At 36.4% G+C, this 144,179-nt stretch overlaps 1 protein-coding gene across 1 annotated transcript; it reads left to right on the top strand.

Annotated features, from left to right (window-relative positions):
• The first annotated feature begins 48,400 nt into the window (after positions 1 to 48,400).
• On the top strand, positions 48,401 to 118,376 carry LCA5 (lebercilin LCA5). Its single transcript, XM_045867140.3, has 8 exons — positions 48,401 to 48,621; positions 66,214 to 66,553; positions 71,308 to 71,837; positions 109,231 to 109,368; positions 110,300 to 110,396; positions 111,060 to 111,202; positions 113,464 to 113,596; positions 115,288 to 118,376. Exons 2-8 carry the CDS (start codon positions 66,355 to 66,357, stop codon positions 116,148 to 116,150), a joined length of 2,103 nt encoding a protein of 700 aa, XP_045723096.1. The 5' UTR covers positions 48,401 to 48,621; positions 66,214 to 66,354; the 3' UTR covers positions 116,151 to 118,376.
• Positions 118,377 to 144,179: the final 25,803 nt, after the last annotated feature.

Below are 144,179 nucleotides of genomic sequence, written 5' to 3'. Positions count from 1 at the left end.
TTTTGTCCCTTATCCTTCTGTATGATACATTACATTAATTGATTTTGGATGTTAAGTGGGACCATTTTAAAATATGTTCCCAGGCCATTTGTGTTCTTCTGTTAAACACCTTTCATATTGTTTGGCCTTTTCTACTGGATTGCTCATCTTTTTCTCTCTGGTTTATAATAATTTTTATATAGCCTAAATATATTTATCAATTATATGCATATCAAATATTTTCTCCATATGTGTGGTTTGTCTCATAAAACCCTCTCATCATGAGGTCTTTTGATGAACACTGGATCCTTAACCTCAATGTTATAAAAGTTTTAAATCTTTATGGTTTATATTTTTGGAGGCCTAAGAAATCTTTCTCTTGTGGTAAATATCTTCTCCTTAATTGTCTTGCCATTTGCAGTTGGATCTCTATTCCACATGGAATTGACTTTTTTTTTTTTTTTAAAGATTTTAATTTTTGACAGAGAGAGACACAGCGAGAGAGGGAACACAAGCAGGGGGAGTGGGAGAGGGACAAGCAGGCTTTCCGCCAAGCAGGGAGCCTGATGTGGGGCTCAATGCGGGGCTCGATCCCAGGACCCCGGGATCATGACCTGAGTCGAAGGCAGACGCTTAACGACTGAGCCACCCAGGCGCCCCTGGAATTGACTTTTTTAAGGTGTGAAGTAGGATCAGATGTCTTATTTTCCCATATGAATATCCAATTGTTTTGGACACAATGCAGCTCCTCAATTCACTCAGATTCACCTCGCCCGGAGTCCTCAGCTGATTGCTCTTGGTGAGCTCCTGATGGCTCTCCGGCAGCTGGAGCTGTTCGTCTACTAGCGCTGCCATTTGTCTCCACCTTCCCCATAGAGAGTGCCCATGGCTAGCACTGCCCCCATCACGCTTGTTGCTATGGGGGTACCAGTGGATCTGGCACCCAGGCCCAACCCTAATGGACTCATAGAGTCTCTGGCTTCTCCTGCCACTGCCCCGCTCTAGATAAAATCCAGTGCTATGAGGCATGAGGTCTTGGCACGAGTGTCCTAGAGGTGGCCCAAAGGGACCAAGTGATACAGCCTGGAATTGTGGTGGGGTTAATGCTTTCTGAGACCAACTTCGACCAGTGAGGAATAGAAGATAAGTGAAAACGAGCAGATTAATTCTCCTCTCATCCTTCTTCTGAGAGACTGTTGTGAAGCGTGATGCTTCTGAACAGCCTGTCTTAAAATGTTCGGCATGACTGAGCATTGAGCAACCAGCTGTGTCTCTTTGTGAAGCTCAGAAATGTATTTGTTTCGCCCTCCTTCCCAGCTTCACTGTCTTCACTTTTTCTGCCCTGCGATTAGATCTCCCAGTAAAGAAATAGCCCTTAAGCTTTTCTCCAGACTCCAGTTTCTAAAAACACCAGACTAGGGGCGCCTGGGTGGCTCAGATGGTTAAGCGTCTGCCTTCGGCTCAGGTCATGATCTCAGGGTCCTGGGATCGAGTCCCGCATCGGGCTTCCTGCTCCTTGGGAGCCTGCTTCTCCCTCTGCCTCTCTCTCTCTCTCTCTGTCTCTCATGAATAAATAAATAAAATCTTAAAAAAAAAATAAAAATAAATAAATAAAAACACCAGACTAAGATAATTAGTTTTTCCTTTACTCACTTAGCTGCAATGCCTATGGTAGCATAAATGAAGTTTCCCTAAATGCGTCTTTCAAAAGTGTGTATTTTGTTCCACTGATCTGTTTGTGTAGCTTTGCGACCACCACCCATTTTTAAAAATTATCATTATAGTTTATCATATATCCTCAACACTTACTCATCTTCAGGGGATTTGGGATCATAATATAAATTTAATACTTACCTGGATTCAGGTCATCATGAGCAGAAGAGTTTGTGTAAAGTTGGAATAACATTTTCTTTAGGTGTTTGATACAATTTGCCTGAAAACTTTATGGGGCTTGGGATTTTCTTCTGGAAAAAATCGTGAATTACTCTTTCAATTTCTTTAATGGCTAGAGAATATTTCTTATATGCTTATATTGAGTCAGTTTTGTAAGTTATATTTTTCAGTTTCAATAAGCTGTATTTTTCAAGTTTATGGGTTAAAAGTTCACAATTTCCTTTTATTTTCTTTTCAGGATCTACAGAATTTGGTATTGTTTCCTTTTTCATTCTTAATTGTGCTTACTTTGAATCCTCTCCTTTTTCCTTGATTAAACTTGGGAGAAGTTTGTCAATTTCATTAACATTTTCAAAGAACCAACTTTTGACATTCTCACTCCCATTTATTGTGTATTTTTCTATTTTAATAATATAATTATTTTCTTGTTTCTTTTTTTAGTTGATTTTTTGAGTGTATTATGCAATTTATATTTTAAACTTCCTAAGTTTGATTCTTAGCTCATTAATTAGAGCTTTTATTCTTTCTCATGTGCAAGCAGGTAATGCTATAGATTTCCCTCTAAGAAATGCCTTTGCTGCATCTCATAATTTTGATTATATTTTCCTTATTATTGAAATCCAAATATTTCCTAATTTCCATTAAAATATTCAGTTAAGCAGTACTTCTTTATATGTGTATTTATAATTTTTTATTGAAATCTAATCCAATTGCATCAAAGATTGTTGTTGTATGACACCACCAAGCCTTTGAAATTCATTAAGGCTAGTTTTATGGCTTGAAACAGTCTATTTTCATAAATAGTCCTCATGTGTTTGAAAAGACTGTACAATTTTGGGTCAATGAACATATGGAGAAATTGCAAGGAACAATTACAAAGTTCTCCATGTTTATTAGCTCAGGCTTGCAAATTTTGTTCAAATTTCCCATATTCTCATTAATTTTTGCTTGCTTTCTGTGTTATGAGTTTAGAATGTCACATCCTTCTGGTAAAGTTAGACTTTTATCTTCATGTAATGAATCTTACTACCTTCAACAGTGATTTTTGCTTTAAAGCATATTTTGTGTGCTTTTGCTGTAGCCAGATGATCTTTATTTGGTTAGTGTTTTCCTGGTATATCCTTTTCCAATTTGACTTTCAGTCTATGTCCTTATGTTTTAAATGTGCATTGTATAAACAAAAAATAGCTGAATTTAAAAAAATCCAGTCAGACAATCTTTGTTTTCTAACTAGAGATGTGAGAACTTTAAAAATACTTTTGCTTGACTATTCATATATTTGGTTTTCTTACTATTTTATTTCATGTTTACTATTTTTCTGTTTTTATCTTTTGTTTCGTCTTTTCTTCTTTCTTCCTTTTTCTTATTCTATTTCCTTCCCTCTTCTTTTGTGGAAATGTTATACACTCAATATTTATTTTTTTAATTATTATTCTTGCCATTAACATGCATATTTAAAGTCTAAAATAATCTATATATTTATTATTCTTCCTAATAATATAAGGATATTAGAATGATCTAGCTGCCCTCACCCACTTATCATATGCTATATGTTTAGTATTTTGGCTTTATTCTGGATACCTTTCACAAATTAGACATTATTGTTATTATTAACCTACATTTACACTAATGTCTTTGCTCACCATTCCTTCTTACCTCTAATACAATCCATTTAGGATCACTTTCTGTCTGGATTATATCTTTTAGCATTTCTTATAATGAGAAACTATTGGTGCTAACTTTCAGGTTCACAACTGCATAAATAATGCCTTTATTTCACTCTCATTCTTGAAAAAAACTATAAATCTATACTTATATACTTCAAAAGAGACATACTAATACACCATGCATGTGGATACAAAGATTTAGAACATAAAGTTATCAATTTTACTCCGAATTCAACACAATTCCTAATTCTACCGAGTTTTGTGTTATTGTTTTGTTTTGTTTTATGGACCTTAACAAGCTGATCCTAAAATGAAGGATTAATTAGATCCTTCCAATGAAATGGAAGAGTAAAAGGCAAAGAATAGCCAAGTCATTCTTGAAGAAAAACTATGAAATGGAGCCTCTTCTACATACTAAGACTTATGAAGATATAATTAAGATGGTATGGCATTAGTAAAACAACAGAGAGAAAAAAGAGAACAGTGGAAAGAACAGGGTCCAGAAACAGAGCCAAGCACATATAGTAACTTGATATTTAACATTGGTGGTGTTGCAGATCAGTGGGGAAAGATAAGCCATTCAGTAAATGCTGCTGCGATAATGGATATCTATCTGCGGAAAATGAAACTGGATTCCTACCTCACACCATGGCCAAAAATCTGCATCAAGTGGAGGAAAGACCAAATGTCCAAAGCAAAACTTTCAGACTTCTAGAATAAAATATAGGAGAATATTTTTGTGCTTTTAGGGTTGGGAAGACTGTGTTATCAAGAAAAAGAAATTCAAACCTTTAGGGAAAAGACTAGGAATCAGTTAGACCACATTAACATTTTAAATGTCCATGTACCGGAAGACATTGTTTTAAAAAGTGAGAGAAGACAAGCCACTATCTAGAGGAGATATTTGCAATACATATTGTCAACCAAGATTTAATAGAGTATGTGTATCTATCTATATATATATAAATGTCTACAAATCAATACAAAAAAAATAAAAGCAATGGATATGAACAAGCACTTTACAAAATAGAAAGCACATGAAAAATGTTCAATTTTGTTAGTAATAAAGGAGATGTAAATTAAATTAATTAAATTAAATATAAATTGGTAAAAATATAGTTTGACAATACAAAAAGCTGGAAAGAATTTGGAAAAATGGGAACTTTCATTTATTTTGAGATTGTACGTCAGTGTAACATATATGTTACATATGTGTGCACAAGGATATCATATGTGTATACAAAGATATCATCAGGTATACTAATGAAAACTGGAAACAACCTAAACATCTGTCAATACGAGGATGGAGAAATAAATTTTAGTATAATCATACAATAGGAAAAAATGAATGAATACTAAATGCAATGTGGTATCCCAGATTAGGTTCTGGAACAGAAAAAAGGATATTAATGGAAAAACCGGTGATACCCAAATAAAGTCTGAGTTTAGTTATTTGTAATGTAACCAATGTTAATTTCTTAGTTTGGACAAAAGTGCCATTGCTGTGTGGGATGTTAATACCAGAGAAAGTTGGGAGAATGGTGTACAGGAGGCTCTCCGTACTCTGCAACTTCTCTGTAAGTCTAAAACTATTTCAAAATAAAAAGTTTATTTAGAAAATAGAGCTACTAGTATCATTATGGATAAATCTCTCAAGCACGATGTTGAGAAAAGAGCAAGTTGCAGAAGACACATGAAGTGTATAGCCAACTATATGAATTTAGAAGTATTCAATGTAATATTGTTTTATTTAATGATACAAATATGTGTAGTATCATTTTAAACATACATATGTGAATGATAAACACCAATTCTGAAAATTAATTACTTCTTGGAGGTGAAGAACTGGCAAATGATCAGGAAGGTTAATAACAGAATTTAAATTTTATTTGCAGTGTTTGATTTCTTTTTTTTTTATTATGTTATGTTAATCACCATACATTACATCATTAGTTTTTGATGTAGTGTTCCATGATTCATTGTTTGTGCATAACACCCAGTGCTCCATGCAGAACGTGCCCTCCTTAATACCCATCACCGGGCTAACGCATCCCCTACCCCCCTCCCCTCTAGAACCCTCAGTTTGTTTCTCAGAGTCCATCGTCTCTCATGGTCCATCTCCTGCAGTGTTTGATTTCTTAAGCTGGGTGATGTGTACATATGCAGATTTGGTTATAAAATTTTCCCTTTAAGTTATTTGAAATATTTGATTTAAAAAAAAGCCAGTTCCTCTGTTTCTCTAAAAGGAAGAAAGGAAGGGAGAGAAAGAAGGTAGAAAGAAGGGAAGGCAGGAGGGAAGAAAAAAGAAGAAAGAGGAAGGCAGTATTAAATGTAAGGAGGTTTTAAAAATACTGCTTCCTAAATGATTTGAAAGTCTTACTGAGAACAGGTTTAACAACCTCTTGTAGTAGTCTTGAAGGATTGGAGTTGGTAGCACATTTAGGGTAAACCATCTGAGTCAGAATCTCAAGGAAGCCGGCATAAAAGTTTAATCCCTAGGCCCAAGATCCCAAGAGATTTGAGTGCAAGTAGGACCCAGGAACTCGAACTTTCATCAAACCCTCTAAGTGTTTTCTACCACTTAAAGTATGTCTGTATGGGTAAACTGATTTGGTTTATTTCAGCCATGTAAAATTCCAAAAACTTCTTATTTGCATATATACATACACATATATAGAGAGTATAAATATATGTATACATGAGTTATAGGTTGTGTAAATTAATAAATGGTTTCAGCCCAGAGATAATTTGACCAAGAGATTAGCTAGCTTGGTAGATAACCCATAAAAGTTTTTAACCATTTTTGTACTATGGACCCTTTGACAGTCTGGTAAAGTTTTCAGAATAGTGCATTGGAATAAAATAAATTGCATAAGATTATGAAAGAAACCCCATTATATTGAAATGTCATTACAAATTATTAAAGTAAATGGATTTGTGGCGTATTAGTGCCTGCGTCTTTATTAAGGCACTGGAGAACATGATATATATACCACAGATACAATAACTCATAATTCAAAAGTAGTGGCAGCAAAGTCACAAATAAAGCTTATACTATTATGGTTTGCTGTCCAAGTTCATAGTTAAAGGAAATGCTAAGTTTCAATTAGACGTTTGTGAAAATAGTAATAGTCTATAGATAAGGGTCAGGACTATGATGAGGTGAGCGAAGCAATCACACTTGGTGACAGAACTTAACGAGCACCAAATCCCTCAGCTATCAAGATATTTTAAGGCAATATTTTAAAAATTCAAAATTAAGGCCAAAAAATCATGATGAACAAAATACCAAGATTATTAAATAAAGAGAGGTCAGTATAGATGCTCTGATTTCTATCTACGGATCCAAAGGATTCTACCCAAGAACTCCCTCCCCAGGTTAAGAATTCCTGCATTTTAGGCAGTATTCTCACTTTTTCCACTTTTCTACCACTTTTTGATATTGTTTGGGGAGATCCATCAACATCTTCCAAGTCTCACTTTTGCATTAATAATCTTTACACGTGACAATGAATACCAATCAGTTTTTCTGTTTATGTGCTACATAAATTCCTTATTATAAAATTAAGTTTCAAAATCTAAAAAGTCTGTCTTGATTCTTTGGCAATGGTAACAAAGACCCCCCCCCCAAAAAAAAACCCAGAAAAAGTTATTTTGACATCTTATGTTTTCTGTTTTTAATCTAATAAAGGCAAATCTTTAAAAAATAATTTTGATTATTTCTCTTATAATGTGAGATTTTCTACTGTAAAAATAAATAAGTCAGTGGTGGTGTCTCTCTAAGGAGCAAGGAGAAATGGTCAGGAGAGTGTGCTGACAGGTTAGGGACGCTTCTCCCCGATCACTGCCTTGTAGAAACCCCAACAGAGAGAGAACTCTAGCGCTCATGTGCTTTCATTCTTTATTAGGGAACATGCTCTTTTGAGAATTATTCTCAAACAGAACACATGTTTCTATATTCAGCTGTTTCCTTTGCTAGAAGACCAACAGCAACATACACTATAAAATGCCACAATTCTGGTATTTCTGGAGGACTTGGATACATTTTATTTTCCATTTGTTCTTCCATTTGTCGCCACCAGTACCGAGGCTCCACCTAGGGCCCTTTTCTATAATTACATTCATATTCATTAACACTAATCTCTCTTATGACGGCAATATGGAAAACAGTTATGCAAATAGGATAGAGCGGTTGAGTCTTTGTTTTATTCTGAGCATGTGTCTAACACATACAGATTATATTTGGTCACTCCTAGGAATGGATCGCTAAGGCAGCGAACCACCACGGGCTGCTGGCCAGGCAAGGACGCGGTTAACATCTCGTCTCCGGCCTTGGAACGGTGCCCTCCCGGAACGCAGCGGGCTAACCTTTGTCACAGGTGATCGCAGCCCAAGCAGAGAAACAGGAACCTCCCTGCGCATCATCACAGGGCCGGCCAGCTAGGAAAGGTGGGAGAGGCTTACGTCAGATGAAGGCAGAGAAAGATCAACGAATTTGGTTTTTAAAGTTACAAAACAACACCTAAAACCGTCTCCTCCACCTTTTATATTTCCATTAGTTGGGTTTTCAGCATTTTCCTCCTAGTCCAATGGGCGATTTGTTTTTTGATCCCCTCTCTCTCCAGCAGTGAGTAACATAGAGTGATTTGAGCTAGCACCCCAGAGTGTTTTGACTCACACCTGCCATCTGTCTGCTTAGTCACTGTGCAACCATCCTTCCCCTAAGTGATGATTTCTATTTGATATAAGAACTGGCAGGCAATGGTGGTTGTGTTAGGAGATTGCTGGATTCCCAGTTTTCTTTATTCTTGTGATGATAGCAGCATAGCGCACTGATGTTTCAGATATTCATTTGGCTTTTTCTGGGAACTACCATATGTTCCTAAAGATACTTAGTGAGGGGAGACTTGTAAAAATGGAGGGGGCAAGGGGGTTATTTTTGAAAAATTTTTTTAAAATTGTAGACATAAAGACCATTATTACCACTCAGCACAGGGCAAAGTAGAAATCTCCCAATTTATTCATATGCAGAGCTAATGTAAATACTCACAGCCCTCAATTTCAGCCAAATTACCCCTATTTTCTGCATGTTCCCACTGATAGCCTCACTCTGTAGAGGTTGGGTGTAAATTCCCTATGAAGGAAGATAGAGCAATAGTGAGTTCTGTCTATATACAGTCATTGGAACCATGCATACGAAGCAGAAATTATGCTTACAGTGACCATTGTAGGTACACATCCAGACTATTTAGACAAACAAATCCACGTTAGAATAATAACACAACCAGAAGCACGTTTAGCTGAACACCTGTTACATGGTAGCCAAAAATTCATTTTGAATTATTTCCATATATGCAAAGAATATATGATATACGTATGTATAGTACGAATAAGAGAAATAAATTAAACATACCCACCACTCAGCATTAAGAATGAAAACTGTAACCCTGCCTAGCATCACCATCCTTCTCAACTTATTCCACTCCTTGCTTCCTAGGTAACCATTATCTTGAATTACAGGTTATCATTTCTTTATTTTCTTTGTAGTTTAAAAAATATGTATCCCTAAATAGCATGTTTGTTCAGTTTTGCATGTGTTTGAATTTTATATGAATGGAACTCCAATCTATGTATTCTTGTCACTTTCTTTTCCATCAGCATTATGTTCTTTTCATGTAGGTGCATGAAACTATAGCTCATTTGTCTTCACTGCTATATACTAAGTATTCCATTATATGTATCTACCAAGACTTACTTATCCAGTCTCTTGTCATTGGTCCTTTGGGTTGGCTCCAGTTTTTTACTGGTAAAAACAGTGCTGCAATGAATATTTTAGTACCTGCACCCTCTTGCACAAACATGAGGGTTTCTTTAGACTAGGGTAGATATCTAGGGTTGGATTGGTGGGTATGAGGTAGAGGCAGCTTCAATTTTACTAGATAATGTCAAATTGTTCTCAAAGGGAGCTTAACAAATTCACTCTCTCATTAGCAGTATATAAGAGTTCCTGTTGTCCCTCATCTTCACAAACACGTTGATTGCTCAGGCTTTAATATTTTTGCCAATATTTTGGGTGTAAAAAGGTATTTTAGCCTTTTCTTGATTATGAGTGAAATTGGACATCTTTATATGTTTACTAATCATTGGTTTTTCCTCTTCTGTAAAATGAGTGTCTACTTTTTTTGCCCATTTTTCCATTAGTTTGAATGTGGGGTTTTTTTGGCATGTTTTTATATATATATATAGAAAGAGAATACTAATACTTTGTTCTAACTAATCTGTGTTGGAAATACATTACCCTGACTTATGTATTGTCTTTTCACATTTTTAAAATAGTATCTTTCAATAAATGGTAGTTCTCATTTTAATAGACTTATATTTAGCTTTTACTTTACAGATTCTGCCCCTTTTTTGGTCTTAAGTCCTTTTTGTAACACAAGTTTACAAAGATAATCTCCTATATTTTCTTCAGAAGTTAAACATTATATATATATATATTTAATCCATCAGGAATTTATCCTTTGGTAGTGATGTGGGTCCATATAGGAAAAGATTGTCCAGGCATTATTAAGGTGTCCATTCTTCCCACACTACTCTAAAATTGCAGCTCTGACTTCTTTCATACATGTGAAGCTCTGCCTCTGAGGTTCCAATTTTTGTTTTATTGCTATATTTGTCTATTTCTGCACCAGTAACACGTTAGTGAAACTTTAAATAATCCTGGAAATCTGGTGGGCAAATTCTCTCCATCTCCATATGCACATTATTTTCCTCCAATAGTGTATTGACTAGTCTTCTTCCTACTTGGCTATTCTTGTTCTTTTGCTCTTTTATATAAATTTTGCCATTAGTTTATCAGATTTCACAAAAACAATTCAATAAACTTGTTGCGGGTTTACTTTCTTTCCTTATAATTTTTCTATAACATAGGCTGAATCTGCACAAATTAGTGTTAAACCATTTCAAAGGAAGGCTGAGAGATTAAGGAATGCGTTAACTCAGTAGCATCAATCGTAAAACATTTAATTAGCGAGATTTCATTCTGTTTAGAAAACATGGAGCATCATAGCCTATAGGAAGCCAGTCAAGATCAATGAATAGAGATATATACTCTATTTCAGCTAGTTCATTTTTGAATCAGGCCTATCTTGGGAGAATTGAAGCTTTCAATAAAATCAGTGAACAAGTATTTATTCATAAGCAATTATAATGTACCAAACCCTGTTCTAGATACCATAGAAAACATATAAGTGGAGTAAAATGTGATTTAAGTCTTCTAAGGATTTATAGTTTATTGTGGAAACAATAGATAAAAAAATAAAATCCCAAACTTTAGTTCTGACTATGAGCTGTAATGGAGTAAGTTCAGAGAAAGGAGAGAACAGTGCACATTAGAAGTAATCAGGATAAATTTCATACTAAGTAAGTAGGGTTTTTTAAAAATAAGGAAAGGAAGAGCAAGTAGTAGACATCCAATAATATTTAGTAGACATCCAATAAATATTTGTAAAATGAGTGACATCAAGAATTATTTGGCCAAATTGGTACAGAAACTATATATGGCACTCCACGGGAAAGTCCGTTTGATAGGTTAGATGGAGGACAGAGTGAACAGAGGAGAAAATGAACCACAAGGTAGTGGATTAATCCAGTTTTAAGGCAATAAATTTCTGAAAAACACACCCTGGCAAAGTGAAGAGAACATAACTTGGCAAATTAAGAAATATTTATCAAATAATCAATGAAATTAGTGACCTCTTAGGTCACTAAAAAGGAACTATTAAGATAATTAGTATCTAATAAGAAAGGGAAGAGTCAAAGGTTACCTCAAATTTTCTCACCCAGGATCCATAAGTATGATTAAACTGCTGATTTCCTCTCCCCTGCCCCACAAATTAAGAAGTTAGAAAGACTTTCTAGCAGGTTTGAGGGGACTGATAATACTTTTGTTCTGGACATACTGAGTTTGCAATAAGCAATTGGAAGCATGAGATGAGAACATAGTTGAGATGTTTGCTAAGTTTTTAAAAACTGAAATTATAGTGGGATCTCTCAGCCTGAGAATTTAAATAGGGCTCTGTTTGGATGGGGCACTTCTGAATGTCCTAGAGATTGGCCGAGGCTGCTGCTCAATTCCAGAGGTTTATTGGATGAATTCAATATGATTCCAAGCCTCAAATGTTTGAGCACCAGCAATCAGCCGGATATTGTTCCTCAGAAGTCCCTGCTGTCATGGAATCCAAAATCTAGTAGCCACTGAGAGGCTCTTGGGAAGTAACTCACTCAGAGGGAGGCGAGTGTTGAACACAAATTCTGGGATGAAAGGAGAGAGCCCTCAGCTCCTCTGCTCCTCTACCTTCCTCCTCACCCCAAAAGTCACCATGGCAGACCACTCATCTCACTTAATACTAACTATAGGAATGTTGAGGAAACATGCAAGTTCTGAGAAGCAAGTTACACCAGGATCTATCCGGAAAGAGCTAGAGCAGGAAAAATCACCAGCAATGATGAACCAGATGTCATTGCAGAAAGTTAAAGCAGGAAGAAGGCAATTAACTGCTGCTGTGTGGGAGTGGAGAGGACTATTTCATGAGTACAAGTAAGATGTCCCCTAGAGGCTCCATAATTAGTTGGGAGAGATTAGAGGGGAGAAGGAGTTTTGCCTTTCTCAAATTTGCCTGTACCAGTGAATCTCACACAATTAGGGACGATACCATACCCCCAGAGTATTTGTAAATGTGTGTAGGCATTTTTGCTTATCACAGTGACTCTGGGGCCCCACAGGCATTAAGTGTGTTGGGACCAGGGGTGGCAAGCTAATGCAATGCTCAGAACAATCTCACACAAGGAATTCTTTTTCTGCCCCAAATGCGAATAAATAGTGCCTCTATTGAGAAGTCATACATGGTAACGATACCAAACATGATAAACTAAGAGGTTGTATTCTAATTCTCTTTGTTCCCCAACATTTAAGATATTTGGTAAATGATGAAACATCAACTACATTTAATGAGCATTCATTTTTTAGTAAAACAACACGGTACAAGTAGTAAAAGACGTAATTTGCGAACTCAAGGAAAACACAAACCAATGTTGAATTTAAAAAATGTAATACGGGGGGTGCCTGGGTGGCTCAGTCGTTGGGCATCTGCCTTCAGCTCAGGTCATGATCCCTGGGTCCTGGGATTGAGTCCCGCATCGGGCTCCCTGCTCTGCGTGGAGCCTGCTTCTCCCTCTCCCACTCCCCCTGCTTGTGTTCCCTCTCTCGCTGTGTCTCTCTCTGTCAAATAAATAAATAAAATCTTAAAAAAATAAAATAAAATAAAAAATGTAATATGGAATAAAATACAGTACAGTTTTATATTCTTAAAGTTTCTTCTGCCACGCATAATGATCATTGTAGGAGGCCTAATTATTATTGTGTTCTTGTTTAAAATAGAGAATTTTCTCTTTTCCAAATCCCAAGAGAATGGAGATTATGAGGCAATTCAGCGAATGAGGGCTTAAAGAAATTTATCATCTGTCTTCTCTAATTCCAGGGAAAATAACATATAAATTGTTCCAAGAATAGTTTTCTTTCCTTTGTGGAAGGGAAAAAGAAACAGCAATTATTCTAACTGAATGTATTCCTCCCTTCCTAAGTAGGTTTAATATTATATCCTCCTGTTGTTGAAAATCCATTTCTTCCTTGTTCTCCTGCCAAGGAAAATTCCATTTCATTAATCTAAATGGGAATTTTCCAAATAAAAAGGGAGAAAAACCTGATCCAGAAAAAGAGGAAGACGCTAAGCCAGAAGCAGCAGGAGATATACCAGGAGAGCATTACGGGTCACATATCAAAGAGAGTCCACCTTCAACTGCACAAACTGCTGGGACACCATAATTTCCTCTCTATTATAATTACAAAAGTGGAAAGCATATTCTAGCCCTTCATACATAATGTATCATTCTATCACCCATCTTGAATATTAAAAGGATTCACTTCTGTGAAATTTGTATATTTTTTGAGAATCCTTATAAATGAAAATAGAGCATATATTTTATTTTAAGTTAAATAACATACATTGGAAGCATCTCCTTTTTGAAAAAATTTGGAAGAATTTTTTGGAGAAAGAAAAGGTGTTCTGAAAAGAATACTAATTTGGGATCCAGATAGCTTGAGGTTAAATCCCAGCATTACAACTTGCTGTGTGCAATTGGGCAAATTTCTCAGTGTGGAGTACCTCATCTGCAGCCTTGGAGATTCACATTTTCTAATAAAATATCATAGCAGGATTAGTAAAAAACAGAATTTGCAACCTCAAGAAAAGTACAAATTAATATTGGATTTAAAAATCTAAAAAACTGAGGGGCACCTGGCTGGTTCAAGTCAGAGGGGCGTGTGACACTTGACCTCGGGGTCGTGAGTTCGAGCCCGATGTTGGGTGTAGAGATTACTTCAAAATACAATCTTTAAAAAAAATCTAAAAATGGACTAAAATATAGTACAGTTTTACACTCTCAAGGTTTCTCCTTAAGGTCATTATCTTCTAAATCCTGTTTATAAACTGAACAGTTCCTACGTGAGCTCATCTCTCTCTGATATACAGCGACGAGAAACTGGTTGGCACTGCCTAGAAATCTCTTTAGTCAGATCCATAGGTTTGTCAGACATATTTTCTATTTTCCAAGGTACCATAGGTGACATAGTAAAAATTGTTCTACTAATAACTCTCATGGGTCACCCTTTTTTTCAGCCTGCCATAGCAGCTTATTGTTGTTCCAGCCTTCACTCATCGTCTGCTCAACATTTTTCCAGCCTCTGTTAACACTTTTCTTGCTACTATTCCTGTCTTTGCTAACAGCCTTGGTCCACAGCTTTCCCAGCTTCCACTTGCTGCTACTCTTGCACATTTTAGATATTTGCTCTGGCAACACCCCACTTATAGATACAAATTTTTGTATCGGTTAACCTTTGCTTATAACAAGCCACCCACCCCACAAAATCGTCCTTTAATACCATAATTAGTTATTAGCTCACAAGTCTGTAGATTAGTAATTTTGGCTGCATATATCCGGATGTTCGTGTCTGGATGGTCTCTCCCAGATTCACTTATGAGTCTACATTCACCTGGGTGTCACTGGGATCTAGTTGATTATGAACGGCCTCACTCACATATATGGTAGGTGAATGGCAGGGCTCCAACATGGAGCTAGCTAGCCTAGGCTTTTTCACGTGGTTTCTGTGTTCCAAAAGCAGCAAGAGAAAGTAAGTTTCAATGTGTAATCATTTTTTTAAGTCTCTGTGTCACATTTGCTATTTTCTCATTGGACAAGCAGGACACTTCGGCAAAGGCAAAAGTCAGTGGTCAATGTGGTACTTCTTTTCCAAGGTCATGGGTGTAAGGGAGGAAATTTTAAAAACAATGTATAACAGGTAGTGATGACTGCACTTGGTTTTACAGATAGTCAAGTGGGAAGGAAACTCACTGCAAGAAGAAGGAAAATTATATTGAAAGCCATGGAGGAACAAGCATCATAACCTTTTCTGAAAATACATGTTTCTACCCTTTCTTCATTTTGCCACCATTCAACCTTGCATATTTCAAGCTTCAGAAAAAGAACCTAGACAATTTTTTAATGTAAAATTTGAATTTCAATCCCAAATTTGCTCATCCCAATAGAAGAAATCTTAAAACTCATGAAGAAAACAGTAAAAAAATGCAATTTGTATTGTTAAACCAACTTGCCTATCAAACTTCAAATTGTCACCATTTTCTAAATATAACATTTCGAGTCAGCTCATTAACAACAATTAATAAGTCATTAATATTTCTTCCCTTCAAAGTCAAGTCACATTGGGAGTGGTGGTGGGTAGGGTATGAAAACAATAAGCACACCAGCGGAATTCCTTGAAAAAATAGACTGTTGACTATGATGGATTTTACAGCTATAACTAGGTGGAAGGGATGACTGAGTAAAGTTTATGACTAAGTAAAGTTTATTAGCGAAGTTCAATTTTACGCAGAAAATGATTTAGCCAGTTATGATAGTTGACCTATCGTGTCACATACCCTACTGTGTGCTTAAGTGACATTATACAACCCTCCATATTCTGATGTTCTGAATTGAAAGAAACATCTGCATTGAGATACATTTCACTTTTAGCTGCAGGAGCCAGAATATTTTGCTACCAAACCTCTTTTATGCCTTTGCCAAAGTGTCTGTTTTCTAACATTTTACCTCTGTGATCTAGATGTTGGAAATTGTTGCTCAGAGCACTTGTAACCCAAATTTATTCTTGACTCCCTCATGACCTATGTGATATAGTGAGAGTTTTCAGATGAATGTCACCCATTTGGAAATCAGTGAATTACTAAGCTTTTACATCTGGAGTCTTGCAAAATTACTAATTCTTTTTGGCAAAGGTGTGGGGAGATTAATCTTAGAGTATTAGAATTGAACTGGAGACTCTATTTTCATATTTCCAATATGGCCCAACCTTCAAATATTCATATTTCCAATATGGTCCAACCTTTCATCTTAGCACTGTCCAGAGAACTGAAGGATGTTATCCAAAGCTACATAGCCGGTTAATTGCAGAATTGAGACCCTAACCCAGACTACCCATCTTGTTCTAGTGCTCTTTCTACCACATCATGCTGCCTCTGATCAAAATTAAATTTGTGGTACAAATAAGTCACATTTCATAAATATTTCAAGAAAAATTACTTAGCCATTGATATGAGACCAAGTGACAGGTGCTTAAGATACAACAGTGAACAAAACATAGTACCCGCCATTATCTAGCTTATAGCCTGGTTAAAACAATCACAGAGCTTCTGATTATGACATCTTGTAACTGTTTGCTCCTGCAGTCATTCATTCGACAAATATTTCATAAGTACCTAATATTATGTAATCGCTTTTCTAGGCACTGGGAAAGTGTCAGTGGATTGGAAAAAAAATTCCTGTTTCCATGGAACTTGTAAGTATTCATTTAAAAATGTATTTCTTTCTTTAAAATAAATATAAATATAAAATATTCTAAATCTAAAACATTAAAATAAATTAAATATAAAATGAAATCGAGTAAATAAAATAAATATTATAGAACTAAAATGTACATATAAATAATAGGGCATAGAGCAAAGGAAATTTTCTAGTAATCAGGAGTTGTGAAATATATATTTATGTATATATATATATATATATTTTTTTTTTTTGAAAGAGAGAGCATGAGCGGGTGGGGGTAGGGGCAGAGGGAGAGAGAATCCCAAGCTGAGCATGGAGCCCGATGCAGAGCTCCATCTCATGACCCAAGATCATGACCTGAGCTGAAATCAAGAGTCTGATGCTTAACCGACTGAGCCATCCAGGCGCCCCAGGAGATGTGAATTTTAATTTTTATTTTTGCCTCAAAACTGTGTGACTGAGCTGAAATCAAGAGTCTGATGCTTAACCGACTGAGCCATCCAGGAGCCCCAGGAGATGTGAATTTTAATTTTGATTTTTGCCTCAAAACTGTGTGACTTTAGCAAAGTTATATAACTTTCCTGGGTCCCGGGAAACAAGGGGAATAGACTAATCCCACACTATCTAATATGGTAGCCACATGCCAGACCCTGGTATCCACCAATCCTTTGGGAAGCCCTTGTTCCTTTCAGCAGGGCATGACATTAGAGACCAAGATCTGGGCACTGGGTGTACTCGTGGTTACCGGAAAGTTCTGTTTCCAGGCTTTCTCCCAGGACAGAGCTCCTCCTGTTTTTTTTCCTCCAGCGTACCTGTCTTCTCTTATTTACCTCAGTTATCCCTAGCTGCTTCTGCATCTTTCAGCCTAGGTGCCTTCCTTTTGCATCTGCAATACACTTTTTTTTTTTTTTAAGATTTTATTTATTTATTTGACAGAGACACAGTGAGAGAGGGAACACAAGCAGGGGGAGTGGGAGAGGGAGAAGCAGGCTTCCTGCCTAGCAGGGATCCCGATGTGGGGCTTGATCCCAGGACCCTGGGATCATGACCTGAGCTGAAGGCAGACGCTTAATGACTGAGCCACCCAGGTGCCCCTGCAATACACTGTTATTCTGCCAATCAACCCTCATTCCTGATTTGCCCTTCTTTTACAGATCCAAATAGATACACAATGACTTATTTCTTTTCTTTCATTCTGTGCCCTGGAAATGGTGGAATCTGTCTACCTTTTTGTATGTGTGCGAGTGTACGGTTGAATTATGATTTTTATTTTACACTTTTTTTTTAAAAGATTTTATTTATTTATTTGACAAAGAGAGACACAGCGAGAAAGGGAACACAAGCAGGGGCAGAGGGAGAGGGAGAAGCAGGCTCCCCTCTGAGCAGGGATCCTGGACCCTGGGATCATGACCTGAGCCGAAGACAGACGCTTAACTGTCGGAGCCACCCAGGCGCCTCTTATTTTACACTTTCATTTTAATAGTTCTTACAGCAAATTGGTCTACCTGGAGTACAGTATTCTTCCAGCAGCTTCTTTAGTTCTTTTCTCCTGTTACAACTTTCTGGACTACATCCTTTTGTTTTCTTTTAATTTGAGCTTTGTTCATTAAATCATTCATTTGCATGTGTGTTGTGACTACGCTTAGTATACCAGATAATAAGATGGAAAAATAGACATCCTCTGCAGCAGTAATTCTAATCAAAGTCTATGCCACCAAAATATGTTTTTTACTTGGTGATAGCTACATGGACATTCATTATATTAATCTCTATTTTTGCATATGTTTGAACATCTTTACAATAATGAGTTAAATTAAAATACACCCAAAGTGCCAAGAGTGCATCTTATAGGTTCACCTCAGTTTATTAGCAGAATCTTTTGCTGAGCAACAGCCGTCTCACCATTAGTCAGAAGGTCAATTAGGGCTGTTTCTTATGTCTCGGAAAACTCATGTAGAGTTTTCATGTTTTAAAGTAAACGTATCACTATATTTAGTTAACAGATTCTGTGGTCTGAATACCTTCCAATAAATTGCTTCCTCCTTTCTAAAGGGATTCTATAAATCACGTTCATACTATGTATTTATGCAACTATGGAAGATCCGTCCTGACACCAGGACGTAGTGTTATCCTTATGTGTGCAGAACCCTAAACCACTGCCTATTTTACAGCGGTCGACCCTTCTGTGTATAGATGACCTGTGTCCAAACTGTCGATTTAGAGTCTCTCCATCTCTAGAGCTGAGCTGTCTGCAGGAGCTACAGCAGCAGGCTCTACACACACCATCTGACCTGCTATTCGCTTCCCAGGACTATGTCACCTCCTCCCTTGCATGTATCACTCATTCAAGTGAAGCTCCTCTGACGCTCAGAGCAAAACAAGGTGCTGATGTGTTTAAATTAGTTTTCTCTCTTAGGAGATTCTCATTTAGGATATCAATTTGCATCATAAATGTTTTCTTTCTTGACAGTTTCAAGAAAAACAAGACCCCAGTCAGATCTGAAAGATCACAAGTCCTAAATCATGGAGGTTCAAAACAATAAACTGTAATATACATAATAGTCTTTCCATTCCAACCTGATTAATTCCAAGTTCCCCGTAATCAAGGTAACTTTTCTCCTGGATGCATTCTGGGAAAAGTTTTGCATGCCAAATGAGACATATAACTGAGTAATTGTCTCATAAAACATTAAAATTTACTTAGAAAAGAGACATTCTCTGGACACCTAATGTTTGCTGGCTGACGCAAGGCTGTGTCCTAGCAAGCTTATCTGCTACTAATTACAATGCTCTTTCCTCCAGTGCGCATTTAGTCCAAATGTAAATATTCCAAACATAATTACTCTTGGAAGGCTACTGCATGGTAATAGCTGTGACAATCTGGGAACATTCCCAGTGGAATAGCTCCAGTTTTCTCATTTATCTATTAATAGTTCCACACATTTTTTTCATGTACAGATGTTCTTTGAAAACCTATGCTAGATGCTTTTTGTTGCTCAAGAAGAATTGAAATCTTTAGTATTTTGATAATTTGGATAATTCATTATCTTCTCCTTAGTCACAAATTTTAATTTTTCTTGTCATGAACCACTAAAATAATCATGACTTTAACAGGCAAAAAAATTACAGGTAGGTATTAATGTTAATAAAAATTAAAACATGACTCACCGTTATAATTCGGTATTTCTTCTTCTTTCCTCAATCACCTTATTTATATCAGTTAGTTTTGAAATGATGTATAAGGTATTATAAAAAATATTAATTGCAGATAATCTTTATATCTGTTATTAAAACTAAAAAAACTTTCATTTTTTTAAATCAAAGTTTGTTGAAATGTATATATCCTTCTACTTGGACACCCAGGAATCTATAATTATGCATGTGGTTAGGGAAGAAATATAAATTTACAATTGCTATTTTGTATATTCCTCACATAGGCAGAAACACTTGAATTAGTATAAAGTATATATGTTACTTTCAGTTTTCAAAAGTACTTTTTCTTTTTCTCATCATAAAAGTTAAACATGTTCATGATAGACAAATCAGAACATACATTTAAAAATTAAGTTAAAAAATTATTGTAGTTCCACTACCCAAAGACAAAAGTAATATTTTTGCACATTTATTATACTTTTATATGGAAGTTTATTTCTTTAGAAAAAATTATATTTCCTCTCATTATAAATTTTATAAATATTTTAAATGTTTTCCAAAGTTTAATCATATACTGTAATATATTTAATCACATTACTATTTATGGTATGTTCAATTTTCTTTTATAAATGAATTTGTGATAATTGTGTACACAAAATAATTTATGTATTTAGGAATTTCTTCAAGGAGAGTAATTTTAAAAGTGAAATTATTGGGTTAAGAATATAGTCATTTTAAGACTTTGTATATATTATTAACAGAAAGGTTTAAACCAGTTTATACTCCTACCCAGTATGAGTATGCATTTTTAAATTATTATTATTCAAGTATAATCACCGTACAGAGTTCTATTCGTTTCAGGTGTACAATATAATGATTCAACAAGTCTATAAATTTCTCAGTGCTCATGAAGATAAGTGTACTCTTAATTCCTTTTGTCTATTTCACCCATCCCCTACCTCCTCCCCTTTAGCAACCACCAGCTTGTTCTATTTAAGAGTCCGTTTTTTTTTTGGTTTGTCTCTTTTTTACTTTGTTCATTTGTTTTGTTTCTTAAATTCCACATATGAGTGAAATCATAGGGCATTTGTCTTTCTCTGACTGACTTATTTCCCTCAGTATTATATCCTCTAGGTACATCTATGTTGTTGCAAATGGCAAGAGTTCATTCTTTTTTTATAGATTCCATTATGTGAAATTCAACATCTTTTTTATCCATTCATCTATGGATGGACACAGGTTGCTTCCATATCTTAGCTATTGTAAATAATGCTGCCATAAACACAGAGGTGCATTTGTCTTTTTGAATTACTATTTTCATTTTCTTTCGCAGTAATAGGAATTACTGAATCATATGGTAATTCTATTTTTAATTTTTTGAGGAACCTCCGTAGTGTTTTCCATGGTGGCTGCAACAATTGTTTTCCCACCAACAGGGCACAAAGGCTCCTTTTTCTCCATATCCTTGCCAGCACTTCTCATTTCTTGTGTTTTTGATTTTAGCCATTATAACAGGTATAAAGTGACATCTCATTGTGTTTGTAATTTGCATTTCCCTGATGATTAGTGATATTGAGCATCTTTTTATGTATCTGTTGGCCATCTGTATGTATTCTTTGGAAGAATGTCTACTTAGGTCCTTTGCCCATTTTTTAATTGGACTATTTGGTTTTTTGTGGTGTTGACTTGTTTAAGTTCTTTATATATTTTAGATATTAACCCTTTATCAGATACATCATTTGCTAATTTCTTCTCCCATTCAGTAGGTTGCCTTGTTGGTTTATTTGCAGTTTCCTTCACTCTGCAAAAGCTTTTTATTCTGGTGTAGCCCCAGTAGTTTTTACTTTGTTTTTGTTTCCCTTGCCAGAGGAGGTATATCTAGAAAAATGTTTCTATGGCCAATGTCAAAAAAATTACTGCCTATGTTTTCTTTTAGAATTTCATGGTTTCAGGTTTAACATTTAGGTCTTTAATCCATTTTGAGTTTATTTTTATGGATGGTGTAAGATAGTGGTTTAGTTTTATTCGTATGCATGCAGCTGTCCAATTTTCCCAACACCATTTGTTGAAGAGATTGTCTTTTTCCCATGGGATATTTTTGCCTCCTTTGTCATAGATTAATTGATCATAAAAGCATGGGTTTATTTCTGGACTCTCTATTCTGTTCCATTGATCTATGTGTCTATTTTTGTGCCAGTACCATACTGTTTTAATAACTACAGATTTGTAGTGTATCTTGAAATCTGGGATTGTGATTCCTCCAGCTGTGTTCTGAGCATGGCTTTTTTGTTATCTCTTTACAGGCATTCAGTATTTTTATTTTTGAAATATGAAATAAGTGGAGAAATGATAATGGAATCTACCTGGATCTAATTATTTTAAAGGCTTCTAATGATGTTAGACTTTTCCACATTTGTTAACATGTATTAATTTCTCTTTAGGCAATTATCTATTCATATCTTTTTTTGTGTGTGCTTCATGGAGACTTTTTTCCCCCTATTTTTTTCCCCCTATTTTTAATCTCATGAAATTTCCTCTTTGCAGAAATTTGATAAAAATTTACTTTAATTTTATGCTTGCTTTTTATATTTTGAATTTTAAATTTAATTCCTAAATTCATTTGGTATATATTTAATGAAATGGTATAAAGTCCCAATTATAAATAAAGATCTCTAAGCCCACAACTTTTCCCAGAAACATTTAATGAATAATTCTTTGGGTTTTTTTCTTAGACTTGGGACATTTACTTTATCATATATTTTAATTTTGTGTTAGTACCATTTAAATGTCTGGACATTTTCTATCTCTCCTCATAATTATTATTTTTCATTTTTAAAAACTCACTTTGTGGGTTTATTCATCTAAAAATTTTAAGATCATTTTGAATAACTTAAATGGTTTTTGAAATGTCAGTGAGCCTATAATTCAATGTGGGATGATTCAACACGTTTAAATTATTCAGTTTCCCTTTCCAGGGACATGATATATTTTTAGTTTTTTCCTTATGTAGGTCACAGAAGGTGACTACTGTGAATGAAATGTCTTGTCTTTTACATTACTTAGCCAGATATTGGCAGCTATATAATGACAATATCTGTAATAGTCATACTTGTCTATATAATAATCTCTTTCATTGTCTACCTTGATACTACCAGGTATAAAATAATAAATAATAATACCTACATTCATTAGCCTTTGGGTTTACTAAGCAATTACCTTATTTAACGTTCAAAACAATCTGAGGAAGTGGGCATTATAGTTTCCATTTTACAGACAAGGAAAGTAAAACAGTGAGTTGAGTAACTTGCCTCAAATTGCAACTTCTGAACGACAAAGCCCAAGTCTCTCTGGCCTCTGTGCTCTTAACCACACCACTTTATAATATGAAAGCAATTAAATTTTATATTTTTCATTATATTCCGATTGACTAAATTTCAGGATTTAGAGAAAAGTATATTTGAATTACAAATTTCAAGTCAGCATTCTTTATTCCCTATTGCAGACTCCTCAATAAATCCTCTATTGAATTTCAAAGAATACTCCAGAAACAAGAACTCTCAAATGACTGTCAGTAGAAGGTCAAAAGAAGATTAGAAAGGCTCTATTAATATTTTTGCATATATTATGTCCTAAGCACAAACTTTGCAATTTAAATATTATATCTCCCTCCTACCCCGGAATTTCTATATAAAAAAAGCTTCTGGACACTTCTTGAAACTCCTATTTAATTTTTTTATACATTAGAAAATCATTATAATAATATAGTATTAATACAACTACTATAGTTACAACAGGAAAAATAAGAGGGAGAGATAGGTTATTTCCTCTCCAAAGTCCATTGAGAAATGTATTTATGAGCTGGAGTTTCTCAGCACAGCTCAACTGACCACGTAACTAAAATGACCATTAAAAAAATGGATGATAACATATCAAATAATAGGTTGTGAACAACTATAGTATTTCTTCAGAATGGGAGAAGACTAGATATGGGACCAGACCATATAATTTTCTCAGAAAGCTATGTATTATCAAAGATATTTAGTGGAAAAAGAAAGAAAATGGCTCAGTCTTACAAGATTAAGTCACCCAGGTTCTTTGGTATTCTGATGGTTTCTGTCCATCATGGCTGCAAGCATCACCCTTTTTGTTTTGATACATCATGTTTGCATGTCCATCCAAGTGGTAAAAAACAAAACAAAACAAAACAAAAAAACAAAGAAACAAATCAAAACCAAAACACATATTAAAATTTTGGGTCCCTTCTATCCACTGGGGTCACAGCATGGATTATTTTCATTTAGATGATAAATTTCTTCTTCATGAAGCTCATTTGAACATGTGAATATTTTGTCTAAAACTGAGGTTTTGTTGTGATTTTGAAGGGGTTCATTACAACTCAGACCTGAAAAGTATTTCCATGTGTAAGAAAACATACAAACACCATCTTCCTTCCTTTGTATTTTTGATCAGAGTAACATCAGAACCGACAGGTATAAACCCAGAGGCCAGCGCAGATAAGATGCTGAAATGAGAACTTTGTTCCTTGACTTGCTTCAGCTGTGAACTCTGTCTTTTCTTTCTTCCTTTTGGTTGTGTAGAACATGTAAGTGATTCTCAAAGGAAAATTCCAGCCAAGAACTGAAAAGCAGCTTCCAAATGAAAAACTTTTTGAGAGTCAGAATCCTCTCTGGTTTACTGCAATCACAATTAAAATGGTCTGAATCACCAAGACAATGAAGGGGTTGATTCCACACCGCAGGGCAGAGCATCCTATGCTTAGAGTAACTGCTATTTGAAATACTATCATTATGAGAAGCATCCATCCTATCTTGAATATCAAATATTCAGTACAGCATGCTCAGAAGTTAATTGTGAAATTTGTAAGATATAAAGTCTCTGATTTGACAGCTGAGAATATTCCTAAAGCAACCATGAGTTTTCCTAAGCCAGTACTTTTCAAACTTTACTGTGCAGACAAATCACCTGTGATGAAGGTTCTTATTCTGTAGGTGTGAGTTGGGGCCTGATATCCTGACTGATTCTCAGCAATGCCGGCACTGTTTGGTTCATGGACCCCACTTTGAGAAGCAAGACTGTGGCCAAAGGAGATCCCAGCTGACTTTTAGATAGCCCACTGGGAAGACAGCCATGACTCCCTTAATATTTCAATAGCCTCTACTGCTCCATTATATGGCAAAGAATTGGGGATGAGGCTTTGTAATTCCAAATAACTTGTACATAGTTTAATCATGACAGCCTGTAATGAAAAAAGTCTGCCAGAGGGTTCAGTAAAAAAGGTGCTTAAAAAGTAAAAATCCTTCAAATTTTGGAAACATTGCACAAAAACTCTCAAATGACCCTCATCAGTGATCCTTGAAAAGTGGATATTTCTTTTTTTTATTTAAGATTTTATTTATTTATTTGATAGAGAGAGAGAGAGAGAGAGCATGAGTGTGGGGGAGAGGCAAAGAGAAAGGGAGAAGCAGACTCCCCACTGAGCAGGGAGCCCTATGTGGGGCTCGATCCCAGGGCCCTGGGATCATGACCTAAGCTGAAGGCAGACGCTTAACCAACTGAGCCACCCAGGCATTCTGAAATGTGGATATTTCTGAAGGGACTCTTTCCCTGTAGTAGCCTGGCATGCTACCATTTTGATGTTCAATTAACACTGCATCCTTGACTACTGACTTTTGTAGCAGATCTTTCCTGGATGTTGCATAAAAGAATATGCTCTTCTGAGACATTGACAGAAAAAGTGTTAAAAGGCACAGAGACAGTTGCCACGGTCATGGCATCGAAGTACACGTAGCAGAGGTCTGCTGAAGGCACTGATAGTTGTGGCAGCATGGAGGCTGCTATGCAGATGTACCTTCTCCAGTAACCAGTTACTCTCTGGTCATACTCCGCATTAACCACACTGTACGTGACAAGTTCTTGCAGAAGAACTCAACAGCCTGCGTGGCCCTGACTCCTCGACCAGGTAAGAACAGCATAAGATCACGTCCGATTTGTAGGGACATGGTCAGCAAGTGCACAATCAGGAAGCAACAGCTTCAGGTAGAGTATGTCCTAATGGGAGGGTCTCATGTATGATTTCTGTGGTGGTCAGATTTGTATCTGGTTGCAATAAATGTAAGAGGGAAAATGGACATGTGTGCTCCTCATCATACAGAAAGATCTAGATAAACAGGATCATAGTGGGGCAAAATCCAGGAGTGGCTCAGTAAACTCCATGGCTGGTCGAACTTTCCATTCTAGTGTATATTCAGAATTTATTCCTTTCTGAAAGTTGTGCCAGCTTCCTCTCTTCAATGCCAAATTTTGCTTCTTCCAATTACCAGGGACTATAAAGTCCAGCCTTCCTTCTTGGCCTCTTTGATTCTCCTTTATTCAGCTAAATATTGTTTTAAATTCTTAATTTGTATGTATAATACTTTACAGCAAACCCATGGTCGTGACATTTTCTTAATGATTTTTTTCTACTATAGAAATAATGCAGATAGGAAACTTGGGAAATGTAGAATTGTAGAATCCACCCCCCCCAATTGTTCCTAATTCTTATCATTCAAAAACAACCACTATTAATATTTTAATGTAGCATTTTACATTTTCCAATTACTTCCACTTGAAAATTAGCTTGTTTTTAATTAAAGCAATATCAAAACTTAGAAGCCCTTTAAAATTATACAAATGTGTCTGTGGGAGACTCCTAGCCCCTCCTCCCACTTCCTATGCCAATCTCACTACCCAGACATAATCATTTTCATCAATAATCATGCCCATTGAATATTTTTAAGGGACTTTTGTTTGTTCATTTGTCTGTGGTGGTTATTCTTTAAAGGATACATTTTACTTGTATTTCTTGACTTACTGATTTTAGACAGTATTCATAAACTTGTTATGGAAGATGTAGAAATTAGGACACTTCTACCTCTGTTCTTCCTGATTTTTGATATACTTCTTAAATTGTTGATAGTTATATTTATATTGTCTCAGTGTTTTCATTTTTAAAAAGTAGCTCTTCTATTTTGTATTTATAGATTGATTTTGGAAATGTAAACCCAGGGGGAAGAGAGAAAGAGTAAGGGGAGTGGGGAGGACCCAATGAATGGTCTCAGCACTTCTTTAATAAACTGTGCTGATGATACCCCTATGCTGAACTGACTTTTGTAAATGTTACTTCTGAACTTTGAATTTTTCTGGACCTACTTTAGAAAGGAGTTTTGGGGCTATAGTGTTTCACTCTTCTGTGTTCCTTCAGTCAGATCCTGTTTAGGTTTTTGTTTGTTTTTGTTCTTTTCCCAGCTTTAAAAATTTAAATTCAATTAACATATAATGTATTTTTCGTTTCAGAGGTAGAAGTCAGTGATGCATCAGTCTTATATAATACCCAGTGCTCACTACATCACATGCCCTCCTTAATATCCATCACCCAGTTACCTCATTACCCCACCTCCCATCCCTTCAGCAACCCTCAGTTTGTTTCCTAGAGTTAAGAGTTTCTTATGGTTTGTCTCCCTCTCTGATTTCATCTTGTTTTTTTTTTTTCTCTCTTCCCCTATGATCCTCTGTTTTGTTTCTTAAATTCCACATATCAGTGAGATCATATGATAAATTTCTTTCTCTGACTGACTTATTTCACTTAGCATAAAACCCTCTAGTTCCACCCACGTTGTTGCAAGTGGCGAGATTTCATTTTTTTGATGGCTGAGTGGTGTTCCATTGTATATATATTCTACATCTTCTTTATCCATTCATCTGTTGATGGACATCTGGGCTCTTTCCAGAGTTTGGCTATTGTGGACATTGCTGCTATAAACATTGGGGTGCACGTGCCCCTTCGGATCACTACATTTGTATCTTTGGGGTAAATACCCAGTAGTGCAATTGCTGGGTCATAGGGTAGCTCTATTTTCAACTTTTTGAGGAATCTCCATATTGTTTTCCAGAGTGGCTGCACCAGCTTGCATTCCCACCAACAGTGTAAGACGGCTCCCTTTTCTCTGCATCCTCACCAACATCTCATTTCCTGACTTATTCATTTTAACCATTCTGACAGGTGTGAGGTGGTATCTCATTGAAGTTTTGATTTGGATTTCCCTGATGCCCAGTGATGTTGAGCATTTTTTCATGTGTCTGTTGGTCATTTGAGTGTCTTTGAAGAAATGTCTGTTCATGTCTTCTGCCCATTCTTTGATTGGATTATTTGTTCTTTGGGGTGTTGAGTTTGATAAGTTCTTTATAGATTTTGGATACTAGCCCTTTATCTGATAAGACATTTGCAAATATCTTCTCCCATTCTGTCGGATGTCTTTAGTTTTGTTGACCGTATCCTTTGCTGTGAAAAAACTTTTCATCTTGATGAAGTCCCAGTAGTTCATTTTGTCTTCATTTCCTTTGCCTTTGGAGATGTGTCTAGCAAGAAGTTGCTGCGACCAAGTTCACCGAGGTTGCTGCCTGTGTTCTCCTCAAGGATTTTGATGAATTCCTTTCTCACATTTTGGTCTTTCATCCACTTTGAGTCTATTTTTGTATGTGGTGTAAGGAAATGGTCCAGTTTCATTCTTCTGCATATGGCTGTCCAATTTTCCAAACACCATTTTGAAGAGACTGTCTTTTTTCCATTGAATATTCTTTCCTGCTTTGTTGAACATTAGTTGACCATAGAGTTGAGTTCTCTATCCTATTTCATTGATCTATGTATCTGTTTTTGTGCCAGTACCATACTGTCTTGATGATTACAGTTTTGTAATAGAGCTTGAAGTCTGGCATTGTGATGCCATCAGTTTTGGTTTTTTTCAACATTCCTTTGGCTATTCGGGGTCTTTTCTGGTTCCATACAAATTTTAGGATTATTTGTTCCAGCTCTGTGAAAAAAGTTGATGGTATTTTGATAGGGATTGCATTGAATGTGTAGATTGCTCTAGGTAGCATAGACGTTTTAACAATATTTGTTCTTCCAGTCCATGAGCATGGAATGTTTTTCCATTTCTTTTGTGAGTATTCCTCCTCAATTTATTTCCTGAGTGTTCTATGGTTTTCTGAGTACAGATCCTTTGCCTCTTTGGTTAGGTTTATTCCTGGTATCTTACCGTTTTTGGTACAATTGTAAATGGGATCGACCCTGTAATTTCTCTTTCTTCTGTCTCATTGTTAGCATATAGAAATGCAACTGATTTCTGTGCATTGATTTTATATCCTGCCACTTTGCTGAAGTCCTGTATGAGTTCTAGCAATTTTGGGGTGGAGTCTTTTGGGCTTTCCACATTGAGCATCATGTCATCTGCAAAGAGTGAGAGTTTAACTTCTTTGCCAATTCAGATGCCTTTTATTTCTTTTTGTTGTCTGATTGCTGAGGCTAGGACTTCTAGTACTATGTTAAACAGCAGTGGTGAGACTGGACATCCCTGTCATGTCCTGACCTTAGGGAAAAGCTCTCAGTTTTTCCCTATTGAGAATGATATTTGCTGTGGACTTTTCATACATGGCTTTTATGATATTGAGGTATGTTCCCTCTATCCCTACACTGTGAAGAGTTTTAATCAAAAAAGGATATTATACTTTGTCAAATGCTTTTTCTGCATCTATTGAGAGGATCATGTAGTGTATCACATTGATTGATTTGAGGATGTTGAACCACGCTTGAGCCCAGGAATAAATCCTACTTGGTCTTGGTGAATAATCCTTTTAATGTACTGTTGGATCCTATTGGCTAGTATTTTGGTGAGAATTTTTGCATCACTGTTCATCAGGGATATTGGTCTGTAATTCTCCTTTTTGGTGGGGTCTTTGGTTTTGGGATCAAGATAATGCTGGCTTCATAGAAAGAGTTCGGAAGTGTTCCTTCCATTTCTATTCTTTGAAACAGCTTCAGAAGAATAGCTAAAATTCTTCTTTAAATGTTTGGTAGAATTCCCCTGGGAAGCTCTCCTGCCCTGGACTCTTGTTTGTTGGGAGATTTTGATTATTGCTTCAATTTCCTTGCTGGTTATGGGGTTGTTCAGGTTTTCTATTTTTTCCTGTTTCAGTTTTGGTAGTTTCTTTTGTCTCTAGGAATGCATCCATTTCTTCCAGATTGCCTAATTTGTTGGCATATAGTTGCTCATCATGTTCTTATAATTGTTAGTATTTCTTCAGTGTTAGTTGTGATCTCTCCTCGTTCATTCAAGATTTTATGTATTTGGGACCTTACTCTTTTCTTTTTGATAAGTCTGGCCAGGGGTTTATCAATCTTATTAATTCTTTCAAAGAACCAGCTCCTAATGTCATAGTTCTGTTCTTCTGGTCTTTTGGTGTCTATTTCATTGATTTCTGCTCTGATCTTTATTCTCTTCTCCTTGCTAGGTTTAGGCTTTATTTGCTGTTCTTTCTCCAGCTGCTTTAGGTGTAAGGTTAGGTTGTATATTTGAAGCCTTTCTTGTTTCTTGAGAAAGGCTTGTATTGCTATATACTCTGTAGGACTGCCTTTGCTGCATCTCAAAGGTTTTGAATAGTTGTGTTTTCATTTCCATATGTTTCCATGAATTTTTTAAATTCTTCTTTAATTTCCTGGTTGACCCATTCATTCTTTAGTAGGATGCCCTTTAGTCCCCATGTATTTGAGTTCTTTCCAAATTTCCTCTTGTGATTGAGTTCTAGTTTCAAAGCATTGTGGTCAAAAATATGCAAGGAATGATCCCAATCTTTTCGTACCAGTTGAGACCTGATTTGTAACCCAGAATGTGATCTTTTCTGCAGAATGTTCCATGTGCGCTTGAGAAGAATGTGTATTCTGTTGCTTTAGGACAGAATGCTCTGAATATATCTGTGAAGTCTATCTGGTCCGGTGTGTCCAAGTCCTTGTTTCCTTGTTGATCTTCTGCTTAGATGATCTGTCCATTTCAACAAGTGGGGTGTTAAAGTCCCCTTACTGTTATTGTATTATTATCAATGTGTTTCTTTAATTTTGTTCTTTAAAAAAAAAAAAAAAAAAGATTTCATTTATCTATTTGACAGGAGTGAGAGAGCACAGTAGAGGGAACAGTAGAGGGAGAGGGAGAAGCAGGCTCCCTGCCAAGCAGGGAGCCCCATGTGGAGCTCGATCCCAAGACCCTGGGATCATGACCTGAGCCGAAGGCAGATGCTTAACCATCTGAGCCATCCAGGCACCCCTTAAATTTTGTTCTTAATTGGCTTATATAATTGGCTGCTCCCATGTTAGGGGCATCACTATTTACAATTGTTAGATCTTCTTGGTGGATAGACACTTTAATCATGATATAGTGTCCTTCCTCATCTCTTAATACAGTCTTTGGTTTAAAATCTAATTTGTTTGATGTAAGGATTGCCACCCCAGCTTTCTTTTGATGTTCATTAGCATGATAAATGGTTTTCCAGCCCCTCACCTTAAATCTGGAGGTGACTTTGGGTGTAAAATGAGTTTCTTGCAGACAGCATATCGATGGGTCTTACTTTTTTATCCAATCTGATAGCCTGTGTCTTTTGATTGGGGCATTTAGCCCATTTACATTCAGAGTAACTATTGAAAGATATGAATTTAGTGCCATTGTATTATCTGTAAAGTGACTGTAAAGTGACCGTTTCAGTATATTGTCTCTGTTCCTTTCTGGTCTATGTTACTTTTGGGCTCTCTCTTTGCTTAAAGGATCCCTTTTAATATTTCTTGTAGGGCTGGTTTGGTGATCACAAAGTATTTAAGTTTCTGTTTGTCCTGGAAGCTTTTTATCACTCCTTCTATTTTGAAAGACATCCTAGCTGGATAAAGTATTCTTGGCTGCATATTTTTCTCATTCAGCACCCTGAATATATCATGCCAGTCCTTTCTGGCCTGCCAGGTCTCTGTGGATAGGTCTGCTGCCAATCTAATGTTTCTACCCTTGTAGGTTACAGACCTCTTGTCCCGAGGTGCTTTCAGGGTTTTCCCTTTTCTCTGAGATACTCAAGCTTCACTACTATATGTCAAGATGTTGACCTATTTTTATTGATTTTGAGGGGGTTTCTCTGTGCCTCCTGGACTTGGATGCCCGTTTCCTTCCCCAGATTAGGGAAGTTCTCCCCCATAATTTGCTTCAATATACCTTCTGCCCCCCTCTCTCTTTCCTCTTCTGGGATCCCAATTATTCTAATATTATTTCGCTTTATGGTATCACTTATATCTCTAATTCTCCCCTCGTGATCCAGTATTTTCTCTCTCTTTTTCTCAGCTTCTTTATTCTCCATTATTTTGTCTTCTGTGTCATGAATTCTCTCTTCTGCCTCATTTATCCTAGAACTTAGAGTCTCCATTTTTTATTGCATCTCATTATTAACCTTTTTGATTTCAACTTGGTTAGATTTTAGTTCTCTTATTTCTCTAAAAAGGGGTTCTTTAGTGTCTTCCATGCTTTTTTCAAGCCCAGCTAGTATCTTTATAATCATTATTCTGAACTCTAATTCTGATATCTCACTTATGTCTGTACTGATTAAGTCCCTGGGAGTCAGTATGGCCTCTTGTTCTCTTTTTTGAAGTGAGTTTTTTCATCTTGTCATTCTGTCCAGAGAAGAATAGATGAACAAGAAAACAGAATACTAAAATGACAACAATGACCCCAGAGAAAAGGGCACTAAACCAATCAGAAGAGACTGGAAGCCAATAAGTAAGTAAATAAATAAATAAATAGAAAAAGAAAAGAGAATATTATCAGACAGATGAACAGAATAGAGCAATCCCTGGATCCTGTGTGTATTTTGGTCCTTTTGTTAGAAAACTAGATCCAAAAATTGTAAAGAAGGAAAATCTTATATGTGTACAAAAATAAAATTAAATACAATGAAAGGATAGAATGTAACTGTAAAAATGAAAATTAAAAGACAAGAAAAAACAAAAGAGAAAAAAAACAACAAGAACAAAAAAGAAAGGGATATAAACAGACATGTGAAGAGAACAGAGCAATACATTATATCTTGTCTGCATGTTGGTCGGTTTGTTAGAAGAAACTAAATCTCAAAATTGTAAAGAAAGAAAAACTTATATATACAAAAACAAAATTAAATACATTGAACTGATAGAAAGTAATTATATAGATGAAAATTGAAAGACTAACAAAACAAAACAAAAGGAAGAAGAAAAAAAAGACTATGATCCAACAGGTGAATAGAACAGAGCCATACACTAGATTTGGGGTGTATTTTCATCTGTTAGAAGAAACTGCATCCCAAAATTATAAAGAAAGAAAAACTTACATATATGTAAAAGCAAAATTAAATACAATGAAGGGATAGAATATAACTGTAAAAATGAAAATTAAAAAAGATTTAGGGGCACCTGGATGGCTCAGTCAGTTAAGCGACTGCCTTCAGCTCAGGTCATAATCCTGGAGTCCTGGGATTGAGTCCCATATCAGGCTCCCTGCTCAGCGGGGGGTCTGCTTCTCCCTCTGACCCTCCCTCCTCTCATGCCCTCTCTCTCTTATTCTCTCTCTCTCTCAAATAAAATCTTAAAAAAAGATTTAATAAAAGAGTTATAAAATAAGAAATTGGTTGAAAATGGAAGGAGAAAAAAATAATAAAAAATTAAAATTGAAAGACTAAAGAATCTTGGTCAAAAAAAGCCATGAATTCTATGTATTGTATTCCCCTAGCACTGGAATTTTGCAGTTCTCATTGACTGATAAACCTGGTCTTGGCTGGATGTCCTTGCTGATCTTCTGGGAGAGAGGCCTGTTGCTTTGATTCTCAAGTGTATGTCCCCCTGAGGAATTGTACTGCCCTTACCAGAGGGCCAGGCTAAGTAATCTGCTCAGGTTTGCTATCTGTGGATTTCATTCTCTGAAAGCATTCTGTACAGCTTTAGAGGATGAGAATGAAAATGGCAGCCTCCCAATCTCTAGCCCTAGAGCCAAAACCTCAGGGTCCCACTCAGTGCACCCTCAGAAAAAAGCAATCAATCACTCTTATCTCCCTGGTCTCTGTCCGCACTCCATGCTCACCCAGCCTGTGACCCAGCATTTTTATCCCTGGCACATGACCTGTTTAGAGTCTCCAAACCCTGCAGACTCCTGTGGTATGGTTTGCAGTTTATGGCAACCCCGAGCTGAGGCTCCACTCCTGGACTTTCTGATTGCAGCTGGCTTCCCCACTCCGATGCCTGGGAACTCTGCCATACTCAGGCTCCCTTGGTCTTCCTGTGACCATGAGGATCCTGAGACCACACTGTCCCAGCTAGGGCTCCGCTCCCACTTAGTCACCTGAGTGACGTCCCTCACTGGAGCAGACTTCTAAAAGTTCTGATTTTGTGCTCTGCTGCTATATAGCTTTCTGGTAGCTGGCTTAAGGAGGTTCCCTCCCCCTGTAGTTTATCTTCTCATATATTGCCTAGGATTCACTTCTTAGATCTCCAGTTGAGTTCACAGGTGTTTGGAATGATTTGATAGCTATCTAGCTGAATTCCTGTGACCAGATGAAACTAAGATCTCCTACTCCTCTGCCATCTTGGACTCTTTCTCCTGTTTAGGTTTTATCTTCCAGGATTTCCTCAAATTTGTGGTCAGTGGCTATCTCCATTCTATGCCCCCTCACTTAATGATATGTTTTTAATCTTTAAAAAATTTTTTTTAAATTTATTTAATGACTCTCCCATTATTTTACTGAGACGGAGAGGCCAGGGGTTAGACAGGTATGTGCAATCCACCACTTAGCAACACTAGGAATAATTTCTCCCATATATCCATTGCTTGATTTCAGCCATCTTATTATGAGCCTGATGTCTTACTGATTGGATTAATCAATTTAGATCTTAATGAAAATGAAGCCATAGGATTGCATCAATATTTATTCAGATGCCAGGGACCTGGAGCTCCCTTTTCCTCTTTGTCTTTATGTTCTGCCATCTGCTCATTATTTCTTCTGTTAGATCCATACTTGCCCTAACCAACTACTTATGTGATTCCCATAAATCCACTCTGCAAAAACCAAAGGGAAATTGAGGAGTAATTATGTCCCACTCCTACTCAAAATTGCTTTCATTTTTTCTTAAGTATTTTTTTAGTGCCTACACTGTTCTGGGCCCTATTTTAGGTCCTAGGCATACAGCAGAAAATGAAACAGAGATGAATTCCCCCCCTTGTGGTGATTATACTCTAGAAGGCAGGGATATGTTATATCCTATAGAATTATAGTCATGGGCTCCACACAAACTGGTGAACACTAGAAGGATAAAATGTGTAATGCTGCCAACTTAAACATATCATCAAAACTCCTGGCTAAGACAAATAATAAATTATTAGGTATATAGAACACTTTGGTCTACAGATCAGTGGATATTTAGTAATGATAATAATAATCACATAAAGGAACAAATAAATATAATTCAGTTCTTAACATTTGAAAACAATGTCAGTGTCTTATAATAGAGTAATGGTTAAATAAATTATGACATATCTGTGAAGTGGAAATATGAGACTATCATAAATTATATTAATGAAGACTTTTTAAAATAGATGACAAAATTGTTACTATTAAGCAAAAAAATCATGATATAAAATTATGTATATAGTTTAGCACTGTATGTTAATTGGGCCACCTTAGCTCAGTGGGTTATTAATAAAAATAGTATCACTTTTTCCCCCCCAATCACTGCTTTCAACTATGCTCTAGTGAATTCCAGATTAACATCTTGGACAGATTCCATAAGATTCTGGTTACTTTCATGTTTTGAAGTGTAGTCCAGTTTGAAAACTTCAGTCTCATTTCTGATTCAATCTCTTTCCTTTCCCCCATGTAGTAGAAGTCAGACCTCTGAACACCACAGAAATAGGGGAGATTCAATCTCTTTCCTTTCCCCCATGTAGTAGAAGTCAGACCTCTGAACACCACTGGCTCTGGTGGAGGGAGAGGGAAGTCACCACCTTCTTATGTGAATGACCAGAGGTCAAGCTGAGGAGGCATCACTGGCCTCACTCTGGTTTAGCATGTTCATATCTGAGGCCAATGCCCCAGAGGATGAGATGGTCTCCAAGCACATGAAGTGTACCTCCCTTGGGATAATGCTCAGCTTTACCTAGCTCCCTTTTGTTGTGAGGAAGAGAGGGGCAAACTAGACTTCCCTCAGTCTGACTAGGAGTTCACCCTCCCAGCTTTGTCTCTGGGTTGTACATCTACCACCCAGCAACCTCCTAGGCAGCCCTGTGCAGCCCTGTGCTCTCCTCTAACTTGTCCCTCCTATATACGGAATCATGAAACCTGGACATCCCTGCCATGGCTTTTGAGGTCATGAAGAACCAGACTGGGGCCAGGAGCCCTCATCTTCTCAGCTATACTGTATCTCTAAACATTATTTGGAATGGTTTTTTGACTCCTATCTTTAGGCATTTCCAGAGTAGGAATGGACATTAGTGTCTTACAGATGCCCCCATGAACAATGGAAAACACTCCTAAGTACTGTCTCAAATGCTTTACTCCAATGGCAGCACAAGGTTACAAAGGAGCTGCAACAAAGGAGAAGACACAAGTCAGGAATCTAGATGATAGCCTTTCCTCCTTGTGGATCTCTACGAATTCTTCTCTTGGAGTTCCTCGCCTCACCTCCACCCACTAGGCCATTCCTTCGGTGAGGTGAAGGTGAAGAGTTTTCTAGGGGGTGGTTGATGGTAGTAAGGTTGGTTCTACACTTTTTAATAAGTGTCAGTAGATTTCAAGTCCTAATTACTTATGGCTTTTAAGAGAATTATCTCAGCTTTAGACAGTAGCCACAATTCTAGGGCAATAGGAAAAATTCCATGCAAGATTCCATTTGGCAGGAAGTAGGGAGGGAGAGACAAGAGACACTTTCAAATTTAGTAATTTTTTACTTCATTATTTGTATTGTTTAATTTGTATTATCTGAAAAATCTCAATTCATTCAACTACTATGATTTTGCTAAATATCTTGGATTATGTTATATTGTTAGAGTCTACCTGGCTTCTGTTCCCATTTATTAATTTTGGTGTTATAAACTGGATCATAACACATGAAACTGATATGCTGTTTTCCCTACCTTGCCACCTGATCCAGATACCATGATCTTTTTTTTTTTAAAGATTTTATTTATTTATTTGACAGAGAGAGAGAGAGAGCACAAGTAAGCAGAGTGGCAGGCAGAGGGAGAGGGAGAGGGAGAAGCAGGCTCTCCACTGAGCAGGGAGCCAGACGTGGGGCTCGATCCCAGGACCCCGGGATCATGACCTGAGCCAAAGGCAACTGCTTAACCAACTGAGCCACCTAGGCGCCCCCAGATACCATTATCTTGACCCCACTTCTTTCCCGTCACTAAAGAGAGGCAATTGGCCACTATGCCCTTGATGAGAAGAAACAGAATTCAGTGATGTCAAACAGGCCAAGTGGGATCATGCTTCCTGCTATCTGATTTCTTACCTGAGTCTACACAGCCAGGTCCCTTGCTCTTGTCTCGGGATCCAGTATAGTGAATCACTAGGTTTTTCCCAAGGCTTACTCACCTCTGGCTACACTGACCATTGCGTGTCCAGACTTCTGAAGCAGAAGAGAAGTTAAGAGAAGTTATAGCTAACTTAAGAAAAGTGTATGAAGGCAGGTTTCCCTCTGTCCCCTAGAAAGAGAGGCAGGATCTTGGCTGTGACTACAGCACAACTGTAGACAACTGAGTTTCCTAGGAATATTAACTTCATGATTTTTGCTATTTGTATTGATTGGTCATTTTTTAATAGAAAGGAACTTTACATCACTGGAAGGTCAGTGTTATTTATAAATGGAAGAAACTATGAAAATTGATACAATTTAAACATAGTTATTACATTGTAGCTAGAAACTACTGCATGCAGTTTGCGTGCAAAAAGCCAGTTCTTGTTTTTTGTAAAAAAATGATTAACAGTATTAGCAAGGTGCTAAAGACTACCAACAGATTGAGATGTTTTCTTTTCTGAATTCAAACAAATTCGAAGCCAGTTACTTAATACTATATCAATAGAAAACTAAAGTGATTTCAAGTACCGCTAGTGTTAGGTGGTCAACATTTTGGGCAGCACCGCTTTGTAAATGTTTTACAGTTTCTGTCACATTTCCCTTGTGTTATGTGAGCCCTTCACACTTTACTCAGCCCAATAAAAATTCCTTATAAGCATGTAGGGAGAAGGAACTGCAAATAATATCTTTTATCATTTCTTCTCCTTTGGAATCATATTTCTAAAATTATTTTCCTATTGACTTAATTATCAAGAAAAAATTTCCAGGTGCTGAGATCAAAGAAAATTAAAAGCATAAAAAGTTAAAAAAAAAAAAAAAAGGAAAGAAAGAAAAGGCATGTTAATTCCTCTTTAATAATTCAAGATTTCAGTGATCTGAAAGTATTGGGGGAAAAAATCACCTGAGTAATAAAGCATGCATCATTTGAATGGATTAAAGTTCAAATCACTGCAAAGCAGCTTAGTTTTCATCCATCACCATGGCTACGAAAGGACAGCTGAAGTGCAGGCATCTGACATCACAAGCATGCCCAAACAGGCCCAGGAGGAGAGCCGCTGAGTGCTATGCCAGCACCACAAAGGACAGAAGAAAAGCAGTGAAGGGAGGGGAGAGAGAGGCAGAGGGAGAGGGTCATTGTTAAAGCGATGAATCAGAAGTTCAGTTGGGAGGATTAAATGCGGGGAGGCTCAGGGCCATTTGAGAAGCTTGGAGACCGGCTGTTGTTTACACCGACCTTTTAATACCTTCTTAGCCAGAAATAGAACCAGAGGGGACTGAGAGAGAAGGTATATCAGATAATTCGCTACTCCACCGGCAGTTTCGATAATTTCTTTTATGTTCTCCTTATGTTTAGGCATTAATTTAACTAATGTTCTTTGAGCTGCCCAGCTCACTTAATATTAAAAACCAATCCCCCAACTGACCGAAGACTCCAAATAACAGCTTGAAAGACGATGGATCCAGTACCCACAGGGCAATAGGAAGTGGTAAATATGGAGAAAAATGGCTATTTTTGGTATTAAGTCCTTTTCCATAAACAGACACTTTTTTTTAACTTTTTTTAAAATTTTTTATTACCTTAAAATTGTGTTTCTTGTCCAAAGGCAGTGCATCCATTCTCAGGTTGCTGTATAGCATATAAAGACCTGGACTCAGGAACACTGGATACCAGGCTGCTGGAAAAGGTTTTAACAACCAGTTCTCTGGAGAAAGCCCTGATTTGTAGCATATGCTGATTTCTATGGTGTAAATATTTTCACCATGGCTGATTCCCAGCGACCAACATGATGGCAACTGGCTTGCAGAACATATGAAGATGTAATAATCGGCCCTTGTGAGCCGGAGCCAGCTAGCTCTAGTGTATCAGTGACTTGGGTCTGGGCCAGCTCTGCCATCAGCTTGGGGTGAGATTTTGGGCACCTCCCTGGGCCTCAGTTTCCCCATCAGGTGAAAGGGTTGGAGCTGGGCTTAAACTCTAGTTGTTAAAAGTCTGCATGAGTTTGCCCTGGTGGTTGGAGAAAGGATTCTTGCGGGGGGCGGTGGGGGGGGGCGGTATTTGAGAGATGCTATGCTGTGAGGGTTTTCTACCTCTTCACATCCACCTCAACTTTGAGGGCCCATCCTGACTCTATCATAGGGGATTTTAGATTTCTATGTTAGGTACTGTTTGAAGAAAAGCTTTGATTAATAAGAAAAAAAATCAGAAAGCCATTTGAATAATTGATCTCAAAGAACTCCTTCCATTTATGAAAATTGATGCTTCTATGAAACTTAAAATGCAAGTCAAACACCAATATAAGGATGTCTGTGGATAGTACTGGACTTTCTTTCTTGGATAAATCTTAAACTAACACTGGTTGAAAGAGTCAACCATGCCTGAGTGGAATTATATACGTGGAATCATAGACTTTTTAAAATAAGTAGGATCTTAGAGAAGACTTCCTCCAAGCGTTTTCAAAGATGCCCAAAGTGTTCATCAGATCCCCCTCAGAAAATGCCTCTGTGTGTGCGCATGTGTGTATGCACTGAACCCATTGTAATCCACTTGTGACCCCTACCCTCCCCACTGCCATGCCCCTTTTGATGGAGAAGCAGCCTTTCCTATGCTTCCTATGAAACTATGCTTCCTGTTTTTAAAATAGTGGGTTTCCATATAAGGTTTCTTTAGAAGAAAGGGTTCTGCTGGGGGATGGGAGGGGAAGTAAAGACAACTGATTAATGCCATTTGCTTTGTTTAACAAACCAGAAACCAAGAGCTTTAAAGAAAACAAATACCTTGTCACTATCCCACAACCAGTAATAGGCAGAGTCATGTCTGGAATTCAGGTGTCTGAATTCAGGTTTCCAGACCAGTATTTCCCTTTTCAGAAGCTGGCTACCTGGGAACACTACTTCCCATTATATGTCTCTGGGTAAATAATCTCATCTTATGTTGTTCCAGTAGGGTAGTCACAACCCAAATGTGACTATTGAAGTACATGAAATGTGGCTAGTCTGAATTGAGATGTGTTATAACTGCAAAATACACACCGAGTGTCAAATTCTTAGCACAAAAGAGCAGTATGAAATAGCTCATTGATAATTTTAAAATATTGATTACATGCTGAAATAATACTTTGGATATATTCTGCTAAATAAAATACATGGTAAATTTAATTTCTTTTTTCAAAACTTATTTTAATATGACTACTAGACAATTTAAAATTAAATATGTGGCTCACATTGTGTTTTTATTAGGCAAATCTAATCGAGTCTAAGGGTCATCAGTTTCCACACCTGTTAAAAGTGGAAAATATCTGCCTTCCTATTTTTCAAGGGTTTTTTTTATTTTTATTAAAAATTTTTATTTTAGTAATATCTACACCCAACATAGGGCTCGAACTCACTACCCTAAGATCAAGAGTCACACACTCTTCTGACTGAGCCAGCTAGGCACCCCTCTCAGGGTTGTTTTAAAATCAAATGAAGTAATCTTTGTGAGAATGTTATGCAAGATGCTACTCAAATATAAGATCATATTCTGAGGCATTTTAATGCTTGCTTGGTCACCTATTGTGTTAATTTTTCCCTGGAAAGCAGTAAAAGTTTTGTGGAGTTTTTTCTTGGTTGTTGTTTATATGTTTTGGTGGGAAGAAGGTGGCGGAGGAGGTAGATAATAGTGTAGGCTGCAAACATTATAATGAACCCATTCATTCAGTCTTATTATATTCTGTGTGTGTGCTGAGCCCATCTACTCATTAGCCTCAGTGCAGAGCCATATAGATTGTAGATGCTACTTACATACAGTGAGAAATCTCAGTTTGAGTGATAGACCTCAGAATCCTCCCGAAAAAGAACTTTTCTAAGGGTAAGAGTCAAGCATGGCTATCTTGATCAAGAGCTGTCAAAGAACGTAGTGTCTCACTATAGCACAGTGACTTATTCAAAGCTATACCAGGCCAGCTCCCTACTGGGTTTGTGTCATAATGCAAGAGAAATGAAAGCGTTGTTTAACTAACTTACATAAAACATCTGGGCATAACAAATGTCTTAGTTCAGGCTGCTATAACAAAAGTACCATAATGTAGCCTGGGTGGGTTAAACAACAGAAATTTATTTCTCACAGTTCTGGAGGCTGGGAAATCCAAGATCAAGATGCTAGCAGATCTGTTGTCTGGTGAGGACCCAATTCCTGGGTTGCAGATGGCTGTCTTGTTATATCCTTACATGGCAGAGAGTAGAAAGCTAGCTTTCTGGTGCCTTCTTATAAGGGTACTAATCCCATTCATGAGGGCTTCATCCTCGTGATGTCATTACTTCCCAAAGGCCCCATCTCTTAATACCATCACATTGGGGATTTGATTTCAACATATACACTTTTCTGGGAGGGGGGCACAAACATTTAGTCTGTAATAGCAAGTAACGCTTTACTGGGATCCATCTAACAGAGAGTAATACATAGGGAAGGGGGCATTTCATCTTCACCTCCAAAATTTGGTTCTAGAACACTGGATCAGTCAGGATACTATCAGGAAAAGAGAAACCACAATAGGTTTGAACAGAGGGTATTTAATACAGGGAATTGGGACATAGGTATTGAAAGGCTAAAAGATCACAAAGGGAACACTGAGATAATCCAGATATTTGTACTGTAGAAAGTGTTAACCTGTATGGTTAAGGGAACAAAATAATTGGGGTTGGGGGTCACCAGAACCTAGGAACTTGGAGGAGAGGCCTCACAGGGCTGGTATCTACACACATAGGGGACAGTTCTAGGTATGTAGATCTAGGAACAGCAAAAGATATATTAGAATAGAGTCAACTGCTAGTGCTGTATTAACACTGATAAAAGTAGGGACATCAACAAGGAACTTCTTTCTCACCAGCTCCCACATTTCCACCTTTTCCTAATGCCTTCTGTTGGCAGAACCTAACAATGAACCAACTAGCAAAGGGTCTGGGAAATGTAATTCGTTGAGTCCTAGCCCCAAAACTATATAACAGAATATAGGAAGGCAGGTTCGGATCTGAGAAACAATAGGTATACTTCTGGCATTATTCCAATTCAACTTTGGCACTGATATAGGGTGGTACCCTAACCCAGTGACAGCCACCAGTGAAAACTGTTGGGTTCTGCAAAGAAATGGGATAGACTGTTGCATGATAGAGCAGTGGTCCTGCTGTCTTTCTTAGCAGGGACTACCAGTGAAGGTCTGTGCGTTTGAAGTATGAGACACTCTCTGGGAGGTCCCAGAAATTACTGTGGGAAAGTCTTTTGACAGTGTAAGTACTATAAATCAGAAGGGGTCAAAAGACAACAATATATGGCTGATACTATCTATATTTACAGACTGGGGAACTTATAATTACATATGTTTTTCTTAAATGAATTTTAAATTAAGTATGCCAGACTGGTTTACAAACCTATTTGAATAAAATTGTCATCATCACGTTTGGTGACTTTTTTTGGTTTTGTCTGGTATTCCTTTTTCTAGTAACAACATTCCAGTTTTCCTTTGGAGAAACATTTCTCTCAGCTCTTCTGGAAGAACATGAAAATTCAGGAGATTTGATCATACCCTTTCTACTTCCTCTACCCCAAGCAACCCCTTGGCCACAGTAATGAGTTCATGTTCAGGTATGAGCAATTAGAATGAATACCAGGATTTCTGTTGGACCAATCAGAAAAGAGGTGTTCTTTTCTCCATGGGGTTGCTAGGTGAATAGAGTCTAAGTTTGGAGCTTCAATGTTAATACCTGGCTTTTCCTACAGCCTGCCTGATAGCAAGCCAACACATAGGAAAGTACATGCAAGATGAAGAGAAAATAATTTTTTTTTTCAAAGAGAAAACAATTTTAATGACATTGAACGTATGGATCTAACCATATTTGGAGATAGGTCTAATTCTAGATTTTTCTATTATGTAAGTCAATGCACTTTTTTAAAACAAAGTCATTGAAAAAGTTGAGATAACATTCACTGTTAATACAGTGAAAAACACCTATCTTAAGCTGATTATCGGTGGCAATATACAGACTATATTCTTTCGTGGTTGACTTCTTTTGCTCAACATACCTTTGCAATTCATCATGTTGATCAGTAGTTAATTTTATTGATGCCCGGCATTACATTGTAAGGATATACAATTTTTTTTGTTTTTTGTCTTTTAAAGTTTTTATTTAAATTCCAGTTAGTTAACATACAGTGTAATATTAGTTTCAGGAGTACAATTTAGTGATTCAATCCTTCCATACAACACCCAGTCCTCATCACAAGTGCATTCCTTAATCCCCATTGCCTATTTCATGCATCCCCCCACCCACCTCCCCCCTGGTAATCATCATTTTGTTCTCTGTAGTTGAGTCCGTTTCTTGGTTTGTCTCTGTCTCTCTTTTCCCCTATGATCATTTGTTTTGTTTCTTAAATTCCACATATGAATGAAAAAAACACATTTCTTAACATGATCTAAAGATATAATCACTTGTTGTGAACATATAAAAAAAGGAAAAACCCAAAACTTAAAATCATGTGTAGTAATCACTGCTCAGTATTCAGTCTTTTTTTTTTTTTAAGTTTTTTTTTTTTTTTTAAGGATTTTATTTATTTGACAGAGAGAGAGAGAGCACAAGTAGGCTGAACAGCAGGGAGAGGGAGAGGAAGAAGCAGGCTCTCCACGGAGCAGGGAGCCTGACGTGGGGCTCGATCCCAGGACCCTGGGATCATGACCTGAGCCGAAGGCAGCCGCTTAACCGACTGAGCCACCCAGGTGCCCCGAGTCTTAAAAATGTTTTAGGTATCAAAAGATTATTCATTAATTAAATTGATGTACTATCAATCCAAGTTTTTAAGTTTCCTAAGGATTTTGGAAATTATGTTTAAACTGAACTACTACAAAACATAATTACTGTTATAAAACATTAGTTGAAATTATGATTCAATTTAGTTGAACGCAAAGGGATATACATTTAAAAATTTATGCTCATGTTGATGGATATTTGGGTTGTTTCCTATTTTGTCTAATATGAATAAGGCTGCTGTAAACACTGTTAAGTATTTTTGGATATATGCTTTTGTTTCTCCTGTTTTACCTTGGAGTAAAATCACTAGGACATGTTAGAGATGTGTGTTTAACTACATAAGAAACACTATCTGCATTTTCACCTGGATGTCCCATAGATATCTCAAACACAATCCCCAGATTACTCATTACTGTCCTTTACCACACACCTGCATTCTGTACTCACTGTTTTGGTGAAGGGTGCCAAGTGTCTCTTCACTACTATTGCATACTTGTTGTAAATTAAAAATATAGTCACTGATTTTAACAAAATTTCCTATGGATTATTGTCTACTAAGAAAATTGTATTGACATTCTCCCTTTCAAATCTAACAGTGTGAATACAAATAGAATTATGGTTTTCTTCAAAGCTGTTTCTACTGCTTTGGAGATAGCATTTAGTCTGTAGGTCAATTTATTTAAAAATGTAGTTGTGGAGTAATGAAATCTGAAAAGATGTTTTAAAAACTAGCTTAAACCAACTTTTGGCTTAACACTTTTTATGCAAAAGTAAAAGATCCCCATTTTCAAATAAATTTCATGAAATTGAGAAACTATCAATGATTTACTTACCAATTATGAAAGAATAAACGTACTAGTAAACATCTCAATGGTTTTATTTTTCTCCACTAACAAAATAACTTGTAAGTTTCATATAGCGATCAAAAAAGATTTATCCTTTAACTAAACAACCAATAGTCAAAGGTTATCAACTTTCTGTACTGTAAAGGCAAATAATAACAATCAATTAGAATAAATTTGTTTCTGGAAGATCAAATCACTGTCTGTGTCTCCAACTGTTACTGTTATTTACACCTGGCTCAAGTTTTCCTAAGCCATTCAATTTCTTTTAAACATCCAGCATATTAGATGCTGTTTAAAAGTTAGTATTATATGCTGACAATCTATTTACCTGTAATTTCTTTTTTTTTAAAGACTATTTATTTGAGAGAGAGAGAGAGAGCACACGCACATGCGCAAGTTGGGGGGGAGGGGCAGAGGGAGAAGCTGACTCCCCACTAAGCAGGTAGTCCATTGGGAGCTGGATTCCAGGATCCTGAGATGGTGGATCCATCTCAGGATCAATCCAAGTTTTTAAGTTTCCTAAGGATTTTGGAAATTATGTTTAATTATGTCTACCTTCTGAGCTGAAGGTAGACACTTAAACCGATTGAGCCACCCAGGTGCCCCTACCTGTAATTTCTTAATAAGCTTAAATTTTTCTAGCAATATGGACACTAGAAGTTAGATTTAAAAGTTTTAAATTTTTATTTTTATTTTTTTAAGAGTGTCTTTTATTTTTTTATAAAGATTTTATTTGAGAGTGAGAGATGGTGAGAGAGAGTGAGAGAGCACAGGCAAAAGGGAGGAGCAGGCTTCCTGCTCAGCAGGAAGCCCGATGTGGGGCTCAATTCCAGGACCCCAGGGATTGTGACCTGAGCCAAAGGCAGAGCCACCCAGGTGCCCCTAAATTTATTATCACCTATCTAGGTAAAATATTTAAAATTGTGACAGTGCTTTTTTTTTTTTTTCAAGAATGGCATTAAATGGACAACTAAATTTTAGCTAAGGATAATTATACTGGTGTGCTTTCCAAGATATGATTATTTATAGTATGCCCCTGTTAAAATGTAGTCATTGTAATTTCCGGATTGTCTACAGTTGGAAAGTCTACCTATCAATTTTATGAAACTTCTGACATATTGTTCAAACTTCTTAGTTTCTCCACATGGAAAACGGGAGTAATTTTATTGGTAAGCACTTCTAGGAAGATTTTAATTAATATTATCTGTATCATCACATGGCATTAATCAAGGCAATCAAAATCTTGCAGAAAAGGAACATTCAGTTAGCAATATAATCTGGAGATATTGCAATACTGTGTAGGACCAAAATATTAAAAATAAAACTCCAAAGTGCTTAATGATCATTAGTATTATTCCTTTCATAAATATATATATATATTTTTAAAGATCTTATTTATTTATTTTTGAGAGAGAGAGAGCATGAGATGGGGTAGGGTCAGAGGGAGAAGCAGACTCCCCGCTGGGCAGGGAGCCCTCTGACTCGATCCTGGGACTCCAGGATCATGCCCTGAGCTGAAGGCAGTCGCTTAACCAACTAAGCCACCCAGGTGCCCTCATAAATATAATCTTTAAAAACAGTAAGAAGCCTAGGGCAAGCGTCTGCCTTCAGCTTGGGTCATGGTTCCAGAGTCCTGGGATCGAGTCCCGCATCGGGCTCCCTGCTTGGCGGGAAGCCTGCTTCTCCCTCTCCCACTCCCCCTGCTTGTGTTCTCTCTCTCTCTCTGTCAAATAAATACACAAAATCTTTAAAAAAAAAAAAGAAGCCTGATTCCTGTTAAATATCATTTCAAGTGACATAATATAAAAATATACTTTTGTTGGTTTTCTTTTTTTTGTAAAGCAGAATAAAAAATTTAGAAATTATCTCATGTTTTGGGATAACTTTTAAAAAAAATTAGTTCAATAAGCTGGTTTTTACTCCTGGAGATTTATAAATCCTTTGTTTCTTTATTCAAGTTCAAATAAATTGATAGTCACTGTTACTCCAGATATGATAGAGTGAATAAAACTGCACATTGTAAACATCTTGAAAATGTGTTACATACAATTAGACCATTTTTTGGAGACTCCTAACCTTTTAAATACTTTCTTGCTTTCTAGCAACTCTATTAACCTGTAGGTGAAACACATTAAAGGCATTCAATTTGAAGCCTGGAATTTAGCTGACCTAGGCTTGATTCTTGCCCCTACCCACTTAATATTTTAGTATCTCCTGGTAGATTCTTTCTCTCTGAATCTGTTTCCTCAGGTATAACAATGAATAACAGTACCTGTCTAGAATCAGGAATGAAGATGGAATGAGATTATATTGCCTAGCACATTATTAGTGCAGAATAAAGGTTAGTTTCGTTCTCAGCTGTCCTTGAGCAACCTGCATTTGACTCCTCGGGGAGAGACGTTTACATGTTTCTTCACCTTTTATAGCTATTTCCTTTAAAAGTACTCCACTAATGCGTTTATTAAACTACATAATATTAACTCTAACGGAGTCAGTAATAACCAGTGAGCTATTTTAATGAAGAGTATTAGCAGATTTACGCTGATGAAATGTTATTTATGTGCACTTTAGGTATTACTCATCTTTATTTTTCACTAACAGACGACTCCTATCTTCTACTTTCTATTCAGAAAATTGCATTTAATTACAGTGTTTTTTAGGTGGGTTAGTCTGTAACTTGAAGTAAAATATATTGGCAGGATAAAATGAAAGCTTTGAAATAGTGCAAAGTTGGTTGGGAAAATGAGGTCAGGCAAGAAACAGAATTACCATAATTTATGGTGAGAAGATTGATTACAATGCATTTGCCTTCAAGATTTAGATCTCTGCAGAATGGGGGCAAAGCCCAGTGTTCAAGAAATTACCAATGGCGAAAAAAGGGAGGGTGTGGTATTAAGCCACGTTGATAATCAGAAGGTTCAAAATGGCTTAAAATAACCTTCACCGAAGAGAGGATTTTCTTTTTACTTTCCCTGCCTCCCACAATTAATGCCGTTTAATGCACTATCAATTTTTTTTTAAAGGGGAAAATGCTATACTGCAGTTCTCAATAGATTACTGACATGCGCCACAGACGTTTACTTAAAAAAAAAAAAAAAAAAAATCCTGCAAACGTCTGAAGTGTCATTCCACCTCTAACGCTTTCCAAAACCTAAAAAATCACTTTCAAGCCAAACTCACGGCGCGTTCGTGATTTACAAAGGCCAGGACCTCGAGGAGAGAACCTTTAGTACACTAACTCCACCTCCTCCTGAAAATAAGCAATTTCGGTGCCAGGACCGAGAACTAGTTATTTCTTTTATAATTAATTTCCAAAAAGGATTCAAAACAATTTTCAATGTTTTCAATCACGCATTTGCCAATTTCTACAATTTACACCAGCCCCCTTTCCCCTCCGCCCACACGCTCCTCGCACCACCCAAAGCCCCCTACGCCGTGAGATCGCGCTTTGCCCAGCACTGCCTAAAAGGCCCCGGCGCGCCGGGCTGAGCCTGGGCGCGAACCACTTCCCTACTCTGGGTCGCCGCTGCTGAAGCGGTCAACCAATGGCTGCCTTCTCCCGTACTCATTGTCCCGCCTTCCGCTTCCACTGAACTCAATAGGAATGGGCGTCTCGTGCCGGAGGCCAATGGGAGATTGGGGGGGGCATCATTGGTTGCAGTCGTGCCGCATTGCAGTATGGTCCTCCGTCTCCGTTACCCTGGTGCCGAGGTCGCCGCGTCGCCGCCGCCGTCGCCGCCAGGGAGCTGCGGTCCCCGCCCCTACCCTGGCCGTGTGTTCAAACTTCCCGCACCAAGGCAACCTCGGCGCCCGCCCCTTAATCTTCGCAGCAACCAGGCACCCACTCTTCGGCGGCTAGACGCGAGGCTCGGCGGGGAGTTTGGTCCGCGAAGAGAAGGCAAGGAGGCGGGACGCCGCGTGGGATCTGAGGAGGGGCCGGGGCGGGTTGGGGGTGGGCTTTGGCGTGGGCGTGGAGACTGGGGACTTGGGGGTGAGAAGTGAGGCTGGGACTGGAGTGTGGGGGCTGGCTCTTCGTGGATGGAGGCATGCGAGCGGAGTTGTTAAAGCGGGGAGGATGAGAGGATTAGGGATAGGAAGGGTGTGAGGACGCGAGGAGAACAAAATCCTAGGAAAATAAGTGAAGAGCACGGCAGCTGGGAAAGGCCCGGGAGGAGGGGAGGTTGAGCTACAGGTGGGGGATTGGGAAGTTTGGAAGAGACGGAGTTGTAGAAGGTTTGGTTATTTCTTGGAATCAGGAAGAGGAGGAAGGGAGCTCATTGCAGGAGGATCTAGAGAAGAGGTTAGGAATTATTAGGAAACCCTAGAGGCCTGTGGAGACTGAAGATGGGAAAGGAGAGAGAGAGCCAAGAAGGGGAAGAAGGCTGTGAAACTTTCGTTATCTCTGGGATAATAAAAAAAATTGGAGGTTGAAGACAGTGTGGTTAGAGTGGAAAGGCCCATTTGCCCTGGCTGTGAAATTTTTACATGTCCTTCAAGGATGGGATGAGAGGAAAGATGTTTGGCAAAAAATGCGCCCTCTTGGCATAGATGAGTGGGAGTGCTCTGGTTGGTGTTATACGTTGGCAGGACCAAAGGATACAGTGTTTCACAGTGGTGAAGATCATGGGCTAGGTTCACCTTAATTTAGACTCCTCTCATTCACTTTGTGACCTTGGACAAATTACTAACTGTAACAGTTATTACTAATTGTAACAAATCATTGGCTAGTAACAAATTACTAGGGGCATATATATTTTTTCCATTTGGGGATGGGAATAGTAGATACTGTTGTGAGGATTAATTTATTGAGATGTTCGTACCTGTACTTAGGCAAATGAAAAAAATTGGGTGCTTCTGTTAAAGTGGATTTGTTCTTGGAATTTGGTTTGTGTGGGCAATTCGATGGGCTGCAATTACTGGAGATTTTCTTAATGTTTTGCTTTTTGGATCCTCCTCTGAAAGTCAAGAATGTTTTGGCCCTTCTCCCTAGGAAAGTACACTTGGACACAAACATGTTTATGCTGGTCCTTTACCTTCAGTTTAAGAACTTGGATTAAATATATCTTTGGGATCAAAAGTCATCATTTAAATGGTTTTTATGTATTTGGCAGGAGGGGTCTACATCAGTTTTGAAAAAAGGGTACAGTTCTGGAGATTATTATGTTATTTTAATCCATATTTTTTCAAGTTATAGTTCCACATTTGAATTTTATATTACTATTCTATTTCACTTTGGGCTTTTGTTGCATGTTGACTTGTATGTTTATCCAGACACACAAAAAGAAATAACTGTTTTGATTTTCTGAATTGACAAAGTATCATTTTAAATATCAAAAAGTAGTTGGTGACTTTGGAAAAGAGATTTTTCTTTTTTTTGTCAGCGTCACATCTTTTCTGTTAAGCAATCATGGAATAGCATAAGACACAGAAGAAGTTCATTCGAAGATGCTACTCTTGGGGCACCTGGGTGGCTTAGTTGGTTAAGCTTCTGATTGATTTCGGCTCAGGTCATGATCTCCGGGTGGGGAGATTGAGCCCTGCATCGGCTCTGGGCTGGGCGTGGAGCCTGCTTGATTCTCTCTCTCTCCCTCTGCCCAGCCCCCCCTTCAAAAAAAAGAAGATTCTGCTGTCTCACCTGGTTCGTCTCCTGCCTGTTATTATTGATCTTCTTTGCTTCTTTATGGAATCCTGCTCCTCCTCTGCTCAACATATAATTATTGCGTTTCCTCATAATTTAGTCTTCTGCCTTCTCTTCACTCTGTGTTCTTTTCTTGGCTGAGTTCATTCTCAGGCTTCTGGTTGTCTTGGCTTCCACCATCTATGTTTTATTAATGCACAATCAATTTTTATCTCTGTCCTGGAACTCTTGAATTAACTCTAAATTTGTGTAGCTAATTTTTGATATTTCCACATAGATTTCCCACAGGCATCCTAACTAAACTGAGTGTGTCTGATATGAAACCATCATCTTTCCCCACCAAATCTGCCCTATTGAATGGTACCATATTTACCCAATTTTGTAAACCCAAAACTTTGGAATTCATTCTCTGAATTTGGAAGAACTTGGAATTCTTCTCTCTTCTCACAGTCCACATATAATCTGTCATCAAGTCCAGTTTGTTTTACTTGATAAACATTTCTTAATTCTGTACTCTATATCTCTGCTTACCCTCTGTTACCGTCACTTGCCACCTGATTTCAAGAGCACCTGGTCTTCTGCCTTCAGCCTTATTGGCCCTCCAATACTTGGGCTGGGGATGGATCTTTGTTAAGTGTCAGATCTGATCATTTTAATCCTACTGAAAATCCTTTTTTTCTAACCAACTTCTTTGTATGATATAAAGATCCTTCTTGTAATAGTCTCTTCCACTTGATCCAGGCTCATTTACTACTTTATCACTGACCCCCCCCCACCAATGCAGCATTGTCTAAAAGAAATATAATGTGAACCATATACATAATTTAACACATTTTTTTTCACTAGTCACAGGAAAATACAAACAGGTGAAATTAATTTTAATAGTATATCTTATTTAATCCAATACATCCAAAATAATATTTTAACATGATGAATATTTAAAAATATCATTAAGGAGATAGTTTATGTTCTTTTTTTATGTACTAAGTTTTCAAAATCCCATGTGTATTTTACACTTACTGCATATCTCAATTCTGACTAGCTACATTTCAGGTGCTCAGTAGCTACCATGTTTGGATAGCACAATTGTATACTATTTACAGTTTGATGATATGCCTCACTTATCTCTTACCTTTTACTTTTGCATATGCTGCTTCCCCCTACTGAAATAGAGTCTTCTGTTATGAACTGCATTTTTACTAACCTCATCTATCTTTCTTAAAGTCGTATAAATCAGATAATCATTATGCTATTTCATATATAGTAAGCTTTCTTCCTTAGACCTACTTTTGAATCATTTGAAACTGGATATAAAGGAGGCATTCTGGTACTGAAGGGGTTTATGGTCATCTTTTTTCTGACCTGTTACATGTGACCTATACTATTTGGGATTGTTTTAGAAGGCAGTTTATTTTTGGATGAAAAATGACATGTTAGATTTGCTAGTTTTCTGGCATTGCCACAGTAGCACTCCTGGCCATTTTTAGAAAATAAACAATTCTTAGGAATTGAAATTGGGCAAGACTTGTAGTTTTTCTTTTTTGCTTTTATCTAGTTACCCTTGTACAGATAGGGGAGACAGATGAACAACTGTTAGTTGATTTATTCTGCATCACAAAGAATTAGCTTAAATTTACTGAACTGTACTTGGAATATAAATCTTCAGTGTTCTGTTAATTTAGGTAACTTTTTTCTTTTAAGAGAAAAATAATATTCATTTATTCATTTAGTAATATTGTGACTAGTTTATATTAGTCAAACAGAAAGTAGTGTTGTAAGTACAGGTGAATTTTTTTTTGTCTGAAGCCCTATTAGGTCATCTCAGTTATTTAAAATAAACTGAGTTAGAATGTTCCAACTTTACTATGGTAATGGATCTGAGCAGACCTTTTTAATTTGCTAACTTTTCTCCCTTAGGAATTTTAGAGGTTCAAGTAAGTCTTAGTTATTTAAAAGAGGGGAAATTCAACATTTCCTTTAAAACAGAAAGACAAATTTTATTTTATTTATTTTTTTAAAGATTTTATTTATTTGCGAGAGAGAATGAGAGACAGAGAGCACGAGAGGGAGGAGGGTCAGAGGGAGACGCAGACTCCCGGCTGAGCAGGGAGCCCGATGCGGGACTCGATCCCGGGACTCCAGGATCCTGACCTGAGCCAAAGGCAGTTGCTTAACTGACTGAGCCACCCAGGCGCCCCAGAAAGACAAATTTTAAAGAATGAAATTGTTAACGTTCTATTTGGAATAGCTTTATAGAATAATCATTCCATAAAATATTAGTGAATGGTGGTGTTACCATTGTGAACTAGGTGGACGAGGTTTCTGTTCTTATGTGTCTTCTATTTAGTAGGAAGAGAAAGATAAATGTAAGATTATTTCTAATAGTAACAAGGTCTATGAAGAAAATAAAACAGTAATTAAGATAGAGTGACTGGGCTCATTTTAATAGAAATGTCAGGAGAGCCATCTTTGAGAAGGTGACATTTGTGCTGAGGACAGGACAAAGAGAAGGAGCCACCTTTGTAAAGTTCTGAGAAGGGCATTTTAGGTAAAGGGTGCTTCAAGTACAAAGTCTGTGAGTTGGCAACAAGCCTGGCATGTTGGAGGCACCAAAGAAGGCCACTTTGGCTGAAAAAGTATATGAGTTACATGAGATAAGAAAGGAGAAGTAGGCAGAAGGGCTAGATCTGTACGAGTTTGCAGGTCTGGTTGAGGAATCTGATGGTTGTAAGAAGCCATTGAAGAGTATTAAGCAGGAGAGCGATGCTATCTGATTTCTGTGTCAGGTAGCTTCGTCTGTGGAAGCAAGGATGAAAGCAGGGTATCACTTAGGAGGCTATTGCAGAAGTTCAAGTGAAAAAAGATGGTGGCTTGGAGTAGGGCAGTAGCAGTGGGAATGATAAAAAATGTGGAATGTATTTTGGGAGATAAAACCATCTGGTTTCACAGGTGGTTTGGATGTGGGATGTGAGGTTAAGAAGGAATCCAGGATGATCCTTAGATTTGCGACATGAGTAATTTAGTAGATGGAAGTGCCATTTAATGAAATTAGAAAAATAGGAAAGAGTGGGGGTAGAAAGAGGACAAATTTATGATTTTGGTTTTGGACATGTAAGTTTGAAAGGATTTTTAGATACCCAGGTGGAGTTGTCATATATGAATGTAGCTGTGTGAATCTGGAAGTCAGAGTAAATGAAATCTAGATGAGATCACCTAAGGAGAGAGTGTAGATGAAGAAAAGAGAGCCAATATGGGGTGCCTTGGTTAGTCCAACATTTAGAGATAAGGAGGAGGAGGCAGATTCAACAAAGTAGAGATAACATTCTAGATTACTTTTCATAAGAGATTTATTGGAAAATTAGAACAACTGGGTTATAGATGTATTAGGACATGGAGTCAAGCAACGGCTTTATTAGAGCCTCTTGTTGGTAAGAATGATCCTGTACAGAGTACAGTAGCAGAGACAGAGTCCTGAGATGGAGAGAAGATATGGGAAAGGAGACAGGTGAAAGGTTTAGCTCCAAAAAGGAGCAAAAATGCTTCTTCAGTTTTAGTGGCAGGAAAGCAACAGTATGGGATAGATGCAAATGGAGATGACTTCAAAGATGAGGTAGTTCTCATCTGATTGTTGACATTGAAATGCCTAATGGGTTACTCAGCTAAGAGAAAACTTGTATAGGCATACCTTGTTTGATTGCACTTGGATTTATTGCGCTTTGCAGAAACTGCTTTTTTTTTTTTTTACAATTTGAAGATTGGTGGCGACTCTGCATTGAGCAAGTCTCTTGGCACCATTTTTTCCAATAGCATTTGTTCACTTTCTGTCTGTGTCACATTTTCTAAATTCTCATAATATTTTAGACTTTTTCATTACAGTATTTGCTATGGTGATCTCTGATTAGTTATCTTTGGTGTTACTATAGTAATTGTTTTGGGGTGCCATGAACTTCACCCATATAAGACAGTGGACTTAATTGATAAATGTGTGCATTCTGACTGCTCCACCAACCAGCCGTTCCCCCATCTCTCTCCCTGTCCTTGGGCCTTTCTATTCCCTGAGATACAACAAGATTGAAATTAGGCCAATCAATAACTCTGTGATGACCTGTAAGTGTTCAAGTGAAAGTCAGACATCTCTCACTTTAAATCAAAAGATAAACATAATTTAAGCTTAATGAAGAAGGCATGTTGAAAGCCAAGATAGGCCAAAATGTAGGCCTGTCCACAAACAGCCAAGTTGAAAAGGCAGAGTTCTTTAAGGAAATTAAAAGTGCTACTGAAGTGAACACATACAGTAAGATAAGAAAGTGAAACAGCCATATTGCTGATATGGAGAAAGTTTTGGTGGTCTGGGTAGAAGATCAAACCAGCCACAACAGTCTCGTAAGCCAAAGCCTATTCCAGAGTAAAGCCCAAACTTTTTCAGTTCTATGAAGGCTGAGAGAGGTGAGGAAGTTGAAAAGAAAACTTGGAAGCTGCAAGAAATTGGTTCATGAGGTTTACAGAGACCATCTCTGTAACATCAAAGTACAGAGTGAAGCAATAGTGCTGATATAGAACCTACAGCAAGTTATCCAGAAGATCTAACTTGGAAAATAAAGATGGTTGCTTCTCCAAACAACGGATATTCAATGTAGACACAACAGCCTTCTATTGGAAGAAGATGCCATCTAGGACTTTGATCGCTACAAAGGAGAAGTCAGTGCTTGTCGTCAAAACTTCAAAGGACAGGCTGACTCTCTTGTGAGGGGCTAATGCAGCTGGTGACTTTAAGTTGAACCAGTGTTCATTTACCATTCCAAAAATTCTAGAGCCCTTAAGCATTATGCTAAATCTACTCTGCCTGTGCTCTATAAATGCAACAACAAAGCCTGGATGACTGCACATCTGTTTACAACATTGTTTACTGAATATTTTAAGCCCACTGTTGAGGCCTACTGCTCAGGAAAAAAAAATTCCTTTCAAAGTATTACTGCTCATTGACAACACACCAGGTCACCCAAAAGCTGATGGAGATATACAGTGACGTTCATGTTGTTGTCATGCCTGCTAACACAGCATCCATCTGCAGCTCATAGATCAAGGAGTAATTTTGACTTTCAAGTTTTCTTATTTAACAAATACATTTTGTAAGACTGTAGCTGCCATAGGTAATGATCCCTCTGATGGATCTGGGCAAAATAAATTGAAAGCCTTCTGGAAAAGATTCACCATTCTAGAGGCCAATAAGAACATTTGTGATTTGTGGGAAGAGGTCAATATATTAATTTTTTTTTTTCCATTCGGGAATGTTCAGTGAATTCTGGCATCATTAAGGGTTATTTTATTTTTTTTAAAGAATTTGTTTATTTATTTTGACAGAGACAGTGAAAGAGGGAACACAAGCAGGGGGAGTGGGAGAGGGAAAAGCAGGCTTCCCGTGGAGCAGGGAGCCCGACGGAGGGCTTGATCCCAGGACCCTGGGATCATGACCTGAGCCGAAGGCAGACGCTTAACGACTCTGCCACCCAGGTGCCCCCAATATATTAATATTAACGGCAGTTTGGAAAAAGTTGATTCCAACCTTCATGGGATGACTTTGAGGGGTTCAAGACTTCAGTGGGGGAAGTAACCACAAATGTGGTGGAATTAGCAAGAGAAGTAGAAGTAGAGCCTGAAGACGTGACTGCATTACTGCAATCTCGTGATCAAACTTGAACAGAAGAGGAGTTGTTTCTTATGGATGTGCAAAGAAAGTGGTTTCTTGAGATGGAATCTCCTCCTGGTAAAGATGCTGTGAAGACTGTTGAAGTGACAAGAAAGGATTTGGAATATTATAGAAACTTAGTTGACAAGGCAGTGGCAGGGTTTTAGAGGACTGACCCCAATTCTGAAAGAAGTTCTGTGAGTAAAATGGTTTCAAACAGCTTTGCATGCTACAGAAAAATCGTTCATGAAAGGAAGAGTCAATCAATGAGACAGACTTTGTTGTATTATTTTAAGAAATAGCCACAGCCACCCAGCTTTCAGCAGCCATCACCCTGATTAGTCAGCAGCCATCAACACTGTGGCAAGGCTCCACCAGCAAAAAGATTATGACTCACTGAAATCTCAGATGATGATTAACATTTCTTAGCAATGAAGCATTTTTAAATTAAGATATAAACATTTTTTAAAGACAATGCTCTTGCATATGCATTGTGAAACCAAAAAATTCATTTGATTATTTTTATTTCAGTCTTTGCTTTATTGCAATATTAACTTTATCGTGGTGGTTGGGAACTAAACCTGCAAAATATCTCTGAGGTGTGCCTATGGTCCATTTCAAGGCTTATTCACTTAACTCTGTCACCTTAGGTAAATTGTAATCTTGGGTAAGTCAGTTTGTTTTTCTGGGTGTTAGTTTCCTTATTCTTTTCAAAGAAAAAAGTGATTCCCCAGGGTTCCTTCCAGTACAAATTTGGCATGTAATCTTATTAAGCTATACTACTTATTTTTATTTGTTTATACTTTTTTTTTTACTGAAGTCCAGTTGGCACATGTTACATTAGTTTTAAGCATACAGCATAGGGATTTAACAATTCTATAGGTTATGCTGTGCTTAACTATGAGTGAGGTGTCTGTCACCGCCAGTGCAACAGTTTACATTCCTGCCACTAGTGTGTGAAGGTTCTTTTCTCCACATCCTCTCCAGCATTTGTAGTTTATTCTTTTTTTGATACTAGCCATTCTGAGTGGTGTGAGGTGATGCCTTATTGTGATTTTGATTTGCATTTCCCTAATGATTAGTGATGTTGAGCATCTTTTCTTTTGTCTGCTGGCTGTCTATATGTCTTCTTTGGAAAAATGTCTATTCAGGTTCTCTGCCTACTTTTTAATTGGATTGTGTTTTGGTGTTGAGTTGGATAAGTTCTTTATATATTTTGGATATTAACCCCTTAACAGATGTACTAGGTGGCCTTTTTGTTTATGGTTTCCTTTGCTGTGCAAAAGTTTTAATTTTGGTAGAGTCCCAATAGTTTAGTTTGCTTTTTTGTTTCCCTAGCCTGAGGAGAAATACTAAAAAACGTTCCTAAGGTCTATATCAAAGAGATTACTGCCTTTGTTTTCTTCTAGGAGTTTTATGGTTTCAGGTCTCACATTTAGGTCTTTAATTATTGTGAGTTTATTTTTGTGTGTAGTTTAAGAAAGTGGTCTAGTTTCATTCATTTGCATGTAGCTGTTAGTTTTCCCAGCATCATTTATTGAAAAGGATGTCTTTCCTGTTGTATATTCTTACCTTCTTTGTCATAGATTAATTGACCACACAGTGTGGGTTTATTTCTGGGCTCTCTATACTGTTTCATTGATTTATGTGTCTATTTTTATACCAGTACCATCTGGGATTGTGATACCCCCATCTTTTTTCTTCTTTCTCAAAATTGCTTTGGCTGTTCAGGATCTTTTGTACTTCCATACAAGTTTTAGGATTACTTATTCTAGTTCTGTAAAAAATATTGTTGGTATTTTGATAGGGATTGCATTGAATCTGTAGATTGCTCTGAGTAGTTTGGACATTTTAACAATATTAATTCTTCTAACCCATGAGCATGGTGTGTCTTTCCATTTGTTTGTGTCATTTTCAATTTCTTTCCTCAGAGTTTAATAGTTTTGAGAGTACAGTTCTTTCACCTTCTTGGTTAAGTTATTCCTAAGCATTTTATTATTTGCGGAACAATTGTAAATGGAATTTTTTAAAAAAAGTTCTTTTTCTGCTACTTTGTTATAAGTGTATAGAAATGCAGCAGATTTCTGTGTATTAACTTTGTATCCTACAACTTATTTATTCTAGTAGTGTTTTGGTGGAATCTTTAGGGTTTTCTATATGTAATATCATATTATCTACAAAGAGAGACAGTTTTACTTTTTCCTTCACCAATTTGGATGTGTTTTCTTTAATTTTTTGTCTGATTGATGTAGCTAGGACTTCCAGTGTTATTTTGAGTAAAAGTGATGAGAGTGGACATCCTTGTCATGGTCCTGATCTTGGAGGAAAACCTTTCAATTTTTCATTGAGTATGATGTTAGCTGTGGGTTTGACATATATTGCCTTTATCATGTTTCAGTATGTTTTCTGTAAGCCCACTTTATTGAGAGTTTTGCTCAATAGATGGATTGAATGGATTTTGAATTTTATCAGGTGTTTTTTCTGCATGTAATGAGATGATCAATATGATTTTTATCCCTCTTTGTTATGTGGTGTGTCATGCTGATGGTTCACAGATATTGAACTGTCCTTATTGTATTCCTGCAGTAAATCCCACTTAATGGTACTGAATGATTCTTTTAATGTATTATTGAATGTGGTTTGCTAATATTTTGTTGACATTTTACATCTATGTTCATCAGGTGTATTGGCTTGTAGTTTTCTTTTTTTGGTACTATCTTTGTCTGGTTTTAGTATCAAGATAATGCTGATCTTGTAGAATGTATTTGGAAGCTTTCCTTCCTCTTCTATTTTTGGAATAGTTTGAAGAGAATAGGTATCCTTTATTTTTGTTTTAAGTTTTTATTTAAATTCCAGATGGTTAACATACAGTGTAATATTAGTTTCAGGTGTACAGTATAGTGATTCAGCACTTCCATACAACACCTAGTGCTTAATCACAACAGGTGCACTCCTTAGTCCCCATCACCTATTTAACCCATCCCCCCACCCACCTCTCCTCTGGTAACCATCAGTTTGTTCTCTATAGTTAAGAGTCTATTTCCTGGTTTGCCTCTCTTTTTTTCCCCCAAGCTCGTTTGTTTTGTTTCTTAAATTCCACATTTGAATGTAATCATATGGTATTTGTCTTTCTCTGACTGATTTCGCTTACAATAATACTCTCTTGTTCCAGTCACATCATGGCAAATGGCAAGACTTCTTTCTATTTTATGGCTGGGTAATATTCCATTCTGTATATATACCGCATCTTTTTTCATTCATCAGTCAGTGGATATTTGGGCTGTTTCCATAGTTTGGCTATTCTAGATAATGCAACCATAAATATCAGAGTGCATGTATTCCTTTGAGTTAGTTTTTTTGTATTCTTCAGGTAAATACCTAGTAGTGCAATTGCTGGATCATAAGGTCGCTTTTTTTGTTTCATGTTTTTTGTTTTGGGGGAGCTGGGGAGGAGCAGAGGGAGAAGGAGAGAGAGAATTTTAAGCAGTCTACATGCTTTCAGTGTGGAGCCCAACATAGAGCTCAACCTCACGACCCTGAGATCATGACCTGTGCCGAAATCAAGAGTCAGACGCTTAACTGACTGAGCCATCCAGGTGCCCCAGGTAGTTCTATTTTTAACTTTCTGAGGAACCCCCATACTGTTTTCCACAGTGGCTGTACCAGTTTGCATTCCCACCAGCAGTGCAAGAGGGTTCCCTTTTCTTCACAACCTCACCAACACCTGTTGTTTCTTGTGTTTTTCATTTTAGCCATTCTGGCAGGTGTGAGGTGATATTTCATTGTAGTTTTGATTTATATTTCCCTGATGATCAGTGATATTGAGCATCTTTTCATGTGTTTGTTGGCCATCTCTGTCTTCTTCGGAAAAATGTCGAGAATAGGTATTCTTTAAATGTTTGGTAGAATTCACCTGTGAATTCATCTGATTCTAGATTTTTATTTGTTGGGAGTTTTTTGATTGCCAATTCAATTTTTTACTAGTAATCAGCTGTTTAGATTTGCTATTTCTTCATGATTCAATTTTAGAAGGATTGTACTTTTTTTTTAGGAAATTATTCATTTCTTCTAAGTTATCTAATTTTTTGGCATATAATTGTTCATAATACTCTTATAATTCTTTGTATTTCATTTGTTAGGTTTTAATTTCTGATTTTGTGGTCTCTCTTTTTTTCTTGGTGAGTCCGGCTAAAGGTTTATCAGTTTTGTTTATCTTTTCAAAGAACCAGTTCTTGGCTTCATTGTTTGTTTGTTTTTTTTTTCTTTTCCTTCTTTTAGTCTTTATGTCACTTATTTTCACTCTGATCTTTATTATTTCTTTCCTTCTTGTTTTTTTTGAAATTCTGCTTGTTTCTCATGTCCCGAGGATTTTAGACTGCTGTGTTTTCATTTTCATTTGTCTCCAGGTATTGTTTTATTTCCTCTTTGATTTCTTTGTTGACTTATTGGCTGTTTAGTATTTATTTATGCTTTTCTTTTTAAGATTTATTTATTCGAGAGAGAGTGCCTAAGAGTGCATGAGTAGGGGGTCGGGCAGTGGGGAGAGAATCTTCAAGCAGACTCCCCACTGAGTGGGGAATCCAGATGGGGGGCTTGATCTCGTGACCCATGAGATAATGACCTGAGTCAAAATCAAGAGTTGGATGCATAACTGACTGAGCCACCCAGGCGCCCCAGTACTTTATAAGAAAAATTAATATCTGTTGTTTTAGTAGTTGTCTTATTTCATCTTTATTTCTTCCTGTTTCTTTTAATTTAATATTTCATGTCTTTTGTTTCTAATTTGTTACTTTGTGTTTGTTTTCTTATGTGAACTGTACTATTAGCCAGGCTACAGTGTTTCCAGAAGGTCTAAGTACTAATTTTTTAAAAGTGAATTTTCAGGTGTCGAAGTGTCTGTTCTTTGGGAAGGCTTAGATCATTGAGTGCTATATTTTCATGAAGAATTGTAACATACTATGGGATGTTACAAGTTTATGTAGGTTAGAAATACCCACCTTAGTTCAGAATAGATCCTAAATCAGACACTGGACAAAGATAAGATGTTGTCTAGTATTTTGGGGGTTACTCTTGTATTTTTTTGTTACTATTAAGAAAGGTTTTTCATATAATTAACAGGTAATGTTTTTAGGGACTGTATAAATGATATGTACATAATATATTATTACTTTTTCTTAATTGTCTCTCTTTGATGGAAGAGCCAGACCCTGCCCTAAAAGAACTCTCAGTGTATTCTTGCTCACATTGCTTTCCTCATTGTCTATAATGGCATCTGTACCATCAGTAATTTTTGTTGACTGAATTGGTGCATTAACTGAATAGTATTTTCTTGGACTTTGGAAAAGTGATTGCTTATATCAAGTTGTCTTAAAAGGGTGAGAATAACTGTTTGAAATAATTGGCTTTAAAATATATTTGTTATTAAAGATGTAGATTTGTGTTTTTCTTCTCTCTTCTGGAAGACCACATTAAAAGTATATTAAAGAAAAACAACAATGAACCTATGACTTTGAAGGGATATTAGGGTACTCTCAGTGGATAAGACATCACCGCACATTTCTGAAAAAGGAAAAGAGTAACAATAGATGAAACACATTGAAATAGAGAAAACTGTGTCTGAAAATATTCAAGAGGGAACTACAGCAAAGACAGATTCAGGTGTATCCAAAAGAATCTTAGAGGATCTTAGAACTTGAAAAGTCAGAGAGAAAGGATAATTGAAAACAGGAAGGAAGAATAGTTGAAAAACTGTGTAATACTTATGCCTCCTTTCCTACCCAATCCCATACACAGTGACTCAGTGTAATATTCCCTGCCCTTCACCACTCCCTTTCTTTCCCATCAAAAAATGCGGAAGTAATTTCTTGAGGAAATCAAAATAAAGACAACCCTAAAAGAGAAGTAGAGTTGCCATGGTGGATATTTGTGTCTGGAGATTATCTCTCCTAATTCTAGCTTTTAGGGAGTCCCCTGGAAAATGGCTGATTCTCTGCTATTCATCCTAAAGCAGAGTGTGCTTGTCAGGAAGCCCTATTCATAAGTACCTGTTTTCCATTTTTTCTTTTTTTTTCTTTTTTTTATATATCAATGGACAACTGAAAATTACTTCAAAGAAATAAAACCATGTATAAAGGAAAAGCCAGTGGTAAAAAGAAAAACTGTCACCATGTGATACAGAGTTCCTTGATCAGAAGAGACTTTAAAGCAAATAAAATGTCTATTTAGTGTTCTCAGAGAAATGAAAATATATTGCCTCAGTAAAGCAGGAACAGGATAATTATTTAAAAAAACCAGAACAAGAAAGAATTCTTGAAACTTAAGGTGTTTGCACAAAGTAAACAAAAACACAACAACACTGGATAGTTAAAAGATAAGTTGAGTGAAAATAGAAAAATAGAGCAGTCTGTTATTTAGCCAGTAGAAGTCTTAGAAAGAATACACAGGAAAGTCACTTATCAGAAAAGTGACATAAAAACATTTCTAGTGCTTAAAGATACTTGTTTCAATATTAAAAGGAAGAGGGAAATAAAGGGGCAGCACAATTAATGAAAAAAGACTCACACCTGTACATGTTGTGGGATTGCAGTATTAGAGGAGGGAAAATCCTAAAAACTCCAAGGGAGGAAAAGAAAAAGATAACCTATAAGGGAATGAGAATCAGATGAGCATAACTAGAGTGTAAACTCCATAATGGCAGGGATTTTTGTGGTTGTTGTTTTCATTATGGTTACATGGTGAGAGCTCAAAAGAAATACATGTTGGATAAAAGAAAGAGTATAACATCTTTCAAGAACCTCTGAGAGTTTGGAAGACAGCGGAACAGTGTCTTGAAAGTTCTGAGAAAAATAACTTAGAATGCAGAACTTACGAAAACTACCAAATTGGAGGGCAAAATAAAGACATTCTTAGGCATACAAGGACTCAGAGCATATATCTCAACCTATTTACCCTTTCTGTAGAATTATTTGAGGATATGGACAAGTAAAATGATGATCAAAACTAATAAAGATGATGACATGAGCTATTAGAAATGGTGGATTAATTCAGAAGTACTATAAAAATGATTCCAGAATGACAGTGGTACCACAGGTCTACAGAATAATTGGTTTAAATTAGAATCAGAAATAATTGGTCTCTAAGAAAAATGTTTTTAAGAGGAGAAATGGAATGGATTTCAGGCTATAGATAGAATGACTATCAAGCTAGGTAAATATTAGTGGTCTAGGAAGATTGTTTTTTCTTTTCAGTAAGAAGAAAGGACAATTAGGAATTCCAAGAAAAAAAACCTTCCATAACTAACAAGTCGTTGCATGTTGCAACCATTTAAAATGAGTCACAGTTAAATTCTCATCTTTCATAGTCTTAAGTTGCTAATTCAAGAAATAGCATAGGCATGAAAGTATAAGCCACTAAAATAGCTATCCCAGGGAGAAGGACTTGAATAATGGGGCAGTGGATGTTTCCTTTTTTTTAAGAAACTATATGCATATATTTGAGGCAGGGGTGGGGAAGAATGGGTGCTGGTGCATAGGAGATGAATGGCAGGTAATGTTTTGTGGGGTCTGTCTTTTGCAGTGAAAAGTTAGGTGGCACTTCTGATTAAGATGGGACAGGCCATAGGGAGCTACTTCTGCTATATGTATATAAACAAATAATCCTCATTTATACCATATGATCAGCTTTTAATTATACTGTAATTAAAACTGAGTCTTTGACAAGGAATATCATTCAATTTACTAAGCATCTTGTATGTTTGAATTGTAAATGTAATTGTTGATTTTTACTGAGTGCTTAGTGCGTCATAGTTATTGAATTATCCTATTTAACTATCACATTAATTCTATTCTAGTCTAGAATAGACTAGAATAGAATGGACTCTAGAATTAACTGTCACATTAATTCTGTTCTATTCTATTACTATTAGTATTTCCTTTAAAAATGAGATCATTGAGATTCAATGAGCCAAACACCATTATGTATAGTTTTTAAAACTTAATTAAAATTCAACAAAATTATAAATTAGTCTTCAGTAACATTTGCCATATTTCAGGTGCTCAGTAGCCACATGTGGTCAGCTACCATACCAGACAGCACAGATTATAAAACATTTCCATTCTTGCTGAAAGTTGTATTGGACAGCCTTGCCTTGCAGAACCTATTTTTTTTTTTTCCCAGTAAGTGTTTAGTTCATCCTTTTACTTTTTAAAAATATGAAGCATTATGTATACAAACTTGTAATCTTTTTTTGATAATGGTAATATACTATACATGCTTTGTCCATATTTCTTTTCTTAGTATATTGTGGAGATCACTCCAGGCTGCAGAAAAAACACAGAGGTAGTGCTCATTCCTTTAGTAGCTTCATAATACTGTACTTCATTATGTGGTTGTATGTCGCCAGTTCCTTACTGATGGTCCTTCTGATTGTTTTAGTCCTTTCTACCACTGTAATACTGCTGTAGTGAACAGTAGTAGTGCTGCCTTGTACATAGGTCTTTTTCCATATAGTACTAGAACCACTATACTTGAAATACTAATTTCATCAATGGGATTTTTGTTTTTTTCTGAACATTAAAAACAATTATTCCAATGCAAAAGGTAATCCAATTTTATTTTATTGGAAAATAAAAATATATAGAGAAGAAAATCATCTAACATTCATGTTGCCCAGATACTATTTTGGTGTATATGTATCTCGTACTTTACAATTTTTTTTCGATTTCTGAGGGAAGAATACTCAGTATTTTCATTATTTTTTTTCAATCGATATGTATAGTTGAGATCATACTGATTCACTAGTTTGAATTTTGTCTTTACCATAGTACTATAAACATTTCCTCTGGTAACACAAACTTTTTGTAAGTGTTTCTAACAACAGCATGATATTATGCTGTATTGATTTTTACAATATTCTTTATTCTGCAGTTATTTGACATTTACGTTGCTTCTGTTTTTTAAAAAAAAATTGTACTGTAGGGGAACCTGGGTGGCACAGTTGGTTGCATGTCTCTCTCTTTCTCAAATAAATAAATCTTTCTTTTTTTTTTTTTTTTAAAGATTTTATTTATTTATTTGACAGAGAGAGACACAGCGAGAGAGGGAACACAAGCAGGGGGAGTGGGAAAGGGAGAAGCAGGCTTCCCTCAGAGCAGAGAGCCCGATGGGGGACTCGATCCCAGGACCCTGTGATCATGACCTGAGCTGAAGGCAGACGCTTAACGACTGAGCCACCCAGGCACCCCCATCAAATAAATAAACCTTTCAAAAAATTGTACTGCATAAACATTTGTACATAACTTTTCCTCTATTTTTAGGATTATTTTCTTGTTATTTAGGAACGGAATTATCGGATCAAAGGTTAAAAGTGCAATTAAAGTTTTAATACATCTTGCCAACTTTTTTTACAAAAATCCTGTGGATCTTTTCTTGATAGGCATTCTAGCAGCATTGAGTGTTGTTTTGAAAAATCTTTGATAATTGGTACGTTTAAAAATGTTATCTGAAGTTGAATATTTTTATGTGCCTATCATTTGTATTGCCCGCTGTGGGTCTTAACATGTATTTGCTCATTTAATGTTTGACCTCATATTTTTCTTATGGGGTGGTATGAGTTATTTATACATGTTAAGGATGGTAACCATTTTTCTGTCATGTTGGAAATGTTTTTCTTCACACGTGTTTTAATTTGATTAATTTTTTACATACTTTAGTTTTATACTTTTATGTAGTTAGGTTTTTTTTGTTGTTGTTCCTATAGGCAGGCTTGCCTTAACCACCACCTGCCTCCCCAGAAAAGAAAAAAATGGTGATTTGGTCATTATACGTCTGTCAAAAATCAGCATTTTTCTTTATTATAAATCTTAAAATTCAAGGGAGTCAAATTCAGTTAATTTTTATTCAAAAACAATTATATGTCAGGCATTTTACATGTTCTCTGTCCAGCCTACAACATTCTGTCTATTCTCCAAATAGTATAAATAACAATGTGTGAAAATATAGGTGAATTTTAAAAATTATAAACAGTATATTATTTGCTTTTAGCATCTTTCATTGTAATTAACTGTAAAACCTATTTCACAAAATATAATGAGTTTCCTTTCCCCTTCCTTAATTGTTGGGGCAAAAAGTGTATCTTCTGGTTGCTAATGTGTTAATCTCTACTGCAGATACCTAGAGAAACAAAGTGCAGACATGAATATTATCACCAGGATCTGAAGACTCTAAACATTGCTCTTCAGGCTTGTCATGGAGTTTTTTGGAAAAAGGAATCTGTGAAATTATGTGAATAGAGACTATTTTTCAAAACCATGGGGGAAAGAGAAAGAAGTCCAGGTAATGATCAAGAAAGTAAGACAGGCAAACACCATTACTCTTATTGTTCATCTGATTTTGGAACTACCCCACAGTCTTCTGGCCGGTCATCGCTGGTCAATTCTTCTTCACCTACAAGTATTAAGGGAAAAAATCCTAAAAGACAAATTTCAGATGGCCAAGTGCATCATCAAGGTAAGCATTCTTTAAGAGTTCAGTGGACCTAGAAGACTCATTTTGAGTTTTTAGGAAAGTTGTATGAATGAAACTTCTATTATTATGTATGTATTGATATATGCATGAAATTGGGCTGATCTACATTTTGAATAAGATGTATTTTTGTATATATAGTTGTTATATGTATATATATAGTTGTATATATAGTGTTATATATAGTTGTTGCCTATGGTGCTGTGTATTATCCTTTGTTAGAATCAAAATCATACTATATACAGAAGAAGGAACCATTAATAAGCCTTCTCATTTTGTTCTCTTCTTCCTAAATAAATGTTTGTCTTGGTGTTGCTGAGGTACTGTGAAGGCAAAAATAAAAAAATCACAAAATGTTTATACCTTTTTTAATCTTCACCTCTAAAAAGCAGCAAATGACATTGCTATAAAGTAGTTAAGGGGCATTTTTATATAGAGAGTAAAATTACTTCCTCTAGGTTACTTAGTGCTTACTGCAAAAGTTCGAATTAAATCTAGAAATGGAATTTGGGACTTGGGACTACCACTCTGTTTTCTGTAAAACTGTGTTATAATGGAAACAAGATTAATCATTAGAAATAATTTGTCTTATTAAAATGTTCCTAGTTTGGAACTACATATTAATACATATTTGACAAGGCATTGTTCTAGAAATCTCCTCTTCATCTTAATGAATTTCTGGTCAAAAAACTCCAGTTGTACTTAGTAACAAAGTATCTAAGGACAACCATAGAGAAATACACCATAGAAAATTAAGCTAAGGTAAATGAGGTAATTACAGTATACATTAATGAATACAGCACAGTTATAACAACACTAGCTTAGAATGATTATATAGAGTTTAGATTGTAAGGCACAGGGAGGGGTAAAATTGGAAGCCGAAAAGGAAAACAGATCAGTCAGGTCACGAAACACCTTGAAACCTATAATAATATATTGGCTGTCTGTTTCTGTGGGGAAATAGTTAGCTATTGAACACATTTAAGCAGGGGTATAATTAAATGTGCTTTTATAAATTTTTACTTTGAAAAGTAATATTTGCGTTAAAAAAATATTCTGGAAAGAATATATTACTTTTGAAAGCATCCCTCTTGTGGACCCTGATCTAACTTCCTGGGGATGTTATTCTTATAACAGTTAGGTGCTTTTTCTTTTTCTTTTTCTTTCTTTCTTTTGCCTGTACAGTGCTGCAGGATTTTGGTCTTTTCCTCCAAATCTGTCTCAGTGTGAGCCTCTTGTTTTGATTTTGTGTTTGAATGCATGATCTGATATTAAACTTTTGCTGTCTCATGAAGAACAAATGGACTATAGGGTTGAACCTTAGAAAAATGCCTATTTATTCCTAAGAAATAACTTACATATTTGGGGAATTATTGGTATTATTGGTAGGAATACTTTAATTTTTCACTACTTCCCCAGAAGAAATTTAGGAGGCCACCTAATTAAGGAGTCAGAAATTCTTCTTTTTTTTTTTAAGATTTTATTTATTTATTTGACAGAGAGAGACCCTACAAGAGAGGAAACACAAGCAGGGGGAGTGGGAGAAGGAGAAGCAGGCGGGAGCCCAATGCAGGGCTCGATCCCAGGACCCTGGGATCATGACCCTAGCCAAAGGCAGCCGCTTAATGACTGAGCCACCCAGGCGCCCCAAGGAGTCAGAAATTCTTAAACCTTACCTTATTTAAGAAGATAATTGAGAAAAGGGTTTGAAAAACAGTTTTAACATCATGCAGAAAATTTCAGTTACTATCTTCAATCTGACTTGTACTATTTTCTCCTTTGTATTGTCTTCTGAATTAAAGTCTGTGATAATTTGTCTACCTTAGATCAATCAATAGGACCACACCAATTACAGTTAAACACTTTAGTGTTTCCTTAAACACTGAATTAGTTTCTTTTTAAGATGGCAGTGTACAGCTTAGGACAGTAAGGAAAGAACAAATGTGATTAAAACAGGATCTTAAACACTTGAATTTGTGGATTTGCATGTTTGATAACATATTCTTCCTCTTTTTAATTTTCAGTATATCTAATTTTTTAAAATAAAATTGTTGCTTTATCAAAAGTTATATTCATAATAAAATTTAATAGTTTAAGTTATACATGCTTATATATTACATGTTATGTATTTATTATATTTCATGTTTTATCAATAGTATAAACATCTTAAGTCTTTTATAGTTGGATAATTCATCTTTACTATGTGTTTCTTAAAGGAGTCATATTTTATTTTTATCACCTGAAGGAAGAAAAAAAAAGCAATATTTTCTCACCCTCTTTTTCATAGTGACTTAACGAGGGGTAGATGAAGTGATACATGTGACAGTCAATCATCTTTTCTCACTCTTATTAGCACTGTAAATCATCTTGATAGTTTTAAAAATGAAAATAAAAAAGTAAATGGCAGCTAGGAAATATTTTTGAGTTCAGGTTAAGTATACTTTTTATGATCAGTTTGTAGTCATGCTAATAGAATATTGCCAAAAATAAATGTTCAGATTTTTAGGATGTGAAAAAGTTGGTTTTGGAAGCCCCTCCTGTCTGAACAATTAAAGTAAGGTATTGGTGGAAAATTCTATCCTAATTCTTACATAGGCTTTAACTTTTCAAATAAAGTAAGTTTCTATTTGTATGAAATCTTGTTTGCTGAGAAATACAATTTTATACATAAAAATCAGAGATTTGGAATAATTGACATTCATCTTTATGCATAATCATTTTTATGCATAAAGCTTCTGTCATTCCAAGAATTGAGTACATATTTCATGGAAGTATATGGATACCAAAACTGTTAACTCAGTGTGTTGGGAAGGAAAGAAAATTGAAATGATGGATGCCCCAATTTAAAATTGGAGCACTGCTGTCCAGGGGAAATATAATGCAAGTCACAAACACAAGCCACACATGTAATTTTATATTGTCTGATAATCACGTTAAATAAGAAAAACAGGTATAATTAATTTTAATAATATATTTTATTTAATCTAAAATATCCAAAATATTATCATTTTAAAATGTAGTTAAAAGCACTGTCTTTGAAACATTATGCATCTTTTTTTGAACTAAGTGTTTGAAATTCAGTTATGGCATATCTCAGTTTGGACTATCCACATTTCAAATCTCTCAAGCCACATGTGGCTAGTGACTACTACTATATTGGAAAGTGTAGTTCAAAGTTATAGGCTTTCCCCCATTTCTTATTATTACCACGTCCTTTTGTGTATTCAAACAATTATAGACCTGAAATCCAAATCAGTATACATTCAAAACACAGTCTTTAGAATCTTCCATTTTTTTAAATGAAACTTTGTAATGTAAATTGTAAATATTACTTGTTACTCTTTACTTGTTTACATAATGGAATCAAGGTATCCATGGCTGGAGAGAGGGTAGGGAAAGGTTGAATTTTCTAGTTTTTCTTTTTTTTCCCTCCAGAATGCATTTCCTTCTTGGAAAAAATGCAGTCACCTTGGGCATTAAAGTTCATTATTCTCAACTGCGGCAGACTTCTATATGTCTCTTTTTTAAGGGCAGGTGCTTTGTATATTGGGGCCTACGTTTAATGAACTTGTAGTAAAAATAATGACATTTCAAATTTTTGTGAAATGTTATTTAATATGTACAGTTTAAAGATTTCATATGCCTATATTTTTTAGGGTGTAGGTTTTTGTTTTTATCTTGTTCTCAAATTATGTCAAATGTTTTTGATTTGAACCTCACACAAAAGAAAGCCCCTGAGCAAGCATTTAAAATCACATCTGTACTGCTAAAAGTGTTTGTCATTTTCAATCACTGATAAATGGGATTAAGTTATTACTGACAGAGAATATTTGTGGAGAACTTCCTTTTTTACATGCATTCTTTGTTTAATCCTCACAACAACCTAGTTATGTAGGTGGTGGTATCCACATTCTATGGGTGGGCAAAATAGACCTGGAAAGGTTTAGCTGAATTGCCCAAGGAGTTATAAAGTGGTAAATCAAAGTCCCAAACCCAAGTCTTCTTGTCATACAATGTGTTGTTTCTTGTTTCCCCAAATAAAGAAAAAGAGTTCTAATTAGAGAAAACATACATTTCCACATTCCAAATTATAATCCCAAATATCTTGACATAAATTACTTGAATATCACAGTATTTTGTCCAGTGTTTATTAAACTCCATGCTGATGCTGATGATGCTCATGTTCGAATTCTGGCTTGCCATCTTACATATAAAGTTAAAAATGGTAAAGCTTGATGCTGCCATTTTTTTTAATTTATTTTTTTTATTATGTTAATCACCATACATTACATCATTAGTTTTTGATGTAGTGTTCCATGATTCATTGTTTGTGTATAACACCCAGTGCTCCATGCAGTATGTGCCCTCTTTAATACCCATCACCAGGCTAACCCATCCCCCCACCCCCCTCCCCTCTAGAACCCTCGGTTTATTTCTCAGAGTCCATAGTCTGATGCTGCCATTTTTTAAAGCAGTGTAAAATAATTTCCTGTAAACCATTGGGATATCATTTTGATAAGTCAGAATATTCTTGACCTTTCTTAAAAAGGATTCTGAACCTTTCTTAATAAAAACATTATATTAAGAGTCTAAATAAAACCTGATACTTAAATATTGTAAGATCATTTTTTAAGGAACAAAATAACTAAAGAATATTATAGATCCACTTGTGTTAGAATGAATAAATAATATTACATTGGTACAGCTTTCACTTTACATTATTACTGTTTCTTTTTTAGCCCCTAGGAAGCCAAGCCCTAAGGGTCCACCAAACAGAAAGGGAGTCCGAGTGGGATTTCGCTCCCTGAGCCTCAATAGGGAGCCACTTCGGAAAGATACTGATCTTGTTACAAAACGGGTTCTTTCTGCAAGACTGCTAAAAATCAATGAATTGCAGAATGAAGTAACTGAACTCCAGGTCAAGTTAGCTGAGCTGCTAAAAGAAAATAAGGCTTTGAAAAGGCTTCAATACAGACAGGAGAAAGCCCTGAATAAGTTTGAAGATACAGAAAATGAAATCTCACAACTTATTGCTCGTCATAACAATGAGATTACAGCACTCAAAGAACGCTTAAGAAAATCTCAAGAGAAAGAACGGGCAACTGAGAAAAGGGTAAAAGATACAGAAGGTGAACTATTTAGGACAAAATTTTCCTTACAGAAACTGAAAAAGATCTCTGAAGCTAGACACCTACCTGAGCGAGATGATTTGGCAAAGAAACTAGTTTCAGCAGAGTTAAAATTAGATGACACCGAGAGAAGAATTAAGGTAAAACTTATACAGTTTCTAATTGTGCTGTTTTGTGTTGTTTTTCATTGGGTATTTAATGTGCTCTATTAAGACTGCTTATTGCAGTTCAGCATATTCTTGGAAATGAAAACTATTTTTTAAAATATTTTTAAAATTATCTTTCTGAGTAAGAGATTAGAAAAAAATTAAGATTGTGTATTTAAGAGCAAGATAAAAAAAAATTTACACGTTAATGGGCCACCTGTTAATGAATGTTTAATTCCATGAATCTTAGTCATTTTGGAGAAATACATTATTTGATTATTTGATTGTTTCTCTAAAATTGGAAATGATACACTAATAGCTGTAGCGTATAAAACTGACATTTGGGGCCATTGTGTAAGAAATGCCACATGAAAAATACTTTGTTTTTATTTCTTAGAACATTTGTAAAAGACACTTTTGGGGGCAGGGCTTACCCTTATTTCCCCAGATAGAAACTAATATGAGAGGCAGGTGGAAGAATGTTGTTACTAGTCTGAGAATATAGCAGAGCTTTTAAAAAGATATTTTTCTTGGAACAAGTTGAGAAAAGAGTACTACCCCATGACTGTTACACAAAGAATTTGTATTAGATGCTACCTTGTACGTGTGTGTGTGTGTGTTTGTGTATCACGTACATGTGATAAAATTGCATAGAACTAAATATGTACACAACATTTATATGAATATATGTGTGTGTATATATGTATATCAAATAGAAGCCCTGAGTTAGGGCTTATGAAAATTGATGAGTAGTTTGGAAAGCAAAACTAGGGAAAAAGTACAGGAATAATGCCTGCTATTAGAGCTCTCTGAACAAGTGCAAGTCAGAACTACAAATAAATTAACTTTGTGCAATGTACTAATTAGGTGTTTTTAATACATGGTATGTTATAGTGCTTCTTTGTATAGTATACCATGTTTGGTATGCCAATGCTAAGCCCAGGGGCAATGGCTTACTAATACTGTGTACATCAGTGATTAGAAAAAGTACCTAACTTATTCTATACAATTAGCAATCGTTATCTTCTGTTTCAGTGCACAGAAGTTACCCTATTGTGTAGGCTTCACCAGTGATCAACCCAAACTGTAGAGCAAAGATGTGGAAACTTTTTTTTTTTTAAAAGGGCTACTTACCTTGAGGTGGGGTGGGGACAGAGTCTGAAAGCAATTATTGTCACAAAAAACGACAAACATTTTAATTATTATTTTTTTTTTTTTTAAAGATTTTATTTATTTATTTGAGAGAGAGAATGAGAGACAGAGAGCACGAGAGGGAAGAGGGTCAGAGGGAGAAGCAGACCCCCGCTGAGCAGGGAGCCCGATGTGGGACTCGATCCCGGGACTCCAGGATCATGACCTGAGCTGAAGGCAGTCGCTTAACCAACTGAGCCACCCAGGCGCCCACATTTTAATTATTTTTAAAGGGGAGTATAAAATGTGCCGTATCATGAATTTTAAAATTGGGAACCAAGAGCACAGATGCTAATAATGATAAACAAAAACACCTGTGTATGTATAAAACTAGAGTGAACATGGTGTTGCAATGTAGACACACACACATATACTATGGTTCTCTCTTATAGCCAGTTATGAAGGAGGTTTATGGAGTGTTGGGGGAAAGAGGAGAAAGAAGGAAGAGAAGAAAAACAGAAGTCTTTGGATTCTGAGTAGTAGGATGGAGGTTAATTATGTAGCTGCCCACTTGGGAGCATGAAAATCAGTCATCTGTAGTGATGTCTTTGAAATAGTTAACTGTATAGTATCCTCAATTCTTTTCTTGATGTAAAAAAATGTTTTTAACTTTTTATTTTGAGTTAATTATAGATTGATATGCAGTTGTATGAAAATTATATATAGAGATCCCATATATGCTTCATCCAGTTTCTGCAGTGGTAACATAATGCATAACTACAATATAATACTGCAGCCAGGAAATTGGTTTGGATACAGCAATGCAATCCATCAACCTTATGCAGGTTTCACTAGTTTTACATGCTTTCGTGTTTGCATGTGTATGTGTTTAGTTCTGTGCAATTTTACCACATGTGTAGATTTATGTGACCACCGCCAGAGTCAAGATGCAGAACAATTCCATCACGAGGATCCTGTTTTACCAGCTTTTATAGGCACGGCTACCTTCTTGCCTTCTCTCTAACCTGTGGCATCCACTAATCTGTTCACTATTTCTGTAATTTTGTCATTTTAAGAATGTTATATAAGTGGAATCATGTAGTATTTAACCTTTTGAGATGAATAGATTTCATTTTTTTTTCCATGAGCTCCATCCAAGTTGTATATATCAGTAGTGTGTTCCTTTTTTATTCCTGAGTAGTATTCCATGGTATGGGTGTATCACAGAGTGTTATGGTACATCCCATTGGAGGACATCCGGGTTGTTTCCGGTTTTTATCTATTAACTAATAATGCTGCTGTGATTATTCTTATACAGTTTTTTGTGTGAACATAAATTTTCATTTTTCTGGGATATATGCCTGAAAGTGCACTTCATAGGTTGTATAATAAATGCATTTTTGGTTTTGTAAGAAACATCATTCTCTTTTTAGAGTGGCAGTGCTATTTACATTTCTAACAGCAATGTATAATTGGTCCTGTTTCTCTACATCCTTGCCTGCTTTTGATGTTATCACTCTTATATTGTAGCCATTCTGGTAGGTGTTTAGTGCTATCTCATGGTTTTAACTTGTATCATTCCTAATGGCTAATGATGTACATCTTTTCATGTGCTTATTTGCCATCTGTAGATTCAATTCATGTTGGTCATGTTTTTTTCCCTATTTTCTAATTGGCTTGTTTGTGCATTTACTGATTTTTTTAAGTTCTTTATATATTCTAGTTACAAATCCTTTGTCAGATATGTGGTCTGTTGCTTGTCTTTTCATCTTCTTCACACGGTCTTTCAGAGGGAAAGTTTTAAATTTTGATGTAATCTAGTTTATCAGATTTTTCTTTTATGGATTTTGTTTTGGTATAAAGTCTAAGAATTCTTTGCCTATTTTTATCACCCTTTGCCTGTAGCCCCCAAGATTTTCTACTGTGTTTTTATCCAAAGGTCTTACGATTTTGTGTTTTACTTTCAAGTCCATTTTGAGTTAATTTTTGTATAAGATGTGAGGTTTAGGTTGAGGTTCTTTTTTCTTTCTTTCTTTTTTTTTTTTAACCTGTGGTGCCCAGTTACTCCAGTAACCATTTGTTGCAAAGTTACTCCAGTAACCTTCTTCCATTGAATTTGGCACCTTTGTCAAAAATCAGTTGGGCATGTTTTTATGGGTCTATTTCTGGATTCTTTAGTCTGTTCTATTGATCTTTGTGTCTGTCCCTCTGCCAATACCACATATTATGTAATTATAGGCAACATAATAAGCCTTAACATCAGGTAGAGTGATTTCTCTCATGTTATGCTTTATTTTTAAAAGTTTAGCTATTTTAACTATTCTGGGTCCTCTGCCTTTCCATATAAACTTTAGGATAATTTTGTTTTTGTCTATAAACACCTTCCTGGGATTTTAATGGGAAATGCATTAAACATGGATCAATTTGTGGAGAAATGTTGTGTTGAACCTTCCTACTCTTGAACACAGTATATTCTTTCATTTATTTAGGTCATCTTTGATTTCTTTCATCATCATTTTGTCATTCTCAGGATATAGATCCATACAGGTTTTGTTAGATTATACCTAAGTATTTTATTTTTTTAAAGCAATTGTAAATAGTCTCAGTTCTTTCTGGATGAGAAAATTATCTTTGAACTTTTATTTTCAAATTTCAAAGCTTATTTTTGTTGTAATAATTATTTTCACAAGGGGTTATGAATGTTTTATGCACATGAAGGAATAGCTTGGTTTTAGAAGTTTACTCTCAAATTTTAGGAGTGTAAATTAATTATAAACCTGAGAGTTTAGTTGGGAGATCTAAACTACTTCATTTCTAATGTGTTTGAAGTTATATTGGAATTGACATTTAAAATGTTATTATGAACCTCCTTCTCTCAAATCAATCTCATTTCAGCTATCACACCATATACTAGTTCTCTTCTGAATGGAGGAGCCTCGGCAACCCACCTGAGGGTAATTCTCTACTTTCTAGCTTACCTTTTCATACTTCCTAAAGCCTTTGACCCATTATGTCTAATTATATCTTTCATAATCTCAGTAATCAACCCAGGATTTGAAATATTTGCTATTGAGTTTCTTAATTTAGTGTGAAATTTAGCTTTTGTTTCTGTGCCTCATTCATTTACTCAATTTTATTACTTTATCCAACACTAAGTTAATCTTTTTTTTTATAATTTTATTTTATTATGTCATGTAAGTCACCATACATTACATCATTAGTTTTTGATGTAGTGTTCCATGATGCATTGTTTGCGTATAACACCCAGTGCTCCCTTCAATACGTGCCCTCCTTAATACCCATCACTGGGCTAACCCATCCCCCCACCCCCCTCCCCTGTAAAACCCTGTTTGTTTCTCAGAGTCCATACTCTCTCCTGGTTCATCTCCCCCTCCGATTTCCCCCCTTCATTTTTCCCTTCCTACTCTCTTTTTCTTTTTTTTTTTTTTTTAACATATAATGTAGTATTTGTTTCAGAGGTATAGGTCTGTGATTCATCAGTCTTACACAATTCACAGCACTCAGCATAGCACATACCCTCCCCAACGTTCATCACGCAGCCACCCCATCCCTCCCACCCCCCACCACTCCAGGAACCCAAAGTTTGTTTCTGAGACTAAGAATTCCTCATATCAGTGAGATCATATGATACTTGTCTTTCTCTATTGACTTATTTTGCTTAGCATAATACCCTCTAGTTCCATCCACGTCGTGGCAAATGGCAAGATTTCTTTTTTTTTTTTTTGATGACTGCATAATATTCCATTGTATATATATACACCACATCTTTATCCACTCATCTGTTGATGGACTTCTTGGCTCTTTCCATAGTTTGGCCATTGTGGACATTGCTGCTATAAACATTGGGGTGCACGTACTCCTTCAGATAACTACATTTGTAACTTTGGGGTAAATACCCAGTAGTGCAATTGCTGGGTCGTAGGGTAGCTCTATTTTCAACTTTTTGAGGAACCTCCATACTGTTTTCCAGAGTGGCTGCACCAGCTTGCATTCCTGGCAACTGTGTAGGAGGGTTCCCCTTAGCATCCTCGCCAACATCTGTCATTTCCGGACTTGTTAATTTTAGCCATTCTGACTGGTGTGAGGTGGTATCTCATTGAGTTTTTGATTTGGATTTCCCTGATGCCGAGTGATGTTGAGCACTTTTTCATGTTTCTGTTGGCCATTTGGATGTCTTCTTTGGAAAAATGTCTGTTCATATCTTCTGCCCATTTCTTTTTTTAAGATTTTTATTTATTTTTTTTTTATTTGACAGAGAGACACAGTGAGAGAGGGAACACAAACAAGGAGAGTGGGAGAGGGAGAAGCAGGCTCCACACTGAGCAGGGAATCCAATGCAGGGCTTGGTCCCAGGACCCTGGGATCATGACCAGAGCCGAAGGCAGATGCTTAATGACTGAGCCACCCAGGCGCCCCTCTTCTGCCCAATTCTTGATTGGATTATTTGTTCTTTGGGTGTTGAGTTTGATAAGTTCTTTATAGATTTTGGATACTAGCCCTTTATCTGATATGTCATTTGTAAATATCTTCTGCCATTCTGTCGGTTGTCTTTTGGTTTTGTTGACTATTTCCTTTGCTGTGCAAAAGCTTTTTATGTTGATGAAGTCCCAATAGTTCATTTTTACCCTTGCTTCCCTTGCCTTTGGCGATGTTTCTAGGAAGAAGTTGCTGCGGCTGAGGTCGAAGACGTTTCTGCCTGTGTTCTCCTCTAAGATTTTGATGGATTCCTGTCTCACATTTAGGTCTTTCAACCATTTGGAGTCTATTTTTGTGTGTGGTGTAAGATTAGTTGTGTGTGGTGTCAAAGATTAGTTGACCATAGAGTTGAGGGTCCATTTCTGGGCTCTCTATTCTGTTTCATTGATCTATGTGTCAGTTTTTGTGCCAGTACTATACTCTCTTGATTATTACAGCTTTGTAATAGAGCTTGAAGTCCGGAGTTATGATGCCACCAGCTTTGCTTCTTTTTCAACATTTCTCTGGCTATTCAGGGTCTTTTCTGGTTCCAAACAAATTTTAGGATTATTTGTTTCAGCTCTGTGAAAAAAGTTGATGGTATTTTTTTTTTATTTTTTTTATTCTTATGTTAATCCCCATACATTACATCATTAGTTCTAGATGAAGTGTTCCATGATTCATTGTTTGTGCATAACACCCAGTGCTCCATGCAGAATGTGCCCTCCTCAATACCCACCACCAGGCTAACCCATCCTCCCACACCCCTCCCCTCTAGAACCCTCAGTTTATTTTTCAGAGTCCATCGTCTCTCATGGTTCGTCCACCCCTCCGATTTCCCCCGCTAAAAGTTGATGGTATTTTGATAGGGATTGCATTAAATATGTAGATTGCTCTAGGTAGCATAGACATTTTCACAATATTTGTTCTTCCAATCCATGAGCATGGAACGTTTTCCCATTTCTTTGTGTCTTCCTCAATTTGTTTCATGAATATTCTATAGTTTTCTGAGTACAGATTCTTTGCCTCTTTGGTTAGATTTATTCCTAGGTATCTTATGGTTTTGGGTGCAATTGTAAATGGGATCGACTGCTTAATTTTTCTTTCTTCTGTCTTGTTATTGGTGTATAGAAATGAAACTGATTTCTGTACATTGATTTTGTATCCTGCCACTTTACTGAATTCCTGTATGAGTTCTAGCAGTTTTGGGGTGGAATCTTTTGGGTTTTCCACATAAAGTATCATATCATCTGCAAAGAGTGAGAATTTGACTTCTTCTTTGCCGATTCGGATGCCTTTTATTTCTTTTTGTTGTCTGATTGCTGAGGCTAGGACTTCTAGTACTATGTTGAATAACAGTGGTGATAGTAGACATCCCTGCCGTGTTCCTGACCTTATGGGAAAAGCTCTTAGTTTTTCCCCATTGAGAATGATATTCGCTGTGGGTTTTTCATGGATGGCTTTTATGATATTGATGTATGTACCCTCTATCCCTACACTGTGAAGAGTTTTGATCACAAAAGGATGCTGTACTTTGTCAAATGCTTTTTCTGCATCTATTGAGAGGATCCTATGGTTCTTGTTCTTTCTTTTATTAATGTATTGTATCACATTGATTGATTTGCAGATGTTGAACCAACCTTGCAGGCCCAGGAATAAATCCCACTTGGTCGTGGTGAATAATCTTTTTAATGTACTGTTGGATCTTGGCTAGTATTTTGTTGAGAATTTTTGCATCCATGTTCATCAGGGATGTTGGTCTGTAATTCTCCTTTTTGATGGGGTCTTTGTCTGGTTTTGGGATCAAGGTAATGCTGGCCTCATAAAACGAGTTTGGAAGTTTTCCTTCCATTTCTGTTTTTTGGAACAGTTTCAGAAGAGTAGGTATTAATTCTTCTTTAAATGTTTGGTAGAATTCCCCTGGGAAGCCATCTGGCCCTGGGCTCTTGTTTGTTGGGAGATTTTTGATTACTCTTTCAATTTCCTAACTGGTTATGGGTCTGTTCAGGTTTTCTATTTCTTCTTGGTTCAGTTTTGGTAGTTTATACATCTCTAGGAATGTATCCATTTCTTCCAGATTATCTAATTTGCTGGCATATAGTTGCTCATATTATGTTCTTAGAATTTATTTCTTTGGTGTTGGTTGTGATCTCTCCTCTTTTATTCATGATTTTATTTATTTGGGTCATTTCTGTTTTCTTTTTGATAAGTCTGGCCAGGGGTTTATCAATCATATTCTTTCAGAGAACCAGTTCCTAGTTTTGTTGATCTGTTCTGCTGTTCTTTTGGTTTCTATTTCTTTGTTTTCTGCTCTGATCTTTATTATTTCTCTTCTCTTGTTGGGTTTAGGCTTTATTTGTTCTTCTTTCTCCACCTCCTTTAGGTTGGGTTAGGTTGTGTATTTGAGACCTTTCTTGTTTCTTGAGAAAGGCTGGTATTGCTATATACTTCCCTCTTAGGACTGCCTTTGCTGCATCCGAAAGATTTTGAACAGTTGTGTTTTCATTTTCATTGGTTTCCATGAATTTTTTTTATTCTTCTTTAATTTCCTGGTTGACACATTCATTCTTTAGCAGGATGCTCTTTAGCCTCTATGTATTTGAGTTCTTTCCGACTTTCCTCTTGTGATTGAGTTCTAGTTTCAAAGCATTGTGGTCTGAAAATAGGCAGGGAATGATCCCAATCTTTTGGTACCGGTTGAGACCTGATTTATGACCTAGGATGTGATCTATTCTGGAGAATGTTCCATGGGCACTAGAGAAAAACGTGTATTCTGTTGCTTTGGGATGGAATGTTCTGAATATATCTGTGAAGACCATTTGGTCCAGTGTGTCACTTAAAGCCTTTATTTCCTTGTTGATCTTTTGCTTAGATGATCTGTCCAGTTCGTTGGGGGGGGGGGGAGGGGGATGTTAAAGTCCCCTACTATTATTGTATTGTTGTCGATGTGTTTCTTTGATTTTGTTATTAATTGGCTTATATAATTGGCTGCTCCCATGTTAGGGGCCTAGATATTTACAAATGTTAGATCTTCTTGTTGGGTAGGCCTTTTAAGTAGGATATAGTGTCCTTCCTCATCTCTTATTATAGTCTTTGGTTTAGAATCTAATTTGTCTGATATAAGGATTGCCACCCCAGCTTTTTGATGTCCATTAGCATGGTAAATGGTTTTCGACCCCCTCACTTTCAATCTGGAGGTATCTTTGGGTCTAAAATGAGTCTCTTGCAGGCAGCATATCGATGGGTCTTGTTTTTTTAATCTAATCTGATACCCTGTGTCTTTTGATCCCAATTTACATTTAGCCCATTTACATTCAGGGCAACTATTGAAAGATGAATTTAGTGCCATTGTATTGCCTGTAAGGTGACTATTACTGTATATTGTCTGTGTTCCTTTCTGGTCTATGTTACTTTTAGGCTCTCTCTTTGCTTAGAGGACCCCTTTCAAGATTTCTTGTAGGGCTGGTTTGGTGTTTGCAAATTCTTTTATTTTTGTTTGTCCTGGGAGCTTTTTATCTCTCCTTCTATTTTCAGTGACAGCCTAGCTGGATATGGTATTCTTGGCTGCATATTTTTCTCGTTTAATACTCTGAATATATCCTGCCAGTCCTTTCTGGCCTGCCTTATCAAAAGGAATTGATAAGATAAGTTGGTTGGGAAAAGAAAGGAGAAATTTTAAAAAACCAACAACAAAAAAGGGAGAGAATGTGATCAGGCAGGAGACTAGAACAAAGCCATACACTAGAGATTTAGGGTATATTTTCGTCTGTTAGAAGAAACTGTATCCCAACATTTTAAAGAGAGAATAACTTATATATATACAAAAAATAGGGTTAACTACAGTGAAGGGATAGAATATGACTCTAAAAATGAAAAACAAAAAAGATTTAAAAAAAAGGGATTGGGGTGCCTGGATGGCTCAGTTGTTAAGTGTCTGCCTTCAGCTCAGGTCATGATTCCAGTGTCCTGGGATCGAGCCCCATGTCAGGCTCCCTGCCCAGCGGGAAGCCTGCTTCTCCCTCTCCCACTCCCCCTGCTTGTGTCCCCTCTCACTGTGTCTCTCTCTGTCAAAGAAACTAAATCTTTAAAAAAAAAAAAGGGGGGGATTGATAAGATGCTGGTTGAAAAGGAAAAAAATTCAAAATAGAAAAAGAAAAAAATAAAATTTAAAAATTTAACTTTGAAAGACTAATCATGGGGGAAAAAAGCCATGAATTCTATGTGCTGTATTCCCCTAGAGCTAGAGTTCTGCCATTTTCATTGATCAGTAGACTTGGTCTTGGCTGGCTGTTCTTGCTGATATTCTGTGGGAGGGGCCTGTTGCAGTGATTCTCAAATGTCTTTGCCCCAGGAAGAATTGCACCGCCCTTGCCAGGGGCCAGGCTAAGTAATCTGCTAGGGTTTGCTCTCAGTAGTTTTTGTTCCCTGAAGGCTTTTCATACAGCTAGGAGGATGAGAGTGAAAATGGCGGCCTCCCAATCTCTGCTCCAGAGTAACCGAGACCTTAGGGCCCCACTCCTCAGTGAACCCGTGGAGAACAGCAGTCAATCACTCTTGTCTCCCTGGTCTCCAGGGGCACTCCATGCTCACCCGGCCTGTGGCCGACCGTTTCTGTCTCTGGCACACAACCCCATTTGGAGTCTCCAAACCCAGAAGATTCCTGCGGTGCACTCCTGAGCCTTTCCTCCCAAGGGAAGAAGGGGAGTTCCTGCTCGAATAGTAGTGGCCCGACTGTGCTGCGGATCACGGTTTATGGCAACCCCGGGCTGAGAGCCCACTCCTGTCCTCCGTCTCTGCAGCCGGCTTCCCCGTTTCGATACCTGGGAACTCTTCTGCACTCAGGCACCCCCTGTCTTTCTGTAACCCAGAGGGTCCTGAGACCACCCTGTCCCAGCAAGGGTTCTACCCCCAGATTAGCCACTGGAGTGACGTCCCTCAGCAGAGCAGACGTCTGCAAGTTCCAATTTTGTGCTCCACTGCTCTATCACTTGCCGGTAGCTGGCTCCCTTCTCTGGCGGTCTATCTTCCCAAATAGCACCTCGGATTCACTTCTCCGCATGTCCTACCTTCCAGAAGGTGGTTGCTTTTCTGTTCAAAGAATTGCTGCTATTCTTTTCTTTGCTCTCCTGTTGAGTTTGTAGGTGTTCAGAATGGTTTGATACCTATCTAACTAAATTCCTGGGACCAGACGAAATTTAGGTCTCCTATTCCTCTGCCATCTTGCTTCTCCTCCTTAGGATTCACTCTTTTAACAACTTTCATGTATATCATACAGCATGCTAACTGTAGTCACCATGTTATATATTACATATCTAGTACTTATTTATCTTATAACTGGAAGTTTATACCTTTTGACTATCTTTCTCCAATTCCCCCTCCCCACCATTTCCCTCCTGGTAACCACAAGTGTGATCTCTTTTCCTAGGATTTTTTTTAAATTAAATATTCCACATGTAAGTGAGAACATAGAGTAATTGTCCCTTTGTGACTTATTTTACTTAGCATAATGCCTTCAAGGTCCATTCATGCTGTCCCAAATTGAAGGATTTTCTCATTTTTTTAATAGGTGAATAATACTCCATTGTATATGTATGTATACATCACAACAGCTTTATCCATTCCTCCATTGATGGACACTTAGGATGTTTTCATGTCTTGGCTATTATAAATAATGCTGCTATGAACATGAGGATGCAGGTATTTTTTAGAGCTAGTGGTTTTGTTTCCTTTGGATATATTCTCAAAAGTGGAACTGCTAGATCATAGAGTCATTGTAATTTTAGGTTTTTGAGGATCCTCCATTCTGTTTTCCATAGCAGCTATACCAGCATACAGTCTCATCAGTCATGTGTAAGGGTTCCCTTTTATATTGACATCCTTACCAGCGTTTGTTATTGCTTGTCTTTTTGATGATGGCCATTCTAATAGGCATGAAATAATATCTTATTGTGGTTTTGATTTGCATTTCCCTAATGACTGGTGATGAGAATCTTTCTTGTGGGCCTTCATATACCTTCTTTGGAAAATGTTCAGGTCTTTTGACCATTTTTAATTGGATTTTTTTTTTTTTTTTTGCTATTGGTTGTAGGATTTCTTTTTATACATTTTGGATATTAACACCTTATGTGATATATGGCTTGCAAATATTTTTTCCTGTTCAGTAGGTTGTCTTTTTAATTTGTCGATGGTTTCTTTTGCTGTGCAGAAGCTTTTTAATTTGATGTTGTCTCACTTGTTTATTTTTTATATTGTTACTTGTGCTTTTGTGTCCTATCCAAAAAATCATCACCAAGACCCATGTCAAGTTTTTTTTTCCTGTTTTCTTCTACGAGTTTCATCATTTTAGGTCTTATGCTTAAGTCTTTAATCCATTTTGTTAATTTTTGAGAGTGGTGTCAGATATAGGGGTCTAGTTTCCTTCTTTTACATGTGAATATCCAGTTTTCCCAGCACCATTTATTAAAAAGACTGCTTTTCTCCATTAAGTATTTTTGGCTCCCCTGTCAAATATTAACTGACCATATATACTTGGATTTATTTCTGGGTTCTCATTTCTGCTCCATGATCTCTTTGTTTTTATGCCAGTACCATACTGTTTTGATTACTATAGCTTTTTATAGTATACCTTGAAATAAGGAAGTGTGATGCCTCCTGCTTTGTTCTCTTTCTCAGGAGTGCTTTGGCTCTTCAGTGTCTGTGGTTCAATGTAAATTTTAGGATTTTTTCTACTCCTTTAAGAAATGCCATTGAAATTTGATAGTGATTGCGTTGAATCTATAGATAGCTTTGTGTGATATGGACATTTGAACAATATTATTAATTATTCCCCTGTATAAACACAGGTTACCTTTTTCCATTTATTTGTGCTCTCTTTGATATCTTTTGACAAGGTATTTTTCAGAGTAGAGATCTTTCACCTCCTTGATTTAGGTTATTCCTAAGTATTTTATTGTGTTGGTGTTAATTGTAAATGGGATTGTTTTCTTTCTTTTTCAGATAATTCATTGTTAGTGTAAAGAAATGTTACTGATTTTTGTGGATTAATTTTGTATCCTACAACTTTACTGAATTTGTTTATTCATTCTAACAGTTTTTTGGTTGAGTATTTAGGTTTATTTTCTCTATATAAAATCATGTCATCTCAAATAGAGAAAATTTTGCTTTTTCCTCTCCAATTCTGATGCCTTTTATTTCCTTTTTTTTTTTTTTACCTGAATGCTCTAGGTAGGACTTCTGTTAAATAGGAGTGGTGAGAGTGGTCACCCTTGTCTTGTTCCAGATCTTAGAGGAAAAGCTAAAGCTTTCATCCTTTCACTATTGAGTATGGTATTAGCTATGGAATTATATATGGCCTTTATTATGTTGAGGTATGTTTCTTCTATATCTAATTTGTTAAGAGTTTTTATTATGAACAGATGTTGAATTTTACAGGTCCTTTTTCTGTATCTATTGAGATGATTATATGATTTTTTTCTTTCATTTTATTAATGTGATGTATCACATTGTTGATTTCTGTATGTTGAACTATCCTTGTTTGCATCCCATGTATAAATCCCACTTGGTCATGGTAAATGATTCCTTAATATGCTGCTAAATTTGGTTTGCTAGTATTTTATTGAGAATTTTTGCATCTGTTTTCACCGGGATATTGTCTGTGTTTTTTTTTTCCTGGTAGTATCCTTTTCTGGCTTTGATTTTTCCGTTGTGGTTATTTATCATGATATTTATACATAAAATATCTTTAAACTGTAACACTATTTTAAACTAATAACAAGTTAACTTCATTAGAATTCTTATGCTTTACACTTTTACTTCTCCTTTCCCTCACATTTTAGGTTATGTTACAACTTACATATTTTTTTAAATATTGTGTAACTAATAAGATTATTGTAGTTATGGTTATTTTTACTGTGTTTTTATAAACTTTTAATCTAGAGCTGCAATTGAATTATGCATCAAAATTACCATATTACAGGATCAAATTGTGACTCTATATTTACAATTATCAGTAAGTTTTACTCTGCCTTCTTATGTTTTTAGGATATTAATTAGTGTTCTTTTATTTCCATTCAAAGAACTCCCTTCAGCATTTCTTGTAAGGCAGGTTTAGTGATGATGAATTCCCTCAGTTTTTGTTTGTTGGGCAGAGTCCTTATCCCTTTATTTCTGAAGGAAAACTTTGCCAGGTAGCATTCTTGGTTGACAGTTTTTTTCTTTCAATATTTTGAATATGTCCAGGCACCTGGGTGGCGCAGTCAGTTAAGCATCCTACTCTTGGTTTCAGCTCAGGTTGTGATCTCAGGGACATGAGATCAAGCCCCATGTGGGGCTCCATGCTTAGCATGGAGTCTGCTTGGGATTCTCTCCCCCCCCCCCCGCCCCTCTGGTCATGCATTCATACTCTCTCTCTCTCTCTCTATCAAATTAAATAAATTTAAAAAATATTTTGAACCTGTCATCCCATTCTCTTCTGTCCTGAAAAGTTTCTGTTGAAAAATCCACTGATTGCCTTATAGGGGTTCCCTTGTGTGTAACTTCTGTCTTTTCTCTTGATGTTTTTAAAATACTGTCTTTGACTTTTTGCAATTTCATTATAACATGTCTTGATGTAGCCTTATTTGGGTTCAACTTATTTGTGGTCCTTTGGGCTTCTTGAATCTAGAGGTCTATGTCTATCCCCAGGGTTGGGAAGTTTTCAGCTATTATCCCTTTAAATATACTTTCTGTCCCTCTTTTCTTTCTCTTCTTGAAATTCCCATTATGTGAATATTGTTTCTTTTCATTGTGTCCCATAACTTTCATAGGCTTTTTTCACTCCTTTTCATTCTTTTTTCTTATCCTTCTCTGACTGGATATTTTGAAATATCCTACATTCTAGCTTGTTTAGTTCACCAAACTTAAGAGGATTATTCTTTTTTTAAAAAATTTTTATTTAAATTCAATTTAGTTAACATATTATTAGTTTCAGGGGTAGAATTTAGTGATTCATCAGTTGCATATAACACCCAGTGCTCATTATATCAGGTGCCCTCCTTAATGCCCATTACCCAGTTACCCCACGCCCCCATGCAGTTCCCTTCCAGCAACCCTGTTTGTTTCCCATTGTTAAGAGTCTTTTATGGTTTGCCTCCCTCTCTGTTTTTATCTTATTTTATTTTTCCTTCCCTTCCCCTGTGTTCATCTGTTTTGTTTTTAAATTACATATGAGTGAAAACATACGTTATTTGTCCTTCTCTGACTTATTTCACTTAGCGTAATATTCTCTAGTTCCATCCACATTGTTGCAAATGGCAAGATTTCATTCCTTTTGATGGCTGAGAAATATTCCATTGTGTTTGTGTGTGTGTGTGTGTGTGTATGTATGTGTATATATATATACCACATCCTCTTTATCCATTCATCTGTCAATGGACATCTGGGCTCCTTCCATATTTTGGCTATTGTGGCTATTGCTGCTATAAACATTGCGGTGCATGTGCCCCTTTGAATCACTATTTTTGTATCCTTTGGATAAATACCTAGTAGTGCAGTTGCTGTGTTGTAGGGTAATTCTATTTTTAACTTTTTAAGGAACCTCCATACTGTTTTCCAGAGTAGCTGAACCAGTTTTCATTCCCACCAACAGTGTATCAGAGGGTTCTCCTTTGTCAAGAGGATTATTCTGAATTGTCACAGTTCATAGATCTCCATTTCTTTATGATCAATTATTAGAGCTTTATTAGTTTCCTTTAGTGGTGTCATATTTGGTTTCTTGTGATCTTTGATTCTTACATTGGTATTGCACATTTGAGTAAGTAGTCTCTTCTAGACTTTGCAGGTTCACTTTGGCAGAGACAGTTCTTCTATAGTTAGCTTGGCTTGGGTTTCTGCTGGTGATGTCCTTGGGCAGGTGGCACCTGCTATTAGGGTCTGTTTGTGGGGGGGAGGCAACTGTTTGCACTCTGAGGAGGGGGGTGGTGGGACATGCCACTGACTGAGAATAGCTGCTAGGATGGCTGGCTTGATTCCCACCCAAGTGAAGTTGTAGGATGGACTCTGCTATTGCCTAGACTCTGATCAGGCTTATTAGACAGTCAGTCCTGAGTATTATACTCAGCATTAGGCAGGGCAGCAGGACAGGACCCAGGGCCTACACAGCTCATTGTTTGGGGACCCAAATAAAGCAAGAGTGTGCATCAAATATCCTGTTCTGGTGAAGCCACTGGTTTTGCTCTCCAGACAGAGAAGGTCACAGGCTGTGCTTTCTGATCAAGTGCTACTGTAAGCATGGCTGTTGGATGGGTTACACAGCTTCCCATGTGGTCTGGTAAGTTTCCCTGGTCAGGAGGGCTGAAGGCTGTATTCAGCAATAGGTGGGGCTATGAATTAGTTTCCCTATCTAGGCATAGCAGGAGAAGCAGCTCCAGGGCCACTAATGGTCTTTGTTTATGGTCTTGACTCAACCTGACCCGTGCCCCAAGTTCCCTGGCTGAACAGGGCCACTAGCTTTGTCTACAGGTCTTCAGCTCTGCTTGCCCACCTCTTGGCTTGAGTTACTTAGTTATTATGCAGACTCCAGCTATTCTTGCCAGCTCTTACTGTCAGAAGGGACTATGAGCCATGTTCTGCAGCTAGGGAGCTATGACTCAGGCTTCTACTTGGGCAGGATTAGGAGGGCCCTTTCTAGACAACTCCTGAATTTTCCAGAACAGGCTTTCTGGTCTCAAGAGGCTGGGAGCCACAATCCACAATAGGGTAGGGCTGTGACTCACCTCTGCTGGTCTTGGGAAGACCAAACTCCAGGGCTGGCAAAATTCCTCATTTGGGGATCCAAAGTAGGCAGACCTGCACCCACTGAGTTTCCTAGCCGGACTCCACCCTAGACTTGATCTACAGATGAGCAGAGCTGCTGCTTGCGATTACTACTTGGGCTCTGCAGATAGGTATTTGGTCTGCCCAGATCTGAGTGCTGGTGGTTCCAAGTCTCTCTCCACTTCTGTCACAGTCAGATTCCCAGTGCTTGAGTCCTACAGTTTCCTGTGATCCTTGTGAAGTGAAACCAGAGTAAGGGCTCCACCAGATTAAGGGCTCCCACCAAGCAACCCACAATTCTGCAGGAGCTGGATGTCCTTCTGGGCCATCTCTTCCCACTGGAGGTACTAGAGGCATGGTGTTGTGGCAGCCTATAGGAAGGGCAGTGGGATCAGAGTGTAGCTGTTCCTCTCACCCTTCTAATGCAATCTGTCTTGGTCTCTGGTGCAGGGGGTTGCTTCAGCCTCACTCCTGTGTTCTAGGATTGTCTCAATGGTGTCTTGTCCATGAATAGTTGTTAATTGTTCTTGTAAGGGGGAGTGATGTCAGGAATGATGTATGTCATCATTTTGGTGACATCACTTTCTCCTGCCTCATTCTTTTTGAAGGTGATATACTATTCCATTGTGTAGATACATCATAATATGTTGAACCTCTTCTCTTACTAACACATATGTTAGGAACTTGTTTTGGTGTAGTATAAATACACATTATGGTAGTGAACTTAAGTTTTTGCGTGCATATATAAGCATACTAATGGAAAATTCCTGGAAGTGGAAATCAGTAAAGCATTTTCAAATCATTTTTGGTTATTTGTTGATAAAAGGAATATAAAGAATGCTTTTGAATAATAGTTTTTCTTGTAATAAAGTTAAATTCTTTTATTTTAAAGATTTTATTCTTTATTATAAAAGTTAAATATTATAACAAGTAATAAATATAAAATATAAAATATTCTTAAATACTTTTAAAGATTTTATTCCTTAAAATAAAAGAATTTAACTTTATTACTACAAGAAAAACTATGATTAAATTGACTTTCCTTGTGATTAATATCACTCAAGACGACTTTAAAATACATGCATTTTTATGAAAGCATCTTTAATATAGAAACAGTGATGACTTTTGCTAACTTGTCAAAAATTATTGACTCAGAATTTAAGAGCAAATAAAAAAATTATTTCGTTTATATTTAATTATGCTGTTAACTAATACTACTTCCTAAGGTGTTGAGTTCCTAATGAAACAGAATTTTATACATGCACACAGATATTCAACCTAGGTTCAAATTCTGGTTCTCTACTGGGCTAGCTTTATGATATCCAGTGCCGCTTAGATTATCTGAACTCAAGTTTTCATTCTGTAAAATCTTGCAGATGGTGATAAACAATGTTTGAGATAAAGTTCATGATGATTCTAGCTCAGTGCCTGGTACTTTTTAGGCACCGAATGTATAACTGAAAAATAAAGTGCACTCAAAGTACATTATTTAAAAGTAAATACATCACAGCATAGTAGTATTTGAGACTTTGAAAGGACCATAGAAATCGTTTTTGCATTGGTTTTCAAATGAGCTCAGGGTACTTCAAGGATTCTGTTGTTTTCCAAAAATATTTAAAAACTACCAATTTCATCCATTGGTTTTTCAAATTTTAGCATTTCTTCACGGGCAGCCAGATAAAGGCTGAACTATTCTGTGTGGTGATTGGTGAGTTAGGCTGCAGAAACTCAGTTGCCTAGCAATCTGATGCAGCCCTGAAACACCGTCTTGGGGAACTCTGTAGTCCAACTCAAGCATTTATCAATTGAGGAAGCTAGGACAGAGAGATGTTATTTTTCTTCTTCCAGATCACATAGAATCACACAGGTCACTAGAACCACAAGTTTGGAACTAGAACAGCAGTCTGCTGTGTCCCATTCTGTTGCTCTTTTTATTCTATTACCATTTTAATAATATCCTTGTAATTTTATCACATTTTTAAAAGCTGAGTAATATGATCTTCTTGTAATAGTACATTTGAGTTTTTCCATAATTTTATGGTAGCATGAATTAAAATATTAAAATTAACTTTGGCTGTCTTATCAGTAACATCTGATAAGATGATGCACACACTGGAAAAGCAACAAATTGTTTTTTTCAAAATCTATCATATCATGCTGATTCTTTATATGCAGTTTTTTGCGCAGGAACCACTTCTGAAATCTGTTTTATTTTTGGTACTAGCCATGCTAAATACTGTGGAGTAAAATCTAGTTGTATGTTTGAAGACAAAAACTCAAAGAGTGAGCAAAGGCTTGTAGACACTTTAAAAGAAAACAGCAGAGTTTTCATTAGAGTAATAAGACCAAAGCCCACTGCTTGTAATGCTCAGAGAAACGTGTAACTATTAGATTCCAAGTTTGCTTCTATCTTGTCCTGCTCAAAGCAGATGAAGAAATAATAAGAGATAGATAACTTATTTAAATGAGCTCATTCTCCACAGTCAAATGAATTATCCCCCAGAGGACTGAAGAACCTTATGAATGTGATTTCAGAGCCTTTGTCAGCATACACTGGGGAGTTAGGAAGACTAGGGACAGTAAGAAAAGTGAGAAAAAGGAAGTCCCAGTGTTTTCAAAGGTAGGCAGAGGTAAATGTTAGACATTATTAATAGGTAAACTTAATGCCAATCTCTACCAAATTTTTGAATGTTTTGGAACATACTTCTCACTTAGAACTACCCTTACTCTTTTCCTCATAAGATTGCAAGATTGGTACAGCAAAGTATACTATACCTATTAATTTTCCTCTATACAAAGAATAGATGTAGTATATGCTAGTAGATATAGTATATCTTCATGTATAGTAGATATAGTATATAGTAGATATGGGAAATCTTTCTTGTTTGTGTTTTAATGGAGAAATGTGGACTGGTTGAAAATGTTAGAAAGCTTTACAATTGGATCAGCAACTGAACCCAGAGGGTACAAATAAATAAACAGCTATCAGTTTGGAGACAACATTTCTAGGTAGGTGCTTTGGGGTGCCATCTTAGACCCTGGCCCTTTGTCAGCATATTTATCAGTGAATTTGATTGGGCTCCTAAAGGGCAAGAACAGGTCCTATTTCATTTTGTGTTTGTAACATTTGACATTCTATCTGGCTAGAATTAATGTTTTTTTTAAAGGATTGAGTGGATAGATGGATCAGTGAAAGAAAGTGGCATTCATGACAGGTTCAGAAATAGGGGCAGCTATTTTGATGGATGACAAGATTAAGATCTCCCTGGGCTCAAAAATCTGGCCCCAAACAAGGCAAGATAAAATTTAATCTGGTTAACTGTTGAGTCCTTAGTTTTTTTCCATCTATTTTATGCCTACTAATATGGGGAGACTTCATTTGAAAGTAATTCAAGTTTTAAAAAAAGCGTAGGGTTTTAGTTGTTGAACTTGTGGTCATATAGCTGCTTAAAAAGTTAACAGAAGGAAAAAAACAGTTAACCGATTATGCTGGTGCCCAAGCCCTGGTATTAATAACAACTAATTTTACCAGCCAGATCACATCTGAAAACAGGTACCAAATTTTAGGTAACAAAGTGACATGTAGAGAGCAAGCAGAGAACCAGGGGGTGAAAAATAGTAATATAAGAAACAGTGGAAAAACCATGGAACCGTGAATAAGTTTCAAATTAAGGGAAATGTATTTCAGTATTTAAAGAGCTGTTTTGTTGGAAAAGGAGAAATAGACATGCTCTTGGATGTTCCTAAAGGCAGTACAAACCTAACGGATATTTCTGGGAGCAGGTTTCTGCTTATTCATAAGGAAGACCTTCGAAATAATTGGAATTGTCCAATGGCAGTGAAATTAGACCCTTTGAATTACTGAACTTTCTGCCACCAGAACTATTTGTGCAGAGACTGAATGATCACCTTACTAGCACTGTTGTTAAAAAAAAAAAAAAAACTATTCCTATAAGTTGGGCTGTGGCCCTTGTTTACCCAAGGGTCTAAATCTTAAGGATTGAGTTATAGTAACTCAGCAGAGATGAAAACAGCAGACACTTACACACCTTTTTAAACAAATGCAGTATTGTTATGTTATTGCTTTATTAATAAGCAGTAAGTGGAGGTAAGATTAGTTATCCTTTGGGTTTGCTTGCAAAAGTTGCTAAATTATATAAACCTTTATTTCTTTTAAAGAGTTACAATTGGTGTAGTATCAGTTAAGTATTTAAATTTTTGTGTAAAGACATTTTGAAATTGACAGTAAAGTAGGGGAAAAAATACCTGTAGTCCTTCCAGCAAAAGATAACCACTATTTACATTTTTTCAATTCCGTATCTTTAATTTCTAGAAGCACTTTTAATTTTTTTCTTATGAAATATTTTGAACATATAGAAAAGGAAATATTTAAAACAGTCATGAATTTACTTAATATTTTGCTACTTTTCCTTTAGATCATATACTTAAAAGATGTTACTTTAAGGCTTCCCTGTTGTACACTTTTCTCCAAAACATCCCTTTTTCTGCTTTCCTCAGAAGCAATTATTTTTCTGAAGTTGATAGATATATCTCCTTCCTATTTTATTTTCATTGAGACATATTTTTAAAAATTGTCATTTTATTTTTATATAAGTAGCACATGTGCATTATTAAAAAAGCGAGAAAAATAACTAAAAAAACATTCTTACACTCAGATATCACCAATTTTAGCATTTTAGTGTATACCCTGTATCTTTTCTCTGTGTACATATTATGTATATTATATGTGAAGAAATTTACTTCTTTTACTAGCTTGCTAGGAATTTTATTTAAAATCATGGATAATAATTTTATTAAATGTTCAAATGCTTTTCTTCTATTGAAATGATTATTTTTTCTCATTTAATTAACATGGAAAATTACACTTATATATTGTTATTAAACTACTCTTATCCTTTGCTTTCTTGGTATAAATGGTACTTAGTTGGGATATATTTTTTGTACAGTGCTCTATTCCTTTGGCTAATATTTGGGATTTTTACAGTAATATTCACATATAAGAATGGCATATGATTTATTTTTCAGGCTGTCCTTACCCAGTTTTTGCATCAAGATTATAAAAATTCTCAAAGAATGACTAATTCGAATTAGTGTTTTCATTTTCTTTGGATAAGTAAAATGACTGAATCAAATGGTATTACTGTTTTTAATTTTCTGAGGTACCTACATATTGTTTTCCACAGTGATTGCACCAATTTACATTTCCATCGACAGTGCACGGGGGTTTCTTTTCTTCTATATCTGTGCCAACACTTGTTATTTCTTGATTTTTGATTCTAGCCATTCTGACAGGTGTAAGATGATATCTTATTGTGGTTTTGGTTTGCATTTCCCTTATGATAAAGGATGTTGAGGATCTTTTCATGGGTCTGTCGGCCATCTGTATATCTTCTGGAAAAATGTTCAGGTTCTCTGCCCATTTTAATCAGATTATTTGGTTTTGTGGTGCTGAATTTTATATCTTTATATATTTTGGATATTAACCCCTCATCAGATATATTACTTGCAAATATCTTCTCCCATTTACTAGGTAACCCTTTTGTTTTGTTGGTTTCCTTCTCTGTGTGAAAGTTCTTTTATTTTGGTGTACTCACTATAGTTTATTTTTGCTTTTGTTTCCGTTGCCTGAGAGACATCTAGAAAAATGTTGCAACAGCCAGCGTCAAGAGACTACTACCAATGTTTTCTTCTAGGAGTCTTATGGTTTCAAATCTCACATTTAGGTCTTTAATCCATTATGAGTTTATTTTCGTGTATGGTGTAAGAAAACGGTCCAGTTTTCCCAGCACTGTTTATTGACAGACTGTCTTTTCCCCATTTTCCACTCTTGCCTCCTTTATTATAGGTTAATTGACTATGTAAGTGTGGGTTTCTAGGCTCTATCCTGTTCCATTGATCCTTGTGTCTACTTCTGTGCTAGTACCATACTGTTTCGATTACTACATTTTGTAGCATTTCTTAAAACTGATTGTGATGCCTCTAGCTTTGTTTCTCTTCTGAAGATTACTTGGCTATTCAGGGTCTTTTGTGGCATTCATACAAATTTTAGGATTATTCTAGTTGTATGAAAAAATGCTGCTGGCATTTTAGTGGAGATTGCATTGAATCTTTAAACTGTTTTGGGTAGAATGGTCATTTTAACAGTATTAATTCTTCCATTCCATGAGCATGGAATATTTTTCCATTTGTTTGTGTCATCTTCAATTCATTTTATCAGTTTTTTATAGTTTTGAAAGTACTGGTCTTTCACTTCCCTGGTTAAATTTATTCCCAGGTATTTTTTTATTTTTTGTGTACAGTTATAAAGGTGTACAACTGTAAAGGAAATTGTTTTCTTAATTTCTCTTACTCCTACTTTATTAGTGTATAGAAACGTGACCAGTTTCTGTGAATTTTCTATCCTATAACTTTACTGAATTCATTTATAAATTCTAATAGTTTTTTTTTTTTTTGATGGATTCTTTAGGGGTTTTCTATATATAGTATTATGTCATTATCATAGTTTAACTTTTTTCTTACCAATCAGATGCCTTTTATTTCATTATGTTTGATTACCGTGGCTAGGACTTCTAGTACTATATTGAATAAAAGTGGTGAGAGTGGACATCCTTGTTTTGTTCCTGTTCTTAGAGGAAAAGCTCTCAGTTTTTCACCATTGAGTATGGTGTTAGCTATGGGTTTATATGGTTTTTATTATGTTGAGGTATGTTCCCTCTAAACTCATTTTGTAGAGAGTTTTTATCATAAATAGATGTTGAATTTTATCAAATGTTTTTTCTCATTTTATCAAATGAGTTTTTATCATAAATAGATGTTGAATTTTTATCAAATATTGAGATGATATGATTTTTATCCTTGGTTTTGTGTTTGTGGTGTATCACATTGATCGATTTGCAAATATTGAACCATCTTTGCATTCCTGGAATAAACTTCACTTGTTGTGGTGAATGATCCTCTTAATGTATTATTAAGTTAGGTTTGCTAATATTTTATTGAGGATTATTGAGGATTCATTGATGTATTTGGAAGCTTTCTCTCCTCTTTTATTTTTTGGATTAGTTTGAGAATAGGTATTAATTCTTTAAATGTTTGGTATAATTCACCTGTGAATCCATCTGGTCCTGGACTTTTGTTTGTTGGGAGTTTTTTGATTACTGATTCAGTTTTATTACTAGTAATCAGTGTGCTCAGATTTTCTGTTTCTTCCTGATTCAGTTTTGGAAGATTCTATGTTTCAAGGAATTTATCCATTTCTTTTAGGTTGTTCAATTTGTTGGCATATAAATTTTCATACTATTATAATCCCTTGTATTTCTGTGGTGTTGGTTGTTACTTCTCTTTCATTTCTGGCTTTACTTATTTGGGTCTTCTGTCTTTTTTCTTTACTTATTAAGTCTGGTGAAAGGTTTATCAATTTTTTTTTTTATCTTTTCAAAGAACCAGTTCTTGATTTCACAGATCTTTTGTTTTGTTTTGTTTTAGTCTCTATTTCATTTATTTCTACTCAAATCTTTATTATTTCCTTCCCTCTTCTTTTTCTGGTTCCGTTAGGTGTAAGGCTAGATTGTTTCCTTGAGATTTTTCTTGTTTTTTGAGTTAGGCCTTTATTGCTATAAATTTCCCTCTTACATACGGTTTTGCTTCATGCCAGAGATTTTGGAACATTGTATTTTCATTTTCATTTGTCTTCATGTGTTTTTTTTAATTTTCTCTTTGACTTTTTGGTTGACTCATTGGATGTTTAGTAGCATATTATTCATACTCCATGTGTTTGTGCTTTTTCCATTTTTTTTCCTTAATGTCTAGTTTCATACTGTTGTAGTCAGAAAAATACGCATGGTATGATTTCAGTCTTGTTAAATTTGTTGAGGCATTGTTTTGTGGCCTAACATGTGATCTGTCCTGAGGAATGTTTCATTTGCACTTGAAAATAATGTGTACTCTGTTGTTTTGTATGGAATGTTTTGGTTATATTTGTTACATCCATCTGGTCTAATGTGTCATTCAGAGACATTACTTACTTCTTGACTTTTTGCCTGGATGATCCCTCCATTGATGTAAGTGGGATAATAAAATCACCTACTTTTATTGTATTATTACCAACTTCTCCCATAATGTCTTAATATTTCCTTCATATATTTAAAATTTTTATATCCTCTTGTTGGATTTTATTATTATTATTATTATTATTATGTAATGCCCATCTTTGTCTTTTATTACAGTCCGTTTTAAGTCCTGTTTTGTCTGGTAGAAGTGTGCTACCCTGGGTTTTCTTTTGCTTCTATCTGTATGAGATACCTTTTTGAATGCTTTCACGTTCAGTCTGTATGTGTCTTTAGGTGCGAAACAAGTCTCTTTTAGATAGCATATAGATGGGGTTTGGTTTTTTATCCCTACCCTCCCGCCTCTATAACTTGTGAGTGGAGCATTTAGACTATTTACATTTAAAGTCATCATTGATAGTTATGTACTTTTTGCCATTTTATTAACTGTTTTCTGGTGGTTTTTTTAGTTCTTCTCTGTTCCTTTCTTGTCTTGCTCTTTTTTTGTTCTGATTGATGGCTTTCTGTAGGGTTATGCTTGGCTTTATTTTTTTATGTATCTATTATAGGTTTTGGATTTATGTTTGCTATGAGGTTTATTTATAAGATCCTAAGTATATAGAAGTCTATATTAAGTTGATAGCCCCTTAAGTTTGAACACATTCTAAAAGAAATCTTTTTTTACATTTGATCCATTTGTCATATTTTATATCTTTTAATTCATAACTTTTTATTTTACTTCTAATGTGGATTTTTCTTTTCCACTTAAAGAAGTCCCTTTAACATATCCTGTGAGGCCAGTGTAGTGGTGATAAACTCCTTTCTTTAACTTTGTCAGAAAAACTCTCTCTCTCCTTCCATTCTGAATGATAACCTTGCTTGGTTTTAGGTATTTTCCTTTTAGCACTCTGAATATATCATGCCACTCTCTTCTGGCTTTCAACGTTTCTGTTGAAGCGTTGAAAAACGTTGAAAAAATCAGCTGATAGCCTTATGGGCTTTCCCTTCTATATAATTTTGTTTCTTTCTTGCTGCTTTTAAAATTCTCTCCTTAATCTTTGACATTTAATTTTTATGTCTCTTGGTGTGAACCTCCTTAGGGTTACCTTGTTTGGAACTCTTCTTTTCTCCTGAACATGGATTCTGTTTCCCTCCTCCAGTTAGGTAAGTTTTGAGCTATTATTTCTTCAAGTAAATTTTCTGCCTTTTTCACTGTTCTCCTTCTGGGACCCCTATAATGCGAATGTTTGTTTGCTTAATGTCCATGAGATCATTTAAGCTATCCTCATTTTTTTAATGCATTTTTCTTTTTGCACTTCAGCTTAGGTGCTTTCTGTTATCCTGTCTTTAAGACTGCTGTTGCTTTCTTCTGCATCAGCTAATCTGTTGATTCCTTCTAGTGTATTTTTCATTTTTCTTATGTATTCTTCAACTCTGGTTCTCTTTTTTTTCATTTTATTTTTAAATTATTTTAAATTCAATTAACATATAGTGTATTAGTTTCAGAGGTAAGGCTCAGTGATACTCAGTCTTATATAATACCCAGTGCTCATTAGACCGCATGCCCTCCTCAGTGTTCTTCACCCATACCCCATCTCCCCAGCCTCTCCCCTCCAGCAACCCTCAGTTTGTTTCCTACGATTAAGAGTCTCTTATGGCGGGCGCCTGGGTGGCTCAGTCGCTAAGCGTCTGCCTTCGGCTCAGGTCATGATCCCAGGGTCCTGGGATCGAGCCCCGCATCGGGCTCCTCGCTCCGCGGGAAGCCTGCTTGTCCCTGTCACACTCCCCTTGTTTGTGTTCCCCCTCTCGCTGTCTCTCTCTCTGTCAAATAAATAAATAAAAATCTTAAAAAAAAAAAAAAGAGTCTTATGGCTTATCTCCCTCTCTGATTTCCCTTCCTCTATGATCCTCTGGATTTTTCTTCTTAAATTCCACATATGAATGAGATCATATGATAATTGTCTTTCTCTGACTGACTTATTTTGCTTAGCATAATACTCTCTGGTTCCATCCACATTGTAAATGGCAAGATTTTATTTTATTTTTTTGATGTCTGAGTAGTATTCCAGTGTGTGTGTGTGTGTATGTGTGTGTGTGTGTATACACCACATCTTTATCCATTCATCTATCAGTGGGCATCTGAGCTCTTTCCATAGTTTGGCTATTGTGGGCATTGCTGCTATAAACATTGGGGTGCAGGTGCCCCTTCACAAGATTACATTTGTATGTTTGGGGTAAATACCCAGTAGTGCAATTGCTGGGTTGTATGGTAGCTCTATTTTCAACTCCCTAAGGAAGTTGGAACCTCCATACTGTTTTCCAGAGTGACTGCACCAGCCTGCATTCCTACCAACAGTTTAAGAGGGTTCCCCTTTCTCCACATCCTCGCCAACATTTCTTGTTTCCTGACTTGTTAATTGCAGCCACTCTGACAGGTGTGAGGTAGTATCTCATTGTGGTTTTAATTTGTATTTCCCTGATGCTGAGTGATGTGGAGCATTTTTTCATGAGTCTGTTGGCCATTTGTATGTCTTCTTTGGAAAAAAAAGTCTGTTTATGTCTTCTCATTTTTTGATTGGATTATTGTTCTTTGGGGTGTTGAGTTTGATAAGTTCTTTATAGATTTTGGAATCTAGCCCTTTATCTGATAAGACATTTGCAAATATCTTCTCCTATTCTGTCGGTTGTCTTTTGGTTTTGTGACTGTTTCCTTTGCTGTGCAAAAGCTTCTTATCTTGATGAAGTCCCCATAGTTCATTTTTGCCTTTGTTTCCCATGTTCTCCTCTAGGATTGTGATGGATTCCTGTCTCTCATTTAGGTCTTTCATCCATTTTGAGTCTATTTTTGTGTGTGGTGTAAGGAAATGGTCCAGTTTCATTCTTCTGCATGTGGCTGTCCAATTTTCCCAACACCATTTGTTGAAGAAGCTGTCTTTTTTCCATTGGACATCCTTTCCTGCTTTGTCGAAGATGAGTTGACCATAGAGTTGAGGGTCCATTTCTGGGTTCTCTATTCTGTTACGTTGATCTACGTGTCCGTTTTTGTGCCAGTATCATGCTGTCTTGATGATTATGTAATATAGCTTGAAATCTGACATTGTGATGCCACCAGTTTTGGTTTTCTTTTTCAACATTCCTTTGGTTATTCGGGGTCTATTCTGGTTCCATACAAATTTTAGGATTATTTGTTCCAGCTCTGTGAAAAAAGTTGATGGTATTTTGATAGGGATTGCATTGAATGTGTAGATTGCTCTGGGTAGCATAGACATTTTAACTATTTCTTCTTCCAGTCCATGAGCATGGAACGTTTCTTTCATGAGTATTCTTCCTCAATTTCTTTCCTGTGGTTTTCTGAGTACAGACCCTTTGCCTCCTTGGTTAGGTTTATTCCTGGTATGTTATGGTTTTGGTGCAATTGTAAATGGGATCGACCCCTTAATTTCTCTTTCTTCTGTCTCATTGTTAGCATATAGAAATGCAACTGATTTCTGTGCATTGATTTTATATCCTGCCACTTTGCTGAAGTCCTGTATGAGTTCTAGCAATTTTGGGGTAAAGACTTTAGGGTTTTCCAGATAGAGTATCCTGTCATCTGCAAAGAGTGAGAGTTTCACTTCTTCCTTGCCGATTTGGATGCCTTTTATTTCTTTTTGTTGTCTGATTGCTGAGGCTAGGACTTCTAGTACTATGTTGAATAGCAGTGGTGATAGTGGGCATCCCTGTCATGTTCCTGACTTTAGGAGAAAAGCTCTCAGTTTTTCCCCATTGAGAATGATATTTGCTGTGGGCTTTTTGTATATGGCTTTTATAATAGGGATATGGTTCTATCCCTACACTGTGAAGAGTTTTAATCAAGAAAGGATGCTGTACTTTGTTGAATGCTTTTTCTGCATTTATTGAGAGGATCATATGGTTCTTGCCCTTTCTGTTATTAATGTAGTGTATCACATTGATTTGAGGATGTTGAACCACCCTTGCAGCCCAGGAATAAATCCCACTTGGTTGTGGTGAATAATCCTTTTAATGCACTGTTGGATCCTATTGGTTAGTATTTTAATGAGAATTTTTGCATCCATGTTCATTAGGGATATTGGTCTGTAATTCTTCTTTTTGGTGGGGTCTTTGGTTTTTGGGATCAAGGTAATGCTTGCCACATAGAGTTCCAAAGTGTTCTTCCATTTCTATTTTTGAAACAGCTTCAGGATGATAGGTATTAACTCTTCTTTAAATGTTTGGTAGAATTCCCCTGGAAAGCCATCCTGCCCTGGACTCGTTTGTTGGGAGATTTTGATTATTGCTTCAGTTTCCTTACTGGTTATGGGTCTTTGTTCAGGTTTTCTGTTTCTTCCTGTTTCAGTTTTGGAAGTTTATATGTCTCTAGAAATGCACCCATTTCTTCCAGATTATCTAATTTATTGGCATATAGTTGCTCATAATATGTTCTTATAATTGTATTTCTTCGGTGTTGGCTGTGATCTCTCCTCTTTCATTCATGATTTTATGTATTTGGGCCCCTTTTTTTTTTTTTTTTTGATAAGTCTGGCCAGGGGTTTCTCAGTCTTATTAATTCTTTCAAAGAACCAGCTCCTAATGTCATAGTTCTGTTCTTCTGGTCTTTTGGTTTCTATTTCATTGGTTTCTGCTCTGACCTTTATTAATTTTCTTCTCCTTGCTAGGTTTAGGCTTTATTTGCTGTTTTTTCTCCAGCTCCTTTAGGTGTAAGTTTATTTGTGTATCTGAAACCTTTCTTGTTTCTTGAGAAAGGCTTGTATTGGTATATACTTCCCTGTTAGGACTGCCTTTCCTGCATGTCAAAGGTTTTGAACAGTTGTGTTTTCATTTCCATTTGTTTCCATGGATTTTTTAAATTCTTCTTTAATATCCTGGTGGATCCATTTATTCTTTAGTAGGATGCTCTTTAGCCCCCATGTATTTGAGTTCTTTCCAAATTGCCTCTTGTGATTGAGTTCAAGTTTCAAAGCACTATGGTCTGAAAATATGCAGTGAATGATCCCAATCTTTTGGTACTGGTTGAGACCTGGTTTTTGACCAGAATGTGATCTATTCTGCAGAATGTTCCATGTGCACTTGAGAAGAATGTGTATTCTGTTGCTTTACGATGGAATGTTCTGAATATATCTGTGAAATCCATCTGGTCCAATATGTCATTCAGAGTCCTTGTTTGCTTGTTGATCTTCTGCTTAGGTGATCTGTCCGTTTCAGCAAGTGGGCTGTTAAAGTCCCCTTACTGTTATTGTATTATTATCAATGTGTTTCTTTAATTTTGTTATTAATTGGCTTATGTAATTGGCTGCTCCCTTGTTAGGGGCATCACTATTTACAGTTGTTAGATTTTTTTGGTGGCTAGACCCTTTAATCATGATAGAGTGTCCTTCCTCATCTCTTAATACAGTCTTTGGTTTAAAATCTAATTTGTCTGATTAAGGATTGCCACACCTGCTTTCTTTTCATATCCATGAGCATGATTATGGTTTTCCACCCCCTCAGTTTGTTTCTGGAGGTGTCTTTGGGTATAAAATGAGTCTCTTGCAGACAGCATATCAGTGGGTCTTGGTTTTTTATCCAATCTGATACCCTGTGTCTTTTGATTGGGGCATTCAGCCCATTAACATTCAGAATAACGATTGAAAGATATGAATTTTGTGCCATTTTATTACCTGTAAAGTTACCATTTGTGTATATTGTCTCTGTTCCTTTCTGGTCTATGTTACTTTTGGGCTCTTTCTTTGCTTAAAGGATCCCCTTTTCTTGTAGAGCTTGTTTAGTGATGACAAATTCTTTTAGTTTGTTTGTCCTGGAAGCTTTTTATCTCTCTTTCTGATTTGAATGACATCCTAGCTGGATAAAGTATTCTTATTTAGCACTTGAATATAATATGGTCAGACCTCTCCAGTCTGGCAGGTCTTTGTGGATAGGTGTGGTGCCAGTCTGTTCTTGGTTTATGGCGACACTGAGCTGAACGCCCACTCCTGGGCTTACTGATTGTAGCCAGCTTCCCCACTCCGATGCCTGGGACTCTGCTGCACTCAGACACCCCCATTCTTTGTGATCCCCCGGGGGTCCTGAGACCACACTCTCCCACCTAGGATTCTGCCCCACTTTGCCACCTGAGTGCCTTTCAGGCAGGGACATCTCTCACTGGAGCAGACTTCTAAAAGTTCTGATTTTGCACTCCACTGCCATATCACTTTTCAATAGCCAGCTGATAGAGGCTCCCTACCCCGGCAGGCAGTTTATCTTCCACTATATTGCCTCGGATTCATTTCTCCTCACCTCCTACGGTGCAAAAAGTGGCCACTTTTCTGTTTGTAGGGTTGCTTGCAGCTTTTCTTAGATCTCCGGTTGAGTTCGCAGGTTTTCAAAATGATTTGATAGCTATCTAGCTGAATTCCTGGGACCAGACGAAACTACGGTCTCCTATTCCTCTGCCATTTGGGACAGGAACCAACTCCGATTGGTTCTTACATTTTTTTATTTTTTTGTTGAAGTTCTCACGGAGTCTTCCACTCTTCAGTGTGAGCATCTTTATGATTATTACTTTGAACTATTTATTAGCTAAATTGGTTTATGTTTCATTAGCCCTTTTTTGAGGTTTTTGTCTTCTTTCATTTGTTGCATATTTCTCTGTCTCTTCAGCTGTATCTGACATGGGTGTGGTTCCTAGGGCACTCCATGCCGGGCCTGCCCTGTTGGGATGGCTAGAGCTGAAATGGGTGGGGGCCGGGTCAGTCCTGGGTCTCTCCATGTAGAGGACACCCTGGCAGGACAGCTGAAGCTTAGTGGGTGCAAGTTGAGGGAGTCCCAGGGCTCTCCACACAGTGGGTGCTCTGGCCTGATAGCTGAAGTAGGTGCTAACTGGTTTGTCCTGGGGCTCTCGATACAGAGGACAACCTGGCCATATGCCAGCCAGCAGGTCCTCCTCAGGGACACCCTGGCAGTGCAGCTAAAGCTGAGGTTGGGTGCAGGTAAGTTTCAGCAGAAACTTTGCAGGCCAGAAGAGAGTGGCATAATATATCCCAAGTGCTGAAAGGAAAACATCTACAATCAGGAATACTCTACTGGCAAGGTTATCATTAAGGATTGAAAGAGAGATAAACAGTTTTCCAGACAAACAGAAGTTTAGGAGTTTATTACCACTAAAATGGCCTTACCAGAAATGTTAAAGGGACTTCTTTATGTGGAAAAGAAAAGGACATAATTAGAAGAACATTATAAAAGGAAAAGATTTTATGAGTAAAAGCAAACACACAGCAAAGGGAGTAGAGCAATCACAAAGCTAGTATGAAGGTTAAAAGACAAAAATAGCAAAATTAATTTTAACTAAAAAGGGGACACACAAAATAGATGTAAAATATGACGACATATACATTAAAAATGGGGAGAGAAGTAAAAAAATGAAGTTCTTTTATAATGTGTTTGAACTTAAGTACCATCACCTTAAGACTGGGTATATGTACGTAGCATGTTATATATGAGCCTTATGGTAACCACAGATCTAAAACCTATAATAGATACACAAGAAAATGAAGAGAAAGTAAGCCAAACAAAACACTAAAGTCAGTCATCAGTCCAAAGGGAAGAGACCTTAGACCAGATGGGCTTAACAGAACATTCCATCCCAAAGAGAAGAAAGGAACACAGAACTACTACAAAAACAACCAGAAGATAATTAACAAAATGGCAATAAGTATATAGATATTAGTGATTAATGTAATTGAAATGGCCTACATGCTCAAGTCAGAACACATGGTGGGGAGGAGTTGGGAGGAATGGATAAAAAGACAAGACTCCTCTATATGCTGCCTGCAAGAGAGTCGCTTCAGATCTAGACACAGACTGAAAGTGAAGAGAGGGGAAAAGATAATTTCATGCAAATGGAAGTGAAAATTTAAAAAAAAAGCTGGGGTAGCAATACTTAAAACAGACAAAGTAGAATTTAAAACAGACATGTAGGGACATCTGGGTGGCTCAGTCAGTTAAGTGTCTGCCTTTGACTCAGGTTATGATCCCAGGGTCCTGGGATCCAGCCCCACATCAGGCTCCCAGTTCAGTGGGAAGTCTGCTTCTCCCTCTCCCTCTGCCCACGCCCCCCACTCATGCTCTCTCTCTAATAAAATCTTAAAAAAAAAAAAAAAAAAGTAGACATAATGCCTTTTTTTAATCCTACTAATAAAGGGGTTAATACCAGAAGAAGATATAACAATTGTAATTAACTATGCAACCAACATTGGAGCTCCTAAATACATGAAGCATATACTAATAGACATAAATGGAGAAAGTGACAGCAAATACATAGTAACAGTTGGGGATTTTAACACCCCACTTATATCAATGGATAGATCATTTAGGCAGAAAATCGGTGTCTGAGTGACACATTAGACCAGATGGACTTAACAGAACATTCCATCCCAAAGCAACAGAATACACATTCTTTTCAAGTACACATGAAACATTTTCCAGGGCAGATCACATTAGGCTACAAAGCAAGTCTCAATAAATTTAAGAAGATTGAATTCCTATCATGCATCCTTTTCTAACTACAATGATATGAAACTAGAAATCAGTTACAATAAAAGAATATGAATAAACACAAACAAGGAGGCTAAACAACATGTTAGGAAACAATCAAGAGGTCAACCAAGAAATCACAGAGGAAGTGAAAAATACATAGAAGCAACTGAAAATGAAAATGCAGTGTTCCAAAATCTTTGGGATATAGCAAAAGCAGGTGTAAGAGGGAAATTTAAAATAAAGGCCTACCTCAAGAAACAAAAATTTCAAATAATATAACCTTATACCTAAAGGAACTAGGAAAAGAAGAACAAAGCCCAAAGCCAGTTGAGGGAAGAAAATAATAAAGATCAGAACAGAAATAAATGAAATAGACTTAAAAAAACAATAGAAAAGATCAATGAAACCAAGAACTGGCTCTTTGAAAAAAAATAAATTTGATAAACCTTTAGCCAGACACACCAAGAGAAAGAGATGGGACCTAAATAAATAAATTCAGAAATGAAAGAGAAGTAACAAATGACACCACAGAGATACAAAGGATTATGAGAGGCTACTATGAAAAATTATATGCCAAAAAATTGGACAACGTAGAAGAAATGGATAAATTCCTAGAAACATAGAGTCTTCTAAAACTGAATCAGAAAGAAATAGAAAATTTGAATACACTGATTACTGATTTAATTTTGTTACTAGTAATTTAAAAAACTCTCAACAAACAAAAGTCCAGGACCAGATGAATTCATAGGTGAATTCTACCAGACATTTGAAGAAGAGTTAATACCTATTTTCCTCAAACTAAAAAATAGAAGAGGAAGGAAAGCTTCCAGATATATTCTACAAGGTCATATTACCTTGATACCAAAACCAGACAAAAGCACTCCAACAAAGAAAACTATAGGCCAGTAATATCCCTTATGAACACAGATACAAAAAAATCCTCAATAAAATATTAGCAAACTGCATTCAATATATTTTTAAAAATTATTCACCATGATCAAGGGGGGATTTATTCCAGGATATCAGGGGCAGTTCAATATTCAAAAATCAGTCAACATGATACACAGCATTAATAAAGTGATGGATAATATATAATCAGCACAAGAGCTGCAGAAAAAGCATTTGACAAAATTCAACATCCATTCATGATAAAGCCTCTCAATAAAGTGGGTGTAGAGGGAACATAACTCAACATAATAAAGGCCATATATGACAAACTTAGAGCTAACATCATACTCAGGGGGCAAAAACAGAGCTTTAAGATTAGTAACAGGACAAGGATGTCTTGTTCTTGCCACTTTTATATAACATAGTACTAGAAGACCTAGGCATAGCAATTAGACAGAAAATAAAAGGCATCCAAATCGGTAAGAAAAAAAACTTGTCACTGTTTGCAGATGACATGATCATATGTAGGAAACACTAAAGACTCCGCCAAAAACCATAAGAAGTAATAAATGAATTCAGTAAAGTTGCAGGATACAAAATTAATAGCAGAAGTCAGTTGTGTTTCTATATACTAATAACGAAGTAGCAGAAAGTGAAATTAAGAAAACAATTCCATTTACAAATGAACATGGGAAAAAAGAGAGAGGGGGCAAACCATAAAACAGACTCTTAACTATAGAGAACAAATTGAGGGTTACTGAAGGAGGTGGCTTGGGGGGGGATGGGTTAAATAGGTGATGGGGCCTAAGGAGGGCAGAAACAGATCCATAAAGACAGAAATCAAACTGATTGTTGCCAGAGGGAAGAGTGATGGTGAGATGGACAAAATGAGTGAATCGGAGTAGAGATACAGGCTTCCAGTTATGGAATGAATAAGTCACGGGAATAAAAGGCACAACATAGCAAGCTGGTGCAGCCACTCTGGAAAACTGTATGGAGGTTCCTCAAAAAGTTGAAAATAGAGCTACCCTATGATCCAGCAATTGCACTACTGGGTATTTACCCCAAAGATACAAAAGTAGGGATCCGAAGGGGTACGTGCACCCCAATGTTTATAGCAGCAATGTCCACAATAGCCAAACTGTGGAAAGAGCCAAGATGTCCATTGACAGATGAATGGATAAAGAAGATATGGTATATATATACAATGGAATATTATGCAGCCATCAAAAGGAATGAGATCTTGCCATTTGCAACGACGTGGATGGAACTGGAGGGTATTATGTTGAGTGAAATAAGTCAAACAGAGAAAGACATGTATCATATGATCTCACTGATATGAGGAATTCTTAATCGCAGGAAACAAACTGAGTGTTGTTGGAGTGGGGGGTGGGGTGGGAGGGATGGGGTGGCTGGGTGATAGACACTGGGGAGGGTATGTGCTCTGGTAAGTGCTGTGAATTGTGCAAGACTGTTGAATCTCAGATCTGTACCTCTGAAACAAATAATGCAATATATGTTAAGAAAAAAAAAAAGAAGAAGAAGAAGGTAGCGGGAGGGGAAGAATGAAGCGGGGGAAATCGGAGGGGTAGACGAACCATGAGAGACGATGGACTCTGAAAAACAAACAGGATTCTAGAGGGGAGGGGGGTGGGAGGATGGGTTAGCCTGGTGGTGGGTATTGAGGAGGGCACATTCTGCATGGAGCACTGGGTGTTATGCACAAACAATGAATCATGGAACACTTCATCTAAAACTAATGATGTAATGTATGGGGATTAACATAAGAATAAAAAAAAATAGCACATAATCTGTGTCTCAATTTGGTGAGTTTGGACACATGTATACACTCATTTTCCCATCTCACCACAATCAAGGCAATAAACATATCTATCACCTCCAAAAAAAAAAAAAAAAGGCACAACATAGGGCCTATAGTCAGTGATATTGTAATAGCATTGTATGGTGAGATGTTAGAGTTGTGGTGAGCACAGCATAAGGTATAGAGTTGTGGAATCACTATGTTGTACACTGGAAACTAATATAACATTGTGTGTCAACTATACTTCAATAAAAAATGTCACCTTATAGAAAATATTTTTTCATATATACTCTCCTCCACCTCTCTGTATTATTTGGAAGTAGATATTGAATATCCTATTGTTTTATTCCTAAGTACTTCACCTTGTATCTCTCTAAAATATAAAGACTAAAAACACAATGCCATTAACCGATACCAAGAGTAGCATCTAAAAAATTAACAACTTTTTAATATTTCCAAATATCTAGTTAGTGCTCAAGTTCCCAGTTGTTCTTTGAGCTATTTAGACCTTAAGCCATCCCTAGGGACCAGAAGGCTCTATACATGTAACAGTACTGAGCAAATCAGGGGCCTTCAAATAAAATGTGTATGAGAAAAAAAATTATACAATTAAAAAAAGCTGCTGGACTGGAAAGAAGAAGTGTGGTGTCAGAGTGGAGGGAGGTGTGTGCTTACCACTTAATTCTTTGGCTGTGCCCATTTCCCACTAGGGGATCCTTGAGTTGGGGGATGTTTCCCAGAGACTCATGGATGATCTCTTGTCAGAATCCTGGGCGTCCAGCCCAGGAAATGGTATTCCCTCATTCCTTCAGTTCTCTTTGCCTCTTTCCCTTTCCTTCTCCTCCCCTTCGTCACTGCGGTCTCTCTCAGAGAGTGAGTCCCTCCAACTGCCGCACATGTGGCCGGGCAGATCCCCACTTAACACCTTTACCTTCCACCTCCTCTGCCAGAAAGGCCATATGGGCCTGCGACCACCTCTGCCACCTGTACCACCACCCCTGGCTCCATAGCCTCCTCTGATGTCTAGTCCACCCACTTTCAGGTGCAGAGAGGATGGTTCTCTCAGGTGTGCTTGCAGAAGTGCTTTTGTTTCATTATAGATGTTTGTTTTATGGGTCTGGTTAGTTGTAAATTGAAAGGTGGGGAAAAAAGGAATGACTCATGCCACCATGATGTTGATGTCACCTAAAAGAAAATATTTTAACCTAAATTTTTTCACAAACTTTATGGAAAACGTTTGAAGACCATTGAAATGACTATTATTTTTATCTAGAAATGTTTTACAAAGTAATCTCTGCACCTTGAATAGTGCTGTGTAGTTTTATGCAGCTGCCTTGGTATATATTTGCCCGAACTATGATTCCCAAAAGCCAGTGTTTCTCATCACATGCTGTGGCTGAATTTGCAACCAACTTAAATGACTGTTCATGTATGCTTCAGGCAAATGCTTAAGGATTTATTTGCAAATCATTGTGAAAAGCAAAATAAGGAATAATAGGCTAAGTACCTTACTAAATTGTTGGTAGATCTGTTTTCCAGTTTATGTTCATGAACACTAAGCGCAGCCTGATTTGTAGGTCTTTTATGGTACTACTAAAAACATTATTTCAATGCTAAGTGCAGTGTTTTACTCTTCAGTTATTTTCAAGTACTATTTTTTTATATGTTTATATACACATTATAGGAACTATCCAAAAACCTTGAGCTGAGTACTAACAGTTTCCAACGACAGTTGCTTGCTGAAAGGAAAAGGGCATATGAGGCTCATGATGAAAATAAAGTCCTTCAAAAGGAGCTACAACAACTGTATCACAAATTAAAAGTAAGTATTGTTTATTTATTTAATGGGTTATATATAAAATATATTGAACATTCAGCATTTTAAAACACTTATTCATATTTGTAAGTTGGGACAATGTAATTTACAAAATTCTGCTATTCTCTTTGGTACTTTTAAAGAAAAGTTTTTTTAATATAATCACTGTGAAAAATGCCAAAAGTGACACATTGAATCCTAATAGAATTGATATAACTAAATAAGTTATGAAATCCTGGAAGGAATTATGAGAACTAGAGTTTTTCTCTGTTGCGTGATTAAATATCCCAAAGTTCTTCCTCATATAACCTTAGGATTATTTTAGAAGTTGTTTCAAATAATGCCCTTCATTTTCACAGTGTTGAGAGGAAGCATTCACATTATTTAATTTTGTTAAAGGTGTTCTTAATTCTATCCAGAGGTCGTTGATGGGTGGAAATTTTGTGCAAAATTGAATGTTCATGCATTATCTTACATAGAATTTTTTGTTAATCAAATTCTCAGACAGAACCATAGCCTCAAAATGATAAAAGAACACTGTGTTTTTGAAAAGTCCAATTTTTAACTTGTCAGTAACTCCAAAGCCATGTTTGAAAGATGCTAATGAAATTATTTTGATCTCTGTTGCCAAGCTTGGAAGACAGTCTTAAGACCTTACTAGCTCTATTAGGTAGGAATGGGAAGAAAATGAATTTTGCCTTATCTACTCTAATTCTTTTGTTTGCCAGTACATATTGCACTGTTTAGGGAGAATCACTGCCCTAACCTAGATGTCCTAGAGATATTCCTTTCTATAGTTCAGTAATTAAGAAGGGAAACTGAAGTAGGTATAATATATTCCAATTTGGTAAGGAAAATACCAGTTGACAAGATGAGAATTTTTGTTTTATTTTAAACTGATACTCTACATCCTTAATTGTATTGGGTTACTTTTCAGGAAAAGGAGAGAGAACTGGATATAAAAAACATATATTCTAATCGGCTACCAAAGTCTTCTCCAAAGAAAGAAAAGGAACTTAGATCAAGAAAAAATGGTATAGTAGCTATTATTATTGAAAAACATTGTAGTTGTCACTTATTAATAATAAAATCAAATAATTCTAAAGTAGAAGGGCAAAGAACTTCACTGAAGTAAATTTAAATTTCCTTATAGTTAATTTTCAGAAATCATGTCAATTTTCTATTTTTCCTAAGGTTTAAATTTTTTCTTATAATTTTTGAAACTTTTATGAAAATAAGAAGATTCCAAACTGGTGCTTGATTATATTTTAATGAACCTTTATTTATGCATCACTTAGCTTTAACAGTTACATATTTTACTAATCTCATTTCATCTATTTTTTTTCTACTTCTAGAGTATTTTTTTTTAAGACTATTTTAAAGTAAATCCCAACTGTCATTTCATTTCACTCATAAATACTTTGGTATTATTATGCATATCTTTACTTTTTTTTTTTAAACAAAAGTATAAATTTTCCTCTTCTGAATTGCAGAAAGTTAAAAACAAACTAACAGGGTTTACCTGTCTAAATTGTCCTCAAATTACATAATTGCTGGTAAATCCTAGAAAAAAAAAAACAGTAATAGTCATAGAGCTGAGCAAAACATGCATTATCTCATGTAGATGGCAAACATATACCAGTTAAATTCCATATATCTTAGCACTGTTCAATGAAGACTTGTAATTTTCATGGTAGCTGCATGCCAGAGTGATTTTACAGACCAGTGTACAAAAGGAGTACAAACCAGTGAAGACGTGGAGCTGGAAGAATTTCCTGTAACACCACAAACAGTTATGTGTTATGAAAACAAATGGGAAGAACCTAAACGTCTTACTTTGGTGAGTTTAGCAACATGATTAGGTACTAAACTCTAGGTCTGAAGTTATTCCCAAAAACACAATATCAAACATTTTAAAAGTTAGCAATGAAGCTAGTACTGTATCTGTGTAAATATGCAAGTAGCCTTCTAAAGAGAGTATTTTATTAAATTCCTTTGGATTGACTCTTAGTTTTCATTGCATCTTCCAGATGCTTCGGGAAGGTTAGTTGTACCTTCTGGGTTGAAGATAGAGGTTTTTCTTTTTTTTAGAGAGAGAGAGAGAAAGAAAGCAGTGGGAGAGGGAAAGAGAAAATCTTAAGCAGGCTCCATGCTCAGTGCAGAGCCCAAAGCAGGGCTCGATCTCACGATCCTGAGATCATGACCTGTGCTGAAATCAAGAATCAGATGCTTAATCAACTGAAGCCACCCAGGTGCCCCAGAGATAGAGGTTCTTACCTTTTATGTACCCAGGTAATTTCTAAAAACCCTCCTTGCTTTTACACTTAATACCAAATTTTACTAGTTTTCAAATAATTTTTTAGGATTTGTCTACATATTTTTTGGCCTCCTATTTGAGAATTTTACAGATTAGCTGAATGTTGAGCAAAGTATTGCAGTGGAATCTGACTTCAGACCATTCAAATTAGAGTGACATTCAGGGGAGTCTGTGTTGGGCCTTCATTTAAAAGGACTTATAAACAGAATACCACAATGTTCTTTTCTCTAAGAGGTTCTATATTTTGTATTTATAGTTTTAAATTCCAAAGAAAATAATATACCAGGGACCCAGCATATCTCATATATTCCTGTGTTTTTGTGCCTTATAGGTTTCCCAGTGACCCTGAGATTTTTTTCTTTTGGTATAAAAGAGAAAGGATGGTGTGATTGGGTTCCTGAGTAGCTATATCTGCTGAGTGTCTTTCTTCCTATATTTTCACTATCTTTGAAACTAAATCATGTTGTCTTTTTGAAATAGCAAAGTCATTCTTAACTTTAAAAGGACTAAAAAAAAATGGTCTTTGTAAGGGGCAGCATGAGGAGCAGCAACCTGATACAGTGAAAGGGTATAGCCTTGGAGTTAGCACTGCCTTTTTAATTAAATTCTGGTTCTGACATTGTTGTGTGACTTCCTGGAGCCCCAATTCCTAATCTATAAAACAAGGATGGGCTGTCCATCAGGTTGTGATAATAACTAATCACACAGTTTATAAAGTTCTTAAGACTGATCCTGCCACTTTAAAGGGTCTCAGCAAAAGGGAACATTGTTAAAGTGCAAGCAAATTTGCTGTTGGAAAGAGACCCAGAATACAGTGGCTCAAGAAAGATACAAGTTTTCTTTCTTTTCTAATAGATTGAAGGTCAGTCAGTAGTCCATTATAAGTAGACAGCTTTGTTCCTTGGTAGTCATCCTCTGTCTTATTGTTCTTCCATCTTAAAGAGTGTAGTCTTCCTCTGTATGGTTGGAACTGGCTCACCACCTTTGTGAGGAGGAACAAGGAAGTGGAGGGCAAGCAGCTTTTATTTTTATAAATGTGATCGGAAGTTGCATACATTCACTCAAATCCCTTTGGTCCTGTTTAAGTGCAAGGGAGACTAGCAAATGTAGTTTCCAGTTGAGCAGCCTTAAACCCTGCTAAAACTCAAGGGATTCTGTAACTAAAGGGAAGAAGAGGAAAATTGATACTAGGGACAATCCATTGCTGTATTAATATTAGGTATTTTTCTTTTATTCAGAAAAATTATACATGTGAAAGGGACCATATAAAAGTAATTTTAAGTTTTCATTTTTATTTGATTTAAATATAAAATTTACTGGAGGCTTTGGACATAGTAAGTATAAACTCGAAAGATTCAATGGGGTTGTTACTGCCTGTATTATAGTTCAGCAGCACCTTCTCACGTAGCCTCCACAGTTGGCTAATAACCTTTCCTCATTAACGGAATTAATCAGATTTTGTTGTGAAATGTACAAAGCAAGGATACTTCTGAAACATGTCTTTTCAGAATTTTATGTAGGGTATTGGCTTTAATTCCATGATATTGGTTCTGATATAGGTTATACTTTCTAAAAAAATTTTAACTAAAGTAAATAATCTTGTGTGCCTTTAAAGTATCTTTCAAAGGGTGGTAGCTTGTGACTTACTGCTTTATTAAATTAAAATTTGCTTTAATTTCTAATTTAGTTGGTGTCATATTTAATGGGAGATGACTCTATGATATTTAAATAGCTTTTCCCCCTTTTGACATGTGAACTTGCATTTTTAAAAAAATATGTAATAGGACCTGGAATTGCAAGAGAGAGGTAAACATGAAGAAGCAGGGATTCTAAACCCAATTGTGAAAAGAGAAGAAAAATTTGTTAAAGATCAAGGACTCCATGTTGAAAATCAGGAGGTTGAGAAGCTGGAAGATGGTAAGAAAGAGTTTGTTTACTCAAGTGATGAATCAGCATCCTTTGGGAAAGAAAGGGTTAGCATCCCCTGATATTTTCCAGCTGAACAGTGAATTGGTTATACAGAATAACAAAAGGTTGATACAGTGGTAGGGGATGGTCTATTAGGAATCACAAACATTTGAATAAAGTTACTAAGGAAAGAAAAACGTAACTGTTAAGTTGCTGTTTGGGGTTAGGGAATAAGGACAAGTTACCCTCAGAAAATTCAGATGAAGTAAAATTCAGATAAAAGGGGAAATTTTTTTGTGTATGTTAACTAAAGCTTGATGAAGAGATAACTGAAAGACAATGCACTCTATTGGCTTGACCTTGAGACTCTGTAGACTAGCCCAAACATTAAAATCAATGAATTGTGAGGTCCTAAATATATTCCTGTAAGTTTTCTTTCATTTTAGTATGAAAGTAAATCTTTAACATGTTTAACCAATAGTGTGGAAGTTTAATGAACCAACTCACATAGTTTCAGATACTGAAAATGAAGTTCAGGAATAAATTCATTTCCATCTGGATAAAATGTCTTAAAGGTATAGGTAAGAGGAATCCCTGACTCTAATCCTCTGTATATATTTCATTAGTTTTATAGAAGCTTCTTGCAGAGAAATCCTTTTTTTCCCTTAAAATTAATGGAACATAAAATTATGACCTAATTGTTGCTTAAATTAGTGAATGTATATTTGTGTGTGTGTACTTAAAACAATGTAACAGTTGAAATAGAAGATATATTTATATTACTATTGGTTAAGGCACAAAGGGAGATTCTTTCACATTATTAATAAAACATAGAATGGAAAGGTACTATGGTCTTCCTAGGTACCAGGAAAAGGAATAAAGTAACAGAAGACTGGCCCCTTCTTTTCATCTTTATTTTTTTTTTCCTGGAGTTTGTATGGAATAATCTCAAACATCAGTGAGAATGTATGCCACTTACTAAAGTTACTAAGAGTAAGTTGTATATCTCATGCCCATACCTTAAAATACTTGCATGTGTACTTTTATAAAATAAGGACATTTTCTTACAACACATGTCTCTAATCTGCTGTCCATATTAGTTTTATTAGTTGACATAGTATTGTCCTTTATAGCATTTTCTTCTCTCCAGGATATGATCATGAATTGCATTTAGTTCTATCTCTTTAGTCTTCTCTAAATATTTTGAGATTAGTCATCAAAAATGTTAAAGACCCATTTTTAAAAAATAGAATGTTCCTCATTTGAGGTTTATCTGAAGTGTTCTCTTAATTAGATTCAACTTAATGTATCTTCAGTCAGAATACCAAATAAGTGATGTTGTGTCCTTCTCAGGGTATGACACCCAGAGGTTCAAGTTTAAAATAAACCCCATCCATCTCTTCAGTGTACATCCATTCAGTGTATAGCACTATATTAGGTATAAAAAAAATAGAGAACCTTCTTCCTTACCTCTACACTGAACAAAATTTTTTCTATAAATGTGAATTTTAAATGCAATACACATTAAGTATATTCTTTCTGAATTCCAGAATATCAAGTGTAGCAATGAAATTTATGTTCATTCTCACTGTACTGATAACTAAATTAGATACTGTTTTGTAACAGATGAGAATTAAGATTTCCTACTTAAAAATAATGACTGCTGTAAAATCCCATTTTTTAAATTTGATTTCATACAGAATGGGAAAAAGAAGAACTTGCTAAAAAGCAAAAAGACAAGATATCTTTGCTGGAGAGAGAAGAAAAGCCCGCAGTGGAAACTGGAAGAAACCAAATGGAAATGTACCAAATTCAAAATGTTGATAAATTGGAAGAGGAGGAAGAAGAAAGGCTGAAGAGAGAAATGCTACTTGCTAAACTGAATGAGATCGACAGAGAACTCCAAGATTCTCGGAATATAAAATGCCCTCCTTTGCCACTGCTACCTGATTCAGAATCAAAACTGCGTTCCCCAGGGAGAAGCCCCAAAACATACATGTTCTCTGAATCCTCAGAGAGAGTATCTAATGGGCATCATCTGCAAGAAATCAGCCTTTTCACTACAAAAGGAGATGGTCAGAATCCAGGAAATATTAGAAGCCCAGCCTCCCCAAATGAGCTTGCATTTGGCAGCTATGTGCCTTCATTTGCAAAAACATCAGGGAAGTCAAATCCATTTAGCCAAAAGAGTGGCCTTGTGGATATCCAAAGAAACAGTATAGAGAAACATAGTAAAGACAGTGTAGATTTAATTACAAGAAGAGAGAAAAAAGCTAATCTGATGGAACAGCTGTTTGGTGCCAGTGGCAGCAACACCATTTCCTCTAAAAGCAGTGACCCAAATTCTCGGGCTGCCAGCAAAGGAGACTTGGACCCTCTAAATTTTCTCCCAGGGGATAAGAGCAGCAGGGATAGAGAACATGATGAAGATGATGACTTTTTCCTCAGTGAAGGAAGAAGTTTTAATCCAAATAGACACCGATTAAAACATGCAAACAGTAAACCAGCAGTAAAAGCAGTGGAATCTGTAGAAGATGAAATTGAAGAAGTAGCCCTGAGATGACTGACTACAGTATACATTTTTCCAATTGTAAATATTAAAATATTTTAATACAATATTTATTATAAACCTTTAGAATTTTTAATATTAAAAAGTCCTTATTAAGGAATGATTTTTAATAGACAAATACAGTGTAAATGAAAAGAAGTAGATCATATCTCACCACATAGCTAGATTGCCAAGAATGAAGGAGACTTTTGAATGGACCCAAAAACAGAGATGTATTTTGCTTGGTTTTGGCTTTTTATTTATAAATAGGTTTTACCTCTTAATCAGCTCTATAGGAAGTTTTACTCCATTGGAGTTCATATTTATTTCCTATTTTTATCCCTATTTATTTACTTATTTTTGGTCATGTACTCACTGAAGTAAATATAGTCTTGTCAAGTGGAAATTGAAGGTGGGAGGCTCTGGGTTGGGAAGATAGCTCCCAGGTGGTGGAGCACTGGTGCTACTTAGGAGCCCTGTCCTCTGTGGACAGGGGTCCCTTTCTCACATAGCATAGTTGAGCTACTCTTAAGTGGAAGCTGTGACAACATAGGGATTTCCCACTTAAGAGATGCATTAAATCGCTTACCTACAACTCTAACATATTAGGTTGAGATCAGAAGACATTTGTCTGTTTGCTTGGATAATTCCTCTGTCATGGCTCCTGGAGGCTTGGGTATAGTGGTAATCAGTAATTCTTTTCCTCCTCCTCTTACACTCTGTATCTCAGTGACTGGGTATGAGATTTCATCCTAATATAGAAAGATTTTTCAACTCAGTTATGTTTCCAGAGTAATCTAACTTGGAAATTTTTAATATATATTTTTAAGGTTTGAACTTGCTGTCAAAACCAATGATAATGATCGTGGAATACTGTTGGGCTTATAGGATTAATTTTAAGGCAACCATTGGTTAAAAATGTTTTAGAGACGGGGCTTCTGCCTTGCTGAGTAGGGTGGATATTTTTCTGTTGAAATGTGTTGGTCTTCTGCTGTTTGTAGCTTACTTCAGCTGCAAAGGAGTTGATGACCTTGGATTATGTTGGGTATGATTGGTCTTTAAGAAGTGATAATATACCACCAACCGAGGAGAAAACACTATTAAAATGAAGAGTGGGAGAAACAGTGTGTCAGGGAAGGCATAAAAAAATGTAGATTGACACTTAATTCTAAAGTGAGCTTCCCCCCCACCCCCGGAATTTAGTATGTATTCACTAATAGTATGATTTCTGATGCCAAGCATATATACTGATGAGGGGACCTGAGTTACTGTTTTATCTTGAGTTCTTAATGCTTGTTATTGAATATAATTTCATAACTATTTGGCAAGACTTACCTGGATAGGTCTCTAATGAAAAGATATTCTATCTATTATCTTCTAAATTGCGTTACTGTCATTATTGGGAACTGAGTCTCCCAAAAGTGCTAAACTACATTAAAAAATTGTTTTAGCAAAGAGATTTTTATGTCTGATATAAATAAGCTTTTAGTATGTCGCAAATCATTCTAATATATGTAAGCCACAATATTGTAATGCAGTTCTTGGTAAAATATTATGTAATGTTAATTTTGTTCATAGTTGCTAATTTTTCTGCCAAAAGTATTCTAATTTTTAGATTGTTTTGTTTTAAGAGGCTTTTTTAAAAGCCTTTTAGTAAAAGTTTTATATTCAGGTCATTTAATTAGTCTCTTGCTTTTTTCCTACATAATGTTTCTAGTCTCTTTCACCAGATATAGTAAGACAGAATTATTAAAATTAAACCTAAAATTAAGTTATAGACTTAGAAGCATTATGGTGTTAGGCATTAAAATTTAGATTAAAGTGAACAGAACAGGTTTTTCTTTATGAACAAACCTCAGAGAGTAAATCATTTTTTTTCTAAATGTCAAGTTAAATTTGTTATTTGTACTAAGAACTCTTAACTAATAAAAGCTAAAAACACACTACGGCTCTTTGTTTGAATGATACCTTAGGTCATTTAGGAAATTCATGGTAGAAACAGGACCTGCAGAGTTAATTTTTATTTCATTCTTTTTTTTTCCTGTCCAGTATTTTTAATTGAAGTAGATGAATTTGCCCTAAATCAGGTTAGATAGTATGCTAGTCTTATCAGATAATTATAGTTTTAATTAATCCTTTCACCCTTAATAGCTATCCTAATAGCATATATTGCTCATAATATAAAAAAGGTGGGGGTAAGGAGGATTAAATTGAATCATAAAATAAACTTATTTCATGGCTGACTCGCTGTTTTTCTGATCCTCGTCTCCATCTCCTATCAGACATATTCACCTTCTGGTATCCCTGGTTGGGTGTTAGTTGGATACAGCATGCAGATCTGCCTGATGAAAAGGGGAAGGGAAATATCTGTTACAGTGACAATGTGGGGTTTTTAGGATTAAAAAAGGAACTGTAAATTGTCAAGAAAAGATCTGCCTTTAAAGCTTTTTCCTTTCTACACAACAAATGCCCCTTTCACATTAAAGTCACCTTTTATATCATTTGAAAGTGCTCTCTTTTTTAGTAAAGAGCATATACTCATTCATTAACTGGGTGCCCTGCATATAGTAGGTGCCAGGAGAGTAAGATAGACCCTGCCCTTGCCCTCCCAGTGAATGCAGAGCCCAGTAGGCCAGACTACACATTTCCCTCCCTGCCCTCCCACCCACTCTCTCACTGTCCTTGGGTTTACTCAGCTGTTACTTCTCTTAATACTTTTTAATGTGATTATGAGGGATGAATGAAATACTTAAGTTAATGCTTGGCAGGGTGCCTGGCACATTATAAGTGCTCAGTAAACATTAGCTGTTCTCATTGCTGATTGAGGTTCTTTTAGGGTATAATTGAAAAATAGAGCATAGGTATGTACGTATATTGACACTACACTTTACACAAGGTAACAAGCAAAAAAACCCCCTCCAAATTATCTTAAAACATCTATACTAAATATATTGTGCCCCTTAGGTCTGCACTTAGAACTTTCCTTGCTTTATTCAGCATTAACCGTGCAGTAAGCCTCACAGCAAAAATGAAATACAGAAAACACAGGACTTTATGATTGCATAATGTGATAACTTGTACCCCAGCTTTCCCACAATGTGTGTATCCTTGGATAAGCTACAAAACCTCTCTGCACCTCCTTTTCCCCCTCTACAAGATGGGGCTAATGATAGTACCTACTTCATGGTGATTGCATATATTAAATGAGTTGATATGTGAAAAACAGAATTATAAAGGCTTAGATTATTGCTGTTGATGTTTTGGAAAGGTAATGGAGAAATGGAAGAGAAGTGATATTTGTTGAATGCCAGGCATGGCAGTTGGGGTTTTTATGCATGTGCTTTAGCTCCTCATAAATTTTTTTCTAAAGTAGATGCTGTTACTCCCATTTTACAGTTGGGGCTACTAGACTGTAATATGAAAGTGATGGATACAGGTAATAGACTACATTCAGTAGTCTCAATTTAGTCCAAAGAAATAAGATATTTTAGAAAAGAATTTTGCATTAGTACTCTTTAAGTGTTAAGTGACAGAAACCCAAATCAAACCAGCTTAAACAAAATGAGGAAATTATTTTTGGCTTGAATATGGAAAGCTCAGGAAAGTGTGGTTTGATCTGGAGGTTCAAATAATAGTGCTTACTCTGTCCACCTTTTAGCTTGGCTCCCTTCAGCTGGCACCCACTTCAAAAATAAAATATTTCCTATAGCTCTGGTAAAAGTCTGTTTGGCCAGTTTATGTTATATGCCACCTATAGGACTGGTGGCATTGGGTAGAAGGATGAAACTACTATCCCTCTTCATGGAATGACCACAACTTCTATGGATAGAGGAGGCATTTTTCCCTGATGAAGAAATTTTAGACAAAAAAAAAAAACACCATTTACTTTATAATTATTGTGGATTTGGTTCTAGACCACCACAATGAGGTGAGTCAAATTATTTTTTTGGTTTTCCAGTGCATACAAAAGTTAGGTTTACACTATAGTCTATTAAGTGTGCAATGGTATTACACCTAAAAGCAATGTGCATACCTTAATTTAAAAATATTACTAAGGGGCGCCTGGGTGGCTCAGTCAGTTAAGCATCTGCCTTCTGCTCGGGTCATGATCCCAGTGTCCTGGGATCAAGTCCCACATCAGGCTTGCTGCTCATCAGGGAGCCTGCTTCTCCCTCTCCCTCTGCCTGCTGGCTCGCTCTCTCTGTGTCAAATAATCTTTAAAAAAACCCAAAATATATAAAAATACTGCTAAAAAGAATGCTCACCATCATCTGAGCTTCCAGCAAGTTGTAATTATTTTTGCTGGTGCAGGTCTTGCCTCAATGTTAATGGCTGCTGACTGATCAGGGTGATCATTGCTGACGGTGGGGTGACTGTAACAATTTCTTAAAATAAGACAACAATGAAGTTTGCCAAATCGATTGACTCTTCTTTTTATGAATGGTTTCTCTGTAGCATGAGATGCTGATTGACAACATTTTACACACAGTAGAACCTCTTTCCAAATTAGAGGCAATCCTTTCAAACCCTACCACTGCTTTATCAAGTACGTTTATGTGATCTTCTAAATCCTTTGTTGTCATATCAGCAATCTTCACAGCATCTCAGGAGTAGATTTCCATCCCAAGAAAACACTCTCTTTGCTTATCCATAAGCAGCTCCTCATCCATTCAAGTTTCAACACAAGATTGTAGTAATGCAGTCCCATCTTGAGGCTCCACTCCCAGCTCTCTTGCTATTTCCACCACATTGTGGTTACTTTCTCTGCTGAAGTCTTGAACCCCTCAAAGTCATCCTTGAGGATTGGAATCAGCATCTTCCAAACTCCTGTTAATGTTGATATTTTGACCTCTTCCCACAAATCACAAATGTTCTTAATGGCATCTGGAATGGTGAATCTTTTCCAGAAGGTTTTCAACTTGCTTTGCCCAGATCCATCAGATGAATCATTACCTGTGGCAGCCACAGTCTTACAAAATGTATTTCCTGAATAAGATTCGAGTGTCAAGATGACTCCTTGATCTACGGCTACAGAATGGATGCTGTGTTAGCAGGCATGACAACAACATGAATCTCACTGTACATCATCAGAGTTCCTGGGTGACTGTATTGTCAATGAGCAGTAATAATTTGAAAGGAATCTTTTTCCTGAGAAGTAGGCCTCAACAGTGGGCTTAAAATATTCAGTAAACCATGTTGTAAACAGATGTGCTGTCATCCAGGCTTTGTTGTTCCATTTATAGAGTACAGGCAGAATAGATGTAGCATATTCTTAAGGAACCTAGGATTTTCAGAATGGTAAATGAGCATTGGCTTCAACATCAAGTCACCAGTTTCATTGGCCCCTAACAAGAGAGTTGGCCTGTCCTTTGAAGTTTTGAAGACAGACAGTGACTTCTTTCTAGCTATGAATGTTCTAGAAGGCATCTTCCAATATAAGTCTGTTTCACTTACATCTGTTTAGGGTAGCCTCCATTAATGATCTTAGCTAGATCTCCTGGATAACTTGCTGTAGCTTCTACATCAGCACTTGCTGCTTCACCTTGCATTTTTATGTTATGGAGATGGCTTCTGTCCTTCATGAACCAATATCTGCTAGCTTCAGACTTTTCTTCTGCAGCTTTATCACCTCTCTTAGCCTTCATAGAACTGAAGGGAGTTAAGGCCTTGCTTTGGATTAGGCTCTGGCTGAAGGGAATGTTATGGCTGCTTTAATCTTCTGTCCAGACCACTAAAACTTTCCCAATATCAGCAAAAACGCTGCTTCACTTTCTTATCCATGTGTTCAAGGCAGTCGAATTTTTAATTTCCCTCAAGAACTTTTCCTTCGCATTCACAGCGTGGCTCTTTGGCACAAGAAGCCTAGCTTTTGGTCTATGTCAGCTTTCAACATGCCTTCCTCACTAAGCATAATCATTTCTAGCTTTTAATTTAAAGTGAGAGACATGTTTCCTTTCAGTTGAACACTTAGAGACTATTGTAGGATTATTAATTGACCGAATTTCAATATTGTGTCTTAAGGAATAAGAATGCCCAAGGGGAGGGTCAAAGATGGGGAACGACCAGTCAGCAGATCAGTCAGAACACACGACAGTTATCAATAAGTTTGCCGTCTTATATGGGAGCAGTTGGTGTCCCAAAACAATTAAAATAGTAACATCAAAGATCACTGATTAGATATTTTTGTATGGTGGCAGATGGTGTAGCTACACTTGCTGGGAGCACAGATAACGTATAGACTTGTTGAATCACTATGTTGTACACCTGAAATTTATGTAACATTGTGTGCCAGCTACACTTTGATAAAAAAAAAATCACTGAGTAAAGATCACCATACAAATAAAATGAAAGTTTAAAATATTAGCAAGAATCATTAAAATGTGACACAGAAATGAAGTGAGCAAATACTGTTGGAAAAGTGACACTAACTTGTTCAATGCAGGGTTGCAACAAATTATAAAAAATGCAATTATTTTTTAAAAAATATAGTATTTGTGAAGTGCAATAAAGTGAAGCACAATAAAATGAGCTATGCCTGTATTTTCCAATTAAAAATGTTTAAATTAATGGCTCTTAGGGAAAAACATTGAAAGGATCTTAATGGAACAAGCATTACTCAAAACACCTTATTCCTAGGAACAAGCTATTTTTGTGATATGATTATAACCATGGGGTTGCACTATTAAGTTCAGTTTGTTATTGACGAGTGAGCTGTTCCATCACTATGTAAGATAAGTATGCAAGACATTTAAATTATACTTTGGAATTCACAAAGTTCCAGATAAATATTTTTTCATACTAAATGCTACATTTATGGAACATATTCTATCACAATCTAGAATAAAACAAAAATTAGAAATGGGTAGCCAGGATAGGGTAGAAAGAATACTGGCTTTTCAGTCAGGAGTTAGGTTGGAGTTTACCCCTTACTAATTACAACTTTGGTCAAACAATTTAATTTTTCTTAAGGTTCCTCAGATGTGAAATGGGGCTGATCATATTTTACAAAGTTATTGTGAGGATTAAATGAGATGGTGTTTTCTTGAGAGAAGAGAATAGATAAAATAGGCATGTCAGTAGAGGGAGAGCATTACCTATTCAGTGTTTTCTTTTGTTTCTGTATCAGCACCCCCAAACTTTTTTTTTAAACAACAGAACCTTGTCAATGTGGTATTTTAAAAACTAAATGTATTATTTTTCCTATAATTTGCCATCTTTGAAGTCATCTTGTCTTTAAGGACCCATGCAGAAGTTGCAGTCTGCCACAGAAAGCACTTTGCTGCTTCCATGAACAGGCAGCCTGTGGGAGAAGCAGTTCAACACACATAGTTTTGCTTCTCCAGCTGTTTCCATGGAGGAGTAACAGAAATCAGGAGCCCATACTCTGGTCTGAAGGCAGAGTATTAGAATTCAGGAAGAAGCCTCCCTGCTATATAGCTGGGGGATGCCATGAATAGATGGCCAAAGGCGGCTGCCTTTCTTCTCTTTTTAACTGACTTGAATGTCAAATTTCAGAATTTTTGTCCCAGTTAATACGGATCCTGGTAAGGCCTACTTTTCACACTATCTGTAACAGCACATCACAGACTTCAGTTTTTTCACCCCGGTAAAAAGAACCTGAGAGTTACCATACATAGGCAATCATGGATACTGAAAACTTCTGGGTACATGTGGAAACAAGGGTTTATTGCAGCTTTTTTCCCCCTTCTACAAGAAGAACTTCCCTCCAAATCTTAAATTTAGCTTCAATGTTTATTTCTAATGTCAGTGACATCCATAAAGTTTATTCTCTTACAGAGGAGCTCATTCAGGTAATCACAAATCTCTATGTTCTGTATCCAGAATATTTTTCAGTAGAGAAATAGAATCAGTAGAACCAAAGAACATATGTTAGGAAAATCTGTTAATGTTGTCACCTCAAACATTATCACTGGGGTCCAGAATCAATGGGGCCCATAACTCTGAAGTCTAGTTTTAAATAAACTAATTTGCTTTATACTCTAGGCAGTAGTTCTCAAAGTGTATTTTCCTCCAACCCCCAAGCCTCACCAGTGTCCCCTGAGAACTTGTTAGAAATGCCAATTCTCAGGAGCCACCCCAGACCTCCTAAATTAGATACTCTGGAGGTAAGGCAGTCTGTATTTGTACCAGTCTTCTAGGGATTCTGTTGCAACTCAAGTTTGAAAACCAGTGCTCTAAGCTAACACCAGTAGGTAGTGGTTGGGGGCATTCCTATTTAGATCGGCTACCTGCAGGGTTTTGGAAATTGAAATTTAACACAGCTTGGAATCACAGTGTGCATGTACAGTAATATGAACTCACCTTTGCCCCCTCACACTGTACTTTCTGGACTAGAAAAAAACCACTGTCTTTTTTATGGCTACAACAGTTATGGTCTGTACTGTCAGTTCTCTGTGGTTAATATATCAGAAGAGTTAAACTAGTCAGGAAAGAGGAAAACCATTGGAACAACCAGGACCAAAAAGATTGGGTGGTTCATATATCATTCCTCTATCATAGTCTATAATCCCCAAGCTTCCAGAAAAACTTTCAAAATGTCCTATAGCATTTCTTGAAGAACTAATCAATGTGGTTTAAATTTGACATTCTTTGTAGAGCATGCATTTTGGTATAGCAACAAGTTTATTAAATTTAAAAGTTTAGCTTTTTCAAAGTTTGAGAAAAATGTGTGTGTGTGTGTGTGTACTTAATGGTTCAGGCAAGTAGTTTCTGCGCTTGAGGTTTAATAAATATTAAAATTATCTAAATGAAATTAGCCTATAAACAGGGAATATGTTAAATAAAAGAAAAATTAGAACTAAGCATTCAAATTTCTCATGTGTCCACTTTTTGCCTCTGTGAAGACAGATGTATATAAACAAGAATTTCTATATACATCTCGGAGGTAGTGTTTACTTATAGATGAAGTAGGTCATGTTTTCATGAGTTTGGATTTTATATGCTATATAAAATTTCCATCTGTCTTGCTCTGGCTTCCTTGATTTAGATGGCTATTACCAAAAACCCCCCAACTCATCAAGGACAGACCTGTTGCTGTATAATCTGTTATAAACAGATTTAGATATAAACAGATAAAGATGGTACCAAGTATTGGACCATGTAAAATTGTGGTGGTGATGAGGGAGGAGGAGTGGTGGTTGAAGGAAGTGGTGCTAATGAAATTAGCTATATTCCCAAATGTGTACTCAGGAGAAATATATTTTTCCAGGGCTTAGGTCCCATAAAATGCATTGCCACTAGAAAATGTAGTGGGGTTGCAAGTTTTAAATATATCCTTAAAGCTGGGATTATCCCAATGTAATTTTGGTTCTGGACTAGCAATCTCTTAGAGTAATCAATATGTTGGTTCTGACACCCCCACAGCAATCATAACTTTACCAATTTCTTTGTGAAATCATAATTTTACCAATTTCATTTCTACTCTATTGATAAACATGTTCCAAGTAAAAAGTTCTCCTTTAGTTATGAAATTCTTCCCTTATGCTCCTTCACTAGTTCTCATTTTCAGCTATGACTTAATTTGTTTCTGTTTTAACCATTTTTTTGATTAACTACAAAGTTTGATAAAGCCAGCAGCATAATTAAATCGGTGTATATTGTCAGTTGGTCTTTCCTGAGCTGCTGAAAGGTTGCTAGGATACTCTTAAAGATACAATTCTCTTGATTAATTGCAAAACCTGGATTGCCCAAGTAACGTTTTTATTAATTCATAAAAATACAGGTCAGGATTGCATTTAAATTTATAGCAAGATGAGTGCTATATATCTCTGGATGCTTTTAGTTTCACAGAAATGTGTTCAGGTACACTTACAAAGAATGTGTTTTGAATAACAATTTAGTGGATGAGAATTAGTCACTTTTATTTAAGGGAGAGTATTCCTTTGTGTTGCACAATATATGGATTTGGAGCCGAAAGAATTCTGATTTTTAAATTGCCACTAGGAAATACATCTCCACAGTGTCTGTAATACTGCAGAAATCCTGTTGTAGTTACTATCATTATTATTATTGATGTATTCAATCCCAAACTTTCATATAAAGTATGATCATCGTTTCTGGCTGATTTAATAAAATCAAGAAACTTACAAAGAAAACAACTTCATCTACAATAGTTTGATGTGATATGGCCAGTTGTCGCAAAGGTTAAGGATGGGCAAATGGCTTTAAATGGTTAGCATTCTTCCAACAATTGTTTTATAGCTAATTATTCTGAAAATGACTGAAACTACTCAACTGTCAATCATCCAATTTATTCATTCATTTAAAAAGAGTTTATGGAGCTTCTATTATATACAGTGCACTGTACGAGAAGTCAAAGTGGATTTTTAGATGACATGAGGTTTTCCTTTTGGAAGAACAACTTCTATACTAATATGGAAGATAGATTACACCATTCAAGAATTGCAGATAACAAATAAGAGAGAATGTAAATAACCAGAAAACAATGAACAAAATGGCAAAAAGTACATACCTATTAATAATTACTTTAAATGTAAATGGTCTAAATGCTCCACCCTAAAGATAGAATGGAGGACTGGATAAAAAACAAGACCCAACTATGCTGCTTATAAGAGACTCACTTTAGACCTAAAGACACATACAGACTAAAAGTGAAAAGATGGAAAAAGATATTCCACACAAATGGAAGCAAAAACAAAAACCAGGATAGCAACACTCAGACAAAATAGAATTTAAAGCAAAGACTATATTAAGAGACAAAGGGCATTACATAGTGATAAAGAAATCAATCTAACACGAGGATGTAACAACTGTAAATATCTATGTACCCAATATTGGAGTACCTAAATACATAAAGCAAGTATTAACAGACATAAAGAAAGTGACAGCAATACAAAAATAGGAGGGGACTTTAACACCGCACATACATCAATGGATAGATCGTCCAGGCAGAAAATAGAGTCTTTGAAAGACACATTAGACCAGAGGGACATAAAAGAGATAGAACACTCCATCAAAAACAGCAGAATACAAATGCTTTTCAAGTGCACATGGAACATTCTCCAGGATAGATTACATATTAGGCCACAAAACAAGACTCGATAACTTTAAGCTGAAATCTTACATCTTTTCCAACTACAATGATATGAAACTAGAAAACAGTTACAAGAAAACAAACAAAAAAAACCCCACAAACAAGTGGAGGCTACACAACATGCTAGTGAACAGCCAATGAAGAAATCAAAGAGGAAATTAAAAAATACATGGAAACAGATGAAAATGAAAACACAGTGTTCCAAAATCTTTGGAATGCAGTAAAAGCAGTTCTAAGATGGAAGTATATAGCAATATAGGCCTACCTCAAGAAACAAGAAAAATCTCAAAGAAACAATTTAACCTTACACCTAAAGGAACTAGAAAAAGAACAAACAAAGCCTAAAGCTAATAGAGGAAAAGATATTAATAAAGATCAGAGCAGAAATAAATGAGACCAAAAAAAATAGAAAAAATACATCAAGGGAAGCAAGAGATTTTTTAAAAGATGAAATTGATAAACCTTTAGCCAGACTCATCAAGAAAAATGAGAGGGCCCAAATAAATAAAATCAGAAATGAAAGAGGAGAAGTAACAACTGACACAGAAATACAAAGGATTATAAGAGACTACTACAAAAAAATTATATGCCAGCAAACTGGACAACCTAAAAGAAATGGATAAATCTCTAGAAACACAATCTTCCAAAACTGAATCAGGAAGAAATAGAAAATCTGAACAGACTAATTACAAATAACAAAATTGAATCAGTAATCAAAAAACTCCCAAGAAACAAAAGCCCAGAACCAGACGGATTCACAGGTGAATTATACCAAACATTCTCCTCAAACTAATCCAAAAAATAAAAGAGGAAAGAAAGCTTCCAAATATATCAATAAATTCTCAATAAAATATTAGCAAACCTAATTTAATAATACATTAAAAGGATCATTCATTACAAACAAGTGGAATTTATTCCAGGAATTCAAAGATGGTTCAATATTCACAAATCAATTAATGTGATACATTGCATCAATAAAACCAAGGATAAAAATCATATGATCATCTCAAATGATGTGGAAAAAGCATTTGACAAAATTCAACATCTGTTCATGATAAAAACTTTCAACAAAGTGGGCTTAGAGGGAACATACCTCAACATTATAAGACCACATATGATAAACCCAAGCTAACATCATACTCAATGGGGAAAAACTAAGATCTTTCCTCTAAGATCAGGAACAAGACTAGGATGTCCACTCTAACCACTATTATTCAATATAACACTGGAAATCCTTGCCACAGTAATCAGACAACAAAAAGAAATACAAGGCATCCACGTTGCTAAGGAAGAAGTTAAACTGTAACTATTTACAGATGACATGACACTATACATAGAAAACTCTAAGGACTCTACCAAAAAAACTATTAGAAGTTATAAATGAATTTAGTAAAGTTGCAGAATACAAAAGTAATACCCAGAAATCAGTAATGAAAGATTTGCACTTTGAAAACTATAAAACATTGATGAAAGAAATTGAAGATGACCCAAACAAATGGAAAGATATTCCATCCTATGTATTGAAACAATTAATATTGTTAAAATGTCCATACTACCTAAAGCAATCTAAAGATTCAATGCAATCCCTATCAAAATACCAATAGAATTTTGCATTTGTATGGAACCGCAAAAGACTCCAAGCAGCCAAAGCAATCTTGAGAAAAAAGAACAAAACTGGAGGTACCACAATTCTAGATTTCAAGATTATAAAGCTGTAGTAATCAAAATAGTATGGTACTGGCACAAAAATAGACACATAGACCAACAGAATAGAAAGCCAGAAATAAACCCACATGTATACAGTTGATTAATCTATGACAAAGGGGGGAAGAATATACAATGAGGAAAAGATAGTCTCTTTAATAAATGGTGCTAAGAAAATTGGACAGTTACACGCAAGAGAATGAAACTGGACTTTTTACACCACACAAGGATTGGAGACCTAAAATCATAAAACTCCTAAAAGAGAACATAGGCAGTAATTTCTTTGACATTGGCCACAGCAATATTTTTTTAGATATATCTCCTTAGGCAAGGGAAACAAAGCAAAAATAAACTATTGGAACTGCACCAAAATGAAAAGTTTTTGCATAGTGAAGAAAACTATCAAAAAACTAAAAAGCAACCTATGGGAGAAGATATTTACAAATGATATATTTGATAAGGAGTTAATACCCAAAATATATAAATAACTTACACAACTGAACACCAAAAAAAGCAAATATTCTGATTAAACTTTTTTTTCCAAAGAAGGCATACAATCAACAGACACATGAAAAGATGCTCATCATTAATCATTGGAGAAATGCAAATCAAAAACACAATGCGATATCACCTCACACCTGTTAGAATGGTAAAATAAAAAAGACCAGAAATAATAACAAGTGTTGGCAAAAATCTTGAGAAAAAGGACCCTCATGCACTGTGGTGGGAATGTAAATTGGTGCAGCCACTGTGAAAAACGGTATGACAGTTTCTCAAAATTTTTAAAATAGAAATGCCATATGATCCAGTAATTCCACCATTGGGTAAACAAAAAACAATTAGATAAGATATATGCACCCCTGGGCACCTGGGTGGCTCAGTTGGTTAAGCGACTGCCTTCGGCTCAGGTCATGATCCTGGAGTCCCAGGATCCAGTCCCGCATCGGGCTCCCTGCTCAGCGGGGGGTCTGCTTCTCCCTCTGACCCTCCCCCCTCTCATGCTCTCTCTATCTCATTCTCTCTCAAATAAATAAATAAAATATTAAAAAATATATATATATATGCACCCCTATGTTCATTGCAGCATCATTTACAATAGCTAAGATGTGGAAATAACCCAAGTGTCCATCAATAGATAAATGGATAAAGAAGATATGATATGTAAACAAATAAATAATGGACTATTAACTATAAAAAAAAGAATGAAATCCTGCCATTTGTGACAACATGAATGGACTTAGACTATTTTATGCTAAGTGAAATGTCAGAGAAAGACAAATACCATAGGATTTCATTTATATGTGGAACCTAAAAAGCAAGCAAACAAACCAAAAGCAGAAACAGACACATAAAAACAGAAAACAAACTAGTGGTTGCCAGAGGGCAGGGGGGTGGGGTAATCTTCAAAATGGATGAGGGGGAGTGGGAGTACAGGTTTCCAGTTATGAAATGAGTAAGTCACAGGGATGGAAGGTACAGCATAGGGAAAAGAGTCAATAACATTTTAACAGTCTTGTGTGGTGACAGGTGGTGAGCATAGCAAAGCCTGTAAACTTGTTGAATCATGATGTATACCTGAAACTACCCTGTGTCAACTATACTTCAATTTAAAAAAAAAAGAATGAAAATTGATGTTACCAAATGGTAAGGTACCTTCCAATCCTGAAGCTCCTTCTCGTAAGACCAAGTAACAACTACTCATGGACAAAACACCATTGAGACAATCCTAGAACACAAGAGTGAGGCTGAAGCACCGCCTCCCCCCACCACCCCCAGAAACCTGCTTTAGAAAGGTAAGAGGAACAGCTGCTCTTCCCCCAGGCTGCCATAGCACCATGACTACAGTTCCTCCAGTGGAAAGAGAGAACCCAGTAAGTACATCCAGGAACCCCAGCATTATGGATCATTTTGTGGAAGAGCCTACTCTCGTTTTGCCCCATGGAGATTGCAGGGTCATCTGCTGGGCTCAACCACTGAGAATCTAATTGTGATGAAAAAGTGTTGAGGGGCTTCCTTTGTTTTGTTTTGTTTTGAGGGGCTTCTAATAACCACCACTCGAGATCTTGATAGAGCTCCTACCAGCGCAGCCCAACTAGTAATCCCAACTAGCAGTTCTGCTTATCTGCAGACCAAGTCAGGGGAGGGGGCAGTCTGACCAGGGAACACAGTGGGGTGCAAGTCTGCCTGATCTGGGTCACCAAACAAGGATTTTTGCCAGCCCTGTAGCCTGGTCTTCCCACAAACAGCAGAGGTACTGAGTCATAGCCGTACCTGCTGTGGATTTGGCTCCGAGTTTTCCCTACCAGAAAGCCTCTTCAGGAAAATTTAGGAGTTGCTGGAGTGGGCCTCCCTTGTCCTCCCAGGTAAGGAGGTGTTATATAAGCCCACTTGCTGCACCTGGACAGGGAAATAATTCACTGCTCCACCTATTGACAATAGGTGGATACAGCCTTCATCCCGCCTGACCAGGGAAACTTAACAGACCACATGGGAAGCTGTGTAACCCATCCAACAGCCATGCTTACAGTAGCACTTGAATAGAAAGCACAGCCTGTGACTTTCCCTGTCTGCAGAGCAAAACCAGTGGCTTCACCAGACTAGGATAATTGATGCACACTCTTGCTTTATTTGGGTCCCCAAACAATGAGCTGTGCAGGCCCTGGGTCCTGTCTTGGTGCCCTGCCCAATACTGAGTATAATACTCAGGCCTGACTATCTAATAAGCCTGATTAGAGAGTCTAGGCAATAGCAGAGCCCATCCTACAACCTCACTTGGGCAGGGAATCAAGCCAGCTGTCCTAGCAGCTGTTCTCAGTCAGTGGCATGTCCCACCACCCCTGACCTCAGAGTGCAAACAGTTGCCTCCCCCCCACAAACAGACCCTAATAGCAGGCACCACCTGCCCAAGGACATTACCAGCAGAAACCCAAGCCAAGCTAACTGTAGAAGAACTGTCTCTACCAAAATGAACCTATAAAGTCTGGAAGAGCAGATCACTTACCCAAATGCACAGATACCAGCATAGGAATCAAGGATCATGAAACATCAGGTAAATATAATACCACAAAAGGACACTCATAAAGTTCTAATAACTGATCACAATGACGTGGAGATCTATGGACTGCAACAAAGAATTCAGAATAATCCTCTTAAAGAAGTTTAGTGAACTACAAGAGCACACAGAAAACTGAACATAAATTAGGAAAACAATGTGTAAATAATATGAGAAGCTCAACAAAGAAATAAAAAAACATTTAAAAAACTCCAGAATTCCTAGCATTGTAAAATACAATAGCTGAACTGAAGAATTCAGTACAGAGCTTCAAAGGCAGATTCAACCATGCAGAAGAAAGAATCAGGGACCTGGAAGATAGGACTTTTGAAATTATCCAGTCACAGTAAAAAGAAAAAAAGAATGAAAAAAAAAAATGAAGAATGCCTATGGAATTGTAGGACACAATAAAAAGAAACAAAATCCACATTACAGAAGAAGAGAAAGGGACATAATATATTTAAGGCAATAAATGTAAACTCTGTAAACTCAAAGAATTAAAAATAGAACTATCATATGATTCAGTAACTCCACTTCTGGGAATACATTAGAAAGAAAAACACTAACTTGAAGTGATACCTGCACCCCCATGTTTATAGCAGCATAATTTACAATAACCAAGATATGGAAACAACCTAAGTGTTCATTGACAGATAAAGAAAGTGTGGTAAATATACACAATGGAATATTATTCTGCCATAAAAAAGAGGAGATATTGCCATTTGTGAAAATGGACCTTAAAGTCATTATGTTAAGTGAAATAAGTCAGACAAAGAAAGACAAATCCTGTATGATCTCATTTATGTCTGGAACCTAAAAAAATAAAAAACTTATAGAACATAGAAAAGTGGTGGGGTGGGTGAAGGAATTGAGAAAGTTGTTGAAAAGGTACAAACTGGAAGTTTATACATAAACATATACATAATGACTATAGTTAACACTGCTGTATGATATGTAGGAAAATTAAGAGAGTAAATCATTGGAGTTCTTATTATGAGAAAAATCATTTTTTTCTTCTTCTTAATGTATCTTTAGGAGATAATGGATGCTCGTGAAACTTACTGCAGTAATTAATTTACAATATGTTAAGTTAAACTGTTATGCTATATTCCTTAATTTATACAGTGATGTATGTTAATTATATCTCAATAAAACTGGAAAAAAAATGAAGTGAGAGAAAGAGTCAATGAAAATACACTATAGATGGATTGTAGAGTTATTCAGGAGAGGGAATTTGTAAGTGCTTGGTTATCAATTAGATATGGGAGAGTGGGGAACAAGAAGAGGCTGAGGAGGTGCCAGTGATACAGACTTCTCTATGAACAGAGCAGATTTGGGAGGTAGGAGATGAGATGAGTAGTTCCTTTGTAAGCCTGTTGAGTTTGTTGTGGGACATCCATTAGAACATGTCGAGCCAACAAAAGGAAGATCTACACCAGAGACACTGACTCAGGACTCAGTCACATATGTATGGAATTGGTAGCCATGGGTCTGCACAGGGTTACTCAGTGTGTAAAAAAAAAAAAGTGTAAATGGAAATAAATCAATAAATAGCAGAGGATGATCATGTCAGTTTCCCTAAAGATCATGTCTCACTTATAATCCTGAGTTTCATAAATACCTGAAATATACCTGAAATATATACCTGAGATACCTGAAATAGAAATACCTGCAATTCTTTCTCCCCTTCAAATCCTTCAAGGTAAGAAATGTATCTTTAAAAAAAAATGAGAGGCTATCAGTTTTTAAATATTTTAAATAAGCTCATTGAGGAAATAGACAATACAGATAAGCAAAAGAACACAAAATTGACCTCTAATTCTACCACTTATTTGAAAAATCAATCTTAGTGTGTGTGTGTCTATTTTGGGACTTTGTCTTCTTTTAATAATCTGCCTTTTCCCACACCAGAATTTACTGTTACATCTTTTTAAAAAAAAATTAAACCTTTTACCTAGGTAGTACATTTCATGGTTCAAATACCAAATGACAATAAAAGGTATTTAATAAATTCTTGTTCCTTTTCTTGTCCCGAACCAGTTACACATGCATACATGTGAATCATTCCAGACTTTATGCCAAATTATGCCAACACAAGCAATGTGAATTTTTATTCTTCCTCTTTTGTAAATGAAAGCTATACACTATTTTGTACCTTGATTTATTTTACATTCAATATATATCTTGACAATTGTGATGGTTAGTTTTACATGTGAACTTGGCTACCTATAATACCCAGTTATTTAGTCAAACACCATTCAAGAGGGGAACACCACATGAAGATGGAGATAGATACTGAAGTGAAGGCTACAAGTTAAGGAATGGGAAGGATTGCTGGAAACCACCAGAAGCTAGGAGAAGAGCATAGTACAGATCATTTCTAGGGCCTTCAGAGGGAAGGTGGTGCTGCCAACACCTTGATTTCAGACTTCCTTCTCCAGAACAGTGGAAGAATAAACTTCTGTTGTTTTAAAGCCACCCAGTTTGTGGTGATTTGTTATAGCAGCCCTGAAAAACTAATACAATGATCTTTTCATATCATTACACAGAAAGTATCCTCACTTAAAAAAATAGCCTCATGTTATCCAAAATTAATTTACCAGTCCTCTATTGATGGACATTTGGATTGCTTCCCATCTTTGCTATTACAAACAATGCTTTGTTGAATGACTTTGTACATCAATTTCACATATATCTAAGTATATCTGTAGGACAAATTTCCAGCAGTTGAATTGATGGGCCAGAAGGTATACCATTTGTTATTTTGACAGATACTACAATATTATCCTCCATGGTTTTAACCAGTTTATACACACATAAGCAATACAAGTGCCTGTTTTGCCCTTCTGATAGATATCTTAATATAGTTTTCATTTGTGATTTCCCTTACTAAGTGTGGGATTGTGTTTTAAGAGCATTTTACATTTCTGAACTGCCTGTTCATATTCTTTTCCCATTTTTCTGTTAGGTTATTAATCTATTTCTAGGATTTATTTCTACATTGAAGAGATTAGCCCTTTATCTGTTATAGGACTTGGAAACACTTCCCCCCCAATTTGTCACTGTCTCTTGATTTTGCTTATTGTATATATGTGTGTGTGTGTGTGTTTTACTTGTTTTTCTTTTCACCATGCATAATTTATTTTTATGCAAAATTTATCAGTTGTTTATTTTTAATTACTATAGGGTTATAAGAAATCCTTTATTTTAATTTAACAATTCTTTTAGTTCCATTTTCTGTAGAATTTATACTTGTATATACTGTGAGATAGTTTCAACTTATTTTTTTCCAAATGGCTATCCAATTGTCCTGACACTCTTTGTTAAAAGTCCATCTTTAAACTTTGATTCGAAATTCCACCTTTATCACATATGAAATTATGTGTTACATACATACGAATACACTTGGACCTATTTCTGAAATTTCTATTATGTTCCTTTGGTTGACTATTTATGGGCTAATACTACACTGTTTTAATTTTTGCAACTATAAAATAAACATATCTAGTGGCACTAGACCTTTTACTTCATTACTCATCTCACAGTTTCCAGAGTTTTTCTTGATATTGTTTTTTGCCTTATAAACTTTAGAATCATTTTGTCTAGTTTTTTTTTTTAAGTTTTGGGTTTTTTTTTTTTTTTTAAAGATTTTATTTATTTGACAGAGAGAGGAGCACGCAAGTGAGCACAGCAGCAGGAGCAGGAGAAGCACGCTCCGTGCTGAGCAGGGAGCCTGATGCGGGATTTGATCCCAGCACACTGGGATCATGACCTGAGCCGAAGGCAGATGCTTAACCCACCGAGCCACCCAGGCACCCGAGTTTTGGTATTTTAAAATAAATTGATACATTTATAATATTTGTCTGACATCTAAGAATGTGTTTCCCTTTGTTTTTTTGTTTTGTTTTGTTTTAAAGATTTTATTTATTTGACAGAAAGAGACACAACGAGAGAGGGAACACAAGCAGGGGGAGTGGGAGAGGGAGAAGCAGGCCTCCCGCCGAGCAGGGAGCCCGATGAGGGGCTCGATCCCAGGACCCTGGGATCGAGCCCGATGAGGGGCTCGATCCCAGGACCCTGGGATCATGACCTGAGCCAAAGGCGCCGCTTAACCACTGAGCCCCCCAGGCACCCCTCCCTTTGTTCAGTTCTTTTGTATCCTTTAGTAATGTTCTCAAGTGTTTTTTCTGTATAGTCTTACACATTTCTTGTTAAATTCATCCCTAGGTTTTTAAGCTTTGTGTTGCTATCATAAATACCAACTTTATTTTCATCATATTTTTTTTTCTGATTATTGTTTGTATATGTGAAGCTATTTTTCTCAGTTTTCCATTGGATAGTTTTAGCTGTTCATTTCCATTTCTCCTGTCTCTACTTTTTTCTCTTGCTTGATTGCATTGGCTCTTTCTTCCAGTACAGAATAATATAGAATAGTAGTGACAGTGGTCATATTTGTTTTATATATAATTTTTGGTGGGGATGCTTCTATTGTTTTCCCTTTTAAGCATGATGCTGACTTTGGGCTGAGATAGATTTATCATATTAAGTAAATAATCATCTTTTCCAATTTTACTTCAGTATAATCAAGAGTGGTTATTCAATTGTTTGCCAAATGTTTTGGTGGCAATAAGATTATATAATTGTCTTTTTAGGTCTAATAATGTGGTGAATTGTATTAGTAGAATATGTTTCTATTTCTCCTTGCAGGTTGTGTAATTTTTGCTTTATAAAATTTGCAGAAGTATTATTTGGTGAGTGAAAGATTCATAATTATTATTTTTATGCATCATTTCTTGCTTTTTGGTCTGACTTCTACCTTTTTTTGATATTTAGATCCTAAACCCATTTTTATTTTGGCAGGTGTTTGCCTGGTATTTATTTTAAAAACTTCTGGGTCTTTTTGTTTTAGATATGTCTCTTTTATAAAGCATAAAATTGGGTTTTATTTTGTGATCCAGTCTGGAAATCTTCATTTCAATATATACATTTATTTTCTTGATATTCTGATAAGCTTGATCTTTGTTCCACTGTATTATTTTATGTACCCTATTCTAGCAGTTTTTAAAATGTCTTTGACTAAGTGGTTAGTTTTCTTTGCACATGCATATGCCTATGTGTATTTTTTCTGATATTTAAAAAGGTTTCAGATTCTGTTTTTTCTACTACCTAATGCCCTTAGTCCTCTACTACTTTGGGCAGTATCTATTAATTCCCTATCCCACAGCGTTAAAAATTAGCACATTTCTTTCCTCTGACCCCTCTTCTCCAACAACACATTTTAGTTGATAATATTGCTTCTTACTCTTTATATTGTTAAATATCATTATATTTCTCTTTCTTGGATTGTCAGCTTTAAATGATATCTTTTAACTCCATTACAGATGAAGCAATTAATATACTTACCATAGCTCCTATTTCTTTCTCCTTTTTCTTCCCAAGTTTTATTGGTTTTATAATTCTCATAATATCAGGACATAAAACATTTTTATTCTATTCTGATACCCTATTATGTATTTGCTTTATTCTTAATTCTGTAGTTAAATGTATTCAGCACTCATAGGCATCCTTTTGTGGTGATGTTTCTAATCATCTCTCAGTTACCTGAAGTTCATTCCACCACAATGGGGTTCTCATTGTCATCTGATTGGTGAATTTGGTTCTAGACACCATCCCAAGGTGAGCTTTCCAGACCATGCTTGACTTACCTTGTGTTCTGCAAGAGGGAAAGGTGAGCCTGAGGTAAGAGCTTATGTACAAGGAGTTTATCTGAGAAGTGATACCAGGAAGTGGGAGTGAGAGACCAGGGATACTGAAACACGGAAAGGAGGGAAGTCCAATTCTTAGGTACATTATTGGGTTGATGAATGTTAATGGGAGAGTGGTCTTTGATCCCATAAGGATATTATGAGGACTATACTAAATGTGTTTTAGCATTGTCTCCTTAAGGGACAAAGGAAGAAGTATTTCTCCATCGATTCCCATCTCCATTGGTTGAGGGCCTTAACGTCCCCTACTTCCTGGTTGAGAATCCATGAGTGCTCAGTATGCCTCACCTTTGAAATACACTGCCATATACACAAAATAGGTTGAAACCTGTGTGGAAATATAACTTTCTGAAACTGATTTTTTTCTCTTTGACTAGAAAGTTAGATTTAATATTTTTAACCCATTTTAAATTTTATTGTTGCTTGTATTGTTAATTTCCAGTTCTATTTTTACAGTCAGAGAATATGGCAGGTAAAATTGTCACTTTTGCGAGCAAGGGCAAGTGGGGCAGGGGCAGAGGGACAGAGAGAATTCCAGGCAGGAACAAGGTGCTTATGAAATCAGAAGTGGAGGAGCAGGCTCTACATGGGGGTTCTGCAACTGACTCCCAGAACACTCCTGACTGGCCCACCCAGGGCACCACTTCCTCTGCGGTAATCAGGAGGCCACCTAACTTCAAGGATGCCTAAACGCAGCTCCATTTCAGAGAATTAAAAGCCAGGAGCAGAAAGCTACTATCCCCGCAATTGCCAGGACTGGAGCCCGGACTCTGGTTCCCGCTGCCCCTGCAGCAGCTAGAGACTCTATACTCCACAGTCTTGGTTGCCAGCAGAAAAAATGCCCCAAGTTAAAGCAAGAAAGCCTTCACCCCATTGCATCCAGAACCCTGAGTATGAACAGCTATGGGGAATGTCGCTTTTAGCTTTCTAGTTTTGGAGCCCAGAAAAATCATGGCTTCCTGATTGGTGGAATCTTGGACTGCTGGCTGGACTAGTCTGATGGAGATCAAACGCCTCCAGTGATGGACACTGTAATAGGTAAGACTTCAGAAATAGTCCTCAGGACTTTATTTTCTTTCTCTTTATTGGAAGACCAGTAAGCAATCCTGCTGGCCATGAATATGCTGGACCAACGCTCACTTAGGTAAACAATCCCATTGACTCCTGCCAGTTCTTCTTTCTTTGTCCTACTTCATAGCACTTTAAACCTGTCCCCAAAACTGTTCCTGTTGTTCTGGTCACTTAATCAATGCTCAAATCCAGGGGAAACAAATGAAATTTGCAAGAATAATTGCCCCATTGTGTAAAAGAAACATCCCAAATAACTCTACAGTTGAATGACTATTATGTTCCGGCAGAGAGTACAGGTCAAGTTCCTTTACCTAACAGTTATAGTACCAAAGCTCTGTCACCCAGTACCCTTCTAGCACAAAGCAGAATCCTATTATCTTGACCAGTTTTTTTGAACAACCAAAAGATCCATGGGTGTGCTCCTGAACATCCTATGTGAGACACTTCAAAAGATACATATTTACTCACAGCTTTCATCAGCCCTAAAAGCCATGAGAAAATTCTGTCCTTTCCTTATCAAGACAGTGAACATTTTAAGATACCATCTCCAGAAAGATCTTAGAGGAGAGAGAGCAAGAGAAAATACTTCTGATCTCCTATTGGTGTTAGTTATTTTATCAGATTGCCTTGTTGACATATGGCACAGGACCAAAGGGAGAGTGGATAAATGATATAAAGCAAAGAGCACTAGTTTACAGGGAGGAAGCCAAGGGTTGTTGGCTAGCAGAGTACAGTCAAGCCCAATCATTTAATTTCTCCCAGCAGCAAGATGGGGATAATAATACTTGTCCTGCCTACTTTGTGGGGTTGCTGTCCATGCTAAATGTGTCTATGTCCAAGTACTAACAACCATACAGAGCAACATAATAATAATGAACAGGACAAATGGAGCTGGCTTGTGAAAGTGAGAAGACTCCATGATTATGGGGTCATTAGGAACTCAACAGCACCCTCCCCAGGGCCACAGGCTTTGGCCTCAGACAGAATTTAGTGCATAATACAGAAACCACCATTTCTGTTCAGTAGCCAAGGCACCGAAGGTAGATGCTTCTGACCTTCAGTTGTACCCAGGCTGTATCTGTGTTGCCCAGGCTAAAAACTTTCTCACTCAAACACCCAGAAGCTCCTATGAGCAGCAAACTCTTCAAGAACCATTTTCCCTGAAGAGGGGCCTTGGTTCCAGAAGAGAATTCTGAAACACAGAACATTTCTCACTACACACCGAGATAGGGCAGTCACACACAAGAATGCTACGATTCATGTCCAGTCAGTTACTGGGCCATGTTGTGGTGCTGATAAACTGCTGAGAAATCCATCGTTGGCGCCTACTTCAGAATAGCTTCTTAGCTAACCAGAATAAATCAGAGGAGGAGGGATTTTTTGTGTTAACCTTCTGCCCTGGAGATTTAAAAGAATCTATACTTTCCTGGATCTTTTTCCAAGAACCATTCAGAAGGGAAATCTAAATAAACATTTAAACCCTTTTAACTCTAGCCTGTGAAGCTCAAAAGGCATCCTAGGGGGCCTGGGAGTCGATGTAGTGGTGTAACTGAGCCAACTGCTTCCAGCAGCTTCTGCACACCTGCTGTTCTGATTATGCCCCTTTAGCTTTGGTGGTGGTTTGAGGAACCTGCTAAGAATGACTCTATGTGCCATAGTTCTCAGATTTCTTCAGACTAATGTGTCACATCTAATTAAGATGGTGCTGTATTATCACCTTGCTGTACTCACCGCAGCTGTCTCTGCTGAAATGTGCCAGTTAACCTGGATTGTCCCAAAAGCTGAGGAACAGCTTTGCTATGGTTGATGTACCTTCCTAGCAGATTTTTATTTCCATTAATATATAACCTAATATCTCTTCGAGTGTTTTACTATTCCAATCAATCAGTAGAAAAAAATATTTGAAAATTAATTTTCCTACATAATCCTATCCATGTTCCATGAAGTTTTTTTTTCTTGCTCTATTATAATAATTGCCCCACTGACCTCACAAGATTGATGGGAGGCTCAGGTGAAGAACTGTCTTTGGATATACAGAGTAAGCTGACATGCACGCCATAGGTGTATGTGCTAAGTGCTAACCTGACCTGTGATCTTTGTTGCCCGACAGAGCTGGACCTGACTCTGAAGGAAGAGTCTTAAAAACACACACGGTGCTCTTTATGTATAGCTTTGGTAACAGAATAAAATATTTTAAACTTCATTCTCAACTATCTCATTATGACAATAACTCTACTGCTTTACCTTATATCTGGGATTAACATTCATCTGTACTTACTTTTTGTGTCTCTAAGGCAGATATTAATCTTTAAAATTCACCCCACTCCTAATAATAGTAATAATAATACAATAATAATACTACTTAGTATTTCTTGTAACATTATCAAGCAATTTGTGAATAATTCTCTGTATAACATGTAAAATGGATAGAGAAAAGAAAATTTGAGAATAAACCACAAAATCAGATTGACAAAAATCCACAAGTGTTCCGTATCACCTTTTTCTTGTAACTTTCATGTGTTTCAGCCAAACTACACTGCCTTCCTCTTCTAAATCAGCTGATGCAGCTGTCTTGCCAATATACAGGCTTTCATAGTTGGCCCTGGGCAAAGAGCTGACGAGGCCTCCTCAGCACTCAATTCTACACATTTTCTCCTCAGTGTAGCACATTTTCCCAAGACAGCTACCTGGATCCCTTTCTGAATTTCCCATCTCAGAATCCAGGATGTCCAACCCTCAATTCAGAAACCATTGCCTTTCAAGAAACTTTCAAGGATGGTGACAATAGTTCATAGCAAGCAGAAGCAACTGGGGCTCAAGGATGATGTTTGCTCTACCAGTCGAAAATTTATGTGGGAAGCTACCTATTATCATAACTAATACTTATGAGGAGGGCCAGCTTTCACTCTTTTTATAATCTTGAATCCATTTGGTGAGTTACAATTAAGTAACACTTAGGCAAAATGCATGCTGAATTAAACCTTGATATTGAATGTACCTCCCATGGACTTCCTTTAGAGGGCACTATTGATTCTCTGAAACCATGGAAACCTTTCCTCATGTTTCCTTGGTAAAGCTGGCCAATTTTGAAATCATATTGGGTTTCAAATCTACTCATCTAGAATATTAGGACCATACTCATTATTGAATTTTTTTTAAAAATATATTATAGAATAATTCAGAAGCTAAACCAGAATGCTGGTTGTTAGGACAAGACATCAGTACGACACATGTAGTTCCATATTTGGAAACTTCAGCTGGTTTATTTGCTTTTGAAAATTCTTTAAGTGGGAATTTCCATTTGTAAATTAAACAATTCAGTCTTTTGTTTAGAAAGACAAATTAGCACCTCTTTGGAAATTAATGTCCCATTCTAGAAATAGATAATTATTTACATATTTTTGGAAGAAACCGTGTACTTTCATTCAGACATCCATTAAGGTCTGGAGATATTCTACTAAAATTTCTTCTTCATGTTTCTTATGTTTCATAGACTCTGCCAATTCAAAGAATTTTGATAAAGTCCCTAGGAGAGAACTTTCTTTTTTCATTCTCTAAAGTTAACAGAAGTAGCAATTTATAAGCTGGCTCACTGCAGTTTTTATCTAATTTCAAAATAATGGGAAACCTGAAATATTTCAAAGCTCAGAAACATAATTTTTCAGATATAAATACATTCATACCACCATCTACCAGGATTTGCTTAGCTTTCATATCATAAAATACTATTTCAACACATGTGCCTTGTATAATAACTTCTTACTAAATTACCAATATTCTAGGATAGTAGCTGATAGTAGTCCCACAGGTATTTTATAAACTAACAAATGAAGAAGCCATGTATGTACAAAGATAAGAGAAAAAAGATGATGGATTTTCATCGTTTAATGAATTAAGTATAAATGATCAGACCAGCCTTTAAGACTCTTCACAGAATGGTCCCAGTTTATCTTCCTAACCTCAACCTCCTCTACGAGTAACCTAAGCTCCCAGCAAATGGCACCACCCACAATTATCTGGACATCTGTGCTTCCGCATCTTCTCCCCTTTACTCATCCAGAGTCTACCACTTGGAATGCATCTTCCTCCCCAACTGTCCTCTCCAAACCTAATAAATGCCCAGCCCCTCCTTTAAGTGGCATTTTGAATACCGCTAACTCAATTGAGTCCTCTTCAGAAGGGATCTACCATCCTATGAATTTCCATGGCTACTTAGGTATAATATCCTTATGGAATTTATCAATTTTGTTTTGTATTTTGTATTTAAGTGGCTTACGTGTTTATTTCATCACTCCTTCTGAACTACACAATTTTTGTTTTGGGATCTGTATCAAGTCTAGTGTCCAACATGTGGTAACAGCTCTCTACATATTCTTTTAGTTGGGTTAAACTGAGACATTATTGCCATTTGCTTAATGAGGGGGCATGGAAGGCAGAATTTGGACAGTGTGGAATCAGAGGGGTAAGGATTAATGCCAGAGATATTAAAGGTGAAGTAAAAGGCTTTACCAACTGATTGAATGTAGAACACACTCTGTCACTCTTATGTTCTCTATCCTATTTTACTTTAAATTATTACACTTTTCTGATATAATACAATATGTAATCCTTCACTAAAATAAAGCCTATATGGGCAAAACATTGTTTAGGTCATCCACTATATCTGCATGGAAGAGTCCAAGATATATTTTAGGTGCTCAATATTTGCTTGGTGAATAGACTAATAAGGATACAAAGGTGACAGCAAATTGTCCTACTAGAAGGATAGCAGCAGCATCAACAGATTAGGAAAAAGAGAAGTAATAAGTTTGGAGAGAATATGATGATTTCAATTTAGTTAGAGGTACATACATGGACATCCAAGTAGAGATGCTGAGGAAGCAACTGAAAATTGGTATTCATATTTGAGAAGAAAGTCAGACTCAGATGTGTTGATGTGGGGCTTATGACACATCTGCAATTTGTTGAAGCCCATGAGATTACATGGTGTTGTGAAAGGGAAAATGTGGGGAGGTCTGCTCTGGCTATATCACTGGGAAGCACCTCTGCTGAGGGGCAGAGCTAAGAGCCCAAACATCAGTGGAATTGGTCATACAAATAAGAAAATCAGAAATATACAGAATGTCCTTTTCTTGACTAACCTCTCTGCTATATTTGACATAATTGAATTTTTCTTCCCATTTAGCTTTGCCATTCTTTACTGTTCCAGCCTTCATACTCCGTGCTAAATGCTGTAGATTTTTATCTTTTGAATTTATTCTACCTTCTTTTCATCAACCATTATAATTGTAGTTCAGAAACATCAACATCTTTATCCAAATTCTTTAGTACCCTTCTTACCAGTCCACCAGCTTCTGGGCACCTGCCTGCCTATTCCA

The sequence above is a fragment of the Mirounga angustirostris genome, unplaced genomic scaffold, assembly GCF_029215605.1.
Source record: "Mirounga angustirostris isolate CCGP_5_RB_7025 unplaced genomic scaffold, mMirAng1.0.hap1 SCAF_8, whole genome shotgun sequence".
Taxonomy (NCBI): Eukaryota; Metazoa; Chordata; class Mammalia; order Carnivora; family Phocidae; genus Mirounga; species Mirounga angustirostris.
This window is presented reverse-complemented; position numbering and strand designations above follow the sequence as displayed.

What these genes read in the sequence shown, in the direction of transcription:
- LCA5 (XM_045867140.3), top strand. Translation starts at nt 66,355, where the DNA reads ATGGGGGAAAGAGAAAGAAGTCCAGGTAATGATCAAGAAAGTAAGACA. An exon ending in TGGCCAAGTGCATCATCAAG is followed by an intron (nt 66,554 to 71,307) that starts GTAAGCATTCTT and finishes TTTCTTTTTTAG; the next exon opens with CCCCTAGGAAGCCAAGCCCT. An exon ending in AACTGTATCACAAATTAAAA is followed by an intron (nt 109,369 to 110,299) that starts GTAAGTATTGTT and finishes GTTACTTTTCAG; the next exon opens with GAAAAGGAGAGAGAACTGGA.